Source organism: Stegodyphus dumicola, chromosome 11, assembly GCF_044657685.1.
Source record: "Stegodyphus dumicola isolate Sdum_Otavi_A_Nest chromosome 11, ASM4465768v1".
In the NCBI taxonomy this organism is placed as follows: domain Eukaryota; kingdom Metazoa; phylum Arthropoda; class Arachnida; order Araneae; family Eresidae; genus Stegodyphus; species Stegodyphus dumicola.
The window spans coordinates 135,452,313-135,581,475 of record NC_140778.1 but is presented as its reverse complement, the minus strand read 5'-3'; the positions used below and the strand labels follow the sequence as shown (position 1 = coordinate 135,581,475).

General features: G+C 33.4%; 1 protein-coding gene and 5 non-coding genes across 11 annotated transcripts; all 6 read left to right on the top strand.

The window, feature by feature from the left end:
- The first annotated feature begins 1,830 nt into the window (after nucleotides 1–1,830).
- On the top strand, nucleotides 1,831–2,023 carry LOC146994402 (U2 spliceosomal RNA). Its single transcript, XR_015044229.1, has one exon. It is a non-coding gene; the product is annotated as a U2 spliceosomal RNA (small nuclear RNA).
- Nucleotides 2,024–3,920: 1,897 nt separating this feature from the next.
- Nucleotides 3,921–4,113, top strand: LOC146994401 (U2 spliceosomal RNA). The gene has a single exon (XR_015044228.1). It is a non-coding gene; the product is annotated as a U2 spliceosomal RNA (small nuclear RNA).
- Nucleotides 4,114–6,010: 1,897 nt separating this feature from the next.
- On the top strand, nucleotides 6,011–6,203 carry LOC146994400 (U2 spliceosomal RNA). The gene has a single exon (XR_015044227.1). It is a non-coding gene; the product is annotated as a U2 spliceosomal RNA (small nuclear RNA).
- Nucleotides 6,204–8,100: 1,897 nt separating this feature from the next.
- On the top strand, nucleotides 8,101–8,293 carry LOC146994399 (U2 spliceosomal RNA). Its single transcript, XR_015044226.1, has one exon. It is a non-coding gene; the product is annotated as a U2 spliceosomal RNA (small nuclear RNA).
- A 1,897-nt stretch (nucleotides 8,294–10,190) lies between these two features.
- Nucleotides 10,191–10,383, top strand: LOC146994398 (U2 spliceosomal RNA). Its single transcript, XR_015044225.1, has one exon. It is a non-coding gene; the product is annotated as a U2 spliceosomal RNA (small nuclear RNA).
- A 6,997-nt stretch (nucleotides 10,384–17,380) lies between these two features.
- Nucleotides 17,381–100,187, top strand: LOC118202366 (uncharacterized). Of its 6 annotated transcripts, XM_035374529.2 has the most exons (21): nucleotides 17,381–17,518; nucleotides 39,227–39,490; nucleotides 44,669–44,770; nucleotides 49,122–49,235; nucleotides 51,624–51,728; nucleotides 54,398–54,484; nucleotides 55,807–55,911; nucleotides 57,128–57,229; nucleotides 59,405–59,512; nucleotides 61,285–61,452; nucleotides 61,533–61,646; nucleotides 64,435–64,569; nucleotides 64,659–64,766; nucleotides 69,815–69,922; nucleotides 70,028–70,135; nucleotides 70,228–70,335; nucleotides 70,443–70,550; nucleotides 74,405–74,512; nucleotides 90,667–90,774; nucleotides 94,957–95,062; nucleotides 99,983–100,187. In XM_035374529.2, the coding sequence occupies exons 1-21, from the start codon at nucleotides 17,464–17,466 to the stop codon at nucleotides 99,999–100,001; spliced, it is 2,340 nt and encodes a 779-aa protein (XP_035230420.2). In that variant the 5' UTR covers nucleotides 17,381–17,463; the 3' UTR covers nucleotides 100,002–100,187. The 6 variants fall into 6 exon arrangements, with proteins under 6 accessions (XP_035230420.2, XP_085683349.1, XP_085683352.1 ...); XM_085827223.1 differs by lacking the exon at nucleotides 94,957–95,062; XM_085827226.1 differs by lacking the exons at nucleotides 49,122–49,235; nucleotides 94,957–95,062.
- The last annotated feature ends 28,976 nt before the right edge of the window (nucleotides 100,188–129,163 follow it).

The following is a 129,163-nucleotide window of genomic DNA, read 5'->3' as shown; positions in this document are numbered from 1 at the left end:
CAAATTTCAGAAAACCGAAGGTCTGACAACATCATACCTTTGTACGAGTGTGCGGCGACCTGCCTTTTTTTTAACTCGGGCCCCTCGTTCTTTTCCTCGGAATGGGAACATTCTGGAGCCTCGGGTTTAACCCTCGTTCTTTTCAGTGTCAAGTTCTGGTTTCTGTAAATACGAAGTTTTATTCGTATTTACAGAAATCCCATAAAATCCACATTTCTTTCCCCGTACTGTTAACAACTTACTCATTCTGTCTGACTGATTGAAGGAAGATCGGCCTCGAAATATCACTCAAATTTCATTTGCAGTAACATTTTTGTCTCATTTCATGTAAGTTTGAGAGAATTCCTATTCACATTTGCCAGATCTTTCCCACTACAGCGCGCGTATACACATTGCTTCTTTCAACACACGAGCCTTTTTATTGTAAATAACTCTCAAAAGGGTGTAAAATGTTTGTAGGCACACTGCAGCAACAAAGATTTTTCTGTCTGTTTCCTAATGTTTTGTTTGTCTCTGTATGATTTCTAAACGCCAGTTAATTGTAATGGTCTACAATTATTGTTAAGGATTGTTGTATTTATGTTTTTATTCATTCATTCATTTATTTTGTTGGCACATTAATATTAACAAACGGGAAAATGCCAATAGATGGCTGCACTATGCAGGAAGCAGTTTATTCTGAGTTTTGAGATGGCTTGCCCGCCACTAGTGTGGAAGTGTAGAATACAAAGTAATCATTAATTGTAAATTAAAAAGTACTGTTTTATTGTACATATTACAAATGAATTTGTAAAGTGTTTTTTTGTAATTTTTCTGTTTGTTTAATTGTTTTAAGTTCCTAATATTTCACTCTGTGTTTTCAAGTGCAACGTTTGAACTGAAGAGAGAGAGAGTATCTCTGAGTTGGAAACCATGTGCTGGACTGTGCATGTCGAGTTTGTGTCAATCAAACTCTGGCATTATGTAATGCAGTTTTGGCTGATAAATTTTACTGTCTCAATATTTGTTTAATCACAAAAAATAATTTCTTCCCAAGCATGGGCATTCGATAACTCCAGGAATATTTATTTATTTATTTTTGGTTTTGCTATTTTTATTGCCTTTGTAATTACATTTGTTTTATATTCACCTGCAGTGAAGAATGAGATTTTTCGGAGGAGGAAGCTACTCCAGAGAAATGAACACTTTCATGAATATTTCATTGTCCTCTTTTCCCATCTGAAAAAAAATTGAGAAAATACGAGAATATTATGTTGCATGGTGCATAAGCTTATAAAAGCTGGAGGAAAACACCGGAATTCAGTTGTTTACTTACTGCTGTTTTTGACTGTAGCGATTTCGCGTTGAGATCGGATTAACTTTTTCTACTTTGAATTTTGTTCCGGCCAACGTTTCCGTAAAACGTCCAATATAACTACTGTAAGTTATTGCGATATTGTAGAAATATCTGTGAGGATATTTCAGCATTGTGGTTCATTTGCTGTAGTAAGAATAAAATTTGCAATTGAATCTTGAATGAAATGAACTTTTGACGTCCTTGGCTTTTTAAAACTAGCCCCGCCCAAGGAGGAGGGGACTGACGCCTCCAGAATGGGAACATTAGAAAGGACCGCAAAATGATCCACTTGACTAGACAGAAATTGGTCATCCTTGTACACCTCTTTTTTTGTAACACAGGAGGAGGATGAAATAACGACATATCATAAAAAACCCCCAAGCAGCACTCGCTAACCTGAGTCTTCTGCACCCCCTTCTCCCCCCTGCACGAATGCTCAGGACTTTCGAAATATGAAAAATTGAAAGTGAATTCATCACGCCAGAGAATTCTGCATCGCTTCTCGGCCTTTTGGCTAAGATCAAAGTGTAGTATCTGTTCTTATCAGCTTAATATCTGATACGACGTCGACATGACGTCAAGATATTAAACTAATTTTTGCAGATAGGCTTGTGGCTAGGAATTTATTCCGCCCTCGCCACGGGTTGGCCTGCTATGGCACTACTTGCAGGATACGGCCCACAATATATCCAAAAAGCAGAAACTTCACTCACCCACTGCATCCTCAGGAAAACGTCCTTTTAAAATGGCCCCTTCAAATTTCAGAAAACCGAAGGTCTGACAACATCATACCTTTGTACGAGTGTGCGGCGACCTGCCTTTTTTTTAACTCGGGCCCCTCGTTCTTTTCCTCGGAATGGGAACATTCTGGAGCCTCGGGTTTAACCCTCGTTCTTTTCAGTGTCAAGTTCTGGTTTCTGTAAATACGAAGTTTTATTCGTATTTACAGAAATCCCATAAAATCCACATTTCTTTCCCCGTACTGTTAACAACTTACTCATTCTGTCTGACTGATTGAAGGAAGATCGGCCTCGAAATATCACTCAAATTTCATTTGCAGTAACATTTTTGTCTCATTTCATGTAAGTTTGAGAGAATTCCTATTCACATTTGCCAGATCTTTCCCACTACAGCGCGCGTATACACATTGCTTCTTTCAACACACGAGCCTTTTTATTGTAAATAACTCTCAAAAGGGTGTAAAATGTTTGTAGGCACACTGCAGCAACAAAGATTTTTCTGTCTGTTTCCTAATGTTTTGTTTGTCTCTGTATGATTTCTAAACGCCAGCTAATTGTAATGGTCTACAATTATTGTTAAGGATTGTTGTATTTATGTTTTTATTCATTCATTCATTTATTTTGTTGGCACATTAATATTAACAAACGGGAAAATGCCAATAGATGGCTGCACTATGCAGGAAGCAGTTTATTCTGAGTTTTGAGATGGCTTGCCCGCCACTAGTGTGGAAGTGTAGAATACAAAGTAATCATTAATTGTAAATTAAAAAGTACTGTTTTATTGTACATATTACAAATGAATTTGTAAAGTGTTTTTTGTAATTTTTCTGTTTGTTTAATTGTTTTAAGTTCCTAATATTTCACTCTGTGTTTTCAAGTGCAACGTTTGAACTGAAGAGAGAGAGAGTATCTCTGAGTTGGAAACCATGTGCTGGACTGTGCATGTCGAGTTTGTGTCAATCAAACTCTGGCATTATGTAATGCAGTTTTGGCTGATAAATTTTACTGTCTCAATATTTGTTTAATCACAAAAAATAATTTCTTCCCAAGCATGGGCATTCGATAACTCCAGGAATATTTATTTATTTATTTTTGGTTTTGCTATTTTTATTGCCTTTGTAATTACATTTGTTTTATATTCACCTGCAGTGAAGAATGAGATTTTTCGGAGGAGGAAGCTACTCCAGAGAAATGAACACTTTCATGAATATTTCATTGTCCTCTTTTCCCATCTGAAAAAAAATTGAGAAAATACGAGAATATTATGTTGCATGGTGCATAAGCTTATAAAAGCTGGAGGAAAACACCGGAATTCAGTTGTTTACTTACTGCTGTTATTGACTGTAGCGATTTCGCGTTGAGATCGGATTAACTTTTTCTACTTTGAATTTTGTTCCGGCCAACGTTTCCGTAAAACGTCCAATATAACTACTGTAAGTTATTGCGATATTGTAGAAATATCTGTGAGGATATTTCAGCATTGTGGTTCATTTGCTGTAGTAAGAATAAAATTTGCAATTGAATCTTGAATGAAATGAACTTTTGACGTCCTTGGCTTTTTAAAACTAGCCCCGCCCAAGGAGGAGGGGACTGACGCCTCCAGAATGGGAACATTAGAAAGGACCGCAAAATGATCCACTTGACTAGACAGAAATTGGTCATCCTTGTACACCTCTTTTTTTGTAACACAGGAGGAGGATGAAATAACGACATATCATAAAAAACCCCCAAGCAGCACTCGCTAACCTGAGTCTTCTGCACCCCCTTCTCCCCCCTGCACGAATGCTCAGGACTTTCGAAATATGAAAAATTGAAAGTGAATTCATCACGCCAGAGAATTCTGCATCGCTTCTCGGCCTTTTGGCTAAGATCAAAGTGTAGTATCTGTTCTTATCAGCTTAATATCTGATACGACGTCGACATGACGTCAAGATATTAAACTAATTTTTGCAGATAGGCTTGTGGCTAGGAATTTATTCCGCCCTCGCCACGGGTTGGCCTGCTATGGCACTACTTGCAGGATACGGCCCACAATATATCCAAAAAGCAGAAACTTCACTCACCCACTGCATCCTCAGGAAAACGTCCTTTTAAAATGGCCCCTTCAAATTTCAGAAAACCGAAGGTCTGACAACATCATACCTTTGTACGAGTGTGCGGCGACCTGCCTTTTTTTTAACTCGGGCCCCTCGTTCTTTTCCTCGGAATGGGAACATTCTGGAGCCTCGGGTTTAACCCTCGTTCTTTTCAGTGTCAAGTTCTGGTTTCTGTAAATACGAAGTTTTATTCGTATTTACAGAAATCCCATAAAATCCACATTTCTTTCCCCGTACTGTTAACAACTTACTCATTCTGTCTGACTGATTGAAGGAAGATCGGCCTCGAAATATCACTCAAATTTCATTTGCAGTAACATTTTTGTCTCATTTCATGTAAGTTTGAGAGAATTCCTATTCACATTTGCCAGATCTTTCCCACTACAGCGCGCGTATACACATTGCTTCTTTCAACACACGAGCCTTTTTATTGTAAATAACTCTCAAAAGGGTGTAAAATGTTTGTAGGCACACTGCAGCAACAAAGATTTTTCTGTCTGTTTCCTAATGTTTTGTTTGTCTCTGTATGATTTCTAAACGCCAGCTAATTGTAATGGTCTACAATTATTGTTAAGGATTGTTGTATTTATGTTTTTATTCATTCATTCATTTATTTTGTTGGCACATTAATATTAACAAACGGGAAAATGCCAATAGATGGCTGCACTATGCAGGAAGCAGTTTATTCTGAGTTTTGAGATGGCTTGCCCGCCACTAGTGTGGAAGTGTAGAATACAAAGTAATCATTAATTGTAAATTAAAAAGTACTGTTTTATTGTACATATTACAAATGAATTTGTAAAGTGTTTTTTGTAATTTTTCTGTTTGTTTAATTGTTTTAAGTTCCTAATATTTCACTCTGTGTTTTCAAGTGCAACGTTTGAACTGAAGAGAGAGAGAGTATCTCTGAGTTGGAAACCATGTGCTGGACTGTGCATGTCGAGTTTGTGTCAATCAAACTCTGGCATTATGTAATGCAGTTTTGGCTGATAAATTTTACTGTCTCAATATTTGTTTAATCACAAAAAATAATTTCTTCCCAAGCATGGGCATTCGATAACTCCAGGAATATTTATTTATTTATTTTTGGTTTTGCTATTTTTATTGCCTTTGTAATTACATTTGTTTTATATTCACCTGCAGTGAAGAATGAGATTTTTCGGAGGAGGAAGCTACTCCAGAGAAATGAACACTTTCATGAATATTTCATTGTCCTCTTTTCCCATCTGAAAAAAAATTGAGAAAATACGAGAATATTATGTTGCATGGTGCATAAGCTTATAAAAGCTGGAGGAAAACACCGGAATTCAGTTGTTTACTTACTGCTGTTATTGACTGTAGCGATTTCGCGTTGAGATCGGATTAACTTTTTCTACTTTGAATTTTGTTCCGGCCAACGTTTCCGTAAAACGTCCAATATAACTACTGTAAGTTATTGCGATATTGTAGAAATATCTGTGAGGATATTTCAGCATTGTGGTTCATTTGCTGTAGTAAGAATAAAATTTGCAATTGAATCTTGAATGAAATGAACTTTTGACGTCCTTGGCTTTTTAAAACTAGCCCCGCCCAAGGAGGAGGGGACTGACGCCTCCAGAATGGGAACATTAGAAAGGACCGCAAAATGATCCACTTGACTAGACAGAAATTGGTCATCCTTGTACACCTCTTTTTTTGTAACACAGGAGGAGGATGAAATAACGACATATCATAAAAAACCCCCAAGCAGCACTCGCTAACCTGAGTCTTCTGCACCCCCTTCTCCCCCCTGCACGAATGCTCAGGACTTTCGAAATATGAAAAATTGAAAGTGAATTCATCACGCCAGAGAATTCTGCATCGCTTCTCGGCCTTTTGGCTAAGATCAAAGTGTAGTATCTGTTCTTATCAGCTTAATATCTGATACGACGTCGACATGACGTCAAGATATTAAACTAATTTTTGCAGATAGGCTTGTGGCTAGGAATTTATTCCGCCCTCGCCACGGGTTGGCCTGCTATGGCACTACTTGCAGGATACGGCCCACAATATATCCAAAAAGCAGAAACTTCACTCACCCACTGCATCCTCAGGAAAACGTCCTTTTAAAATGGCCCCTTCAAATTTCAGAAAACCGAAGGTCTGACAACATCATACCTTTGTACGAGTGTGCGGCGACCTGCCTTTTTTTTAACTCGGGCCCCTCGTTCTTTTCCTCGGAATGGGAACATTCTGGAGCCTCGGGTTTAACCCTCGTTCTTTTCAGTGTCAAGTTCTGGTTTCTGTAAATACGAAGTTTTATTCGTATTTACAGAAATCCCATAAAATCCACATTTCTTTCCCCGTACTGTTAACAACTTACTCATTCTGTCTGACTGATTGAAGGAAGATCGGCCTCGAAATATCACTCAAATTTCATTTGCAGTAACATTTTTGTCTCATTTCATGTAAGTTTGAGAGAATTCCTATTCACATTTGCCAGATCTTTCCCACTACAGCGCGCGTATACACATTGCTTCTTTCAACACACGAGCCTTTTTATTGTAAATAACTCTCAAAAGGGTGTAAAATGTTTGTAGGCACACTGCAGCAACAAAGATTTTTCTGTCTGTTTCCTAATGTTTTGTTTGTCTCTGTATGATTTCTAAACGCCAGCTAATTGTAATGGTCTACAATTATTGTTAAGGATTGTTGTATTTATGTTTTTATTCATTCATTCATTTATTTTGTTGGCACATTAATATTAACAAACGGGAAAATGCCAATAGATGGCTGCACTATGCAGGAAGCAGTTTATTCTGAGTTTTGAGATGGCTTGCCCGCCACTAGTGTGGAAGTGTAGAATACAAAGTAATCATTAATTGTAAATTAAAAAGTACTGTTTTATTGTACATATTACAAATGAATTTGTAAAGTGTTTTTTGTAATTTTTCTGTTTGTTTAATTGTTTTAAGTTCCTAATATTTCACTCTGTGTTTTCAAGTGCAACGTTTGAACTGAAGAGAGAGAGAGTATCTCTGAGTTGGAAACCATGTGCTGGACTGTGCATGTCGAGTTTGTGTCAATCAAACTCTGGCATTATGTAATGCAGTTTTGGCTGATAAATTTTACTGTCTCAATATTTGTTTAATCACAAAAAATAATTTCTTCCCAAGCATGGGCATTCGATAACTCCAGGAATATTTATTTATTTATTTTTGGTTTTGCTATTTTTATTGCCTTTGTAATTACATTTGTTTTATATTCACCTGCAGTGAAGAATGAGATTTTTCGGAGGAGGAAGCTACTCCAGAGAAATGAACACTTTCATGAATATTTCATTGTCCTCTTTTCCCATCTGAAAAAAAATTGAGAAAATACGAGAATATTATGTTGCATGGTGCATAAGCTTATAAAAGCTGGAGGAAAACACCGGAATTCAGTTGTTTACTTACTGCTGTTATTGACTGTAGCGATTTCGCGTTGAGATCGGATTAACTTTTTCTACTTTGAATTTTGTTCCGGCCAACGTTTCCGTAAAACGTCCAATATAACTACTGTAAGTTATTGCGATATTGTAGAAATATCTGTGAGGATATTTCAGCATTGTGGTTCATTTGCTGTAGTAAGAATAAAATTTGCAATTGAATCTTGAATGAAATGAACTTTTGACGTCCTTGGCTTTTTAAAACTAGCCCCGCCCAAGGAGGAGGGGACTGACGCCTCCAGAATGGGAACATTAGAAAGGACCGCAAAATGATCCACTTGACTAGACAGAAATTGGTCATCCTTGTACACCTCTTTTTTTGTAACACAGGAGGAGGATGAAATAACGACATATCATAAAAAACCCCCAAGCAGCACTCGCTAACCTGAGTCTTCTGCACCCCCTTCTCCCCCCTGCACGAATGCTCAGGACTTTCGAAATATGAAAAATTGAAAGTGAATTCATCACGCCAGAGAATTCTGCATCGCTTCTCGGCCTTTTGGCTAAGATCAAAGTGTAGTATCTGTTCTTATCAGCTTAATATCTGATACGACGTCGACATGACGTCAAGATATTAAACTAATTTTTGCAGATAGGCTTGTGGCTAGGAATTTATTCCGCCCTCGCCACGGGTTGGCCTGCTATGGCACTACTTGCAGGATACGGCCCACAATATATCCAAAAAGCAGAAACTTCACTCACCCACTGCATCCTCAGGAAAACGTCCTTTTAAAATGGCCCCTTCAAATTTCAGAAAACCGAAGGTCTGACAACATCATACCTTTGTACGAGTGTGCGGCGACCTGCCTTTTTTTTAACTCGGGCCCCTCGTTCTTTTCCTCGGAATGGGAACATTCTGGAGCCTCGGGTTTAACCCTCGTTCTTTTCAGTGTCAAGTTCTGGTTTCTGTAAATACGAAGTTTTATTCGTATTTACAGAAATCCCATAAAATCCACATTTCTTTCCCCGTACTGTTAACAACTTACTCATTCTGTCTGACTGATTGAAGGAAGATCGGCCTCGAAATATCACTCAAATTTCATTTGCAGTAACATTTTTGTCTCATTTCATGTAAGTTTGAGAGAATTCCTATTCACATTTGCCAGATCTTTCCCACTACAGCGCGCGTATACACATTGCTTCTTTCAACACACGAGCCTTTTTATTGTAAATAACTCTCAAAAGGGTGTAAAATGTTTGTAGGCACACTGCAGCAACAAAGATTTTTCTGTCTGTTTCCTAATGTTTTGTTTGTCTCTGTATGATTTCTAAACGCCAGCTAATTGTAATGGTCTACAATTATTGTTAAGGATTGTTGTATTTATGTTTTTATTCATTCATTCATTTATTTTGTTGGCACATTAATATTAACAAACGGGAAAATGCCAATAGATGGCTGCACTATGCAGGAAGCAGTTTATTCTGAGTTTTGAGATGGCTTGCCCGCCACTAGTGTGGAAGTGTAGAATACAAAGTAATCATTAATTGTAAATTAAAAAGTACTGTTTTATTGTACATATTACAAATGAATTTGTAAAGTGTTTTTTGTAATTTTTCTGTTTGTTTAATTGTTTTAAGTTCCTAATATTTCACTCTGTGTTTTCAAGTGCAACGTTTGAACTGAAGAGAGAGAGAGTATCTCTGAGTTGGAAACCATGTGCTGGACTGTGCATGTCGAGTTTGTGTCAATCAAACTCTGGCATTATGTAATGCAGTTTTGGCTGATAAATTTTACTGTCTCAATATTTGTTTAATCACAAAAAATAATTTCTTCCCAAGCATGGGCATTCGATAACTCCAGGAATATTTATTTATTTATTTTTGGTTTTGCTATTTTTATTGCCTTTGTAATTACATTTGTTTTATATTCACCTGCAGTGAAGAATGAGATTTTTCGGAGGAGGAAGCTACTCCAGAGAAATGAACACTTTCATGAATATTTCATTGTCCTCTTTTCCCATCTGAAAAAAAATTGAGAAAATACGAGAATATTATGTTGCATGGTGCATAAGCTTATAAAAGCTGGAGGAAAACACCGGAATTCAGTTGTTTACTTACTGCTGTTATTGACTGTAGCGATTTCGCGTTGAGATCGGATTAACTTTTTCTACTTTGAATTTTGTTCCGGCCAACGTTTCCGTAAAACGTCCAATATAACTACTGTAAGTTATTGCGATATTGTAGAAATATCTGTGAGGATATTTCAGCATTGTGGTTCATTTGCTGTAGTAAGAATAAAATTTGCAATTGAATCTTGAATGAAATGAACTTTTGACGTCCTTGGCTTTTTAAAACTAGCCCCGCCCAAGGAGGAGGGGACTGACGCCTCCAGAATGGGAACATTAGAAAGGACCGCAAAATGATCCACTTGACTAGACAGAAATTGGTCATCCTTGTACACCTCTTTTTTTGTAACACAGGAGGAGGATGAAATAACGACATATCATAAAAAACCCCCAAGCAGCACTCGCTAACCTGAGTCTTCTGCACCCCCTTCTCCCCCCTGCACGAATGCTCAGGACTTTCGAAATATGAAAAATTGAAAGTGAATTCATCACGCCAGAGAATTCTGCATCGCTTCTCGGCCTTTTGGCTAAGATCAAAGTGTAGTATCTGTTCTTATCAGCTTAATATCTGATACGACGTCGACATGACGTCAAGATATTAAACTAATTTTTGCAGATAGGCTTGTGGCTAGGAATTTATTCCGCCCTCGCCACGGGTTGGCCTGCTATGGCACTACTTGCAGGATACGGCCCACAATATATCCAAAAAGCAGAAACTTCACTCACCCACTGCATCCTCAGGAAAACGTCCTTTTAAAATGGCCCCTTCAAATTTCAGAAAACCGAAGGTCTGACAACATCATACCTTTGTACGAGTGTGCGGCGACCTGCCTTTTTTTTAACTCGGGCCCCTCGTTCTTTTCCTCGGAATGGGAACATTCTGGAGCCTCGGGTTTAACCCTCGTTCTTTTCAGTGTCAAGTTCTGGTTTCTGTAAATACGAAGTTTTATTCGTATTTACAGAAATCCCATAAAATCCACATTTCTTTCCCCGTACTGTTAACAACTTACTCATTCTGTCTGACTGATTGAAGGAAGATCGGCCTCGAAATATCACTCAAATTTCATTTGCAGTAACATTTTTGTCTCATTTCATGTAAGTTTGAGAGAATTCCTATTCACATTTGCCAGATCTTTCCCACTACAGCGCGCGTATACACATTGCTTCTTTCAACACACGAGCCTTTTTATTGTAAATAACTCTCAAAAGGGTGTAAAATGTTTGTAGGCACACTGCAGCAACAAAGATTTTTCTGTCTGTTTCCTAATGTTTTGTTTGTCTCTGTATGATTTCTAAACGCCAGCTAATTGTAATGGTCTACAATTATTGTTAAGGATTGTTGTATTTATGTTTTTATTCATTCATTCATTTATTTTGTTGGCACATTAATATTAACAAACGGGAAAATGCCAATAGATGGCTGCACTATGCAGGAAGCAGTTTATTCTGAGTTTTGAGATGGCTTGCCCGCCACTAGTGTGGAAGTGTAGAATACAAAGTAATCATTAATTGTAAATTAAAAAGTACTGTTTTATTGTACATATTACAAATGAATTTGTAAAGTGTTTTTTGTAATTTTTCTGTTTGTTTAATTGTTTTAAGTTCCTAATATTTCACTCTGTGTTTTCAAGTGCAACGTTTGAACTGAAGAGAGAGAGAGTATCTCTGAGTTGGAAACCATGTGCTGGACTGTGCATGTCGAGTTTGTGTCAATCAAACTCTGGCATTATGTAATGCAGTTTTGGCTGATAAATTTTACTGTCTCAATATTTGTTTAATCACAAAAAATAATTTCTTCCCAAGCATGGGCATTCGATAACTCCAGGAATATTTATTTATTTATTTTTGGTTTTGCTATTTTTATTGCCTTTGTAATTACATTTGTTTTATATTCACCTGCAGTGAAGAATGAGATTTTTCGGAGGAGGAAGCTACTCCAGAGAAATGAACACTTTCATGAATATTTCATTGTCCTCTTTTCCCATCTGAAAAAAAATTGAGAAAATACGAGAATATTATGTTGCATGGTGCATAAGCTTATAAAAGCTGGAGGAAAACACCGGAATTCAGTTGTTTACTTACTGCTGTTATTGACTGTAGCGATTTCGCGTTGAGATCGGATTAACTTTTTCTACTTTGAATTTTGTTCCGGCCAACGTTTCCGTAAAACGTCCAATATAACTACTGTAAGTTATTGCGATATTGTAGAAATATCTGTGAGGATATTTCAGCATTGTGGTTCATTTGCTGTAGTAAGAATAAAATTTGCAATTGAATCTTGAATGAAATGAACTTTTGACGTCCTTGGCTTTTTAAAACTAGCCCCGCCCAAGGAGGAGGGGACTGACGCCTCCAGAATGGGAACATTAGAAAGGACCGCAAAATGATCCACTTGACTAGACAGAAATTGGTCATCCTTGTACACCTCTTTTTTTGTAACACAGGAGGAGGATGAAATAACGACATATCATAAAAAACCCCCAAGCCCCCAAGTCCCAAGTCCGTTCAGATTCGAACGTGGTTATGTGTACACTCGATGACTTCGGGCCGTATTCGTTTTAATGCCCATCAGTTTGTGTTGCCTTTGGTTTTTCTTAAATAACGTGTCTTCAATTACATACGCTTTTATTAACTTTTTCGTGTTTACCATTTTTTTGAGGGGTTCTTAGCATTTTTTGTCACTGTTTCGCGTGGTTCCAATATGAGTTTTATTTTTCATTGTACATCATTTTATTTTCTAAATTTAACAATGCTTTGTAAAAATAAAAGTGTGAATAAATCATTCTATTATGTATACAATAAAGCAATAACAGGCACGCACTTTAGTAATAATATTTGATTTCATTTCTCAGAATTGAATTCACATTGTGAGGAATATGGAACATATATTTTATATTTACACTTTATGTTAACAAATCACAATTACTGGTCAATTTTGGGCTATAACGTTATAAGCCATGTGTTTGTAACTTTTTTTCAAACTTAGTTTCAGATGATATTTTAAAATATGAAACCGGTTATTTATCAAACTATCCACACTCAATTTCATCTGCTAGCTATTTTCACATATCGAGCTCAGTATTTATTTTACTTTTGGTCGGTATAATATCTGTAACTGTTAGCATAATATCTCAAATGAAAGGGTTGTTATTTATATGGTTTAATGCATCCCAATCATTAAACATTGTTTAAATTTAATAATCTTTTTAATATAACAAATAAAAATTAATTTTTATAAATATAACAAGTTTTTTTTATTTAACTAAATAGAAACTATTTTCTAGCAGCATAGCTGAAGAAATTGGGCTGCTACCGCCTATACCCACAGATCCAAATTACAAAGCCAACAAAATATTCAATTATGAATTATGTCAGACTCTCAATGGTTCGTCAGGAACACCGTCATAAGAAAAATTTGCAAGATTAACACCATCAACGAAGAAATTCTCAAATTATCTAAACATCTCCTATCTATATCCAAATGTGACCAGCACAGTGTTATTAGATATCTAGGAAATTACGATCACCGCATTAACAAGCCCTTCAAACGTCCTAGGAAAATTTTTGGCATTTGTATATATTTAATCAAGAAATTTCGTTAATTATTCTGTTATGTATCCCAGATGATCAAGTTTAATTAGAACTCGTAACGTGTTGTAAATAATCTTTGCTAACTCTTTTTAGTTCAAATTGCTAATATTGCTAAAATTTTGGTATTTTTCCATGAACTTGGAACATTTATCTCATGAAAAATACGAAAACTTCATTACTCGGACAATTTTTAATGATATTGGAAGTCATTATTCTTCACTTGACTACTCTGCATGTTCAATCAAACACTAGGTGTTGTATTTAATCTGGCTAAGTTTCGCCGTCATCTATTGCTTCGCCAAGGAAGACGTACAAATTGTACTGTTTTAGATTTTCACTAAGACTGCCCTGTAGACTGCCTAATTTTTCGAGTAAAGGCCGATAGGCCGAATACTTCAGAGTACCGTAATTCACCGTAATAGATGTAAAAATTGTTTAGAGCAGGAGGCGTGGTCAATGGAAATGTAATGCAAGCTAAGGGGAAACTCAGAGTGGAAATCATTCCTGTTTTGTGGCAATATCTATCCGTCAGTTTCAGTCATAATAGTTGAAGAGAGTGTATGTAAAGGTTTACGTCACATTTTACTGCCGTTTGCTTGCAGGGATGCGACTCTATTTCAAATTGGCTAAAAAATTGGGATTGTTCACGTCAGTTTAAAATATTTAAACTCCACCTCCAATGTCATCTAAGTAAACTTATTTGGTAAAGAACCATTTTGGGTGTTAAACATGGATTCATTTAGAAGTCAAACAAAAATCAGCCCTGTATTTGCAAATTTTTACAGGCCTAGTTTCGATGTGCTTTGAATTCTCCGAGATCTGATATGGTTTGTATTGTAAAGGAGAAAGTTGCGAGGGCAGGTTAAATTGTGAGCATTTCCACGAATTTGGAACTTCGGTTTTCATGAATGGAAATGGATAAGATGCAGATTTTTCCGGTTAATGAAGATTTTTTTCAGACCGATTCAGGCAAATTCAGACTATTATTATTATTATTATTATTATTATTATTATTTTCAGACAATGAAGATTTTTTCAGTAAAGGTTATTTCCACGAATTTGGAACTTCAGTTTTCATGAACGAACGTGGATAAAATGAAGATTTTCTTTTACACACCACCGTGAGAGAAAAGAGCTGAAATTACTTCAACTGTTTTTTTTTTCTGTTTGTAATTTCTCCTTTTTTCTCGGTAAGATGTTTTACTAGTTTTACCTTGAAGTTCCAAAGATTCCGATGGATGGCGCAACATGATGGACTCTTCTGCTGGATCAAGGCCAACTTATACTGAGTATGAGTTGGCCTTGATCTAACTCAACTTGCAGTTACCTACACTTACCAAGAAGCCTTGCAGAATAAATTAAATAAGTTAGTCTTGATGCGATAAACTCCGAAGTCCCTCCTCAACCTGTCACGTCCTGCTGTCACCTCCCTCTTTCCATCTCCGACTCCGCCCACTTACCCGTCCGGACTTTTCAACGTCATCTGGCCATTACAGGATAAATATCCTGGAGCATTATACACGTTGCATTATAAATGTGATATTTCGGCATAACACATAATGAATGAATGAATGATTCGTTAATATCGCACTAAACATTATTCATTATTTCGTGAATGAAATAAATAGTGACAAAAATTGGAAAAGTTAAAAATTTTATAAATATTTTTATTTCATTCTGGCAAATGACTTTCTACCGATAGAAAACATTGAAAAGCCAATGGCATGATTAGAATTAAAATAGATTGGTTACGTATTATTATCATTTGCGACAAGTTTTAAATCCAGCTAGAACAAGATCTTAAAAGAAATAAATTAAAATTGAAAGAAATAAAAGGAATTTCAATTATCAGAGGGGAGACGCATTTTTCTAATTATAATCACTATGATTTGCTCTAAGTTTATGAACGAAATGTATGCGAATGAACGAAATGTTCATAATGTTGGCCGCTCAAAGTATAAACAATGGTAATTAATTTTCCTTTGCTTGATTTGTACTACTTGAATGAAAGGATCACGACAAGGAAGCACTTAAAAATGTATCATGCCTAGTTAAATTTCGTACGAACTGTAGGAAATCTCAAACTATACGTCAGATTGTGAACCATGGTCAAAAGTTAGTTGGAGTACTTGTGAAACCTCTGAAACACCTATCTATTTTATGTTCATTAAATAATCCAGTACAAATTGATTAGTTGATACATTAGTACGCTAATATCAGCTAATTTCATGCTTTTTCTTGCCCTATATAAACCCTTTATATAAATATAATATTAAATTCGAATCATTATTCATAATGTAAGTAAATGAATATGAATAATACATTTTTAAATTAAATTTAAAACTAACTGATACTGAACTAATTGTTGAACGGATTCATATGATCTGATTAAAGATTTGGATAAAATTAATTATGTTGGTTTATTTTTTTTAATTTTTCCCCTTTTAAAAATATAGGCTTAGTAATCTAGTAATCTTATCAAAATTTTAGCAATGGCAATTTTTGAAAACTAAACTGGCATATCAGTATGATAGGCAATAAATAATAAGTAAAATTAAATAAGTAAGAGCGATAAACAATAAGCAAAGTTTTCCCTTTTAATATGTGTTGCTATTAACAATGAGAAACCAAATGCTTCGAATTATATTGTCAAATCGTTAATCAAATCGCATCTCCCAAACATGCGTTTTTGAATGCGTAAAAGATGTCACGTGGTTCGGGGTCAGAAATCGATGAATATGTAATTTCATTTTGATGAGCGGGAATAAAAGAAGGAATTGTGTGCCAAATCAGGCCTGGGCAATTCCATGTTTTGTCGTAAAAAAATTGCTTTATGTGAGCCGATGCGTGAGAGCTCGCATTTTCATCATGAAGAATGATTCGCCAATTCAATTTTCTCCAATTATCTAAACAACCTTTTTACTTCGATGTCCTTCAATGCTTCGATTTTGAACAACTTTTGTGGGATTTGGATTTTCTTGGAAGACCCACACAGCTGATTACTGTTCGTTTAAAAGACACATACTATTTTATTTAGGCACCTTAAACTTATTTTTCCAACATCGGGCCAGTCGACACTATTGTCAGATTATACGTGATCAAATGCGAACAAATCTTTTTTATGGGCAAATGTTTACGTAATTTCTTATTGATATTAATGATCTACCCCTCAGCCTCTAATCTTACTCTATTCTACCCCTCATTATCAGTTCACACACCACAACATCAATATTTTCTGTTCACGCACCACAACACCAATATATATATATTTATTCACAATAAATGATTTTGGATGACCTTAACGGAATTCGACCATGACCTAGGCATCGAAGGACTCTTTTCTTAATAATCAACTTCGAAAGTAAGAAAACATAAACGAGTTAGTAAAAATGTTCACGAGTTAGTTCCATTTTTTACATGAGATAAAATTTTCAGTTTAATGTTAACTACACAGATCACGCTAAAATGAATAAATGTTCTGAAGAAGTTATGGTTAATAGGAAAATAGGAACAAATACTGTTGCCAAGGCTATAAATATGAATAGGAATCTTCGTAAATAAATAATCTCAAGATGTGAGATCACTTCACTTTAAAATGTATAACAAATTAAAAGCTGTGTAATTTGCATATATGCATAAAAGCAAGAACTCTGTACACATATACACATAATTTCTAAGTTATCTTATTAACTGTTATTGATGTTACAAAGCTAACTTCTGTCATATTTATGTGCTATTGCAAACTAACAAAAATTTTAATTAGTATATATAATATAACACAACCGCCATTATTAAAGTTTTAAGCTATTTTATTCCAGTTTTAAGCTATTTTATGCTATGTGATTCAGAAAAAGTTGTTTTGCGCACAGAAAATTAAACAAACTGTTCATTCTTATTCCTGATTCTTATACGAAAGTGATTATCATGAATAGAGGTTATATGAATACCATATGTTGTCAACATGTTGACTTTAAACATTTGTTAATAATGATAGCGAAGCTTTTCCACATTAATTTGTTCATAAATAATGTAATTTTTATTTGTGTTTTATATCAGTCAGATTACGAAGAAACAAATTATCTTTCATTGTTAAGGGTTATTATCTTCTTTTATGCACGGATGACTTATTCTCAGACAAAGCTTCATTCTTCTAAACTAATTGATAGATTTGTTTCACAGAATTTTAAACATGAAGTACTTCGTATCAATTACACTTCTGTTAATTTCAGCAAAATCAACAGCAGGTAAGTATCTCAGATATCGGTATAATTTTTTTATAATTCGTTGAGTCATATTTTAGTTATTTAAAAACATTCCTGCATTTATTGTGCAATTCAACAAAGTTACATCCATTTCAGGAAGCAGTTTTAAATATATCAATTAAATTACATTCATTTTAGCAAGCGGTTAAATATATATAATTACATTTGAGCATATTATATTAGCGTATATATGTTTTAAATATATTAATTAACGATATTTAATTAGCAGTTCAACATAATATTCATTATTTTATGGAAAGAGGGCTAGCAATTTAGCAAGAATGTTTGTTGTCTTCAAAGAATTTATTATATTAAGCTCCTTATTCTTTACGACATCGGACGAACTCTCTGCTATTTTAAGCTTCTTTGCATCATTTTAAATTTATCACTGAAAGATTATTATATAAAGTATGTAAAATTTTTTTTAAAAACTTCACATATGTGTTGGTTGATATCCATTTCTCAAGATGTTCCCATTTCAAAAAACGTGAGAACTTTAATATTTTGCATATGATTAAAAACATGAAAATATGATTAAAAAGAAATAAAGGATTAGTTTAATCATAAAAAAATTATTTAATTTTTTTTAATAAGAGCAGTCAGTACACTTCTTAATAATTTAAAGTTTTATTTTTTTTAATAATGTAACTAGCTGGTATAACTTGAAATACCTTCAATGTACTCATAAATTTTATGAATATTTTCCGCATTGAATGCGTTTATTGGTATTATTTTTGTGTGTAAAACAACAAAAAAATTAAAGAAAAGCGTAGCTCATTTAACTTCTATATACATGTATCTAATCTTCTTTTTTGTTTTCCATGAGACCCAGTATATGTAATAAATTATTTATTAACTTTTTATTATACTTTGGATTTCACACAAGTTCAAAGGTTAAAAACAATAACATAAATCCTGAAGAGAGGTCATTCTTTCGCACAACCATATTGTTCGAAAACAGAGCTTCCCATTGGGTCATGCCTGGTGCAGTCCGGTTTGATTTAGCAAAAAAAATATGTTGTTTAGATGAAGTGTGGTCCAGATGCTCAGTCTAAACTTAATTGCATACAGTATGCGATAGTTTTATGTGGTGCAAAAGTTGAGAAAGAATTACTTTCGTTATTAAGTTTGCAATAACAGAAACAGAAAAATTTTTAAACAGAAAAATTTTAAACATGATGTTACATTTGTAAAAGTGTATATTAGGGGAATAAAAGTTTAGATCACTATGTTAGATAAACTGGCAATTGTTATGATAAGATAAATTTTAAGTGATAATATGCAAGAGTTTATTTTTAGGCTTTTGTATTCACATATAACGGAATTACGCAGACCCAAATAAAATCAGGGAAAAAAAAAAAAAAAAAGTTTCCCTTTGCATTGCAGGTAAATAATTTAACAATAAGTATCTTATATTTAATTCTAATCATAATTGTCTGTTCCCTTTATATTTAGGTTTGAAGTTCTTGCATTTTCTTCAGATAAAATTGGTATCTTTTAAAACAAGCTCCTTGTATTACTTCTATTATCATTTTTAATTTAGGTTTACAAAACAAATTTGATTATAATTTTTTGTTAATTTTTTTGTCATTAACCGTTCTTTAATAACTTCTGGCTGGTTTTTATGTTGTTTTATTTAGCAGGCGATTCTTTCAGCGCATTCAGAATGAGGTAAAACAGTTAGACTGCTGTTATATATGTAACTGTAACTGTATCTATTATTATCTTTAACCATAACTGTAATATAGTATAGTAGATGAGTAATGTAGAATAAACGATGTTTGTGTACATCTTGTAATCATCACTGAGCACGTACCCAACACATATAAAATACAACACATGGCGCAGCCCGTCGTTGATTAAAAAAGAAAGTCTTTTTTGAAGAACCATGCAGCTTCGGTTAAGATGTTCTAAACAAAAACATCATGGGAAGTTGCTTACTGTGAAATCGAAACTTATATTGTTGTATGTTTTTATTGGAAGTGACTAAAAATACGTATATATAAACTATTTAAAGTCCTAAATTAAATATGGATGGATTAAAGCCACCAAGTAATCTAAGTTTCGAAGGAAATTTAAGCGAAAATTGGAAGAAATGGAAACAAAAATTCCAAATTTATATGCTAGCGTCTGGTGGTATTACTAAATCACCTGAAATTAAAGTAGCTATTTTATTGCATATAATTGGTGAAGAAGCACTTGAAAAATTTAATACTTTTAATTTAAGTGAAGAAGATAAGAAGGATGTTGACAAAGTAATTGAAGCTTTCGAAAATTTTTGCATACCGAAAGCAAACGAAAGTGTTGATAGACATATATTTTTCTGTCGAACACAACATGTAGGTGAATCGTTTGATGATTTCTTAACCGATTTAAAGAAATTAAGTAGCAACTGTGGATTTGCAGAATTAAAAGATAGTTTAATAAGGGATAGAATAGTAAGTGGAATTCTAAATAAAAATCTCAAAGATAGATTATTAAGGGAAGATCAGTTAACATTGGAGAAATGTATTAAAATGTGTAAAGCTTCTGAATTAGCAGAACTTCAGCTGAAAACTTTAACTGAAGAAAATAAAATAGAAGCTATCAAACGTAATAAATTTCGATCTTCAGAGGAAAAAAGTCAGCCTTGTAAGAAAGACTTTCATGTAAAACAAAAGCAACAAAGTACTAAATCTTCTTCAAACTATCATGGAAATAAGTACAATAATCCAAAACCATGTAGAAAATGTGGAACTTTTCATAAGTTATACAACTGTCCTGCTTATAATAAGATTTGCTTGTACTGTAAAAAGAAAAATCACTTTTCTAAAATGTGCACTTTTAAAAATGTTAATGTTGTACAGAATAATTTAGAGCATGAGTTACATAATAATGGTAATGAATATATTTTAGGGTCAGTAGAAGATATAAATCCATTTTCTAAAAATAAAACCGAATGGTTTGAAAAACTAAAAGTAAACATATCTAAATATTTATTTGTTTATTATCACTGAGCACGTACCCAACACATATAAAATACAACACAACTGCCTCATAAAGTTAGATAAAATCTCATTTTTAGAATTATTAAAGGCCATCTCTTACATTACAATCAGGGATGACTTTAAAAGTCAGATCGAAATCTTTACTTAAACGAAATTATCTACATTCAATACATAGATCAGTGGTCTCAAACTGGATGAAATAATGAGCAAGACTGCTTTTGTTTTGTTTAATAACTTGCTCTTACAGATGCGGTTCTCTGTTTTCAAATGCAAAATGTTCTCGATTCTCAAATGTAAAGTTATTATTGTCAATTGTAACTCTGCATTTGTCAATTAAAAAATATACTTGCTTGAAATTTGAGTAATTATTGTAATGTATTCTATTATTATTGTGAATCTATTAGCGTAAGCATTATAATAAATTATTATTCTAAATCAATAAATTGTCAAGATGTAGTACACCCGTTTCTATTTTGGAATTTGAAGTAAATTTAAATAAGACGCACTTCAACTTAATTTATTATTAATCTCCATATCTCTATTAAGAAATATTTGTTGGAAAGATATCTAACGTAAACATAGCGATAATTCATGGCGTAATAGAATGCATATTCACTACACTGCCGTCATTCTGCAGCAAATGTCGAACATTCGAACATTTTCTAATCACTTATTGTCAATTCTACCTGAAGAATTCTCATCTTCGGACTTAATCAAATGCCAAGTCCAGATGGGATTCTCTAAAGAAACTGGCAAGAGCATGAACGAATTGTCCTGCTGAATACCAGGAAAAACACCAAAGCATCAAAGCATGTGGTCCTTAAGCATATCATATAGTATAAAGCAATATCTGAAATAATAAATTCACGAAAATTCTATTAATACAGTCAAAGAACGATGTTAAAATACTACTATACTTTGTTCATTGCATTCCAAAAGTTATTCTTAGGTTCTGAATAACGTGCTGAAACATTTTTGAAATTTTTTAGTTCATTCTTCATCAACTGGGAAGATATTAGCTTTCACTTGCTTTTGAAAGTATTAACAAATCTAAATATCATTGCTTACTTTTTTTCACTAATATCTCTGCATTTAAGTTCAATTCATTAAGATGGTAAGTTGTAAGTTCAATTCATTAAGATGGCTTGTTATATCAACAACAAAAGCTAAATCCATCAACCAAACGTTATCACTCAGTTTAACATGCGCTTTATCATTTGATTCCTAAAAATAATTTACCTTGAATCTTTGTAAAAATACACTTCTACTTAAGCATCGGACATCTGCAAAATGATATAACAGTTTCCCGTATGTATATAAGCATTCTGTACCGCGCCACTCGCATAGGGAAAAATCCGTACTTGTGATTAGACGTACTTGACATTATTTTCTCTTGGTGTAATGACGGTTTAGGTGGAATTCTTACAGTTTTAGTTTCGCTGAAAGACACGCATGAGCGATACGGAATCATGAACATTAATCATTTGTACTCTTTGAATAACAATGCCAGACATAAAAATTGACATGCGGACGACATCTTGTTTATGGAATAATAAAATTATAAATTCGTTCAAAAATGCTGTTGTATCAGAAGCAACCTCAAAGGCTTAGATTATATAAATAACTGAGTTCATAAATTTAGAGCAAAGCACATTAGATTACACGAGGATCTCAAATCAAATCTGTGCTAGTAAGTATATTATGATTGAAATTTTGTCGCATTCTGTTCCTTTCACATTGCAGAAAATATTTCCTTTGCAACTGTATGTGTTATTTCCACATTAATGTCCACGTCTTTAACACTTCTAATATTCCGTTGCCTTAAATGAAATAAAAAAAACGCATTCAGTATATTTGCTGAATACACGTATATAAAAAACGTTTTCTCTGATAAACACTATTTTTATTCAAAGGTACAAATATGTTATACATTTAAAAATGGGCAGTATTCATAGATTTATGGGAAATATTCAATTTATGCACAGTTATCTCTATTTCTGTGTTCCAAATCTATATTCGTCTAACTTCAAAAATAAATTTTACTTTTTGAGAATTTTTTTACAAATATCGTGAATTTACTGTGTATTATGTTAGCTCCCAACGTCTTTGCTGTTTGTAAAAACTGACTTTTCTCTTGTTTTCGGAGATTGCATCTGCAAAGAATCTATATTGAATGAACATGAATCAATAATAATCACAAAACCTTTAATATGAAGGCTTTTAAATTAAGAATACATTTATTAAAAACCTCTGTACATAATATTAATACACATTGACGGAGTTAGCAATAACTGATTTTCTTCTCTATGCAGAAGAAAAGCACTATATTTTGTATATTAAATTCATCATGCTACAGTGCCCTAATAAGAGTAATCCGCAATAAAAATTCAACGCATGTCGTTAACGATAATAATCTTCTTAATACTGCTATCAAAATGTAAATAAACGGTATGGAGGTGTATTTCCGAGCCCAAGCAAAGTCAAGGCGTTTCTATGGGTAGAAAAAATGATGTCATCGGAAGCCGTATCCAACCACGTGGATGGATTTTCCCCTATGCGCATGGTACGGTACAGAATGCTTATATGCTCCCCGTACTCAAATTCGTTTTCTTCTAGTTGGGCCCCAAACATTCTTCTGTGAAGACTTCTTCCTCGAATTGAGTTCACACATTTCACACACATTCCCATAATTTTATTTCGTTCGCGTAGTTATGCCATTCCCAACACAGCCGGCTAGCAGGGTAAAAATAAATAAATAAATAAATAAATAACAAATAAATAAAAAAATAATAAAAAATAAAAAAAAAGTTTTTAGAAAAAAAAATTTTTTTATTATCATGGTTAGAATAAAAATTACTAATTCGTTATTCGTTATCATTTGGGACCAGTGGTATGTATTGACCAGTAGTAGTGTATATGTATTGAAATCCATTTAGAGCAAGATCTGCAAAGAAATAAATGCGGAAGAATGTAAATTCTCAGGGAAGATATGCAATGATCTGATTATAATCAGTATGATTTGCTCCAAGTTAATCCGTATTATGTAGTGTTATGATGTGGCTAAAAGTATAAAGCACTGGTAATTAATTCTCCTTTGCTTGATTTGTGGTAGTTGAATGAGATGATCATAAGGTAGTTTCACAACAAGGAAGCACTTAAAGGTTTATCATGCCTGAAATCTACTTGAGTGTTTAGTCATAAGGGTATGAGATTTCAAAGTATATTTTAGAATGTATCCACGGTCAAAAGCGGGTTGGAGTAATTATGAAACCCCTATACATTTTGTGTTCGTTAAATAATCCTGCACAAATAGTACAAATGTGGTTCAGAATAGGTGAAGGTTTTTTGAGTCTTTTGCTATAGTTGATCTATTAGCATGCTTATATAGTCTAACTTCATGCTTATTTTTACCCTATGTATCAATGATTTGTTATTATGTACAGATAATATTAAATTTTGGCCATTATTCATATTGTAATTCAATATGAAAAATACATATCTGATTTAAATTGAAAACGATTAGTTCAGTTTTAAGAGATTCAAGTGATGTAATAAAAGTTTATGATAAAATTAAAAATATTCTGTTGATTTATTTCTTTAAATGAAACTTTAATGTATTTCCTCTGGGAAAAAATCCAAATAGCTTTATGTAAGAACCATTAAAGGAAGCTTCATCAATAACAATGTTTTAATTAATGGAAACTATACTTGCATGTATATCAATAATATTTTCCTTTGAAATCTGTGTATAATCCTTAGAATAAATAATCTGCAGGTGTGAGATTTATAATGTTGTAATATTCTAAAAAGTCACTTGACTTTGATATGTATGCAAGTTTCAGGAAAAATTAAAAGCTATATAATTTGCATCCATACATAAAATCAAGAACTATGTATACATAAATTCTACAGTTTTTACTGTGTGGAGAAAATCATCAAAAGCATTATCAAAGCAGCCCTATCAACAGTTTCGTCACAAAACAACTACATACAACAGAGCATATTAGGAAAATATCTCAATTTTTTTTTAAATACATACTGATTCTACTGAAAATGTATTATTTACAAGATAAATAGCTCTCACAAGCTTCGCCACTTTGTAAAGCTTTTAAAGATTTTACTCTTATTTCTGTTATTGGTCTTTATATATCTGACAGGCTGCATATTTTTGCAGCCCAACAATTTATTTACTGTATGAAATTTATTAATCAATTCTCTTAGAATAGTTACAGTTTTCAGAATTCACAAATTGTGATTGTAATCACTGAAATTTACACTTATATGAATTTAAGAATTTTAAAACACTTACTATATTTTTGTGCCATTTTTAATCATTTATTTAGAGAAATATTAGCATACCCTTTGTCAGATACTGAATTATAATTTTCCTTCGTAATAATCAAGTGCTATTGTTATTCGTATGTTCGTTATGTTACTATGTTCTCTCTATCTGTTCATATATTTGACTGCATATTTCATGCTGAAACTTATAGTTCTTTTGCATATATTGTTGTGATGTGTCCTAATCAGGGATAAATAGAAGGGCTAGCTCATTTCTTTGTTCGACTCCTCGCCGACGCGAGCCTGATGGGGGAACGTAACAGGCAATAATCTGACGTCACTGTGATGCCACCTGTCCTGATTTCCCGCGTTTAAAACAGTAGTTTCATTGAGCTGCGAAACGATTTTCTAGAGGTTACATATCCAAATTAATTTTAATAATATATATATTTGTTTTCTAATAATGTATATATTTAAAATAATTTATATATATATGCAATTTTAGTCAGTTTTTATTTTAAATTCTATATTGTAAAGTATCGTTTACGTAATATGTCTTTTTGCGCTACAGTAACGTGCCGTAGCACTTACAGAAGTATGAAAGGATGAGATATTTTATTTCATGGAACCAAAGGATCCAAATGAGAGTTTGCTTTTGACGAAAGAATGGATACACAAATGTCAAAGGGAAGATTTTATTAATGTGAAGAGCGGAAAAATCTGCAGCGAACATTTTCTATGCATTGTTTATGAAGATGATATGAAAAATCGCTTGTTTGGATATCCACAAAAAGAAACTGTTGAAATGGAATGCTGTGCCGAAAGTAAATTATGATGACAATAATAAATCGAAATTGATGATGACAATAATAAATCAAATTTTAATGATTTTGAAATAAAACTCACAAATGAAAATGTAGATCATCCTGAATGTTTAAGGATAAACAAGAATGCATTGATAATTTGAAGAACAAAATAATATCCTCAGAAAATTGTATTAAAGTGTTGAAAAATAGAGAAAAGAAAAATTTTAGAATGTTTGTTCAGCGACAAAGAAGGTGGACGACAGAAATTGGTATCAGAAATTAAAATCTCAAATAGCGAAATTTGGGGGGAGGACAAATCGGAGAATTTGGGAAAATGTCTAAAGCATATTTTTATAAAGACGCAGATTAATGCATTACTGAAAAAGAAGAAAAAAATCAGGTGGACTAGTGAAAATATTTCACGTTGCATTGTCATAAGAGCTCTGTCATCTTAAAGCTATGATTTTTGGAAATAAAAAAATTAAGAAAAAAATTGGAATATCTTTACCTAGTATTATCAAATTAAAGAAATGGTTTTTATTTTATTTTTTAGTGTTTTCTAAATTTTAGTGTAGTCCAAGAATTCAAAGTAATGTTCTTACTCTAAAGAAGGAAAGAGGCGAATATTTGTATTCTGTAGAAAAAATATGCGTTCTCAGTTTCGACGAAATGCATATAGATTGAAAACTCTGCTATGACTCTACACTGGACTAAATTGGTTCTTTTCAAAATGTGCAGTTTGTTTTAATCAGAGGTCTCATTTCGCGCTCTTCCTCAAATTACTGAGAAACCGAGTTTTAGATAGAGGATTTGTTTTAGAAGATATAACTGTTTTAAATTTTGATATTATTAAAGAGGTTTTAAATAGAGATTGAGAAGAAATCAAATTGTGTCACAAACTAAAACCAAATTATTTAATGGTCAAGGGAAACGAGAAACAAAACGTCGCTCCAGAGAAAACATTATTTTCAAAAAATACCGCAAAAGGTATACTCTACCCCACAGGAAATCAGAAAGCATCTGACTTCTATGAGTTAATCGATAATATCTTCGGTATTATGAATAGTACTAAAATAGTACCAACAAGAATAACAAGTATTTAACAAACTAATTTTGCTAAGTACTTGTTAAAGTTATTCTTATTGTATCCTTTGTAACTAATTATTGATTAGATTTTGTGCTAGATTAGCATTCTAGATAAAATATAATAGTATAAAACATCAAAGTAATTGGCATAAAAAGACCTGCTTCCTTTACTCACACTTTTGAAAAATTAAATAACTGTTTTAGGTACTGTGAATAAGGCTATTTTGTCAAAATTAAATTAACAATCTTGTATACATTTATTTAATTGTAATATAGATATAAGTATAAATTACAAAATTATTTAAAAAATATCTATTATATTGAATCGGAAGAGAATTATAACAATGTAAAATTTACAATTAGGCAAAAAATCAAACGTAGGTTAGCAGAAATGTTACCATATATGTCATATATGTTTAAACCTATGTCAATGTAAAGTTGTTTTTTGAGTAAATTTAAATAGCTGCTATTATAGTTATCTTAGAAGCAGTATAAAAATTTTCTCAGTTAGCATGCAAATAAAGAAACGATTAGAAATAAACGTGCATTAAATAAAAAAACCTGCAAATAAAAATTTAAAAAAAAAACCACGGAACTTTATGATAAAAGAGTAGCACATTTTATCTATCATTTTAAAATTGAGTAAGCATTATTAAATTTTTTAATGGTTCAGTCTAAAATGCATAAAGCAGTAACATTGCCTCTTCCAAATTATAGCTATCTTTCACACACAGCTCATTTTAAACGCTGGTTCAAAAACGCTAATTTCCAAGCTGTGAATTATATTAGCGCGCTCAGTGTCATCATGGCTACGTCATCACTTCTCACTTTCTGCTTCAGGGGGAAAAGCTCTATGAGCTAGCCCTTCTCTTCTAAGTCCTGGTCCTAATAAACACATTATATGTTGATGTTGTGTAAAATGATGTTGCTAACTGTACTATATATGTATCATAAACTGGAAAACTTTATACTAAGTAACACTACTTCACACTAATAAATTAGTAGTGAAATACTGCGAAAGAATATGCATATCAAAAACTGATTAATAAATTAATTCTGTAAAAAGGATGAAGTAGTGACAAGATTAAGAGCATTTTATTTTATATACTGTTTTGAATTCATCTTAGTGCATTTTAATTTATAAAATATTTAGAGATTATTTTATATACAACAACCTTATTTTGGCACTGATTTTAAATAGATACTGGTCCTTTTAGCAGAAATTTTTCTTCTTGAAGAAGAAGGACCTGTGTCCAGTTGCACTAAAAACTGACAGTTTTATTTAAAAATCTACACTGAAATAAAGTTGCCTAATTTTAATTTACACATTGGCATATTTTTCTTCCTATTTGTTAATTGCTAATACTAGTATTCCAGCTAAATAGACTTTAAACATATTTCTCAAAGTTGTATAATAATGCAAGAAATTTATTCTTAAGAGACAAATTATCATCAGACATTTTCCATAACATGAATATATCTGGCCTATGTCTAATGAAAAAAAAAAACATTGTAGCATATTTTCTGATGTGTACAACTCATTAAAATTTTAAGATATTGATTAAATTTTTTGATTTCATTTAAGTAGTTTTAAATGCCCACAAAATGTCGCATTTGCTTTACTTGCTATTGCTTTCACAGGATAGGCGAAAGTAAGGCGATTATGTATAATTACTCCTAAATATTTGTAAGACCTTACTCTCGGGACATCTTCATTCTTGATTTTGATTTCATTATTAATAATTACGCTTTTTCTATACCATCGGAAGAGAACAACACAGCATGAATTTAAATTTATCTTCCAATCCTCACACCATTTATTTATGATATTAACTTTACAATGTAATTTTTCCATGGCGAGTTGGGGGCTAAGTGAATCTGTGAAAACAACCGTGTCGTCTGCATATTTTTTAATTCTACAGTCCAGAGGGTTTGGCAGATCTTTAATATAGATGTTGAAGAGACAGGGAGCAAGAACCGCGATCTGCGGGTCACCGCTATAAATTATTTTCCTTCGTGAAATAGCATCTCCACATTTAACTTGAAAAGTCCTGCCATTTAAATAGGAGATTAGAAGTTGAATGAAACTGACAGGAAGCAAGAAGTTGCTAAGCCTGTGAATCAGCTCTGCGTGCCACATTATATCGAAAGCATTTTCGAAATCGAGGAAGCACGCAGCGACTGCTTTATTTTTCTGAAAATTATTTGCTACATATTCAACTAGATTTAGGACTTGATGGGTAGTTGAATGACCACTTCTAAAGCCAAATTGTGAGCTGTTGTTTGAGAACCCTTTCAAAAACTTTTCCTAGGGCCGGGAGTGGGCTAATAACACAGTAGCTGGTGACCAGTTTCGGATAGTTTCCTGGTTTCGGGATGGTGATTATAATACTATGTTTCCATTGTTGTGGGAAATATCTCAATTTCGGACTTTAAGATATGTTATGATTTGTTTTAATTCCCTGAGAGAGGTGAGATCAATGAAATTTGAAAAGGTGCTGTCTTTCAGTGACTAGACCCGAGTAATGGATTTCTTCCTTTAGCTCGGTGTTTTCTTCTGGGTCTTTTTTGAAAACATTTCCTAGCTCTTCAGCCATTAACCTTTTAACTGTCATGCCCGAGATTATCTCGGGCACAGCACTGGTGTTCGAAAATGTCACGCCCGAGTATTACTCGGGGTAATTTTTTCTTTTTTTGAGTACATCGTATTGTTATACCCGAATATATATCGGGAGATGCTTGGAAAAGTGTTTCAAGTTGTACCACACAAGACTGAATTACTGAACTACTAATAGGTATTCACTTTTATTTATTTTTTTCATTTATTTATTTTTCAGAAAATAATTAATTTTTTTTTTCATTTTTAGAAAATAATGCTTCACTAGAAGCGAACTTTACAACTGCCATGTTGAGTGGCAGCCGCCTTAAGCAAATGCGCAGTGGCTACAAAACTTTAAAAATTTTACCCATGTACTTCAAAATATCAATTTTTAACTACTTAAGTATATTTTATTTTGTACTAAACATTTGATATTTGCAATAAAAAAATTTGACAATTTGTGTACCCAAATCATCAAAATAACTCGACAGTTAAAGGGTTAAATTAGTGATCTCGGCTTTTAAATAGTGAATGACGCCCATGTGATTAATTGGAGAGACGCTATTGGTTTTGCTAGTTCTTATCCTCCAGACAGAGTCCGGTTGCAAGTGCTTATTTTCTAGTAAGAAGTCTCATTTAAACGGAATTCTTAAATATCATTTTTAATCTTCCTATTGAGGTAATTTAAGTGTCTTCTGTGGTTCAAGTTCCGGGATAATTGCCTATTGTCATAAGGGTATGAGACGATTTCTTCTTTTAATTACCTCTTTAATTCTAGTCGGAAGTGCAAGGTGATTTTTAGAATTTCTGGGAGAGGAGGCATTCTTAATAGCAATTTGCATTTTATGCGTGAGCAAATAGACCTGATTTTCAATATCTGCGTAATGATTTAGGTTACAGTTACAAGGATAATCCTTAAGTTGGGCAGTGAAATAGCTCCAATTAACTTTATAAGAAATTTTCTTTAGGTGCGGGTAGATTCCGTAGAAATCAAAACTAACCGGGAAATGATCATACATCAATTCCTCGTGAACTTCCAGTAAGGGAGTAGTACTTATATTCTTAAGTAACACAATATCTAATATTTAACCTGGTCGTTACTTACTAAGCAGATAATTATTCAAAATCCGTCCATTAGCGTTCTCCGTCCTAGTATTACAGCTATGATATTTTGAGTGTAAGTCACCTGCAATTATCGTAGGATAACTTGTAGAAGATAAGATGACAAGATCAGCGTTAAGGAGGGTTCTAGTTCGGAGGGAGATACAGAACTATGAACAAATAGGCTTTTCCTGGTGCTGCACACAAGCATGGCAGTATTTTCTATATAACTAGTTGCAAGGAGTTCTAGTTCGGAGGGAGATACAGAACTATGAACAAATAGGCTTTTCCTGGTGCTACACACAAGCATGGCAGTATTTTTATATAACTAGTTGCAAGGAGATGAAAAATTTAAAGTTTGATGTAATTTTTTATAAAAATAGCGGTTCCTCCACCCCTATTATGCGATCTATCATTTCTAGCAATTGTGCAGCTTGGTAGTTTGAATTTATCATTTACACTTTGCATTTATTTTTGTCTGAAAAGTCTCCAATTTCGTGGAGCTGATTCTTAATGCCGCTTCCATTAAAAGAACATACTTTCATAAAGCCGGCGTTGGCTGCGATCACAGTATTATGATTTGTACTAAAATTCATAATTAAGATTAGTAAAGTATTCAAAGGATTTCATGCCTATTTCCAATTTGGCTAATGTGTTTTTACCTTTTTTTAATTTATTGAATAATTCCTTCGCCTTATTCAAGTGCGTTTTGAACCAATCAAAAAGGTGAGTGGATCTTCAGTTGGTTTTTCCCAAGCCGATGGCGGCTTAACACTTAGAAGCGCAGGAAATTCTTCATCCTTTAATTCGAATTTTTTAGCTTTTGCTGCTTTTAATTTCTTATAGTTTTCTATGCTTTTTGGAATATTTTCAGGGTGTTGAGAACAACCCTACGTACGGTCCACCGAAAAGGGCGCAGAAAAAGCAGGTTTTTGATCTCTGGTTAACTTGCAAGTATGAGTTTCATGGTATTCGGCGCATTTAAGACAGCTCGCTTTGTAATGACACAGGGGCCGTATGTGTCCATAGCGCTGACACTTATGGCACTGTACGGGCCCTGGTCGCGATTTCTACGTTTCTATTCGAGCATCTAATCCTCTTAAGGTCTTGATTTGATAGATCTTTTTCCCTTCAACATTCCTCTTACATTCAGCTACTAAGAGCGGAGAGGGGTCACGTTACCATCTTTAAAGCTTTTAAGCTGCTTAATTTTTTTCAACGGGAATTCCATGTTCCTTAATTTCATTTATAACTAATTCAGTATTAGTATTTCGCGGGAGTTCCTTTATAAGCTTTTGCGAGTTAATCTGAAATGTATGGAAAGGGATACCCCTTCCCTTTAGCATTTTCGTGACTACTCTGCAGTCATCGGAGTCAGACTTTAATTTTAGAGTGTCTCCAGTTAGATTACCTTTGACTTTTTTGATGCCTAATGCCTCTATTTCGTCCTTGAGTTTATCCCAGTTGGAGTTAAAATCGTCGAGTACTATTGGGGGGGGGATATGCCCTGCAGTTTTTTTGGGTTCGACAAAATTATTTGCGCTTTCATTATCCTGCTCCATTTGATCATCTGGCTTTAAATTTTCGTATTTATTTCTTTGTGCCTGGGCCTCATATTCAGTGCTAAATCTAGTACGCGTATGTGTGAGTCTCGGCGTGGTAAAACCATCGGCGTCTGTGACGACTTTTTGCTTTTGCGTTTTAGTATACTAGAGGTTCTAGTAACTTGAGATTTAGATTGAGTTGAGCTTACACTTAACTTTTAACTTTTCCATTTTTTTCATTCTCTAATTTCGTATTTACTTTTAGTAATGCATTCTTGAGTGATTTATTCCTATCATTAGTTTTATCATCTATTGAAGATAAAGCCATCAATTTCGAGTGCTCGTTTTCAAGCATCCGCTTAAAAGCGATAATTTGATCATCATTACTACTACTACTTAACTGATTAAAAGTCCTCTCAATAAATGCTTCATCTAAAACTGGAGCAACATTCTTCATAACTCCTTTGAAATCAATAGCCTAGCCCTAACCTGAGTAAGGTCCTGACAACCCGAATATTAAAGAAATGCTTACACTCCGGAAGAGTCCAAACCGCTAGGTCTCCTTTCAGAATCAGCAAAGTCACGAACAGCAAGTCCGTAAATCCAAATAAGCAATCTTGACTGATAATGCCCAAGAGCCTAAAACACCCGACCTCGTCAACGAGAACGCTGACGACTAACAAATACCGCAAATGCCCCAATGGGTAACTTGATTTATTGGAAAATACCCTTCTTGTGGTAAGTACCAATCACTAAGTTGATGATTCTGATTCTCCTGCCCAAAACCTCAGATTATATTGCGTAATATGAAGTTTTTTTTTTATAAATTCTTTAAACTCTGCAAATTTAAAATTTTTAATACTATATTTTAAAATATTTTTCGCACATGGATCATATACATAATCATAAAATATAACCTGAAGTTGAAAACTTTAGTTGTTTGTTTTCTATGTACAAATAAGTTGTTTTTATCAATTTAACATTTCATCAGTAATTTCTTAACCCATTAAATATAGCATAGACCCCTAGGAACCAACCTTAAATCAAGCAAAATAGACTTGTCGTTTAACATGTTAGATATTGGGAAAACATAACATTAGTGTAAACCATTGTAAAACAATAAATGAATGTTAATTTATGTAATTAAATGCACACTTGTACTCAGATACCACCCATTTGTCTTAAAGCCATTTTGACTGGGGAATAACAATTATAAACAGAGTCTTTTTCTGTACAGTTATTATGCTACTAGGAACAATTATTCCCAATGAAAAAAAATGCAGTTTTGATATGAAGAAAAAACGATGATCCATCATGTAATGATAACTTTCCCCGAAGAAAGCAGACTAAAGTAAGAAACCTTCTATAAAATGGTCTCAAATTTTCACACCGAGAAAAATTATTACCATCTTCCATTATTACCATTCATCAGCAGTAGCGTAGATAAGACTAAGGAGCACTGCTAGCCTGAATGCTGGTAGACAGGATAGCTGCATGGGATATTTCTCATGTGTCCCATGAACAGAAGTCATATTCTTTTAAATATACTTCATGAAAGTCTTCTACCCTCAAGAAAATACTGTTTTCATGCTTTGTAATAATCAATTAAGCAAATAAGAAAACATTCTCCTTTACTACCGATGATACAAAACCAAAAAGAAACACTTATACAATCTCTTATCAACTGAAATATTTTCCTTGCGTGCGTTGGTTTAAGACTACAACAAAATTTATTTATCAGAAACAAAAACAAAAAAAAATTGGTTTTTCATGCTTACATTTCTACTGAAAAAATGCAGAAAAAATTCCACAATCAGAAATGATAGCAAATTATAATAAGCATATACGCAGCAGATGTGTGGGCTACAATATACAATTTGTTGCTCCTTTACAAAATAAAAATTAGAGGCATCAAATGCTGGTAGCTGTTGTTGGAATGTTTTATTTATACAGAAAAAGAAAATGCATTGGATTTCAAGAAAACTTATACAGAATTTCTGCTAGGGATGACATCTGAAATCATAAGCAAATGAAATTAAAATTTCAGATTAAAGACTGCGTGATTTCCTAATATATATTTACAAACTCTCGAGACTAGTTAAGGTGATAAATCACCCCATATTATTCATAAAAGTCCTGATAGTAAAAGAAAATAATGTACAATGAAAAAAAAAAAAAAAAAAAAGGAACGGTTCTATATCTCCCGTTCTACTGCTCTCGTTCTACTAGGCCGATTGACGAAATTCAAATTGCGTCCTTCATGTCTCGAAAGCGCGACTTAAGATACATATTAGATTTATATATAGTTCTATTCTGACACGAAATCGGACTTTTTCTGCAATAACATACCAATTTTTTTCCATATTTCGACTCAAATTATGCCCAAATATAAAATTTTGGAGCGAAATTTACAAATTTATGTTGGCGCTTTTTTTTTCCGTTTGCGCCAAGAATAGTTCACTTGGCGAACTTCTTAATATACGGCAAACTATTTTCCTTTCCCGTGAGAGGGAAAAAAATCACAACGTTCTTTTTTTCAAATAATGTTCTTTATATTATATTTTTATGTTATTATTTTAAATATTATTTTTTCTTTTTCGAATTTCATTTTAATTGTTTAAGTTGCATGCTTTCTTTCGAATAACTGTTTTAAAAATTTCTATTTACCCATTCGAACTGCGTAGTTTAAATAAAAGGTGCATCGCTTATTTTTACTTCCTTCTACAAAGTAAAAAGGAAGTATTGTAATCGCGAAAAGTTTCAAGCGGCATATTTCAACGAAAATATCCATTTTGACCGCTATCGAATGCAATTTAACGATGTTTTTGCGTGATATCTGTACGTAAGGACAGGATAAAAGACTCTTTTCCTCCAAAAAAAATTATAAAACTGCTTTAAAATGAATTCTGAAGAGAATTTTTCGTGGTGTCTACACGTATGTATCTCGCATAACTCAAAAACGAGTAGCCTCAGAACGTTGAAATTTTGTATATAGGACTGCTATAAACTGCTATAACATGTAGATGTGCACCTCGTGTTGTGGTTGCAATCGACCGCACCAAACGTATATAAATATATGTACATATAGTTATATCCACTCTGTTATCCGGCTCAATGATCTGAGTTTCTTTACGCTTATATGTTCGCAAATTGTGCATTTTTTGCTTTAAAAATGATTGAATTATGTTGTTCTTATCTTCCGGTTAAGGTTTTTATGCCTTTAGGAATTCTGCAAGCAATATTTGTAGAATTAAGCTGTTTAAGTGCGGTTAAAACTAATTTTTAAATAACATGGCGGATATATTTGTTTACATTTGAAACAGCAGTATAGTAGATTTTTTGCCAATCGAAAGAGGCTAAGCTTCGCAACAACAAAGATAACGCCATCCTTTATTATTGTGAATTAAATCATGCTTAATTCTCTCTGGAATTTTTCGAGAAAATAAGTGTTTAAGATTTACTTCAAAATTTTTAATACAGATATTTTGAGTTTTTATGTGTTTTTGCCTTGTCGCGAAGTGAGAACTGAATTAATTAAATGAGAAATACTGAATCGTATTTGAAAAACTGTTCCTTTTTTGTTTTGCTTGCTTAATTTCTTTTATACATCGTTCTAGCTTTATTATAGTATTTGAATAGAACATGTGGCAGCGGTTAGATAATTCTTCAAATGATATAAATTGTGTGCATTCTGAGTTATAATATGAACAAAATATAACGCTGTTAAGTGAACCTAGCGTCAGAGTGTCGCTATGGTAAACAAATATAGTGAATTTTAAAGAGTGCATTTATTCTATTGTAGTTTATGCGCTATCGACGAGGCAGATTTAATTAAATCCTATAAGTTTAAATGAAATGCAAGAAAGAATGGGTATAACTTAATATTCCGTACAAGGAAGGTCGTGTGGTGTACAAATCAGATTTTTTTTCAAATAGTTTTCTTTATAATTTTTTTTGTTACAGTTATTATTTTTGGTAATTTTTAGACTTTTATTTTAATTGTTTGTGTTGCACTGTCTCTTCAAATTTTGTATTTATTCATTCGAAAAAAGCATTTTAAATATATTTATTAATATAAATTTTCCAGGATTTGATTTTATTTATTTAAATTGCGTTTCTTTCGGAAGAATACTTTGATCCCAGACTACAATGCATCTAAAAACTGAATATATTAAAAGAGAAAATACAGTAAAGCACGGTTAACACGCCTTTCAATGTTCCGTTCAGAAAAGTTATATAAATGAGAAGTTATATAAAAGTTATAAAAATGAGAATGTATAACCGACATTTTAACTTATGATGACTTGCATATATTGCTTTAAATAGCTTTAACATTGTGCTCATTGCACAAACACATAACGCGGCGAAGGTAAAAATTTCCTCTTACAAATACTTTAAAAAAATTTAAAAAAGGTTAATTTGAATAATGTTATCTACAATTATAAAAAAACTTTTCATATAGTATTAATAAATATTTATTACGCATCACTGAGATAAAAAATTCCATATATCATTGAGATAAAAAGTTTCATATAATTAACTCTCCCTAAAAATTTATTTGAAATTTAAGGCTAAAAATAGTTGTGGCAATTCACTGTAAAAAAAAATCCATAAATCACATTTGATGTTATTATCGCTCAAAAAAAAAAGATGTCAAATTTCAAAACGCGAAAATATGAAAATTTGTGCATATCTTAGAAAATTTTGAATAAAAAACTCTAATTTTTTGCAGGTATGCTTAGAACTACACTTACTTTAAGATGATGGTAAAAATTTGATAATTAAATTATATATTCAAAATTTCAAATTCAAAATTTTTTTCGAAAAATTTAAAAAATTATTTTAACATAGAAATTTTTAAAATAAAACACAAAAATAGGTGAATTTTATTTGGCATGAACCTAAATTTTGAAATGTGAAAGGAAAAAAATCAAAAAAGTTTCATAAAAAAAGAGATATTAATAAATATATGCCAATTTCAATTAATATTGAGGAGCTAAAATTTTAAGAGCTAATTGTTTAAAAACTACTCGTACGATTTTTACAAAACTTGGCTGTCTGGCATAATTTGAGTCGTAGAATCGAAATCTGTAAAAAAATTGGTATGTTATTTCAGTAAAAGTCCGATTTTGTGTCAAAATACCTATGTCAGAATAGCGCTATATAAAAATCTAATATATATCCTTAGTCGTGCTTTCGAGACATGATAAACGCAATTTGGAATTTGTCTATCGGCCCAGGAGAAAGGGAGATATAGAACTGTTCTTTTTTTCGCAGTGTACATAGCAACACATACAGTGTAATATAGAGTGTAAAATATTCCATAGATTCGTCATGGGAAAAATTACTTGATTGTGCTAGTGTGCAAGACTTTAAAAATTACACCTTTATTTGTAGAATGAAATGAAATAGAATTGTTTAGATGGAGAATAATGCATAACCAAGTTTCATGTTAATTTCTCAATTATTTTTTCTTTTGTGAGTTACTGGGTTACCTGGGTTATTTTATGAGTTATTCCACATCAGCATTTTAATACATAGATTCTCTGACTAACCATTGTATTTTCTATATTTCAGTAGGAGCTTTTGTTAGTATAGTTTTGCCTACGGAAAAATATACAAAAGAGAGATTTCTAAAAGTTTTAAAAGTAGCTTAAATAAACAAAGACATATTCTTAAAATACTTATCTTTATTGAATTTTACGATGTTTACAGTACGTGAAATAGTAAGAACCTAGTTATCACCAAGCATTTTCAAATACACAAAGAAAGCCAAGAAATTTCACAATACAATAATTTTTACCAATTATAGTTTTTACCCTTTATTTAAAAGTGTATCAAAAAGTTATTCGGTATCGAGATAGCAAATTGAGTAGAATATAAAAATGTATTTTCGAAATTCAGATTTACATACTTCACTTATCGCCCCTACAGTAAATTAAAATTAAATATTAAATTATATCAGCGTACCACAAAGTAACCAAAAAAAAATGAACTACTTCTACACAAGGAAGTAAGAACAAGTTACCATAAAATTAATGCTTTTTTGTACATCAGTTTCGCACAAAAATTGCGTTTCGCGATTGGAAAATTATGCAAAAGTTCATGGCACAACGATCCTCTGTGATCGGTTGAATTTGTCCAGTTCCCGACGGGTTTCAACCGCTCGTCTGCTAGACCGTGGAGCGTGGACGTATTTAATGCAGGGAGCAGCTAATATGCCTAAACCGCTGAATCTGTAACCGAGGTATGTATTTAAGCCTCATCGTACGCTCCAATGAAGGTACATATGTCGTCTACTCATTCATCTAATCATTTGCTTAAGTAAACACAGTCGCATTGATTGTGAAATGCTGATTCTCCAGTCTTAACTAGCGTCGATGTTTTGTAAATACGTTCCTTTTAGTATGTGCGTCTTAGGTCTTAGTAAAGGCGGTCACACCGAAATGTCGTCGTGGTCCACCAGTCGATCGCGATAGACTTAATACCCCCTGATTTATAGAGTGTCACCTTCTTGGGAAGCATACACTAAGCCTTGACTCTTGATGGAACTAAGCGAGCTATCAGTATGCAGAGAATGCAAAAGAAGGTAAAAGACCCTTTTATTAAGAACTAAAATAGTTAACAGAAGTTAGCCAAAAGCTACATAGAAATAACAGCGCGCAAGTTAATTCAAACCTATACCTGCGTGACAAGCACTATTGGAAAGAATAAAGAAACACAGAAGACAGACCTCTATCGCATAATTTCAACTAATAACGTGGCCTTCAGCAGACAGAACACGCTCTAACTAAACAAGGTCAAATCCCGTTTTAAATACTATATCTCATTTGAATACACGAGATATAAAATTACCTTTCTGCCAAGAAAACGAAAAATTAGAGTGACACTAAAGGTACATAATATAAAATAACTAGTTAGATAAAATAAATAAATGCAAGTACGTTACATGTTTAGCATCGAGAGGCGAATAGACAGAAAAGGTTTTACGGCAAATAATAAAATTGCTGAAATAAAATTCATCGAGACTCATTAAGACTAAAAATAAGGCGAATTGTGCAAATTGAATTTCAACAGAAAGCAGAATGATTAGATCATTCGAATTTCTTGTTTTAGTTATATCATCTCTATCAACACCTAACCGCTAGAATCTGTCACCAACGTAGCGAATTAACAGCAGAATAGTTTTTCAGATAATTTGACCTAGTTAGTATTTAGATTATTAAAATTGTGCATATACTTTCTTTCCATTATTCCCGTGTTATAACTAAGTATATTTTGTTTAGCATTTGCAGGAAGTTTTACTTCTGAATGCGACTCTGAACACCGTTGCGAAAACGGAGGAACCTGCACTGGAAAAGGATCAATCAAATACTGTGTATGTCCTCCTCTGGTGTATGGATCTCGCTGCAACGTTGTTTTATATTGTGAGGCAGAAACGCTCTGCGCAGGTGTTAAGGATGCCCGTTGTGTGTATAACATAGAAAGAGAATCAGCAGAATGCCAGTGTACAGATCCTAATAGAATTTATAAGGATGGAAAGTGCGTAGGTATTGAGAATTTGACATTATTCTTATTGAGAATAGACCAAGCATATTCTTATTTTTGTAATTAATTATTTATATGTAATCATTCATAATTTAATTGAGTTAGTGAGTGCTCAATTTCTTCTTCTTTAACAACACCAGTAAGACAATTATCCATATAGAATTAGCCTTTTAACTTTTTTGCGATCTTGCTTAAATGTTCAGGTGGATTTTTCTAACAAATTATTTAGGCATGCTGAAAGAAGAAATGGAGAACAGCAAACACCAAAAACTACTCTGCAATGCCTAAATTCAACAATATTTCCCTTTTCTCACCACAAGAAGCGTAGGAAATCTCTATCTGCTGGATCAATTTAAATTTGTAGAAATGCCTTTTCTATATCAGAAGATAAAGCAATTTCATAAATTCTAAAATTAGTTAAAACTATTGGAATTACATCTATTAAATTTGGTCCAACTTCCAGACAATCGTTCAGAGAAGATCAATTTTCATCAACGAAAATCTGAAGATTTTTCAGATCAGACTTTTTTTGTTCTTGTTCATAAGCACCCTTTTGTATAAGAAAAAATAAAGTTTTTTCGGCTTTCTCGAATTCTTCAGCGGATATATTAGCCAAACGATTTTCATTTTTCATATAAGTGGGTCGGAATCTTAACGTCCAATATTTCGTACAATCATAGAATATTTCGAAAATCTGGAGGCAAGTTTAGCTAGAATACTTTCAACCGTTGAATTCTTCGCCGAAATGACAGTTCGACGTCGTTCTTTATCGATTTCTTTCATATCAAAATCAGGATCATTTGAAGGCCAAGTTTCTGGAGGTTTCTTCAGAAATTCAGATCCTGTCCATCATTGGGATTTTAGGAGTGGCAATGGATAGCATCCTCTTGACAATAAATCATCAGGGTTTAAGATCCCTGGTATATGTTTCCAACATCCTTTCTTTGCTGTAATCTTGAATCTCTTTAACTTGAGTTTGCATTAGTTTAGAACATCCTTCAGATAAATCTTTTTTGAATAAATATGTTTTCGGCAAAAACTAATATATGTTTTCTGCTGCAATAGTAGTTTCAGTATCTTTAAGAAAATATAGATAATTTAAAATTAGAAATATTTAAATACTATTTATTATAAAATTGATATGAGATTTAGCTTAAAATGTTTCTTTCATGTTAAAAATGTTTCAGGTTAAAAATGCTGACTTTGGTTGATTATATCGAAGGTTATTAATTTTACTTAGGGTCAAAATCTGACGGTTTGACTAAAAATTTCAGATCTCGTAGAAAGAGAAACCTTTGCCCTTGTAAATATTGGGCTAAATTATTTTTACAAAAGACATTGCTGACAGACAGTTTCTTAGCAAAAACTGATGCATAAATTTCTCTTAAAGGAAAATCGCCGAAATTTTTAATTAATTGTTTTACACGACAAATTAAAAAAATTTTTAAGATCAACTCCAATTATTATTAAGAATATATTTTATTCCCAATTTTGAAATATGAATTTCTTCTATTTATTCCATCAATCAGCAGCAAGCAGCCATCAATCAGCCAGTGCCATCAATCAGCAGCAAGCAGCCACACATCAAAATCCCCAGTTAATTTTCTGGAAGAAATTGAAGAAGAAACGGCCGTTTAGTCATATCCCAGTTAAATCTCGTGATCTGTCTTGGTGGACATTTAAATAGCATATTGTCCAAACATTGATCTACAACCCTCCTTGGACTTTGTAAAGCTGTTCAAGAGGAAATGGGTTAAAATACCTCTTCCGATACATCAGAAAGCTTTATTGTCTTCGAAATTACTTTGTAGAAAAATAGAGAAGAATAAGGGTTATCAAACGGAATATTTAAAAACCCAAAACTTTTAGGTAAAATATTTCTGTAAATGCAATGAAGCGAAAAGTCTCTGTACTTGCTAATATTTCATTGTTAAAATGTTAACTCCAGTAATACAACCTTCTTTTGAACATTTTTGCAAGTTATCATTTAGTCATCATATTACAATAAATTTCTAGGTGATCATGAAATAGGCGGTTTATTTATCTTTTTAGGGAAAGAAAAAAAGAAAAACTAAATTTTTATAAATCCTGGTGTAATATTAAGATAAATAAGAAAGCTGTGTAGCTTTTTCTAATTTTGATAAACTGGCTTGTTAAATTAAATTTGCCAGTAGTAAAGAAACTTGCTTCCAATATAGAAATAGTTGTTTTATTTTTCAACATTTTTGGCCGTTTAGACTTATCGAGTAGATCGTCAGAAGGCTTATTTTATTGATTAGTGTAAGTCTAAAGTAAATGTAATTCAAATCGCAAAATTCTGAACCCGAAAATTTTTATAATTTGGAAATAAAGAAAAACTTAATTAGCGAATGTATAAGAAAGATAACTCAAACTTTAAATGTAAATTCCGAATTAAATACTACCATTGTCAACAGATTATGTCACAAGTCTAACAGTTATCATTATCTGTTGAAAGGACTGAATTCTACGACTCTTCAAACATGTTTATGTTTTATGTCCTTATCTCTTAGAACGCTTTCTGCCTTATCAATGTATTGGATATCATACAGGCGTAGTTTGTGTGAGGAGAAAGGCATCATAAATCTTTTTTTTTAATATCAGTTCAGTTAAAAAATGATCAGAGTAAAAAAATAGTAAATCTTTAGAAAAGGAATTCAGAAACAAAATTCAAGGTAAGGCATTTACAAACTAAATTTTTAATTTAAATAAATTCGTTAGAAAGTGCAACGATTTCTCTCTTGTGATATGAAATAATGAAACTTATTAGCTAGTAAATTTATTGAGGAAGATTTATGGTCTTCCATATTCTTTTTTATGAACAAACATAAATATAGCTGTAATTCAAATGGGGAAACGAAATAAAGGTTATCAAACAAGTAAGTAGTAATTTTAGTATTTTTGCCATAATTCAAGAATAAACAAACGTTTTTAACGCAAGGCCGATTAATCTGTAATTCGATTATTCCGTTCTAGTTAACTGGGAGTTGACTGTGTTTAATAAAACCGAATTTCATATACTAATCTAACTTTCGTACAGAAACAATTTTCTTATTATTCATTTTCATATAACAGACGTTTTTTGGTAATCATGTAGTATGCGATCTACCGCTTTTAGTTAGTTGCTTGTTCCTTAAATGGCGCCACAAAAACGCTGTTTTTAAATTCGAAGGTGATGCTACAGGTGATGCTCCTATTCCCATATCGTCGCTAGGCTTTCTATCAAATTTGGTGACATTCCAGCTGATAGATAAGGTTACAGATGGCTTTGACTAGTGTCAGTGAGGGAGGGAAAAAACCCTGTATTTATCTATTTATATCAATATCTCTAATGTATACACAATGCAAAATAAAAACACTTAAAATCCCTCCCATATTCAATTCCGTATAAACTGTATACAAAGAACGAAAACCCAGACGCACAATGACAAACTGCATGATAGATCCAAAAAATAATGAAACCAAAAGTGAAAAGGAAAAGAAATTGACTTCTTTCATTGCATCGCCGTCAGGGGGTTGATGCAAAGAAAGGAGAAAATACATCAGCCTGTTTCTGAACCAAAATGACACAAAATTTAATGCTTAAAATAATCTCAGAAAATTAATCAAAGTAATCTGTGTCTTTATCAGTCTAGGCTGTGATAAAATGATAGGAAAAAGAATGATTAAAACAACAACCAACTTTATTGCAGCCATTTAAAGAACAAACAAAAAAATCTGATGCGTACACCACATGACTTCCTTATGACTTATGACATGTACGGAATATTAAAATATACGCATTTTTTCTTGCATTTCATTTAAACTTATTGGATTGAATTAAATCTACTTCGCCGACAGCGCATAAACCACAATAGAATAAATGCATTCTTTAAAATCCCCTCCATTTGTTTACCATAGCGACACTCTGGCGCTAGATTCATTTAACAGTATTATATTTCGTTCATATTATAACACAGAATGCACAAAATTTATATCATTTAAAGAATTATCTAATCGTTGCCACATGTTCTGTTCAAATACTATAATAAAGCTAGAACGATGTATAAAAGAAATTAAGCAAACAAAACGAAAAAGAAACAGTTTTTCACAGACGATTGAGTACTTCTCATTCAATTAATTCAGTTCTCACTTCGTGAGAACGCAAAAATACATAAAAACTCAAAATATCTATATTAAAAATTACGATGTAAATCTTAAACGCTTATTTCCTCGAAAAAATTCCAGAAAGGATTAAGCATGATTTAATTGGCAATAATAAATGAAGGCGTTATCTTTGTTGTTGCGAAGCTAAGTTTCTCTAGATTGGCAACAAATCCACAAGTCTGCTGTTTCAAATGTAAACGATCAGTGGCCGCCATCATATAAAAAGGCTTAGCGGCACTTAAACAACTTTAAAATTGCTGATAATTCTAAAAATATTGCATACGGATTACTAAAGGCATAAAAACCTTAACTGGAAGATAAAATTAACATAATTCAATCATTTTTAAAGCAAAAAATGTACAATTTACAAACATATAAGAGTAAAGAAACTGAGATCACTGAGCAGGGTAACAGAGTGTATATATATACGTATATAATTATATTTATATACGTTTGGTGCGGCCGATTGCAACCAAAATACGAGGTGCACATCTACATGTTATATCAGTCCTATATACAAAATTTTAACGTTCTGAAGCCACTTGTTTTTGAGTTATGCGAGATACCTACGTACGTAGGTACGTACGCACGTTCGTACAGACGCCACGAAAAATTCTCTTCAGAATTAATTTTAAAGCAGTTTTAAAATTTTTTTGGAGGAAACGAGTCTTTTATTCTGTCCTTACGTACAGATATTACGCAAAAACATCGTTAAATTGCATTCGATAGCGGTCAAAATGGATATTTTCGTTGAAATATGCTGCCTGAAACTTTTCGCGATTACAATACTTCCTTTTCACTTCGTACGAGGAAGTAAAAAACTATCTAAAAGTAATAGATCGCTTAATACAGGATTACATTTCTATTATCACCCTTTTTTTGTAAACATCTATATGTATATGAGACGCGATATATCGAAAGTACATCGACGTGGGTTTCCAAAGCACTATTCTGTGTTATTTCATAAAAATTAAAAGTAAAATGTGATAAAAAAAAGTATTGTTTTTGTTTTTTAGATTGCACTTGTGAGAAGGGAAACTGTGTTAAGGACAAGAATGGTAGGTCATTCTGCCAGTGCCCACCTGAATATGGATTGTACGATGTTGCAACTTGCAAAGGTATCCACTTTTAATTATTATTTAAGTCCTTTTAATTATTATTTAGTACTTATTTAAGTCCACTTTTTATGTTATACGTTATTTGCACCCCCATTTTACTAAACTTTATAGAAATTTCCTTCGGATTCTTTAGCGGAGTTTTTTAGCTTTTCAACACATTATTTTTGTTTTGTTTTGTTTTATTGATATTAGACGTGTCTGCAGTTCTTCATATTTTGCATTACTTTAAATTAACCTATCACAGCATTGCTCATCGATTGTAGATTTCTAGTTCCAACAACTATTGAAAGTTATGTGGTAGAAAAGTTTTATTTTATTCTTCTTGGAAATCAGCCAATTCTGATAACAGTTATTAATCTTAGAGATGGTGCGTTTTTGGCACTTATCTGTTTTCCTGAGGAAATACATGCGGTAATCGCTAATGTAATTTTTAGGAAGATCGGACTAAGAGTTATTCAGTGGCGTGGCTAGAGCTTTTTCCGCTCTTGGTGTTTCTTTATTTTACTGCTTCTCTTGATATCCAAAGTAACAATTTCAAAATTACATATAAGGGAATAAATTTAAACTCTATGTGTATTTCGGAAGAAACATTTAAAGTCCAAATCTTTATATTATATTGTTGCGGTTTTTGTACTTATTTAGCTGTTTTTAGCAGAATTTGTAATTATAATTGCCTTGTATTCCCGTACGCACGCAAAAGATTTTGGTGTCAGAAGTGGGATTTAGCAGTTAAGACTGTTGATTGCAGCCTTTGCTTCATTTAAAGGAAATATGAGAGCTGGTCAAGAAAAAGATTGAAGCAGAGCAATAAGACATGAAAAGAGAAATTACCTGCATAACAGAAAATAAATTTTAGGTAATGGAAGAACAGACGCCGTTGAAAATAAAGTTGGGCCACTTCTGACATTGAAGGAAACGTTTCTCCTGTCAAAGAACAAATATAAGAGAGAATTTCGGCCGTACAACAAGAAACCGATTATACAGTTTTTTCTGTAAAATATCAAATAGAAAAAAGAGTTTCTGCTGTGGAGCAACGAATAGAAGGAAGAGTTTCTGCCGTTCAACAACCAAATTGATGACAGGGTTGGCTGCTGCCGTCGCCAAAGAAGTTAACACTCTCAATAAGTGCATAACGACAGCAGGAAAGAATCCTGAGGGTTTTAAATTTTTACTCATGCTTGCTCGTCCCTCACTGAAGCTATCCACGACCTCCTGGCAAGTACATAAGACACAATTTTCTATAGTGGCAGATGCGAATGGATGGGATTCCCAAGCTAAAGCCTGTCATCTCGCCGCTTCTATGAGAGCAGATGCAGCGGATATCCTTCAGACTCTTCCCGAAAACAAAAGGCTAGATTTCGACGCCCTGTCCGGCGCGTTGGAGGAACTGTGCTTTAGGGAGAAGTGTTTAACCCTTTAACTGTCAAGTTATTTTGATGATTTGGGTACACAAATTGTCAAATTTTTTTATTGGAAAAACCAAATGTAGCCGAAATAAACATCTCCCGATATATATTCGGGTATGACAATACGATGCACTCAAAATTAAAATTACCCCGAGAAATACTCGGGCGTGACATTTTCGAACACCAGTGGGGCATGACAGTTAAAAGGTTAAAAGAACCCAGCAGGCTTCAATTAAAGCCTCCTCCTGCCATGAGTGGTGGCAGCAACGGACTCTTCATCATGAGACATATCCCCGCAATATGACCATCGAATACGGGAGCCAACGTTACCATCATCAGAAAAGCTATATATTTTATGCTTATTTCTCGTTTGTGAGCTACTTCTCAGGAAGTACTATTTCATTCGAAATGCAACTGGAGAAATTTAAGTATGAGAACACAGAAACTACATATAGTTAAAGGAGAAAAGCTATATATTTTATGTTTATTTCTCGTTTGTGAGCTACTTCTCAGGAAGTACTATTTCATTCGAAATGCAACTGGAGAAATTTAAGTATGAGAACACAGAAACTACATATAGTTAAAGGAGAAAAGCTATATATTTTATGTTTATTTCTCGTTTGTGAGCTACTTCTCAGGAAGTACTATTTCATTCGAAATGCAACTGGAGAAATTTAAGTATGAGAACACAGAAACTACATATAGTTAAAGGAGAAAAGCTATATATTTTATGTTTATTTCTCGTTTGTGAGCTACTTCTCAGGAAGTACTATTTCATTCGAAATGCAACTGGAGAAATTTAAGTATGAGAACACAGAAACTACATATAGTTAAAGGAGAAAAGCTATATATTTTATGTTTATTTCTCGTTTGTGAGCTACTTCTCAGGAAGTACTATTTCATTCGAAATGCAACTGGAGAAATTTAAGTATGAGAACACAGAAACTACATATAGTTAAAGGAGAAAAGCTATATATTTTATGTTTATTTCTCGTTTGTGAGCTACTTCTCAGGAAGTACTATTTCATTCGAAATGCAACTGGAGAAATTTAAGTATGAGAACACAGAAACTACATATAGTTAAAGGAGAAAAGCTATATATTTTATGTTTATTTCTCGTTTGTGAGCTACTTCTCAGGAAGTACTATTTCATTCGAAATGCAACTGGAGAAATTTAAGTATGAGAACACAGAAACTACATATAGTTAAAGGAGAAAAGCTATATATTTTATGTTTATTTCTCGTTTGTGAGCTACTTCTCAGGAAGTACTATTTCATTCGAAATGCAACTGGAGAAATTTAAGTATGAGAACACAGAAACTACATATAGTTAAAGGAGAAAAGCTATATATTTTATGTTTATTTCTCGTTTGTGAGCTACTTCTCAGGAAGTACTATTTCATTCGAAATGCAACTGGAGAAATTTAAGTATGAGAACACAGAAACTACATATAGTTAAAGGAGAAAAGCTATATATTTTATGTTTATTTCTCGTTTGTGAGCTACTTCTCAGGAAGTACTATTTCATTCGAAATGCAACTGGAGAAATTTAAGTATGAGAACACAGAAACTACATATAGTTAAAGGAGAAAAGCTATATATTTTATGTTTATTTCTCGTTTGTGAGCTACTTCTCAGGAAGTACTATTTCATTCGAAATGCAACTGGAGAAATTTAAGTATGAGAACACAGAAACTACATATAGTTAAAGGAGAAAAGCTATATATTTTATGTTTATTTCTCGTTTGTGAGCTACTTCTCAGGAAGTACTATTTCATTCGAAATGCAACTGGAGAAATTTAAGTATGAGAACACAGAAACTACATATAGTTAAAGGAGAAAAGCTATATATTTTATGTTTATTTCTCGTTTGTGAGCTACTTCTCAGGAAGTACTATTTCATTCGAAATGCAACTGGAGAAATTTAAGTATGAGAACACAGAAACTACATATAGTTAAAGGAGAAAAGCTATATATTTTATGTTTATTTCTCGTTTGTGAGCTACTTCTCAGGAAGTACTATTTCATTCGAAATGCAACTGGAGAAATTTAAGTATGAGAACACAGAAACTACATATAGTTAAAGGAGAAAAGCTATATATTTTATGTTTATTTCTCGTTTGTGAGCTACTTCTCAGGAAGTACTATTTCATTCGAAATGCAACTGGAGAAATTTAAGTATGAGAACACAGAAACTACATATAGTTAAAGGAGAAAAGCTATATATTTTATGTTTATTTCTCGTTTGTGAGCTACTTCTCAGGAAGTACTATTTCATTCGAAATGCAACTGGAGAAATTTAAGTATGAGAACACAGAAACTACATATAGTTAAAGGAGAAAAGCTATATATTTTATGTTTATTTCTCGTTTGTGAGCTACTTCTCAGGAAGTACTATTTCATTCGAAATGCAACTGGAGAAATTTAAGTATGAGAACACAGAAACTACATATAGTTAAAGGAGAAAAGCTATATATTTTATGTTTATTTCTCGTTTGTGAGCTACTTCTCAGGAAGTACTATTTCATTCGAAATGCAACTGGAGAAATTTAAGTATGAGAACACAGAAACTACATATAGTTAAAGGAGAAAAGCTATATATTTTATGTTTATTTCTCGTTTGTGAGCTACTTCTCAGGAAGTACTATTTCATTCGAAATGCAACTGGAGAAATTTAAGTATGAGAACACAGAAACTACATATAGTTAAAGGAGAAAAGCTATATATTTTATGTTTATTTCTCGTTTGTGAGCTACTTCTCAGGAAGTACTATTTCATTCGAAATGCAACTGGAGAAATTTAAGTATGAGAACACAGAAACTACATATAGTTAAAGGAGAAAAGAGATTATTCTTAATCATCAAAACTGGAATTATTTATGCAAAACAATAAAAGCTTCTCGACTGAACTTTTGTTTTGAAATTCTTCCATTTGCTTTTCCTCAGAATGCAACTGTGGCAAAGGAGCAGCTTGCACTTTCCAACCAGTTTTGTTCAGAGGAATAAGCAAAACCTGCATTTGCAAAGAAGGATACAAAGATGTTGAAGGCACTTGTACTGGTGAGTTCATTTTATTGACTTTAATCCTTATGCTTTTTAAACTATATGATTGAATTTAAGTCGGCTGTGGGATTTAATTATGATATAAGGAAAGCAAATGCCATGTTTTTCTTCCTCGCATAATTGCCCTTCAGTGGTTTCAGCATATCAATTAGAAGCTACTAATTTATGATAACAATGTGAAATGTCTGCACAAATAGTAATTAATTTTGTGTAAGTAAAAGGAATTCTATTGGAAATGATAATACGTAAAATGATAATATTAGTATATCTTTATGTGTTTCTTTTATGTGTTGTGTTTATCTTTAAAGACATCTTTTCAGAAATAATATACAATGCTTAATTTTCCTCTCACGGTTTTCAAACATTAAAACTAGCAATAACAGGTGTAAAATACGCAAGTAAATGTTATAAATCAAGCGTTTTTAATTACATTTTTCCGTTTGTAATGATTTTAAAGTAATCTTTAAGAGGAAAAACAATGATAATAAATGAAATGAAGAATTAAAAAAAAAATGCAATAAGAAGTCACCCAAAAAGGTTGAATTTTTTTTTTTTTAATTATATAAAAAGGAGCACCTAAAATGAGAGTCTGCATTAATTTTCATGTGCATTAAATGCTACTGTCATAGAATGTTATATAGCACCTTCGAAAGGAAAACATGTAAGCAAAATTTATTAACCATACATGATCTTACTATATGAATTTCATAAATATTACTCTTAGGTATTTATTTGATATTACATTTACTGCCGACAGCCACAGAGCTGTTCCACTGGGGCGGTAAGCACGTCAATAGGGTAACCCCACTGATAGAACTATGTTCAAAATTGTTTCGATCCTTGGTGAAGGGACAAGTTAACAGATGCATTTCATGTCCTTTCTAGCGCAAGAGGGGAGGGAGTGTGGCAACTGCTGAGCGAGTGAGTAGTTCAAGGACGAATAGAGGGTGCAAAGCAGGTGAAAAAATGTTTTGCAGTGTTCTTATTTTGCTGTGCAGTCCTGAAAAACTGCTTGATCCAGGCCTTAGTTTCTAAGGAGTAGAGGTGTCGAAGCACTGCGAAAAACGGACAGGAAAGAGGAAAAAAGATAAATAAATAAATGAAATCGTTAGTAAGAAAATTAAATAATTAATAATTAAATAATTAATGGTGATTTTTAACATAATTTTATTACTAAAAATATCATTTTTGCAATCGAATTTCTACTGCAGTTCAGTTACGTAAAAGAAGTACCGGAGCCTTCTTATGTAGGCTCCGACTAGAATTATTATTTACCCTAAAAAATAAGAAGTACCGGATTCCGGCGCAATTTAATCTATCGCTTAATCACTGTAAATATTAGTTATGAATTATGATTTAGTCTATTATTAATTAGTTATATGTATAAGAGTTTTTAAGCTTGTTACTAGTTATGTTTACCAAAGCGTGCTAATATTTCGTATAAGAGCTGTGTAAGTACTGGCAAGTGTTTTCTGGTTGTTTGAGTACAATATTATAACTGATTTCAAATTTTGCGAATATCATTTTATTTTGAGGTATACTGAGGAAATGTCAGGGTAATTGGATCGAGTCGGAAGACAATGGATTGGATAATGAAGGTGAAAGTAATGTGCTGAGTCTCCATTCGAAGAAAGAATGATTTACTGCAATCCCAAGACGAAGAATATTATAAAGCAAGAGATGGTTAAGCACGCGAGGGGGGGAGAAAATATTATGACAGTATACCAACATCCAAAAGAAATTTTAGCTATTTTCTGTCACATTCAGCATGCTAGTGAAATTTCTTTTTATGTTAATATAAAGAAGCTGCGCAGCAATTAAAAGATTCGTGAACTGTTACATATAGCGAGATAAGAGCAAAAGGTCAATCATTTATCAAACGTTTTAAAATTTTGTCAGTTAATTTTGTTTGTCTTGTAATACCTTAACTAAAAATATAAATATCAAAAATTTATACCAAAAATTTAAATATTAAATAAAAATTCAAACATTTGCTTTTTACGTTATCACATTTTGTCCTTTAGTATAGTTTAAATTGTTTTTTTTTTAATATTTTTAATGATGAATGAGTTGTATGTATTTCTGTTTCTACTGCAGTCATCTTCAAACAATTAGAGGTTTTGTAAGTCATTTTTACTATCATGTGAATAACAAATTGATACAGCTAAAATACAAAATTAAATAACCTTTTTATTTATGTTGCAATTGTTATTCAATAATATGAAATTTTTCTCTTTTTATGAGTATATTTGCACATAAATATTGGTCTTCCCTTTATTTTTCCTGTAAAGTACACGTAGTACTTCTGTATGTTTAATGCTTCTAAAATCCATGTTTTCTTCATCATTGTTACGCCTGAATAATGGAAGCTTTTCTAATTTCCAGATCAGTGCACTACTAATCCTTGCCGCAATGGTGGCACTTGTGTGAATAGTTACGAATGCAAATGTCCATCAGGTTACGTAGGTCCGAAATGTGAAAGAAGAAAAGGTAAAATCGATTAATAATACTTATTCGTACTTGTTTTGGAACTTTTGAGAAAGATTAAAATAAGCATAAACATTTTAAAATTATGTTTAATTTAAAACTGAACATTTAGTAACTAAAGCATCAGTTAGTGTTTCTTTTTTAGGTGTCCAAGATTATTTCTAAGAGAATATAACAAAAATTCTACTCTTCTTCAGGGAAACGAAATGAGCTCTACTGATTGAAATAGAAAATAATATAGAAAAAGAAAATGATTATCTGAATAAATGGAATAACAAAGAAGATCTGGCAATCTTGAATTCTTAATGTTTTGAAAACAAAATACCTGAATATGCTTTTATAAAAATGAGTGGCAATAAAAATTTAGCTGCAAGAATACTGTGGATCGGCAAGGCGAAATTTATATATTATAAAGATATTCAACAATGCATAGATAGCAGTTTGAAGATTTTTTAGAATATCAAAATCCTATTTTCCGCGTTCCATCATGATCGAAACTCGAAAAAATATAAAATAAGAAACAGATACATATACACAGAGCTTGAGTTTTATAGTCTATATTTGTTTGTTTCTTCTTAGGAGTTTTGTACCTATTTATTAGAACCATCTATTTATTAGATCTTATTCGTAGTTTTATGTCTCTTTATTAGGTTATATCTATTTATTAGATCTTATTCGTAGTTTTGTATCCATTTATTAGATTCCATCAATTTATTAGTTCTTATTTATTCGCAATTTTGTATGCATTTATAAGATTCCATCAATTTATTAGTTCTTATTTATTCGCGGTTTTGTATCCCCCCATAGTAAGTTGAAGTTTTGTATCCATTCATTCATGTTTGCAATTCGTTATTTTATATTTGATATTACTTATGTTTACAAGCATATTTAAGTCAACATTTTTTTACGTGTTCCTGAAAACCCATGAAAGAAATGCATGCTAACGTCATAAAGTTAAAAGAAGGAAAACCTTTAATATTTGAAAGGTGCGCCAAAATTCAACGAAGTTCTGAAAATAGTAGCTTTGTGCAAAATGGTTCATTACTGGAGATTCGCGTTGTGCATCCGGAATTCATTTTATGGAATAATAGATATTCTGATTATGAATGAAATGTGTGATTCAGATGAGGTATTGCGAAGAAAGCCTTTTTGTGCAAAACCCTTCTATACTAGAGGTTCACGTTATCAATCCGAAATACATTTTATGAGATAATAGATGTGTTGATTATGAATGGAATGTGCAATTCAGATGTGGTATTGTGAAGAAATGACAAATACAAGAGCATAGTTTGCAACAATTAATAAGAAACAAGTTTGCTTTTACGTATATTGTACGTATATCTTAGATAAATTTGACAATAAGGTCGCAAGAGTGGTTTCGGGGAAGCGAGAAATTATTTACACCAGATAGAGTACTATAAACTAAATCTGTTGGTAAGCGACACAGAAAAATGTACAATGGATCCTGCTTATTTAAAAGTATACAAAGTTAAAAAATTAACCATATAATCGATGTAAGTTGGCGATTGTAGGATCTTCGAAATATCAAACTTCTGCCAAGGTTCGTCAGATAATTTGTCTTGAAATTCAAAAACTTCATATTTAATATTTTGAGATTATCTGTAGATGTAGTAGCTAATTTTATTTCATATCGTTCCTTCAGTAGGTGGAGAATTAATTGCATTATTCTCAAACCAATCTTGACTTTAAGATATATCAAACGTATTAACTAAGTAAATGAACAAAATCAAGATTTGTAGATTGCTACATCTTAACTATATAAAGGCAAGCGAGAAATAATTGTCAGCTACACATTCAATAACTGTATTGCACAGAAAAAAGTCTGTTGATTAAGTGTCGTACTCTTTCTTTATTATCTGTGTCCGGTTGCCAGCTTTAGATGATTCACTGTTTGATGACTAAAAGTGATTTAAATGCTAGTTATTGCCCTTGACTGATTTCCGTTACATACAGCGAATCATCCACATTTAGACATTGTTGAAGCGAATCATCCACATTTAGACATTATTGAAGCGAATCATCCACATTTAGACATTGTTCAATTGAATTTTTTTCCCTCGGTCTAATGCTGTCAACAATACCTTCTTTACCTCTCTCGTTATTCTACCAGCTTGGTTTCCGTCGCCACTGCCCTGTTTTCTTTTATTTCCTGAGATCATTTCATCAGGTCTCTCTTTTTTCGTCTGCTTCCTTTTCTTCTGAAAAGAAGGAAGCAGATAAAAGAAGAATTTAACAGAATTCTTCCAAAAGAAGAAAAGGAAGAAAATCCTTTTCTTCTTTTACCTCATCATAAAATCATAGTTTTCGACAACAAAGAAATAGTTAATCATGCACAATAATATCCAAAGAGCATAAAAACATTCAAGTCACTCAGTTTGCTGTACGCTATATCCATATATTAACTGCTGTCTGGAGTAATCAGAAGGGGCAATTGTAGTATTAATAATTCGAAATTAATTATCTATGAAAAATCGGGTTTAGGGAATATTAATGCCAAACTTCATGTTCTATATTTTCTACATTTGTCAAAGATATCTAGAATACCTTTATTATACCTATATTTATCATACCTTAATTTCCAGATTTTTTTTTTCATAATTTTTGTGAGAGCCTCTGTATCGACAATGCCAGTTTTTTTTATGTCTTTTCAGGCTGTGAATGTGAAGATGGCAAATGCGTTAATGAAGTCTGCACGTGCCCAAAAGGATTTGGTCTTCGTCACAACACAAAATGTTTAAGTATGAATTAACATTTTATCTTTTTCCTTAAACACATAAAACACTTCTAATAAAGAGGAAAATAAAATTATGCACTTCGGGATCATTGTGATTAAATCAGCAGAAATAGTTTCATTGCCAAATGGCAAAAATTATACAAACGGATAATCTTGGATCCAAAAACTGTTGTTTTCAAAAAAGTAGAGGTATGCAAAAGATATAGAAATTGACATAGTTCTACTCCGCGAAGGACTATAGGTGTAGAAAGAGGAATATAAGGCTTTACCGTGAAATACTATTTAAGATATATTTTTATAGGGTCTTTATTATAGGGATAGGATATATATACAATTTTAGCTACTTTATTGTAGCAATTTATAAAGACATTATAGGAAATAAGAAATTAACATGCCCAAGGGCATTATGTTTATATTGGTAAAAAACTCAAAAAAACCTAAAAACAGTACTCAAGAAGCAAGATTATCAAACTGTCTTTTGTGGTGATGGTCGGCGGATGAAGAAACCTACTTATTTTAAAAGAAAATTAAATTAAATTTTAATTTTAGGCAAGTTAAATAATTTCTTCATCCTTCTGAAAAGCTAATACAATGATAAAATACCACTTCGAAGAATATGCAGAGAAATTTGACAGGTATTTCAACGCTTCCAAAGGTAGAGCAAAATTACTTACTTTTTTAAGAATCTGCATGAAAATTGAGGGTTTGGATTAGCCGCGACCTGCTTCCCCGGTATTAGCCCAAATAACAGAGAATACACTGTAATTTCAATGCTTTTGTAAAACTGATAAAATAGCATCAACCCTCTTCCTTCAATGAAATAAAACTGATAAAATAGCATCAACCCTCTTCCTTCAATGAAATAAAACTGATAAAATAGCATCAACCCTCTTCCTTCAATGAAATAAAACTGATAAAATAGCATCAATCCTCTTCCTTCAATGAAATAAAACTGATAAAATAGCATCAACCCTCTTCCTTCAATGAAAAAAGAGACAGTGTTTGTATTAAGACAAGTAAAGCCAAATTCAGGTAACTATTTTCTTTAGATACTTCTCACTGAAGCACCTAAACAAAATAGAAGTAAATATTCAGCTGTGTTGAGTTTAAAGCATAGTTCAGCGTGAAGAAAAATCCTAAAAATAGGGCTATGTGACAGACGGCAAATGTCCCCAATTTTTCTAGTACTTCCTTATCTGTTTTTAATGAAATACAGAAGGTAGATTTTCCCTTCCATTCGCTTTTCGAAATGGCATAAATCACTCTCAGAAAATTTATGTTTTTGAAAAAGAATGCATTTTCTTTATGCATAACTTCCAATTTCAGAGTGCAACTGTGGTGAAGATAACGGCTGCAAATTTTCTGCCTTTTGGGGCATTAAAACCTGTCATTGTAAAGAAGGCTACAAAGAAATCCAAGGAGTCTGTGTGGGTAAGTTGTCATCACGTTATTTACGCTCCTTGTGAATATCAAGCTAGGTTACAAGCCTTGGTGGCGTAACGATAGCACATTCGGCATGTATTCGAGAGGTCCAGGTTTGAGTCTCGGTGAGGATATTGCTCATTTTTCATGAACCCTGCTTTAAAAAAAAAAAAAAAAAAAAAAAAAAAAAAAAAAAAAAACCTAATGACACTACAGTGGCGCCAGAATTAAATTGTTGTGAGCAATACTTCATCACCACCAGAATTTGTCGACTGGGTCCCCAAATCCTAAGTTCCTCTTTGAAAGGTGCGAGTATATAAGGTATACTCTCCCTCCTTCCAGCATGCCTTCGTGGTGTAACGGCAGCACACTCGGCGCGTGTGAGGTCCAGGTTCGAGTCTCGGATAGGGCGTTGCTCATCTTTCATGAATTCTGCTTCAAAATAACCTAATGACTCTACAAGGTTAAGTAATTTGAATACTGTAAACCATACGAGAACTCTAAGGGAATGCATGCCTCTGGAAATCACTTATTAAGGAAAACTATTTACATTAAATATTGGGAACTATTTACATTAAATATTGGGGAAAATCATAGAAACCAACCCGCCTTTACTCTTGGAATTGAACTTAAGTTGAACTTCTAGTATTCAGCGGTCATAGCCCCTCGGCCACTGCTGGGGCAATTAATATCAGAATGTTTAAACTATTTTGCCAGAACTTATTAAAGGAACTTTATTCACAAATTACTTCACTTGACTTTTCTAAATATTTATTTACTTTTAATTATAACTCCCTGAATATTAAATATTGACTCAACTAGGTAATTCAAAAACAAAGTGAAGAAGTCATTATAATTTCATAGGCTCGTGAGCAAAACATTTTGATGAATCATGATACACAACATATTTATTAATATTTATAAATATTTTTTGCTATATATATGCAGCCAGCATCCAGTAAAGCGAAATTTTGATGCCTCTGTGGTGTATCTTAGCTTAATCACTTCGTCTGCATACAGGAAAAATACAAATCTAGTCAAATCTAATTAACTTGTATTTTTGTTCACGGCGTAACAAAGAGATGCCCAGAATTTACGAATCTTAATTCACATACGATCTCTTAAACTAAATATTTCAAATTTAATCTTTAGCTTCTATGTTTGTTTAGGTAGAAGCAATTTAATTTTAAATTAATAATGTATATTTTCTTATACACTTTTCCAGACTCGTGTCTCGTCAGTCCCTGTCAAAACGGAGGGACTTGTGAGAATTCATATACTTGCAGATGCTCAGCTGGGTACCGTGGTTTGAAATGCGAAATGAAAGGTAGGAAATGCACTATTTTTTCCTTCAGTCCCATCATACTTTTGATTTGGTTGGAAAGATCCATATTTTAAGGCATGGAAATGCCTTATAAGACAGTATGTGAAAATTAAGCTACATAAAACATTTATAACCGCAAAACAATAAATGACGTCATATTTGTATTATTTCATTTCATTTTAAAATTTAGTTTGATACTTCTCTTTTTTGTGCAAGTTAAGGCAAATGTTTCGTTCATGTGATCTTGGAAATTTGATGAGTTTCATTATCCATTACATATGGAAAAATATTTAAATCTCCCTTACGTATGTCATTAAATAAACGACTTAACGTAGAGTGTACAGAAATTAATGTTTCACGATCATCTTTAGTCCGATGACAAAGGGAAAACAGGAAGATTATTACATGATGATGATGTCGTGTCTATGACAAAGTGCAATTATATAGCTTCGAAGCTGTCAAAGACAGCCCTTGCAACCTCGGCAGCTCTATCAGTATAAAGTAGGTCCACTGGGTCTTCAATGCCGATGTTAAGCAGCCTGGCCTGGATTGCTGGGCAGCTGAAAATGTGATTGCAAGACAGTGGGATGTCATCTAGGCACTGGGGACAAATGTTGGTGTAACTACGCTGTCCGTCTGCAGAAATCCTCATCCCTTTTAAGTGATTTGTCCTAAGCCTGGTTATGATAGTCGATATGGCTCTGTCACAGTTCAATTCCGGGATGGAGTTTCCCTTAACTTGACCGATTAGTCTTTGGCTGGCGACTGCATTGGCATCAACGAGGGTTAGGCAGTTGGACGGCTGAAGAGAATCACGGGATGCCTTTGCAAGCTCATCGGCCTTCTCATTACCAAAAATATTTACATGAGCCGGTATCCATTGTTAGATGCAGCATCTTTGCGCAGCAATGATTTTGTTTGTGAGCTCAATGATCACAAACAAAATCATTGATTATTTATTACACGTTCCTTCAATATGATTTCTGTGATTAAAAAGATAGTGTAAAATTAATCTAAAATTTTTCACAGAGCTGTTTACGGGGCAGTTGAAGACCTTCGTTCCATTCTGCCAATCTTCCAGTACGAAGGGATCAAGCGGAAAAGAAATTTCATCCAAAGTGAAGAGATTTCAAAGTGAAACTCCAGTAATTATTTGGATAGTATAATATCAAGATACCACTTCACTTAGCTATCAGAATGTTATAAGATTTGGTGTAAGTTCACTTCGTTTGCTCATTTCATGGAAATTTTGATACTGTTAACAGAGTTACCGAAATACTTTGACAGTTCGGAAAAAATTAATCAAATGATTATTTGCAAGTAACACAGAATTATGTTCGTTTTTTTACAGCTATTTTTTTAAAGCACCCGAAGAGTAACTAATGGAAGTTACCGCTTAGGAGAGAATATTAAATTTTAAAAGCAACGAACGCATCTCTTCAGCGTAATGCGATGGACAATTTTCGTTTAAGTGACTGTAAAGTTTACAGTAGAGTTTTAGAAATTGTGGAAAATTGCACAGATACCAAGTCTTCTCCTCCAAGATTAAAACTGGCACTTTTCTCTAACAGAGGATTTTGAAAAAGAAGATATGTAATTATTTTCTGTTAATTATTTTGCGACATATGTCTTCATGTGATGAAGCGTAATTCAGTTTAGATATTTTACCGCCATTTACTTGCTAAGACTCTTTTTTATGTACAGACAGCTTCTTACGCTTGCACAGGTATAATGCGCCTCTTATTTTCTGCTTCTTCGTCTGATCATTCTTACGGAGCTATGTATAGGAACTGGCATTCGACGGGTGTTGCAGAAATTTTTGTTCCAGTCCAATATTAGCTTAATTAATCTTACTGAGAGACTTTGAAGCTTTCAAATCTTTAGTTTATTTCTGGGACGTTGTTATCCAGACTTTCGTTGTTACCCAGAACGAGAGTTCATGCATAAATTCTATTTTAACAGAAAAATACTATAAATGCAAATAAATTTAGTAACACAACTTGGAGTTATTGTATTCTGTTCCTTTTGCTGTAGATCTTTGGTAAAAACTAAATATATGTACTCCATATTATACATACTTTCGTTTACCTATAACAGTGGTCGACTTATTTAATTTTTTAAATAAATAACTGGAGCCGACACTATCTTTTTTTTTTTTTTTTTTTTTTTTTTTTTCAGATTACTGTAGCAACGTTGGTTGCCAACATGGTGGAACATGTAGCAACACAGACGAAACATTTTCCTGTAACTGTCAACTCCCTCATATCGGAAAGACATGCCAGAAAGGTATGCATTGTTTAAATACTGTTCCTGTGTCTAACATTATGTAAAATATGGTAATGAATTGTTATATTTCTTCTATGTAACAAGTAGAGAATGCATTTCTTAAACTTTTAGTTGCAAGCAGCTGTTGGTTTTGAAAGTATTCTTATAGATTAAATACTAGTCTAAAAGGGTTTTCATTAAAAACGATAAATAAAATTTTACAACTTACAGTCTCTTATCAAATAATATTGTAATACTTTTCATACTTATCATATAATATTGAGATACTTATCAAATAGTATTGAGATACTTATCAAATAATATTGAGATACTTATCAAATAAAATTGAGATACTTATCAAATATTGAGATTCTTATGAATCTAATATTGAGATACTTATCAAATAATATTGAGATACTTTTCTAAAATTTCAGCTTCAGAAGCAAGGAATGTGCTGCCTTATTTTCTCGTTTAAATGTTTGCTGCAGATCACTTATCGAAGCAATAAATTTTTACATGAAATGTACTGTAAAATTTATGAAAAAACTTATTTCTGAAAGTGGAAAAGAGAACTAAAATGCAATGAATAAAAATAAAAGTAAAATATATAATTTTATTATATAATTATGTAAGAGAAAAAACTTTTCAACTTAAAATAATATTTGAGCAACTATAATCCAGCAACCCCCTAAAACGCGACCTAATTAAAAATTGCAATTTCATATACACAACTACTGATTCAGATAAACTGCTGAAATAAATTTCACTTTGTATTTTGCTTTTACATATTTAGGACTCATGAAGCTGAAATTAAAGAATAATAAAGTTTCGTTTAAACTTAGAAAAATTACAATTTGATAAACAGTCCAAAGCTGTATTTACTCTTTTAGAATTCATGACATATCTCATACTCTTCTAATGGGACGATGCTTAGAATGGGTCGTGGCCTTCCTTAGAAACTTCTCAGGTAAAAAAACGTAGAAATTTCTTACTATCCGTACGATCGAAGTTTTCCCCCAGTTGTTAATTCTAATTATGTTAAAGTTATTATCAATACTATCCAGCCGTGGAGACTTGAGCATGCTTTTCACTCGATTTTCCATTGGTTTCCAGGTTCATGTATGTAACTATCTAAAATTAAAAAATTTTGCTAATTAATAATGAAAAATTCTTTGTTTACTGTTAGAAAGGGTGATGTTTATTTCAAATGAAACCGCACGGAGTTCATTCCTTCATAAAATTTGATCATAGTAAGAGTTTCATTGTAGACAATACCAGTTACTTTAAAAAAAAAAAATAAATAAAAATAAAAAAAAAAAAAAAGAATAAATTTTTTTTGACATTTTCCACTAATACTACTTTTACAATATATTTCAAAATAGATGTTCATTGTCTGATATGAGCAGTTTCTGGTATTAGACCAGTCTGTGCTTATGCCATAGGTATATCTGATATTTTCGTCAAACTAAATTATATCTGAAATTCTACGATTTCCAGACTTCTAGAAAGTTCCAAAATTCTAAGGTATTTCGAAGATACTGCCCACATTTTCATGCGCGTCATGCAGCGATGTTTATTCTTGTTTAAGATCGATTAAAGCCTGTACTTGAAATACGTTAATGAATTCACTTCTTATAAATCTGCAGAAACTGAGATGGATTTCACTGTGAACAGAAAAATTGCTCATGATGATTATCTCTTAATTTTCTGTGTATTCTTATACTGCCAGTCTAATTCTCTGTTGAAACAACTCTTCAATTTTTATATAACTGTATTCTTTTTCACATTTTCAGAAATCTGTGACTTTAATATCTGCAGGAATAATGCAGCCTGTGAATACAGAGAAGATGTAAATCATTTTAATCAGAATGGACCTCTTGATATATTCATACACTCATTCATTGAAAAGTTTGTTAAATGCAATTGCACCTACCCATATAGTGGAAAATATTGCGAAAAACGTAAGATGTAATGTTACTATTATTTAATTTTTTTAAAGAAAATTCATTTGAATTTGATTTATTTGAATGTTTATCTTTAGCACCAGGCACATGTGACTCGAACCCATGTCAGAACAATGGATTATGTATCGAAAAGGATTCAGACACAGAGTGTATGTGCCCACCACCTTTTGCCGGCAAAAACTGCGAAATAGGTAACCAATTTAGTAAAACGCGAATAGAATTGTTTAAATTGCTATTGAAGTTTCAATAAATACACTACTACTTCAGAATCCTAAAAAAGTGCGTATTTTCTATATGTTATTTACTCTTGTAAAAAAGGAGAAATTATATCAATCATTAAGAATACTTCATTTTGTCATTAATTTTTGGTCACTTTAAAATATTAATTATACTCTAGGCCAGGCGTCGGCAATTTATGGCACGCATGCCGCGGTAAAGTTCTCAATGTAACTACATCACTCTATTAAGTTATCAGATAATGATAAATCGTCATGTCTCTCGTCTCTACGTCGTCCCACCTCACGCCTCGAGCATCTTCTCGCCTTTGGTTCGATTCGCAAGGCCGATATACGAGTATCAAGTGTGATTTAGTCCAAATTAGAAATTAGTTTCATGCACATTGCGAACTATAAATTACTTTTACTTTTACGACGCCATCCACTGCGAAAATTTGCATTTTATTTGTTTACTTATTATTACAATTCATACCTCTTGATGTTCGTGATTTTCAAGATTCTTAGATGAATGAATATGGATTAATACAACAAAAGGATCGTGCTGTATGTGTGTTATGTCGCGAAAGCGTCGTAGATCACACGTCAAGTGTATACATTTTCAAACTAAACATGAGTGCGCATTTTAGAATTCCGGTGAAAAATATTAAGTTATAAAAAGATCTATTAATAGACATAAGAAATAAGTTACATTTTTTGTCACACAATTGGAACCAAACTAAAATATGTAGACCCGATGTAGTTTCATTATTGCTTATTATGTAGCTGCCAAATGCAAACCTTTCACATAAGGCGAATATATAAAGGACACATTTTTAAAAAAGGTTGAAATATTGCTCAGCGATTTAGCAAATCTAGAAACAATATTATTCCGAATTAAAAAAGTTACAGGCTTCTGCGCGAACTATTGAAAGACAAATAATTTAAATTGCAGAAATGTAACAACAAAACAGAATTCTGGAAATTACAGGAAACTATGCCTTTGAGCAGCATTCTTGAAAGTACTACTGTAAATGATGTTGGCGCGACTTGCAGTAATTGCTCGATCTTGCCATAAAGTTTATGAAGAATTATGCTACTTCATTCCCCTGTCTGCCACAATCATTGCCTTAAATCATTGAAAATAATTTATTATTTTGAAAGTAAAAACATTAATATAAACAACATATTTTGTGTAACTACCGAGGATCTAACTGCAAGGGCTGACAAAGAAAGGGGATTTGTCAAACTTACTGAAAATCATATTGGACACAAAGAATTGAACTTCAATTGCATAATATATCAGGAAAGTTTAATTGCCAAAGTTTCGTCGCAGCGCTTAATTTATGTAACGAACACTGTTGTTAAAATAATTAATACGCGGATTTCCCCTTATACAGCCATGTCCGTTGGCTTAGTCGAGTTAATGTCTTGAATAAATTCGTGCCATACAATGAACACATTTAAGTTCTTCTTAATAAGGAGAAACATTTCCCCGAATTTGACGATAAAGAATGATTGTGCAAATTGATGTTTCTGATTGATATAACTAAACATCTCAATGGTCTTATCTTAGGATTACAAGGAAAGGGAAAAAGAGTGCTTGAATTTTTTTAACATTGGAAAGGCTTTGCAGCAAAATTAAATATATTTTCCCGTGATAATAATACTAACACCTATAAATTCTTCCCATCTGTTAAAGCGCTTATTACACATCGACATTAGACAAAGAGGATCTTCAAACGTACGCTGAAGAACTTAAAAAAGAATTTTCCAAAAGATGCAAAGACTTTGAAGTTTGTATGTCTATATTTTCCTTCGTAAGCAAACCAGATTTAATAGACCCATTACTACCCATTCAGTTTGTCAATTTTTGAGTATATGGAAGTTGATAATTTTGGTTTGGAACTTATTGACTTAACATCTACAGAATTATGGAAAAAATTTATGGAATTACGAAACAATATGGAAGATAATTATGATAAATCGACAGCTATTTTAAACTGCTGGATGCCATAAAAGAGATTTAATTGTTTGAAGAAAATTGCATGTTCTCTTCTTTCCACTTTTAGTTCTACATATCTATGTGAACAAATCTTTTCTAATATGAAAAATATTTTAAATCCACAAAAGCAGTTGTTCTTCTACTGTACTTTCAGAATTATGTGTCAAACTGAATGTTACAAATTATATCCCTGATAATGCGATATTAAGTAAAGCAGTGCAGAGACAACATTAGCTTAAAATTTGATTTTTTATTTAACTATATTGAAGGAATACCTATATTTCATGTTGTTTATTTTTATTTTAATAAAATATGTTTAAAAGATACAATATACATAATATAGGTATAATTTTAATTTTGTATTTATGTTGAAAGAATAATTATAATTTATGCTATTTTCTTTTATGTTAATAAATATCTTTAAATGGGGCATTATTAATATTTAATAAAATTCTAAATCTGTATTATTGACCTCTATTTTAATTCTTATAATTAAGCATGAATTTTTAGATGTATGCAGTTTAAATCCTTGCAAGAATGCAGATTTAATGGATGGGAATAATAAAATATGTTTAAAAGATACACAATACATAATATAAGTACAATTTAAAATTTTGTATTTATGTTGAAAGAATAGTTATATTTTATATACTTTTATGTTAATAAATATCTTTAAATGATGCATGATTAATATTAAATAAAACTCTAAATATGTATTATTGACCTCTATTTTAATTCATTTAATTAAGCATGAATTTTTAGATGTATGCAGTTTAAATCCTTGCAAGAACGGTGGCACGTGCAGATTTAATGGATGGGAGTCTCTGAAAAACTGGGAGAAAGTAGTCACCTTTTGTGAATGCAAATTACCATTCTTTGGAGAATTTTGTGAGTTAGGTAAGTAGAAATAAAATCCAGCGATGAATGTATCTGCACTACATTACTGCATAGTGAGAGATTTTAAAATATACCTAATTGCGCTCTAGATATATGCAGTTCAAATCCCTGCCTGAATGGGGGAAGTTGCAAAGTCGTCGGAAATGTCTCGAAATGCACCTGTAAGAAACCATTTTTTGGAGAACATTGCGAGAAGGGTAAGAAAATCATTCTCAACTTCCACGGATAGAGGTTTTTTTAACGCCGTAACATTCCTTAGCGTAAATCACTATGATGTTAAAGTTTCACACATTCTGAAGGAAAGGAAGAGGGTAATAAAGCTAATAGTTAACTATAATGGAAAATGAAATATTCAGACAATTTTACAGGCCTCACAAAGTTTTATGTGAAAGCTCGGTTTAGAACTTTACCAATTTATCCTTACTCTAATTCTGTCCACTCCGCTACAGCGTTACCAAAGCAACATTAGCAATAGTCGCGGAAGTTAGATGTTTCAAATTCATTGGATCTCTGAACAAAGCTGTTACAAACATGGGATCATTAGATTCAGAGAAAAAAATCCTTAAGTGCTAGAAATAAAAGCAGTCGCCTGGCATATTAGTTTTTTAGTGACAGAATCAGGGTTAAGCCAGTTTTGAGGTAAATTATCAGTGAGTTGTAAACGCGGATTACTCTTTTATGGTGTAATGGTATTTAGTAACGCCGAGACAAGTAATTGAAATAAAGCATTACTGTAGCTGTCATTCAGGTGAAACACGCCTGAGTCTAATTGAATCGCAAGGTAAATATTTACATGTTGAGGAAGGCGCACGCAACAAAACTTCGTATCATATGGAAAATTTTGAACAGGTCCCTTTCCATGAACTATTATTATATTATTCTACCCGTTTACGTTAGAATGCATTCATACTATGAAATTTGGAAAGCTATTATACTCTACTTGTATTTCATTTTATGGGTGAGATTTTAAACGATTTTTTAGATGCTTGAACATAAAATGTTTGTACGAATGATGTCAAGAGTGAAGTTATTGAAGAAATTATGTTGTTGACGACGTTAGAAACGAGCTAACCAATAACTGTTCAGGGCTTAATTTTTAAAATTAGAAATGCAGGAGCCCCATGGAAGCCAATCAGAAAAGAGGCGCAAAATAAATGAATATAATAGCTCATAAAGTAATTAATAAATTTAAAAAATAAATAATTAAAATCAAAATTCATTAAGATGTAATAAGATAAACAAAAAATTATTATATGCGGCTTAAGTGTCTGTCACCGATAGTTTATTGGTTGCTTGCGTAACTGTACTAGCCAATGGGGTTAGGTTGCCACGGCATTCAAATAGTCCATATACACTGATACCATACATGCAGTTATCATTGTTTTAATTAAATTATCATGGTATTTAAGAACATTTAAATATTTTTAATCCATACAATTGTTGCTTATTATGCATTTAACTATATTTATATATGAATTACCTAGAAACTTGCAAACGTTCATAAATTAAAGGAGACGAAACCAACTAACGAGTTGTGCGTAGTACATCTCATCAGGTAGGTTTACCCAAACTCCTATGCTAAATATCCTTTCTCGTAAAGAGTTTAAAATTTTGCCCGATTTTATTTCTACATTGTATTTTAAACTGAATTTTTCAGCTGAACGCGAAATGAGCGTGTCAGGGGAAGCGTGAACATTTGTTTGCATTAGCAATCATCGGTTTTTGAAATGGTTTACAACTGAACGCAAATTGAACTGAATTCAGTTTGAATTAGCAGATACCTTTGCACAAATCATTTTAATTACAATTTATAATATCTAGAGCAGCGGTCAATTCGTATGACCGCCAGGCTTTCTAGTAAAAAAATAACCAAATTATTGAAATGAAGACAAATAGTTTAATAATGAAATAAAATACCTCACTTTTTTTAGGGCTCCGATTGTAATTACACTTTTACTCAAAAACTAAAAAATAGCTCATCTGGGATTCGGCTGAATTTAACGTCAATATATAGTATAATGTAGTATTTTAAAGGATGATAGAAGGATAGGACACGTTTTTTGGCACATCAATGAAAAGAAGTTGATCAGTTAAAATGTCTTTAACCAAAAGAGAGAGAATGCTATACACGATATGAAATTATGGAAAGAGATTTTTATGAAGTTGTGTTAGTAAGAAAAAAAAAGAGAAAAATCCAAAACTTTCTGACCACAAGACTCAGCCGATATAAATATAGCTGTAAAGCAGTGTATGATGAATTTATGAAAGCGGGTAACGTTTTTGTTCCTGAAAGTACTAGAAATGATCATCCTAAGGGATGCAATCGTGGAGGTTCAACACTATAGATAGCGGTCAGATATGGATAGAGCTAGATAACAGGAGAAAAATTTCCTTAGAATCCGAAGCTTCATCTGGAAGCTGGGAACAAACGTAAAGTTCTGTACAAGAAGGTAATTTTTGTCCCTGTATTTGGTTACATCGCTCTAAGAAGGCAGCAGGTGCCTTTTCCCTTGAGAAGTCCATACCGTTGAATCTGCATTCTTGCATCTGTCCATAGCTCTATCCATATCTGACCGCTATCTATAGGGTTGAACCTCCACGATTGCATCCCTTAGGATGATCATTTCTAGTACTTTCAGGAACAAAAACGTTACCCGCTTTCATAAATTCATCGTATTTCTTAAAGAGCAAGTCTTTGGCATATTGATGAGGGCTTTTCCTGCATTTAAATGTCTAAGCCTCCGTCTAAGGGTTAGTTTCCCACAGAGAGACAGGTATTCATTCAGAAGTTAAAATCGGTTTGCAAGGCTTATTTTATTATTTAGGCTTTAAAATAAAATTTTTTATATCAAAAGAAGTTTTTGCTAAAATTGTGGTTCATAAAAAAGTGCCAGTTTGGTTTGGTTTAGTTTGTTATGGAAAAGCAGGCTATGTGCCTAAGAAGAGAGATGCAATCGGAGAGAACTTTCTAATGGAAACTGGCTAGGATACATGTTACACATGGGGAGAAAACAAGAATACGCAACGTGTTTTCTCTCATGTGTAAGATGTATCCTAGCCAGTTTCCAAAGCTGGGTATTTACTATAAGCTGGGTATTACTAGTAAATTCATTTGCTTACAGTGTCTTAGCGAAGTATTTATCTTTTTCTTGAATACATGAATGAACAGATTAATTTACGAACAGAATAAAAAAAAAAAAAAAAAAAAAAAAAAAAAACCTTTTCTATTTGCGTGATTAAATTCTGAATTTCACAACTGGGGGTTCTGATGTATAAAAAATCTTTAATACCTTCTCTTTATGGAGCATGCCTGCAAGATAATAGTTTCAGGAATGTCATATTCATTTGCAAGACAAGTTTACATCTTACTAATTTGAAATAATTTTTAGATCTAAATATTAGTTTTCTTTGACAAAACCTGATATATTGATATTCGTAAAAAGGAGTTTTCAAGTGAAAATAATTTTTGAAAGAGGCAAAATTATTTTATCGACTCCTGTTAAAAAGTGCAACTGCCAGCTAACAGTTATTTACTACAAAAAACTGAAATTCCATTTGCCTGGTTTCATGGTTGATTATATGGCGCACACTGCTTGAGAGAAATGCGTAGAAAATTCAAGGTATTCCTAACTCTCAGAGAAATAATTTTTTTGAGAGAAAATTAATTTATGTTGACAGATACTCATTTTGTGATGATATATAAGTGGGAAGTATTTTTCTCTGAAGTATGATACACATCAAGAAAAATTCAGTTATTCAAAATCCCGGTTTATTCAAAGTCGAGATACAGACGTTTCGTTGTCCGTTGTTCCGAATACATAATTTTATTACATTTATACTTATACAGTTTTAGTATTTATATTATCATAGTTTCACCAATTGCATTTCTATGATTTTAGATTTTAATACATCGTATTTCTAGTAAGAGACCAAATACAAAAGTAGTATCAAACAATAATGGCTAATATTACAACAGGAAGTCACAAATTAAAAACAATTGAAGCAAAATGTTAGGAAACAAAACTGAAATAAAAGGAAATTAATGCAAAAATAAAACAATAATCATAAACCATTAAATAGTAATTGAAAATAAGGAATAATAGTCGATAGTTCCATGGTCTCTGTCAAAGAGCAACTGAAGGAATTACTATTGATCCACGTTTCTGAATTATATTTGGATGAATTGCAAAATCAAATAATCAAACATATTCTTTTTTAAATCTAAATTTAAAATAATTAAATTAGAATATTTTTATATAAAATGAAAGTGTAAAATTTTAAAAGACAGCCATCAAGTTATAACCTGCTCTGATGTGACTCAAGTGAAAATATGTACGTAATATAAAAAAGACAAACAATAAGACAAAATTTAGAAAAAAGAGGAAAATTTTTTTTTTTTTTTTTTTTTTTTTTTTTTTAAATTCTAAAAGTTAGTAACTTGGGATACCAAAGTTGTAAAATGTATAAGTTACTGAGACACCACAAAATTATAGAAAAGTCAAAATTGCCTAGGCTTTTGTACATGTAAAAATCGAAAAAATATTTAAGAGCAACAATTAAAAGGCAACTGAAATCTTAATTAAATTAAATATTTAGTAAGATTTATGAAAGAAAATACATAATCAGTGAAACCTAAAAAGGGGGAAAAGTACGGAGTCACGTACCAGCAAAACAGAAACGTTGCTGAAAAACCAAAGTAAAATTTAAAATTTAAAATTAAATTTTTGATCTGAGCATCTTCTGTTTCTGCTCTTCACATGCTTTTAGTACACGAATACGTAATTTTATCAGATACGCAATAATAAGTTCTTCGTTCTTTTTTATAACGTTTTTGAATCACATGTAAACACGATTTTACTGTGTGTTATAGTTATACCTGACTTCTATTTTCATCACACGCGATTCTAATAGCGTGACTAAGATATTTTTTTACATGACTTTACAATAATTAACGAAATTTAGTCACTTTCTTACTAAAATTATGATAAACTTTCTTTAATTATTATAAACAGAGGATAAATACACATCGTTTAAATTTAATTAATAATTATTTAAAATATTTGATATTTGAGACATCAGTACCATAAATTATCAGACTCAAAACCATAGATTATTCAGTTAATTGTTTAATTAACTGCATAATATATGCTTTTGAGTTATAAAGTCTCACCAAATACCTGTATTAAATGTTAGAACTATATTTAATTGAAATCAAGTAAATATGACCTCTTTAACTGTATTTCAGATCCTTGTACGCCAAATCCCTGCATGAATGGCGGCAACTGTAAAATTACTGGAGAAAATTCAATCTGTGACTGCAGGAGACCATTTTCTGGAGAGCACTGCCAGTTGGGTAAAAATCAGATAATACAAATTCACTCATTTATTCAATGCATTCTTTCCCCCGACGTTAATATTCGTTATAATCCATTTATAAAAATTGAAATTGTTTTTTTAGATCCTTGTATGGCAAATCCTTGCATGAATCGCGGTAAATGTAAAGTTGTTGGAGAAAATTTTACATGTGACTGCAAAAAGCCGTATTTTGGAAAATATTGCGAACAAAGTATGAAGAAAATTTTGCAAATTTATTTGCGTTTAAGACGATATCTTTTTTTTTTTTTTCTATTCAATATGAACTTTTAAACTATTTTTCAGACCCATGTACTCGAAATCCTTGCATGAATGGCGGCAATTGCGAAGTTGTTGGAGAAAATGTAAAGTGTGATTGTATAAAACCGTATTCTGGAGAGTTTTGTCAAAGTGGTAAGATGAAAAACCATAGAATTTCTTCCATCTAATGCAGCGTTTATTCCCCCTATGTAACACTTCATCATAATGTAAGCTATATGCAATATTAAATTGGTTTACAGATCCTTGCAAACCAAATCTCTGCACGAACGGCGGGAGCTGCGAGATTAGTGGAGAAGCTGCAATATGCATCTGTAGGAAGCCATTTTTTGGAGAATTCTGTGAAATAGGTAAGAAAGAGTAGAAGACGATTTTCTTCTGTTAATTTAGTATATTACGTTTGCTACGTTATACATATGGTTGTGATTTTATTACGGAAGAAAAATACAAAATTAGCGGCGGGGTTGTGGGGAAAATAGTGTAATTTCCCCATATTCTGTCGACTGAGAATTTATACTAACAATTTGGCAAAAATCTTCACAGCCACGAATTTATATTATTAACATTTTAAAATAAAAGGGGATAAAAATAGTTTTACCCCCATTAATTTTTAATTTTTATTGAAATGATATCTGTAGCCGGCGCACAGCTAAATGAACACTTTTAAAGCTGAAATTTATATTTCACCAATCCCATTAACCCTCTGAGCGACACAGGATTTTACATCCGTCATGGAGACCGCTATTTAAATAGCATTTATTAATTCAGTTTGTATAATTACTTATTTTAGTCTCTATTTTCATAAACTTACATTCATTAACATATTTACATTATTAAGGAAAGTAAGAAAGCAAAATATCTTAAATTATAAGCCAATATATGATCAGCAGCAAAACTTCTGATGACAGGAAAAAGCCGGACATAACTCTCAGAGGGTTAAAAAACATGAATCTGAAAAATAACTTTATTCCAATGGAAAGGCATTTAAAGATTTGGCCCCGCTTGGTTTTAAAATAATGACTTCTGCACAGTTATTCTGATAGACTATAGGATAATCGATATAGGATAATCAAATTACTCAGCGTATTTACACTCATGTCTATAAATTAAGGGTAATTCGGAGTCACGCAGAAATCGAACTCTAAAATAAATATATCACCTGTAAAATCACTACACACATCTTCAAGAATCATATGCAAATCTCAGGAAGCAACCATATGACACCGATGGTACGTCACAATGACGAGAGTGTAAGAGAGAGATATATAAGGAATACAGGCAAAGAAGTAAAATTGTTCGCAGGCGCTTTATAAGTATTTCAGTGCAATAACGGAATAGTTATGACACAAAGGACGCATTTGGATGATGAGAATTATCGGATGTCTGGAATGTGGGCGTACCCAACTGGAAGTATCAGACGAACTTGGAATTGCCCAGAGTGTCATCTCCAGGCTTTGACAACGATTCCAAGATGATGGTAATGTGAGTAGACGTTACAGCACAGGTCGCCCCAGAGCTACAACGCCGAATGAGGACCGGTATTTGGCAGTTACTGCCAAAAGAAACAGGCGAAGCACAGCCTCAGACCTCTCTCGTCAGCTCTCTTCAGCCACTGGTACGACAATTTCAAGGCAGACCGTGTACAGACGCTTAGGGCAAATTGGTCTATATGCTCATAGATCTGTCAGATGCGTTCCACTTACTGCAACTCACTGTCGCCTGCGGTTAGCCTGGAGTAGAGAGCATGCGTTGTGGACACCGCAACAGTGGGATTGTGATGTTTTACGACGAGTCCGGGTTTAGCTTGCAGTCTGATTCTCGCCGGACTTTCATATGGAGAGCTCCAGATACCCGTTACACCAAGAAAACATCATTGAACGACACCGTTACGGTGGTGCAGAAGTGCTCGTTTGGGGTGGAATTATTTTGGGTTCCAGAACTGACCTGCATGTTCAAATTGGAACCATGACAAGTCAAATCTAATGGGACGTCATTCTGGAACAACATGAACGTTTGTTTCGGGGCGCCATGGGCGCACAATTTGTGTTTATGGATGACAACGCCCGTCCTCATCGTGCAAACATCGTAAGCGAATGCCTTCAATCGAAGGATATCACCCGTATGGACTGGCCAGCTTTCTTACCGAACTTGAATCCAGTAGAGCACGTGTGGGATATGCTTGGCCGACGAGTTGCAACCCGTCAACCTCCTCCTGCATGTCTACCGGAACTTCGGAGAGCATTGCTTTTTGAGTGGTGTAATATCCTCCAAGATCAGATCGATAATTTGATACTCAGCATGCCTAGGCGTTGTACGGACTGTATTGCATCGTCTGGGAGACATACAATGTATTAACAATCATACCAACCATGTAATATTGGTTTTTGGTAAATAGGTTTTTTTTTAGTCCAAAGGGATTTGAATCCCGAAGGACTATTACTTTCGTTTTGGCATTTTGCGTCGGACTCATAAATGTCGGTTCACTTTTCAAACTGTTGCCACAAAATGTTAGAGTCCTGCATTATATTTGAAGAAATTAAATAATGAAAAATCTGCATAAATGTATGTATATTTCTCGTATTGTGATAAAACAACGGTACATAGAGTCATCGAATTTTGAATAACGTAATCCTCCAACGAATATGAGCATGTGAAAGACCAAATTTGAAATTTGTTTTATGAACGATTTCCTATTTTTTAAAACTTTGACGAATTTTTGATTAACAAACTCAAGGATTTCAAAGCGAGCAATGGCAACGTTGTGCAGAAAAAACATTTTTATCTCCAGCGCGTGAGTCTCTGTATCGGAAATTCTAAAGATATGCTCGTTTTAAAACTATTTTGCGATATTGCTGTTGCACTGGATCTTATGGTTTAAGTGCGAGGAACATGATATTTAATAAAGAAAGGTAACACACAAGATGTTAAAAAAAGCCCCTTTGGACGTAATTTAAAATCTGAAACATTTCAGATTTTTTTTTTTTTTTTAAATTTGCTCCAGGAAGAAATAATTGCTAATTTCTTAAATAATATCAAACATATAGCATCTTTTTTTCTCTTTACCTTTTGTTTAATAAATAAGCTTTACAAATAAGTCAAATTTGTTTTGCTTCTAACTCTTCCTTTGCCTGATTTTGCATTATCCTTAATTTATGGACATGAATGTATTTGACGAACTATGAAAGATGTAAAGCAAACATACCCATTTATATTACACAACAAATTATACAGGAACTCAAATATTTTTTAACATATGCGTTAAATTTCCGCATATGTGAAGGGCAATTCAATACAAGCTTATTTGTTAATATCGTGAAAATTCAAGTCGATGTTCAAACTCTTACGATATGTTCCCCCATCATTTCGGGCATTATTATTTTAATGGTTTCGGTTATACACGAATGATGAAGCAACGTGCATACCACACGTGATGCAGCCCAACCACCATGGACCTCCATGCCAACCACGCGCTGACGTCTTCTTGAAGCCCGGCCCCTTTATTCGCAGCTGAGAATCTATCGGCTTGCCGAAACTATCGGAAGGAATTATTTCGTCTCTTCTGAAAGCAGAGTGCTTTCTTTTTTTCTCCGATTTTCTTCTCACATGAAGAATTTCCTTCAGATTTTTTCCAAAAGTCAGGCCTCTCAAAGGACTCCCTCAGTTAACTGTAAAGAGCAGGTAAAGTCATCTCTGCTGAATACCAGTATACCACTCAAAGTATCAAAGTACATTCATCATATTGGTATATACGCAAATTTGCTTTTTTGTTCACCTTCTGCAATTCAGGAAAAGACTGTTCAATGTTATAACTCTTATCGGTATTGGTAAATGATAGAAGCAAATTGTTATAAGACTTCCAAAAACGTGATATCTCTGGAAGTTGAGCAAAACTGGACAGAAGATTCAAGTTTTAAAATCCTGATTTTGATTTTTAAACTGAATTTCTTTTTAATATATTTTTCGTGTTAATTTAAATGAAAGATTACATTAAAATTATTTAAATATAAAAGAAGATAATTTTACAGTTATGGTAAAAAACCAAAATGCTATTGAAATTCACAGTGAAACGCGATATTTGCGAAATTTCAGAAACATTCTTTAAATTCGCTTAACTAATAGCTATAATTCTCACCTCAGTAAAATTACTATTCTAATGAAAAGTCCTTATGATAGATAAAATATGAGTTTCTGAACTGCTTTTCAGATCTTTGCACACCCAATCCTTGCATGAATGACGGCAGCTGTAGAGTACTCGGGGAAGAAGCAGTATGTGATTGTAAGACACCATCGTCTGGACTGCGTTGTGAAAAAGGTAATAAATAAATCTTTAACCTTCGCTTATTTACTTCAGATATTATTCCATTTTTTAATAAATGCGACCTTTTGAACTGCAGCAGAAATATTTACGGATAGAAGTCTAGCAACCAATGGGGCCACAAAATACTTAACCTATAGCTATTAGCTATTAGCTGACAGGTCATTTAGCCGACAGGACATTTGCCGACAGGGCATTTAGCCGACAAGACATTTCGCCGACTCGAACAGTTAGCCGATAGAACATTTTGAGGACAGGAACAGTTAGCCGACTAGGCATTTAGCCGTCACAGACAGTAAAGAGGTTGTCACACATGGCATTCTGAGAAAAGTCCCACGGGACTTTTCTCAGAAACAAGATTTCTGGTAGCACTGGTTTAAACGGGAGGATTCCTAAAAAAAAGAGCCCCGCCTGAAGTGAAATCCCGCCTAGTTATGGAAACAATGTTGCGGCTATGCGAGATTTTTTCAAACCTCACCGAAAATGTCTCGGTAGGACTTCAGTCCCGGGTAGAGACAGCCCCCCCAATCAGACGAAAGTTCTGCTTCTGAAGCATCACGTGATCCCAATCTGAGCGATAATCGATTAGTATTTGGCATTCAAGTCTTTGTAGTAAGTGAAAATGGTAACCTAGCTACGTGGGTTTCCTGGAATTGTGCGGGTTTTGAGAATTGTCCCTTTCGACGAAGTCCCGCGTAGCCGAAACATAATGTGATTGGGACATTAGACGACAGGACATTTAACTGAGACGAACATTTAGCCAACAAGATATTTAACCGACAGCTGGTTTGCAGGAAACATATTTAGACGGCAGCACGTTTGGCAGACAATGCCTGCATTTAGACAAGAGCATGCCCTAGAATTTTAGTAAATTTTGTCCTTATGTCTCCAACAAATATTTAATATTTTCCTCAATCACAAATTTGCTCTAATTCTACATTAATTCACTTTCTAAGTCTTTTTTTCCCCTCATATAAAAAATTCTATTTTAAAGATCACATCTCTGTATTTCATTCTTGTGTGATTTAACATATCGGACTGCAAAAGCTTTGAGTTTCTCACCAGGGAACGTGAATCGTATTTTCGAAAAAGAGAAATAAAGAAATTTTCCAGAGTTCTTCACCAAAAGACACTTACTTGCATCTTCGCTTTGCATTGGGATTAATTATATACAAAACTTCTTCATTTAGTAAGATGGAGTTCTCTGAATACTTAGAATTAACGATACTATTTCTTCTTTATTTAATAACATTAGTTTCTAATATCTTTTTTCCCGTCGCTTTCAAAATTCTATCTGTTACCTTTTTCACATTTCGTTACTATTTCGCTCGATAAATAACGCAGCATTCCGTTCCACATAAACTCGTCGCGCTTCTCCCATTACTGAAATTGATTTTTACCTGAGTGCCTCCTTTTTTCAGAACTTACGTTTTACATAACCGATAACCAGGGCTTCCATGTGAAAACAGCATTAATAGGCTATACTTCAATAAATACGATTGTACGAAATGGGATTGAAAGTTCCAAATTTAAATAATAAAATAAATTATTCTTGAATTATACATTTTAGGGAAATGTTTGCGGTGGAAGGTTTCTTTAGCAAATGTATTTTATTTTGTTATCAAAAATAATAAAAAAAGAGAATTTTTAAGATTCTAGTTACCGATAGTACACCATTCAGATTCATTGTGACCTGAGAAGAGGCAGTTCAAGCCACTATTCTTAAGATTAAAATAAGCTTCACCATTAAAGTCGCGGTATCGGACATGCCTTTTCAAACATTTTTACCTGAACACATTTCATCACATTGAGACAGCCGAATAATTGCATATTTTTTATTGCGGGGAAAAAAATTGTGTGTGTATATAAATATATATATATTATATATATACATGTATATATTATACAGCTTGAAGCAAAAACGAATTTTACGTAGCGAAAGGAGCAAAATATATATTCTCCGTTCGCCTCGAGAGAAGACATTGAACTCTAGGATTGACTCGCTTAATTTCTAAACGTAGGCATTTTATGCACTAAAACCTAATGATCGAATCATTCCGCTTTTCTATGCTAAATAAAGCAAATTTTCGTGACCTTTCTGGTGATAAAAATCTTGTAATTAAACGAGCAAATTCTGTAAAACCTTTTTTTGTTGACCACGCCTCTTGCTAAAATACTTATTTAAGTTGATGGTTATAGAAATGAACTGTTTCATAACGCTAATTAAGAAGTAAAATATTTTCAAAAGTTTTGTGTTATTCAAAACTAACATCATTTTTGCAAAAACAAAATTTTCACTCTTAGCATTTCATAAAAAGTGCTGCCATCCAACTGCAGCTCTACTTAATTATATTTTCTACCCCGCCCACTAAGCAATTTCGATCGGGTTCGGCGGTCGCATTTTGAGTATTATTTACCGAAATTTAATGGTGTATATTTTTGTAAAATGTAAAAGTACACAATTCTTCTTTGTCTAGTTATTTGTATATAATATTATGTAATATGTATTCTCGTGTTGACCCTGGAAACGGCATCTGGTCGGAGAAGTATGGATACCTTTTTGTTAAAACAATTTCGTAAATTAATGTACTCATGCTTTCGCTTTAAATGGCATTGGAGGCTAAACTGACATAGCTGTTACATATCCTTTTGCATAAATGCTTACTGAAAAATTTTTAATTAATAAAGAAATATCATCAGTACTTTTAATTAATAAAGAAATATCATCAGTTTGTTGCTAGTGGAGAGAATCCTTTTTGGAATATTGCAGCATTTTGTAATTAATATCTTAATTTGGCCGATTGAAATGCAGAAGTGGGGTTATGGGTTATGGGTTATTCAATTATGCCAAAGCACACGAGGGCTATCTGCCTAAAGGGAGGGATGCCTTCGTGGAGGACTTTCTAAGGGAAACTGGCTCGTATACACGTAACACACGGGGAAAACCACGAAAACGCCCATGCAGCCAGCTTGTTCGCGGGATTCGAACCTCGGACCGACCTACCAGTGTTCAGCGTCTTTACCGCTCGGCCGCTGGTGGGCCGAAATGCAGAAGTGAAAGGGTTATTTAGCAAAATAAATATAGTCAAATGAAAAACTCCGAAATAAAATGCAATGCCTACGCTTGAAGGACTGCTGTCTGTAAAATATGGCCTAAAAATGGGTAACAATTGTTGATAAAATTTTCCCATTTTGAAAGTATTTTTCCCATGATTGATATCATTGGCACTTACCATAACAGTTAAGAGCAAATTGTAGCTGAAATTGAACAAATCAACGTAATTGTAGAATTTCCCGGCAAAATGAAAAATTATTAACCGGATAAAAATTAAATGTCCTCAACATAATTAAATAAAAATAAAAATAGATAAATAAGTTAGAACTTATGTCCCTGAAATATTTACTTCGTTCAGTAGCTAATGATTCATTGGTTCTCTAATGGTTATATATAAATAAGTGATGAAGGATTGATTATACTTTTATTTTTGCCATTTTTCTTTCTTAATTTTCAGCATTACACACAAATTTATCAAACTTAACAAAAGACATTAGATTAAAATCAAGCTTGAACTACCAGATTTAAATCTCTTTGTTGCAAATGCTAAACTTTTTTTTTATTTTGAGAACATATATTTTACTGTTCACGTCCATAAATATTTATAAATTTTTAAAACATATTGAGGACAGTTTTAAAAAATTTAATATAACCGATTACATTGAAAAATACACCTCAGGACTTGCTAAACATAATACACTATATTACTTTAATAAACAGTTATCTTATATTATTAGCATCACGGATTTCGGTAAATTCTCAAAATGCGTGCCCACACTCCGATCCCAGTTGCTTAGTGGGTGGGATTTGAATATGGAAGGAAGTTTATTTGGAGTTGGAAGTCACTACCTTTTTCGAAATACGGGGGGAAAAGAGAGAAAATTTAGTGTTTGCAAAAATTAATTCAATTCTGAATAAAAAGAAGGACTTCTTAATATTTTTGTCCTATGTTAACATTATGCAATACTATACAACTGTTCATTTCACTAAACTTTAACCTAAGTAACGTTTTTACCGAGAGGCGTGGTCAATAAAAATGATGTGATAGAACTGAGTATTCCAAGATTTTTAATCCCGCAAAAATAGAGGAATCGAGCATCGCTCTACTACAGAAGTTACGAACAACTGAACAACATAGAACTAAGTGTGCTCGTAGGCGGGACCTACGACGTTAACTCTAGGATATATGCATACAGGGTGTTTCATAGATCATGGGCTAACTTGGAGGGGTGGTGGAGCGGATTTTTTTATAGGAATGTAGGGTCTAAAGTGATAGGTTAAGGCAGGAACGCAAAAAAAACGACATGAGAGGAAAATGTGTTTATGTACAAAATCAACACAAAGTGCTTCTTTGTAGCAATACGTATTCACAATAAATGTTAAAAATTGGGACCGCCAGCAGTAATACATGCTTGGTAACGTCTCAGAAGGGATTGAGGAACATTTTAAAAAATGACAGGCATTTCGTGCACACTTGCAGCCGCAATGGGTATTCGTGCAATGGGGTTCTCCAGCGAGTCAACGGGAGTCTCGTAAATTATGCTTTTCAGATGGCCCCATAAAATACAATCCAAGCTGGATAAATCTGGCGAACGGGGTGGCCATCGAACGGGTCCACCACTGCCAATCCATTGGCCCGGAAATGTCCCTTTCAAGTAATTGCGGACCCACACGTGGTTATGGGCTGGTGCATCATCATGCTGGAACCACATGCGATCACGAACGACAGCCGAAACATCCTGCAGCAATTCCGGTAGCACCTCTTGCAGAAAAATAGGATAACATAAGCCTTTTGTACGTGCAGGTAAGAGATATGGGCCTATGATGTAGTCGTTAACAATATCCGCCCACACATTCACGAAGAAGTGGGTTTGGAATGCATGTGGACGTGTGTCGTGTGGATTATGAGTTGCCCACACGTGCATGTTGTGGCTATTGAAGATGCCGGCCTGTGAGAAAGTTGCCTCGTCCGTGAATAGCACATTCCGATGGGAAATCTACCTGCGCCGCACACTGCTGCAAGAACCAATGACAGAAATGAACTCGAAAAGGGTAATCTGTCTCTTGCAAAGCTTGGACTCTGCAAATGGTATGAGTTGAGATGTTGAGACCTTGCCAACCAAAATGTGCATCTGAGTGTTTGCCATCAAAGTCTGAGCTCAAATTAACATTCGAACGACAATTTTTCGGTTTTATTCGTTTTGTGCACTCTGTGAGATTTTCACTAAATTGATTGTGCAGCTTTTAGTCTCGTTCATTCGCTCTTCAAACACTGTTATAAGATCAGGTTGGAATTCTAATCTTCTTCTTTTCTGCCTCTCAGAGCGGAATACGACTCTATGTTCTGTGGTAATTATTGCTCATTTGGATGAGTACTATCACACCTCTTAATTTGTAAAAACAATTTAGAATCCCTGTATAGTATCTAACTGTGATAAATTCCACAAGAATTAAAAAGCACATCGAAGAATCGAAAAACGAATTTTACAGATAGGTGAAAAAATGCTTTAAATATTGGGAAAATCAGCGGGAACTTTGTAATTGATAGCAAGTTTAAATAATTATTTGGTATATGTCCGCTAAACGTCGTTTCCGGCTAAATGTCCTGTCAATTAAAATGACTTGTCACATATGTCCTACGGTTAAATGTTCTGTCGGCTAGCTGTCCTTGTAGTCTCCCCCCGAGGTTGACTCAGGAGAATTCCTGGGAAGTACTGGCTAGGATCTGTATTTAGGCACTCTCAGCCACGGGAAGGGGACACATAATTTAACTTCACAGGACTAGAGCCCTTTGGTAAGAATAATTTTCAGTCTTAGATAGCTTTTGAAGAATAAATTCTTAGTGAATAATTTCTTTGTAATTGAAACGTAGGGTTACTGAGAGAATTTTGGTAGTTACGTGCTTGTTGCGAGTGAATGAAATGCATACCACATGTTGATGAGTTACATTAGATATATATTTTTTTACACAAAAAGGAGTCCTTGGCCTGCTCTACCAGGCACTAATTCCATAAGCTTAGCCCAATGGTGGCTAACCTTTCTGAAGCCGTGTGCCGAAAACCTTTCTTTGAGGGTGCCGTGTACCCAAAACCTCTTTGATTATATCGCCATCGGAGAGCGGTTTACCATATTTTGCTAGGCATAGTGAAATTTGAAAGCTGGCCGTTGTCAGATGATTCGCTTTAGACAGATAATCGCAAAAGCCAACTTTTTGATAATTATAATTCCTCAAGTTCCCATTAATAAACACCTTCCTCTCAGCTTTATCAAATTGGGCAGCAATCTTATGGTTGGGTTAAAGTGCCGTCTGACACTAGATGTGCGACACAAAACACTTTCCCCGCGCAGAATGCATAATGCTTTCCTATTCTGTTCATTAACTCCAAATGATTCTGTCCAGGTTACTTGAAATGATTGTCCACTATCAATGTTTAATTTTGTCTTTTTTGCTGGAGTCATTTGTGAGGGTTCAAGACCTGAAGCACAGAAAATCTATTTAAGAATGAAAGTATTAAAACTCACCGGCAGTTTGCAATAAATTTAAATTTGTTTATCAAACATTAGCTGCTTCAACTTTGGCGTATTTTTGCCATGTAACAAGTAATACGTTTGACCCAAACAATTGAAACGTCATAAATTGGGTTAATAAACATGTATATAATTTCTATGGCGATATATGAAAATCTTATATCTAAGATTAGGCCCTAAGCCAGTGGCATTATGCAATAAGTTAGTGAAACGTTCAAGAACAGGCTAAAACACTTATTTAAATTACATAGTATCATTTTATTGTGATTATTGATTAAGGAAGCAATATTTTAGTCGCGTGCCATAGGTTCGCCATCACTGGCTTAGCTAGTATCAAAATCACAAGTTATCCAATTAAATAAGTAAAATAATGAGAGTATTAAAAATAAACACAATGTCTATATCCTATCCTGCTTTGCTCCAAGTCCAATTTCGTTTTGCCAAACTATGTAGATATATACATTTACCACTTCGCGTTGTGATGAATTGACCGAGGTCTTTTTACTACGCTATCCACCGTAGGGTCATAATTTGTTAGTTCTCTTAATGTATAACTGGGGAATTTTCTAACTTTTCAAAAACGTTATGCGCCTCCATTAGAATCTCCTCGGGCATGGATTTGATCTTTAAATCTGCGTGTATTATCGTGTTTCGGATAAACCATGACGCATTTGTTATAGCTCTCAAAATTTTATTTTGTAGTATTTCAATTTTCCTTCTTTCTGTTTGGTTTGCAATGGACCACGCCGGGGCGGCATAAAGCATTAACTGGTCTCATTAAGGTTAGATATAAGGTGCGTTTACTTTAATGCTTAGTTTTGATTTTATTCCGATTACATTATAGAGGGCCATGAAAACCCCGTTTGCTTTATTTACTTGGTAGTTTACATGTTCTTTGAAGGTGAGCCGATCGTCTAATATGACACCTAAATACTTCGAAGAAGAGACTGGGGTTATCTCATTTAAAAACTTTGTACCCCAATTTGTACTCATATTCCTTCTATATCGACAAATTGTACAATTTTACATTTTGAAGTATTTATTTTTATCTTCCATAGTTGACACCAGGCGGCGACAATGTTCCCATGCAGTTGCAAGTTATTTAGATCAGCGGTCGCCAACCGGTGGTTCACGGACCACTACGTTTTGATGGTCCAGAGAAAAATTTGGACATTATTTATATTTTTAAGAAGATTCAGTTTAAAAACTGACGAGTAACAAAACCTATTATGGAATATGGGTTATACTTTTTTTTTTTTTTTAATTTTAGCTACTACTTTTAGCGGAAATTCCTTCTAAATTTAGTGACTTTTAGCTACTGTTCCAGGAGTATCCTACAGAGTTTAAAAATCTCATACTTTCCCCACCCTGTTTCGCTATCAGGAGGTGACTATAACGCAAAACATCCTAGCTGAAACCCTGGCCGTGGAAATCGCAACGGCAATGTCCTCTTTGACATTATCAATCAAAAATCATTTCTCACTTTTAGCACCCGACGACCCCACACATTTCGCATTAAACAGATCCACCATTATTGACTTCTTCACATCTCATTATTTCCCATTTAACTATGATATTTCGTCTCTCTCTGCACTTTCATCCTACCATTACTGGTTCTCTTAAAAATCTATTCGTCCATTCATCCACCCTCCCTGTTTCATACAGCTGGGGTCACGAATATCACATCCAGCACAATACCCGGCAACCCAGTCATAAATGCATGCAAAGATATTGACAATGAAATAATTAAATTTACCAATCAAATACATTCAGCCATTAATGATGCGACAAATAATTTTCAGATTAACAAACGCTTCCTCCCTCTCCCGCGAGAAATTAGGGAAAAAATTATTAGCAAAAATCGAATTCGCAAGCGCTGGCAAGTCACGAGAGACCCAGCAATAAAACGTGAACTTAACAATATGCATAACCAGATCAAACGTGCCATACAAAATTTTAAAAATAAAAAATGGACAAGTTTTCTAAACACACTAGCAACTGAGGATAACTCTCTTTACATTTCTCGCAAACTCAGAAAACCATATAAGCCTACTTCCCCACTACATGGTCCCTCCGGCATATCATACTCTGACACAGATAAAGCAAACACATTAGCAGATGTCATCAAGATATATTCACGCCGAATCCCTCACCCTATGATAACAAACACATCAGACATGTGAGCACACCAGGCCCACTTAATTTTACGTTCTTGGCTACCCCGCTACTCATTGCTCAGTTCATTAGTACTCTAAAAAAGCCTCAGGGCATGATTGTATCCCAAACAAAGCCCTTAAACATCTACCAATAAATGCACTAACTTGTCTTAACAAAATACTAAACTCAATAATTAAATTCTCCTACTTCCTCTCCGTCTGGAAAAACGCAACAATAATAGTTTTACCTAAACCTCATCAAAATAGTACCTTCCCACAAAACTATAGACCGATAAGCTTACTTAGTATTCTCTCAAAAATCACAGAAAAGGTCATGCTCTACTTCATACATAAAAACATCCCCTCATACACGTATAATCCTCCCGTTCAATTCGGCTTTCGATACATGCGTAGCATAACACACCAACTGTTAAGAGTAGTAAATTACATCACAGATGGTTTTAATGCAAAAATTCCAACAGGTGGTATATTTCTAGATATTTCCAAAGCGTTCGATAGAGTGTGGCACAACGCCCTCCTCTATAAAATTATAAAACTCAACTTTTCCGACCACCTTATCCGGTTACTGGCTTCCTACTTAGATAATAGAACATTTCACATTGAAATACGAAATAGTTTCTCCCCCATCCACCCCATTATCGCTGGTGTTCCCAAGGTTCCGTCCTCGGCCCCCTCCTCTATAACATATACACACACAACATTCCAACTGATACAAATATTTCAGTTGCAATCTTTACAGACGACAATTTTAACCAGGGCAATCTTTACAATTTTAACCAGGGCAATACACACCCTCCACATCAGATTGCAACTCCAAAATTATCTGATCACACTTGAGTGCTCGTTCACACTTTAGCGGATAGCCATTAATATTCAAAATTCGAATGCTATCCGGATATCTTCCTCAAGGGAAACTCGAACTACAGGCCTCCTCCCCCCACTTTTTTTGAAGATGATATCGAGTGGGTCGCCGAGGTTAAATACCTCGGCGTCACACTCTATTCCAAACTTACATTCAGGAAACACTTTGCAAATACTGCAGAAAAATTCAAAATCACAGCAGCCATTATGCGACTCCTCCTAGGAAGGAGCAGAAATCTATCAATCTATCAAACTTATCCTTTATAGAATGATTCTACGACCTGCCTTACTTTATGCTTGCCAAAGCTGGGGACAGCCCACCAAGACAAATCTAAAAAGGCTACAAAGCCTCCAATGCGAATTCCCAATACTCTCAATTAATCAATGCGCCCTGGTACATTCCGAATCACACTATACACACAGATCTTAAGGCCAGCACTATACAAGGATACATACACACACTAGCCACAAAATTTTTCCACGCAGTACAATTCCATCACAACACAGAAATTGCTAGCCTCAGATACTCACCTATTCCACATGAAAAGCACAAATACCGAGCATATATCTTAGCCCCATAACATTAAGTCTTTTACAGATACCTTTTTAACTTTTACATTTTCAGTTTTTTCACTGGCACCTGTACACACATGACTACGTACCCCCTCTCTGAAAATCGCAGATCGATTGAGGACCCGGACATCTTTTCATCACCAAACTCGAGCAGAATAATGATTACTCACTTCACAGAAAAGAACTTCAATGGAAACATAGTAAAAGAGCGCTTCGCGCTCTGAAACTATGAAAAGCATAAGATTTCGTCGTGCAGGTGTATCTAGCGACCTTTGAAAGTGAGAGTTGGCATCCATAGATATGCTGCTGTTATCAATAATAGTGCGAACTGGAATTCTCTTTCCTTTTGAATTAGAAACGTATGCTATTGTAGTCGTTAATGACACAGTTTTTCTCCATGGCAATAGGCAACTTGATGGATTTTTATGAGAACCATCCGCATTCTAATTTATAATTGCATCATTAGAAGTTTCCGTTTTTGTTTTGTCTACTTGTTGATCGATGGTGCCATTGCTAAGTAAGCGATGATTATTATGTTTACAATAATTAAAAACTGGCAGCATAACACTTTCATTTTATGGATTTTGCTTTACGTTTGCCGATTTGTTCTTGCTTTTCGTGAAGTTCCTTTTCATTGATGTGGAAATGTGAAGCTTTATATACAAGAAGGTAAGATTTTTGTACTTTTCATACAATTTTATAATGTGATCGAAATATGTGTATCAGTGAGAGGTTAATAATGTTTTAATTCTTACTCATAATCAGGGGCGTAGCCGGAATTTCCATAAAGGTACGCTGCTGAACACCAAATGTTTCGAAAATTATATTAACAAATGAAAATTAGAATTAAATGTATTGGGAAATAGAATATCGTTTTTGCGTATTAATATGTTGTTTTAAGGCCTGATTTAAGGTTTTTTTTTAAATTCATGTTAGTGTACCTCCAAATATTAAAATCATATATGTAGTGGTCTGTGAAGTTCTAAGGGTTCACAACCGCTGATCTAGAGCTAGTTGCGGGTTTCTGGATCGTGAAAGAATTACTGTATCGTCTGCATAATTTAATGTTTTTGCATTTAGTGGATTTGAAAGGTCATTTATAAAAATATTAAATAATTTTGGTGCGATAACTGATCCTTGAGGGACGCTACTTTCTATTATCTTCTTCAGAGACATTGTCTCCAACTCGCACTTGAAGTGTCCTCCTTTTTAAGGTATGACAATTAATTTTACAAAACTGAATGGAAACATGAAGTTATTCAATTTATAATTAAACCGTCGTATCCAGGTCTAAGAAGCACGCGGCCACTCCTGTTTTGAGAAAAAATGCTTTCGATGTATATTCTACTAAGTTTAGCACTTGATGTGTTGTACTATGATGCTTCCTGAATCAGAACTGGGCCGGGCCGATCAAGTCCAGACGTTCTAAGTGATTTGTGATTCTTCGGTTTAGCGCTGTTTCAAAGACTTTCCCTATAGCCGGTAAAATACTAATAGGGGGGTAGTTGTCTGCTTAACATGGATTTTTTTTCCTGGCTTTAAGATTGTTATAATAATTGAATGGAAGATTCCACCTCCCGGAAATGGGTGGGAAAACCATACATCACATGTCAGAAATCAACTGTGGAAGCTTAAAAACTGCGCTTCTAATTGGAAAATTCGAAATCAGAAAATCTTCAGCATTTCTGTTAAAATATATGTTTAATTGCGAATAAATTCTCAAGCAATTAAGCTAGGCTAAAAAATACATTTATGCTAGAAGGCACAAATTTTCGGTACAAAAGTCTATAAATTTCAATTAGTTAAATTTATAATTTCTATTTTTAAATTGAGATAATACTCCAGAAATACTTGAAACACTAGTCTCTTTAACACAGAATCAAACCCAAGATACCTATTTTGAGTTTTCAAAAACTTGACTACATTCAGTTTAAATAGTTGACTAACTATTTAAACTGAATATATTATAAACTATTAACTTTGCTTATTGAAATAAATACTAGCAAACACACAAGCTGATTAAATCCTTAATTAATATTTCTAATAAGGTGTATAGCTGAAATTTAGAATACTGTTCCAGTAATCATTTCTAAAAATTACTTTTCTTCAACACCTTAGTCGACATTACCACCAGAGTCAGAAAATATGGATTCGGAAAATTTACCAGAAAGAGGGGTAAGCATTAAACAAAAACTAATTAAATTTATGCACCAAACTAGTGTAACAAACAGTAAAAATAAAACCAGATAACTAATTTTAAGTTTTTAGACCAAAATAAAATTAAAAGGTAAAAATCAAACTTTATTTTAAAGGATAAAAAGATTAACACTACGAACTTAAATTTAAAGTTAACAATTACAGCTTGCAAAAAATTAACTGTCAACACCTACTTTAAACTGAACAAATAAAATCAAATTAATAAAATTCAATTATAAGAAAAAACTGAGTTAAGAAGCAGTAAATAACTGATAAATTGAAATTAAGGAACAATATTACATAACACAATGTATGTATGCATGCGATTGTCACACATTAAAATATGTGCACATGCAATGTCCAAAGAGAGTTCATGCAAATCCCGACAGCGTGAGTATACATTGTGAGTATTTTAAGTTTGGTTAGTTAACATATTTCTGTCGCACGAAAATACTCATGTACGGAAATTACTTCGAAATTGCAGTGCTGAGCACTCTTCCTCAGATATGTAATAAATATCAATAACATTTATATTCTAAGTAGATGTTGCTAAGCATGAATATTAATAAAATAAATTCTTTTACACTTATTGTAAATTACAAGTTATGTTATATTCTTCCAGCTATTAAAACTTAAAAAAGATTTCTCATATTGCTGATGTATTTCAACTTAAACCTTCAAACCCAAAGCAATTCATTGCCCGAAAGATGTTTTATCTTATTCCGGGCTTTAATAATTTGTAAACTCATATTTATAAACTAACAGGGACACAAATTCTGTGATATAAATGTTCCTGTTTATTCATAAATCTGTTCATTCAAAATAAACAGAAAAGTCTTAAATAGCAGATGAAGGCTTATTCACGAGAATAGCCTTCATCTGCTATTTAAGACATTTCTGTTTATTTTATTATGGGAAAGCACACTAGGATTATCTGCCTAAGGGTAGGGATGCCTTCGTGGAAGACTTTCTAAGAAGCTATCACGGAAAAACTTTAGATGGAATTATATTCGGTGATCTAAAGCCACTAAATACAATGAAAGCTTATCACAGATTAACCCATCATGTAGTGAAATGATGTCGAAGAACGTGCAGTGGTCGTTGGCTAAGTCTTTTTCATTGCTAAAAATGAAGTGCCGGTCTTTTCTGGCTTTTACCAGCTGCTTTTTGAGGCATATGTATTATCCTAAAATGCCCTTGTAAAATAGATTCCGAAACATGAAAGAGAATGAGTAATTAAATGCAATTACTTTTTAAATTTCAAAGCTGTTTTTAAAACTGAGCTGTATCTGCTGTCATTAGAATCAGTACATATAAACTAGAGTCAATATGTGTTATACTGTCGACCGTGAAAGTTGGTTACCATAGAAATATGCGAATTCGTGTTTCCGTCAAAGTTGCACCAACCGTTCCTTCGGAATTCTAAAGGAACTGACACCTCTCTGTTTTACGGAATCAATATTCGATCCGCTTCGTTTTTGGTCTTCGTAAAAATGCTTTCTCCGATTTCTGCTATTTTATTAGGCCCTCCTAGTTTAAGCTCTGTTTAGAAAGATATGAATACAAAATTCCGAAGGTAATTAATTTTGGATCTACACTTATATTCGCCGTAAGATCACCAAATGTGGCGATATATGTTCTGCGCTGGTTTTTGGCACGGTTGCGGTGCTGTGTAGTGGGTTTTGAGGACGATGCTGTTTGTATGGCAACCCTTTTGACATTGAAACTTAACTCTTTTGCTGCAGTGGTTTAATTGTTCATTGGTTCGTGTCGTGCGTGTTTTGAAATGGCCTATGGTGCAATGAGAGACGTGGTGGCAAGATTTCAGTCGCATGTTTTAGATTGTGTGGAAAGTAAATTTAGTATTAAAAGCTACCGTGTTGGAGATGTTAACGAGTCTTTTATTCACGGGTGTGTTTATGAGGATCGAAGTGCATTTTTGGAATTTCTGTGGGACTTTTAAAACAGAGTCCTTAATGCGGAGCTGCTATGAGAACTCGGCAAAAAAGGGCGTTTCTGATAGTTCTTGTGTTGGATTTGCAGTCAAATGCTTGCTGGTAAAGTATGTGGCTGTCAGCGGAGTTTAAGATTTGGATCATGGTTTTCGTGTAGTAAGTTAACTTTGGAGGAAATTCTTATCGTTACTTTCTAAATTTTGAATCGCAGAAAGAGATGTGATATAGCAAAATTGTGGCACTTTTGTTCAGAGACATTGTGTGACTAGTGAAATTTTATTAACTAATGTATTATGATAAGTGCATTTTATTTTGTAGAATGTTATGTTCATTGTTTTTTTACTATGAATTTCTGTTGTTATTGTTGTTTTTTAATTGTTTGTAATTTTAGTTATTTTAGTTTATTTTGTTGATTTGTGCGCAATGATTGTGCAATTCTAGATTTTTTTTAAAGTTTAAACAGGATGCTGTGTACATGGTATTCTTTGAAATTTATTGCTGTTATGTTTATTATTAAATTAAAGCGAAGTGTGCGTAAAATTTATTAAAGCGAAGTGTGCGTAGTTCGTAGATTCGTTCGTTGCCTAGATTGTGCAATTCGTAGATGTTTTTTTAAGTTAAACATATCGCTGCATACATGGATTCATATCAAATATTTTTGGTTAGAAACTTTACGTTTTTGCAATCTCATTTGGGGGGGGGATTTTTAGCTTAAATTATGTGTTTAAAACGTGGTTTTTGCATGAGCGAAAACCGCGTTTTTGTAGACATTTTATGCTTAAAGTTCGAAATGGTGACAAAAAATTTAGATTGTAATATGACATCGTGGAGTTTCTCCCCAAAAATGTTTGGCGAGAAATTTGTCGCCTCATTTGGCGACCTGAGTTCGCATAGAAGAGTAGTTAGTCAATTGTCTAGTGTATCGTTTTGCTAGTCATAGTCAGCTGACCATTTAGTGTCCATTAATACATACTTATTTTGGTGGTAGGATCCATGTCATTGAAAAATAATCCACTGCTTGCTGTTCCGTAGAAGTATATCGCAAATATTAATCATTTTTTCAATTCAAGGATAAAAATACAGCAGTAACAAGTAAATAAATTATTGTTCATAAAAGCTAAAGATGGCTTATCGAGAACCTATCGGGTTACATCAAATGAAATCACAGATGTTATGAGTGTGTAATTACGTCATGTTTAGCCATAATTGGCGCAAAATTGCGCTGCTTAGCGGCAGGTTTACGATCGACGGGACAATGCGTAAGTACCAAAACTAGTTTTATTTTATTATAATCTGGGTAGTAAGTCATGTATATTGAGAAATTCAGAAGTTTAATACATTAGCTACAGTGTTATTTATAAGTGCCATTTATAGCGTTAACATTTTTTAAATTTATACTCCTATGCTCAAAACGTTCTTCGAAAATACTTACAGGAAAATTCGGTTTGGAAATGTAAAAATATTCTAAGTTATTTCAAAGTAAAATTTGCTCAAGATCTTCAGCTTTTCCTGAAAGCGTTAATAAACCATCGCTTTTGATATTTTTATAGACTGATCATCGAGTAGCTTCTGATAATGTGAATTCTTTGAAAACGTTGACTCACATAAATATCCCGAGATATATCACCTTATATATTGTTTCTACATACAAGGCACATTATCGCCCACTAAAAAACAAAGTCAGTTATTGGAAAACTGAAGCCCTTGGCATGATTTTTTTTTCCGAAATATTTAAGCATAGGAGTACTTCTGTGCTCATAGAATTTACATACCACTAATGATTGAATATGAGTGAATTTTTTTTAGATCCTTGCACTGTAAATCCTTGCATGAATGGCGGTGACTGTAGGGCAGAAGGACAAAAAGCAAAATGTCTGTGCAGAAACGATTTCACTGGCGACCGCTGCGAAAAAAGTAAGACTTCGTCATTGTTTTTCATAGTTTATTGTACTTCTCGTAGATTCTCCTGTTGAAAAATGCACGATAAATAACTTTTGGGTGTTTGATCTTAGGTATGATATTCGGATAAGAAATAGTTCAAACGAAACTGGCCTTCAGAATACGAAAGTTTTGGACGCATGATAAATTTGAGTATAATTATATGAAAACAAAAATTTTGTATGGTTCCCATACGGAAACCATATTATTAATAAAAGGTATCATATATAAGAATTGATTAAAAAGGTATCGTTTTGGCGTAAGCTGAATTAACTGAACTATCACATTAAAATTTTGGAATAACCGGGTATACAAAATTTATGAATTTAGCTATACATATTGAGCTTCCGAAAGTACATTTGTATAAGGCACATTTTACTTTAGAAGCGTATTGATGGATGCAATCATTTCTAATTACCTTTCCTAGAAAAGCTAAAATTAAGCATCTTGTGTCATAGACCTTGAAATTCAATGTCGTAAGACATAATTCCAAATTCTTTCCTTCCCGTGAAACAGGCATAAAAGATTTGTGATATTATAAGGAACAACTTACATACCGGAACATTCTGAATAGTTATTTTGTAAATCTGTTTTTAAATTTCACATATTTTCACTAAAAGAAATCACGCAACAGATTCCTTTTATTTTAGTTTTATTTCATTTATTTATTTTTTGATTTCTTGAGCTGTCCCTTACGCTTTCGGTCAGGTAAAGAATTAAAGAATGATATTTTTTATTAGTTTCTAAACTTTCAATACAGCTACTTCTTAGATTACGACTTCTATTAAATCAAGGGGTAAGGACTAATGATAATTATTTATTAGTTTCTAAAATTGCACTACAAATACTTCCTTATTTCCTTCATTCTGATTTGCAATCTTTGTAATTTCTTCAGAATCTTATGACTGCTTGCTCATTATTAAGTCTTTATAACTAAGATGAATACTTACTGCTATGCTGAAATTCGAAAACATTAAAAAAATTTTAATTTAAAAAAAGAAATAAAAACCCTTAAAACTCAAATTGTCATAGTTGCTGTTTGAATTATCAAAGCTCTAAAGTTCCAGCAACTCCCGATTATCCGCGAAATGATGGAGAATTTATTATGAAAAACCATCAACATAAATCAAAACTGTCCACAGAAAATTTTAAAAGGGAAAAAAATCGTGGACTAATAGGAGCAATAGAGTTATTTTGTTTATTATAGTATATGATTCAATAACGTAAATGAGAATATATAAACACTATTAAATTGCTCAAATTTAAACAAAAAAATCAAGTGCACAGCCATTATTCTTTTGTTTTGTATTGATTGGTGTCGAAATTAGATTTATTGAGCAAAATCAAATAGCACCGTGAAATGAGGAAGAAACATTTATAGATAAAGGAAGGAGTAAATAGAGAAAAAGGAGCTCTACAGTACTCAATAAAGAGAAAGAACTTTGTAATCTAATTGATTTAATTAATGCAACCAAATAAATGAATTTATTTTGCACTTAATCTCCAGAAGATGCATGTTATTTTGGAAAAACAAAATTATCCTTTGTTGTTATTCCTTAGAAAAATTCTAATGTTTTTATTTCAATTAACGAAAAAATGCATCATTATTTTTGAACAAAAAATAATTAATAGTTTTCCGAAATCTCTAGAAATAAAGATTTTCCTTTCATTTATTAGTTTCAAGGTCTTTCAAAGGATTTTCTGATCTTATTTCAGAATTCTGAAAATAATGTTAATGCTAGATGTAATTTCCTCACTACCTAAAATATTATATTATCATATTATAGTAGTATTTTAAAATTTTGAAAGAATAAGTTGACGTCAAAATTGTTTCTTTTCTAATTTTAAATTTTCCATTGATGTTATTTCCTTTTTAAAACTCAAAAAATAATTTAAGTTACCCTTTGAAATATTTCTTTTGATTATCAGAGTCTAAATTTGATATTATGTGTTTCTTTTTCTCTATTTCAATTACGGAATAAGTTTATTTTGTCGATCATTGCATATTAGTTACCGCCTTTTTGAAAAATCTGAGAATCTTCGCATTGTATACGACTAATTCTATGAGTGCCATGTATTATTGGCATTTTAAAAGTCATTGAAGTGCATTTTGAGCATCTATCGCTCTAAAATCTACCCAACAAAGAAGTGGTTTAAACAATGCTGACTTATGAACTTGCCTTACGCACTTGGAATACAAATTTAAGAATCATTTTTGTTTTTAGTGTTCACGCTTGTAATGCTAAATGGAACTTGGTGACTTTGTTTGTTTGTTTTTTACGTTTCCCGAGAAAATATAGCTTTCTTCTATTCATCATATCTATCATGATGAATGAAATTACGAGACTTTTATTGATGTTTTCTTTCTGATAGGCATCTTTCTTTTCATGTTTTCTTGTTACTAAAAGTGATAAATTTTTCGCCCTGAGCGTAATTACAAAATCTACGCAAAAATGTGTTTCCAGAGAATGCTTTTATTCACGATAGAAAAAAAAAGGATTTATTTCTTTTAGCTAATTTAAAGATATAAAAGAAGTTTATAACTATAAAACTCTAGAATTAGACGTGATTTTACGTAGTTATATGCCTCATTTGAGTTTGATGATATTACCTTTAAATTAGCATTTATATTTATTGATAATAATGTCTGTTTCTTTTGTCAGGCTCAGTCAGTTAATACATATGTTTTGTTTTCTTTACAAGCATCAAAATATGCGAAACGTTAAAGTCACTTAGAGAGTATAAAGGATCCTTTATTTAACTCAAATCAAAGCTAACGGACTAGCACCACTCATGCTTACAAAATATATAGTCAGCAGTCATGGCTTAAATCAAAGATAAATAATTTAACTTCACTAAGTGATAGTAAAAGATCCTTTATTTAACTCAAATTAAAGCTAACGAACTAGCACCACTCATGCTTACAAAATATATAGTCAGCAGTCATGGCTTAAATCAAAGATAAATAATTTAACTTGACTAAGTGATAGTAAAGGATCCTTTATTTAACTCAAATCAAAGCTAACGGACTACCACCACTCATGCTTACAAAATATATAGCCAGCAGTCATGGCTTAAATCAAAGATAAATAATTTGACTTGACTAAGTGAGAGTAAATTAATCTAACGGCTACACAATTAAGTTGGCTCTGACCTAAAGGTTGGCGTGGCAAGCTCAATAGCGAAAATAAAGCAACGCCGCAGAATACTGCTCTCAAGGAATTCAATTTAGCATCGTGGTCTTTAGCAGGCAGAACACGCTCTAATTCTACCCTCTAAAATCTTCCTTTATATGATCTCTTATTTTCTGACTCATTTGAATATTCCGCAAGCTGGTAATTTACATTCAGAAAGGAAAATGGAAATGAGGAGGACATGAAGGCTGATTATCATAAAATAAGTGGTTAAAGAACTAAAACGATATCTTCCAAACACTGGTATCTGAAAGTGTGATAGGAAGAAATGTTTTAATATATGAAAGCCGCTTTAACCTTCTCTTTTTAGCTTTATTTCGACTTCATTGTAATCCCCTATTAAAATGCTGACTTCATTTTTTGCACTACTTTTTTATTAAATAAGAATCTTTCTATTTTTCTATTTTTTTCCCGTTTTTTTAAAGGAATCCAATTTTCAAGAGTTTATTTTTTTTTATAATTTAAATTTTCAGAATAAGGGAGTGATATTTCTTATGAGCTTCTAAACTTTCAATACAGCTGCTTCCTATATTACGACTACTATTAAATCAAGGGGTAACGGTTGATGATAATTATTTATTAGATTTTAAATTTCACTACAAATCCTTCCTTTATTTCCTTCATTCCGATTTGTAATCCTTGTAATTTCCTGAGATATCTTATCACTGCTAATTACTAAGCACTTCGACTACCAACTGAATCACTTGCACAACGGACCCTAAAAGTAAAATCCATGAGAGATTAGAACTTTTAGTAAAAACACCTTTAAAACAAAGACAAAGGGTTTTGGGTTTTGGCTGAGGCAGATTTTTGTCACAAGAAAACAATGTATAATAACAATTACGATATACACTTATATCAATTTGGTACAGCTGTTATCCACATCTTCTTAACAATGGCTGTGATTTTTCATATGTTATCAGTATTTTATCTAACGACAATTTTATTATTTTTTGCCATGCAGAAAAGAGACAAAGAGAAGAAAATATCTTCCTCCCGACAATTTTCGGAAGCGTATTGTGCATATTCGTGATCGTATTCTCCTTGCTCATTTGCATATTATACCGAAGGCAAGTAATTATTTCGTTTTACGCTGCTTTTATGAGAGGTTTAAAATATTGCTCACCATTTTTGAATTTCCTGCAGCGAAGCAGCTGAGCTTTACTTAAATCAGTACTTATGCGAAATAAACACATTGTTAAATCAGAAATGTTTTGATGGTTAAACCAAGCGAAAAACATCGAGATAGAAACTTTGTTTACTATTTATTATACTATAAAGTAATTTTCTTCAATAAATTTACAAATTTACATAGACAAAGAGTACATCATTCGGTACTTTTATGTTAGCAGAGTGAATGCAGAAAGTTTCAAATGCTGTGCGAGAAAGTTTGCCTAAAAATCATCCACTGAAAACTACGTTTATTACTTTTCATTTAGAATAGCAATCAAATTGGAAGATATTTTATAATTTGATACTAAAACCTCCCGAAGTGATCCTGTGAAGGAGAAATTGCAGATAATTCTTTGAAAGAAATTCGTAACTTACTCTAGGATAATTGAAACAGATTTTATTGCAAAATTTCTTTTTCTTTTCATGCTGGGGCTTACGAGAGGCGAAGGAAGGAAATTAGCAAACCTGAATAAAATTCAGTATAATCTTATATTAGAAACCAAAGCGAGAACTGTAAGTCGTTATTCACAGAAATAATTTTCTATATCAGTTTGGCAACAATGCATTGAGGTTATTCTAACCTACGACGACTTCTTCTATATATTTTTTATAAAGAAGACAGTATGATGTTACATGTGAAAGTAACTGATGAAACATCAAGGGATCAATAAAACTTTCAATACAGAATTCTTACATATTTTAAGGAGCAGAAAATATTCACTTTTATGTTAAACTAATAGAATTTATTTTTTCTGGTAAATTAATAAAAAACAACGAATTAATCGAAATTTAATATAGAATGCCAATAGATTAGAGAAGATATATATTGCTGCGTACTTACGGGTTCGTAACAAATTGGATGCACAAGTCCGATGAAAAGTGAATAAAATTTATTCTTATCATAACGAATAAAAACAAAATGCTGAAATTTCCTCAGAGATATTAGTAATATTAGTACAATATCGCCATATCTCACAGTAGTTATATTTTAAATTACTAAAATGTTTTACAGAACCCAACAAACAGAGAAAGCTAATCCGATCTACCGCGAATTCGCTACGGTCAACAACAGCAGTAAGTAAACAACTGAATTCCGATATTTTCCTCCAGCTTTTATAAGCTTATGAATCATGCAAGAGAATATTCTCGCATTTTCTCGATTTTTCACGAGGTCAAAAGAGCACAATGAAATATTCGCTACACTAAACAATTATAGGGAATATTTCATTGTGTTTTCTAAGTGACTGAACTGAGATGTTTTTCTCTAGCTTTTATAAGCTTTTTAAGTGCACGATAACATTCACATATTTTCTCGATTTTTCTGGATGGCAAGAGTACAATTTCGAGATATCTATTCATTAAAATTAACAAATAAACATTGTTAAATGCGCGTGCTCCTGTATTTTAAATTTGCCGGCGTAGCTTTCTCTTCAAATAACACTCGTGCTGCATTGCACGGGAATATGAAACAATTTTAATTACAAATTTACTAAAAATAGCTAAATAAATACAAAAACCATAACAATATTATCATCAAACTTTTAATTTTCCTTAAAATGCATCTCTGCTAAGTTTACTTGTTTTTTTAATTTACTGCAGAAAATAATATTTGACTAAAATAAAGATGTTTTCATCTGAGAAATGTTGACAAATTAATGGCGTTTTCAGGTAGCCCTGATGATAATTTTCAACTTAATTAAAAAAATCATATGATACCCATATGAATCAAAGCATATATGATAAACATGAATGTACACTCACTTCCAAAAGTTAAGCACGGAGAGGAAAATGCTAATTTCCGGAGGCCAATCAGAATTGAAGAGGATGCAATTCGCTGCAAAGGTAGATGAAAGTATGCAAATATGTTAGGTAACAGCCAATCGCGCTTTCATGTCAAGAAATATGCAAAAAAGGCAGTCTTATAAGATGCCAGCTTTATGAAGGGTTACAGAAGTTGATTGTAAGTGCTGATAGAAGGAGTTTAAAACTTTCGTAGAATTTGTTTTCAAGACATACGTGTTTTTATGACTTCCAGAAGACGAATGGAAGATTCACAGCGCTGGCCTGCTGTGGGGCGCATTGAAGCAGGACAGTCGATCATAGATGTTGCTCTTTTCTTCGGCGTTCATCATTCTGTAATTTCACGTTTATGGAAACAATTCCAAACCACACAGACAGTTGTCCGAAGACCCGTAGCCGGTCGCCCAAGGGTTATAACCCCCGCGGAAGATCGATATATTGCTATTGTAGCCAAGCGGAATCGCAGAGCGACATCTGCACGTGCGACATCTATATTTACAGCGTCCATTGGTAAGGCGATATCTGCAGCCAAAGATTACATATGAGTGGACTGTGCGCCCGGGTACCTCTAGTTTGTGTTCCTCTATCCGTCCAATAAAGAGGAGCACGATTACAGTGGTACCGGGAACATGTCATTTGGAATGTGTCTGACTGCGGCATTGTCATGTTTACTGATGAGTCAAGATGTGCTCTGCAGCCAGATGACAAGCGTATAAGGATATGGTGTGAACAACGAGCACGCAGTCAGTCCCAACACATCACCGAACATCACGCATTCCGAGGCGGAAGCATTATGGTGTGGGAATGGGATTTCATTAGGATACCTCACCGACCTGCACATCTTTTAAACGGGGTTCTTTGACGGCTGTCCGGTATCGAGATGAAGTCCTAGAACCCATTGTGAGATTGTACGCTTGCGCGTATGGCGTGGCCAGCATATTCGCTCGACCTTAATCTCATTGAAAATCTTTGGGATGCTCTCAGCCGTGCTGTATCTTCACGTTTCCCACCTCCAGCTACTGTTATTCAGCTGGAAACTGCTCTACAAGAAGCATGGGGACTGCTTAATTCTGCGGTGATTGACCAGCTAATTGAAAGCATGGTCACAAGGTGTAAACTTTGTATACAGATGAGGGGGGATCACATACCCTATTAATGTCCTTTTTTTCATTTTATGCTGTTTATTTTCACTTTATACATAATTCTGTTTATGTCTCCAGTATGTCATTATCTGATAACTTACAAAAATTTGATATTGTTTTCATTTCTGCATATAATTATTGATTTTGTTTTATGCATAAATATGCGTGCTACTTTCCTGCCGAATTCTGTGTCAATGAAAGAAGTATTTGTTGATTTTTTTTTTTTTTTTCATTTTACATCTTCGTGCTTAACGTTTGGAAGTGAGTGTATGATTAAGCTAATATTAATAAATATGTTTAAGATGCTTTGCCGCTTATTCCTTAAATCTTATGCTAAAAGAAGGCGAACATTTTAAAACATAAAAAGAGGTATAATTAAGTGGCTTGGTATCATATTGTAGGGAAAACGATCAGTATGGTACGCATTAAGCCATTTAATTATTATTCTTGTATATCTTTGAGCCTACAGGATTTCAAGTACGTTTCCTTTCCTTTTCGTAAAACTCAAAATTTTCTAAATTTAAGCATTCACTATAATACAATGCTTGGCTAACATACGCAAATTTGTTATACAAATAAGTTAAAAATTAAAATTAGGTGTAGTTGAAAGAATAGTTATTTCTCCATAGTTCTCTAGGAAAAGGGTTTCTTCTCAGTCAGCTGTCATTTTCTGTAGCAAATATCAAGAACTGTGTTTTACTATTGCTTTAACATACAAAATGAAAGAATTGTTGTCTTTTATAGAGTTATTGAAAACATTTCTTTTCCCATGAATTCCACATTTGCACCATTTATTATATAGTTAGGAAAAATCATGTATAATTTATTTCTTCTTTTCCTTAGTGTATCATCTGCTTGAGCTCAGAAAAGAGTAGGAGAGTGAATCAAAAATATCATCTAGGGAAAATGATTAAATATTATTTTTTGTCCGTTACTGCTATTCAAATGAAGGCCTATGACTACATTTTCTCAAAATGATAATTGTCAATTATTACTACAGAAATAAATTGCTATTAGTTATGAGAAAATACAGTTCAGTGCCAATTTTTAGAATTTTGTTCATTTTGTAATAAAATGTTACTGTTTACTAAATAGGTCTTCTTTCATAAGTCATCTTTGATAGTTTATACTTGTTCCATGTCCAGTTTTCGTTCTTATTCCATCTCCAGTTACGTTAATGTCACTGGTGTAAATTACAGCACAGGTAATTGAAATTCTGCTATAATTTACACCAGGCACATTTACTCATTTGAATAAAATTTCCAGTCTTTCAATTATAAATAATTTCAGGTTGTGTAACAAAGTGAAATTTGTCTATAGCAGTAGTTTGATTCTTCGTAAACTTATGTAGGTAATAAGCAGAACTTGGACTACCCTGATCACTACCCTGGACCACAAGGCCCATTTTCCATAGTCCTGAAATTTATCCTGTAATTTCTCCTAATCCTGTTTCTCTTTTATAAAAACAATAACAATGAGTACGAGAGATCCCTTAATGACATTTGTAGCTGTGCTCACATTGACTGAATTGGATCTTCGTCATAAGCAGTTGCTGACATAACTAAATTATAACATCAACTCATCAATTTCAAATTTTCAGTAAGCATTTAGTTAAGTCTTTCTAAATCAGATTAAGTCAGATCAGATTCTAATCAGATTAAGCATGATTAAGTCATATTGCAAAATACTTTCTTTAAACACAGAATAATAAACTTTAGTTAATATTGACTTATAAATTAACAACGAAAAATTTTCAAAGAATGCCTAAAATGCAGTTCCTTTTAAAATTTATAGATTAACTTTCTTTTAACATGTATATATATATATATATCTTGCATAAGCACATCTGTAATTGCATGTCTTTATGAATTACAGGAAACGGAGAATTAAATGAAGTCGAAGACTGTGACGACGCATTTACAGAAGCAAGGATAAATGCCAAACCTTCATGTTATATATATCACACTTTGTCAAAACTAGTGCTTAAGAGTCGGAATATTTTTCACTTGCTCCAGATTCATAAAACTGTAGTTTCTCTTTCATGATCACTGATAATAAAAACGATATTTCCAATAAAAAATAGAGTACATTTATTTAAGGTCCTCATATAAGTGTCATATAAGTCCTCATATATCGTGAACATTGTTGCCAATATATCAAGGGCAGGAATTTAAGATTAAAACGAAATCTGTGAGAATTTATCACAAATTGAAAGATTAAAACATAATCATTGTATGTAGAAATATAATTAAGTTAAATTGCTATGCAATGAAATTACCCAATATTTAAGTAATTTCTGTTTTTTTAATCAAAATGAATTTCTAAGTTCTAAGAAAATTCATGCCTGAATGAATCATATTTTCACAGAATAACATAATTTAATTCCTTAGATTCATATCGGTAATAAAAATAGATGTTTATGGATATGAAAATTATAATTGTTACGTTGGTCTAACTTCTTAGACTAAATTGCTTTAAATGTTCACGGACACTTATCGCTTATCTACATTGCAAATAAAAGTAACAGGAAAAAGGTTCACTTTTATATATAATAAAAATACAAATAATCATGAAATTTGCAAACGAAATCTTTGCCTCGTATTGCATTTGCGTATATAACTACATATGAGAAATTCAACTAAGGTACAATGAACCCTCTATCTAATGACCAACAATAATTTCAGGCAAATTCAGTCTTCTGTGGAGATAGCCTTCTTATAGAAACTCATTATTGATGATAGCGACTATCGACTAGCATTAAGGACTTCTTTTGTTGAACGAAAATCTTAAAGAAAATATTGAAGCAGAAGCATAGTTAACCGGCTTATAACCAATACTATACACTGGTGTGCAAAAATTAAAGACGAGACGGTTTTTTTCAATATAACTTTGTACAAAAGCTTTCCAAATCAACACATTTAATACCGTAAGATCCCCAATACGTAAGGACATGAGTACTGTAAGCAACAATTACTAAAAGAGAAATCAGAGGGATAAAAAGAAGCTTTATTGAAAACGTAGCATGGAGCGCAATGCGACTGAAGGCCGAAACATCCCTGTGATGGGTGTCCAGCAAGAAACATCCGGTCTTTAATAGGGGATATGATCTCCCCCGACTGCTAGGCAGGTTTCACAGCGTCTGCCCATGCTGAGAATGAGGGTGTCAATGAGTTGTTGAGGCATTGCTGCCCATTCGTCTTGCAGCGCCAATCGAAGCTCCGGAATCGTTACTGGTGGTAAGGTACGAGCTGCCAAGCGTCTGCCTAGAAACTCCCATACATGCTCGATGGGATTGAGATCCGGAGATCGTGCCGGCCAATCCATACGTTCAATATCCTCACTCTCTAAGAGCTGTTCGGCAGCTACTGTGCGATGACATGGTGCATTGTCGTCCATGAAAAGGAACTGCGGACCCATAGCGCCTCTAAAAAGACGCACATATGGAAGAAGAATCTCGTTACAATAACGGGTCCCGTTGACTGAACCTGCGTCGAAGATGTGAAGGTCTGTACGACTACCAAGCATGATGCCTCCCCAAACGAGAACACCGCCACCTCCATACCTGTCCCTTTCAATGATGTTCGAGGGATGATTGCGGCTTCCCCGCTCTCTCCAGATGAGTATGCGATGAGAATCGCTACTCAGACTGAATCTGCTCTCATCTGTAAAGAGTACTCGTCCCCATTCATTGTCTCTCCAATTCCGGTGTTTCCGGCACCACAGAGAATGCCTTCTCCGATGGGCAGGCGTTAGAGGTACACACCGTACAGGGCGTCGTGCAAACAGTCCACCACCGTGCAGTCTTCTGGCCACGGTAAAACGCGATATCTGTCGTCCAGTTGCCTGTGTCGTGTGTCTAGCGATTTCTCCCGCCTGTTTCTTCTGGCCTGTAAGGCAATATACCGGTCATCTGCGGGTGTGGTTCCTCGTGGACGACCACTACTAAACCCCCGGATAGCTGTTCCTGTAGTTTGAAATCGTCTCCAAAGTCGTGAAACGATGCTGTGAGCAATTCCGAACTCTGCAGCCACACTTGTCACACTGCGGCCTTCCTCCAACTTCCCAATGATTCGACCTCGGGTAAAAGCATCCAGATGTCGTCTAACAGATTGATTATTCGCCATTTCTCGCTGATGCAACAACTCGGTGTGATTTTAACTGCTATACGGTGTGCAATCTCTTTGCCAGAAATGAGGGTGTCAATGAGTTGTTGAGGCATTGCTGCCCATTCGTCTTGCAGCGCCATTAGAAGCTCCGGAATCGTTACTGGTGGTAAGATACGAGCTGCCAAGCGCCTACCTAGAAAATCCCATGCATGATCTTACACCGACAACATGCTTTATACTACTCAGACACTCCCCCATTACGTCTACCTGCATATCTGAGCATGTGCTACCGTACATCACCTTACTTAATCTCCTGATTGGTCTTTCTGTCCGCTCTGCCTCTTCGTTCAGCTGATATGCTAATTTATCGACTTCGTCCTTAATTTTTGCACACCAGTGTAATTTAGGTAAAAATAACACGCCGAACAAAGAGTTTTTGTTGTTTGACTTCTAAATTAATTAATAATATGTTAAAAAAATATGCAATTAAACACAAAGAAGGAACAAAACAAAACAAAATTTTAGGAAATGACTTAATGCCTTCAAATACTGTAAAGAAATATTTTAAAATGTAGAAAGCCGATCTTGTGTGTAAATCAGCATTTCTAAGAAAACCTGAAAAAAGAAATGTAAACCTTATTTCGTAATTTCAAAAATACGCCCTTTTAATTTCGTTTTCCTAAAACAGGCTGACGTTCAAAAATAAATCAACAATCTTATTATTTCTTATACTAAGACATAATTATTTTACTTTGTTTAATAGAATTTAAAGCCTGCAAAAAATTAGTACTGTGATCCAGGGATTTTCGATTTCTTCGTTATTTCTGCTTATCACTCCACTTTCAGCTTTATCTTGTTGACATTTTCGAAACATCTCTGTTGCATTGTGCACTTACTTTGCATCGTTTTCTCCCTATACCAAAGCACTGACCCACGACATCAAATCTGCGATTATATTAGGCGATAACAAAAAACTAAATTATCAGCGATTTAAATATTCATGAAATCACAATCTTTTATTAACGACAGAGTTAATGACAAAATCTACTATAACTAGTCTGTCATATCAGTATGCGCAGATGGGAAATGAAATTAGTTATGAAGAGTTTAGGAATGTAATGCATCATGTAAAATTTGCTGTATCACAAACAAGCTCATAATTCATATTTATCTGAGGTGAGAAAAATGTTCCTATTTCGGAAATGCCTCAAAACTGGTTTCCGTAAGCAATAATTTGCTCCGTTTGATACACCTTTCTTAATTCTTTTAGGCTAGAGCTAAATTATGACCCTTTTGATGGGATGGTTGCAAATAAAATGTATTTGTAGCTTTCAGTTAGTTAAGAGTGCGATATTCTTAAATAATTATTAGTATCTTTGTTTATTTATGCTCTCAGAACTACTCGTCGCTTTTAGAAGCGGTCATCTCGAAAGGCGGTTGCCATCAGAAGGTCCACTTCATTTTTTATCTGAGGAATTTTACTGAGTATGTTGAATAAAACGCCATTTTTAACGAAAATAATGATGATGGTACAAAAAGTACGAAAAATGTTTTCAATAGAGTACATTAGGATATTGGTAAGCGCTTAACTCTTTCGCATCGAGAGACGACCAAATCTGTTTTCAACAAACATCGAAAACGCCCGTGTTTACGAATTTGTCTTGGAATAGTTTTCCTTTCCCCCTGCCTGGTAGATCCATTGTGTGCAGTTTCACCTTAGGGCCGGATTGCACCTGCGAACGTCAATAGCTTTCCGTATTTCTCCTTTATTTGCTTCAAAAGAATGATTGACATGTCTTTTAACAACTCGCGAAACCAATGACCCATACACTAACGTGGAGGGGAAAGAACTAGGTAGAAAATAAACGAGGCGTTGGGGCGGTTTGCCGTTGCCTGAATGAACGGGCGCTACGGGCGACTTCGATGCGAAAGAGTTAACAGAAAGACCATGAGCAATATAAATATGCCTCAAAAATCTTCGTTTTAACAGACCTCTTCAGACTGCAAATACGACTTTACATTACAAGTCTCTTGGAAAACATCATTTATCTGAAGAACATATAGTATATCTCCTAGTATTAAAAGGATAATATTATGCTAGCCTTGTACGAAAGCTTTCGGTCACCAATTTTCAGAATTTTGAGTAAATTACCTGAGGGACGCTTGAGCAGCTCCTTTAATGTCATGCTTTAATATCCGTTGAATTTTTCTGTAGTATAAGTTGTTGCTGCTGTTATTACACATAGCTTTATTGGAAGGATCAATCCAAACTTATAAAACAATTCAAGTATCACACAAGTATACAGTGACATATAATAAGAAGGAACAAACATTTAAAGTTAGAACCAAATCAAATTAACATGGGAACAAAAGGTAAAAAGTTAAAATTTTAACAACAAAGAAAGGAACATAAAAGATGTAGTCTTTTACAAGGAGTTCATGAAAGTTCTGGCATTCCAGTATAACTTGCTTTTATCTCATCACGTTTCTGAGACTCTTTATCTAGTTGTGAGCATATAAGAAGGTGCTTTGCATTCATGATGCCCGAATTACAAATTTGGCATATAATTGGTAGAAGGATGCCTATTTTATTAAGATGATGTGCCATGTAATTGTGGCTTGTTTGCAGTGTGAAGTTTGCCACAGCGTCCTTACAGGTTTTTTGACAAAACGTTTTTCAAGTCTCTTGAGTGTTACCTGTAGGGCAATGTTATCGCGTCCTTAATTCACACGTGCCTCCTGTGTGATTGTAAATAAGTAACAACTATGGCTAAGGCGGCTCTGTAGGATAAGTTAAATGCCTTATTTTGCGTCGAGCTGATCAGTGTTCCGTAGCATCTGAAAGGAATGATCATATTTATTATAATATTGTAAGTATCTTCTTAGAGTGACAGTGAAGAACCCACTGATGAAGTCGAGTGGATTAGCAAAAAAGGGAGAAAGTTTTAAAGATTCTCTAAGATTACATCCTTCTTCAAACTTTCTATTATGACGAAATTTTTTTAATGTTTCTATTGCAGCATCTTACGATGGTGTAGGTAAAAGATGACTCCTACGTTAACCTATACATCTAAAATGCAAGGTGTATGATCAATGGAAATGCAACGTGTCTGTGAAATACTATATGAAGTAATGTCATGATGATACTCTGCCCTTTAAATACCAGGTTTAGACTGTTAAGATGCAGTATTAACGTCACTGGCGGTGGCACTCACATAAAATGTTTTCGAAACCTACACGAAACAATTTTTCATACCTACGTTAAAACATTACCAGTCGTAGCTCACATGAGCGGACTACGGCCAAAGCAGTATTTATAACTTTTATGTACTGAAAAACTGAAAATAAAATCAGCTATTAATTTAAGGTACTGTATACAAAGAAGCGAGTTGCGACCAAAGCAAAATTTTTTTAGTTCTATGTACACCTGAAAAGAAACTACATGAAAACATTTCAATATGGATGAAGTCAGTACATTCTTTCCTTATAACAATCCATTCGTAAACTTTTTTTGTTACCAAACCAGGAAACAAAAACTTTGGAAACTTCAGGTTAATACGTATATGTATGAAGTCATGATTTAAATTTGATGTAACATAATAACTTTTCTTCTAATTCAATAAAAGAATTAAAGTGGCAATAATATATTGTGTCAATTATCTTAATCTGAAACAAAAAAAGAATTGCCAACAGCAGCTATTTATTTAAAATGTTGACATCAAACTTAAATGTGTAATTATAACGCCATTAATTGTAATGTTTTATCTTAATTGTGTTTTGTTAATTACAGCTCATTAAAAAAGACCATGTGAGTCTATTGTTTATGTTTAGTTTTGGCTATGGTTGGCTACCCAACGCGCGGCTGGAATGATTTATCCAGTTGAGAAAAAAACCATGTTTAGTTTGACATCGACTCATATTCTTTTCCAGGTTTTGGTACTACTTCCACCAGCGAAGTCCTCACCCGAAGATTATTTTTGAAATTGAATGAAGTATCGGTTTCATCTTCACCCAAAGATTTTTTTGAAAACCGTATGAAGTATCGGTTTCATCTTCACCCGAAGATAATAGATAAGCGATTTTTACTTAATAAGCATTTAACTTAATAAGAAAATAACAGATTTTCACTTAATAAGCAATATAAAATTCTAATTATAACGTCGTTAATACTTTAATAATATGGAATGGAATGTGTCGCTTAAAACGAAACAGAATCATATATAAAGTATAAGCTCTAGGTGTTTCCTTTTAGATATGTTGCACTTTAAGAATTTTATATTGTCTTACATTGTTTTAAATAACTGATTTTTATATGAATTTCCTGTGTTTTAATTCTATGTTGTAATTGAAGATTAATTTTGTTTTCATTAGAAGTCAACACAAGTAAGATTTCGTTTCGGTTCTGAATGAAAATTGTTTACGTGGAAAAATGTTATTTTTATTCTGACTGATAAATGTTTCTGGTGTGGATAATTATTTTGGTGTTTTTATAACTGTATTGCTATCTATAAATGAGTTGTATGTTTTGTTTTATTTTATTTTATGAATAATACTAACGGATATTTTCTTATCCTCTTTGAGAACAGAAATGATTTAAAAGTGAAAAGGGTTTTATCTAATACAGTGAAATACGTTTAACAAACACCAGCAGCGGAAGCGAGATTTAAGAGGTGTGTGAAATGAAAGAGAGGTGGTTTTGCATGTTTTGTTGAAAGAGGTTAACTTGGCTTTGAAATACCTTCGGAATAGCTTGTGACACGAGCCAATTTTGTTTAAGCTACTTTCCCCCTCTAGCCCTACAAAATCCAGGCAAAAACATCTCATTAATTGTTAGTCTTTCTAGTTGGCTTTGGAATTCGATGACGAGTACATCGCAGTGTGTGTAAAAATCAGTGAGTTTGGTTAGCGCCAAAAGTAATGGAGAAGGAGGGTATTAAAACTAAGCCGATACTTAACGAAATGTTTGAGAAAGTTTCAGTGTTATTGGACTGATCCTGCAGTGTCATCAAAAGAATTCGTTGCAGTGGATGATAATAATGTGTATGCAGCCCCAATTATGACCGACAAAGACATTTTGTACTTTTCACAAAGCTAAAAAAATATCATTGACGCAGATTCCGACGATGAAAATGGAATGAATAAGCAGCTTCTGTGTTCCCACGTCACCAGAAATGAGGAATATCATGAAAAGTGTGAGCAGTTATTTAGACGTATAGTCCAATTGTGAAATGAATAATAAAAAATGAACGACATCGAACAATTTGTTGACAATTTGACGCTGAAAAAGAAAATGCAAATTAAAATATCAGATTATTTTTCAAAAAACTCAATAAATGATTTGTTTTTCAAAGAACTTGAATATTTTGTATTAAATTAAGCTCTTGTTGATGTTTTCATTTTATTGATTTTCATTAAATACATGCATATATACATATCTATGTAAATAAAATGTAGTCTAATAAATCTCAATTTGTTGACTATATTTTTTTTTTTTGTTTGTTTGTTTTTTCAGTACCTTTTAACAGGAAATTCAATTCTTTTACCACAAAAAATTTTTCAGTCCACTCAGTTTTGTTTTTATTCAATAAGAATACTCCTTTTGAATTAATGTTTTATTTGCCGTTATTCTGAAAAGGCATTCTAGAACTTGCTGCATTTTCAAATTGTGTCTTTATCAAATTTTTAAATTATTATTTCTTAATATTTGAGGACAACTTATATACATAATTGTGTTTTCAAAGAGAACTACTGTCGAAATTTAATTTCTTAAAGCATTTAGGATTTTGTAGACATCATAGGCATTACTAATAGAAGATTTATAAAAGTTAAATTCTATTTTTTTTTTTTTTAATTTTATGTTTACTAAATTCGTGCATTTTATTTTCCATTGGCAAGTGTACCAATCTTTGTAAAATGTTAGTATCGTTTTCGAAGTAATCTCGGATTAATGATTTTGTTCGATGTTGCTTTTCAAATATTATGTAATTGTTAAGGGTAATTAAGAAATTCATAAAATTTCTGAATATATAATTCATCTTCAAACAAATATTGAACTTTTCAACGGATATTGAAAGTATGATAATATGGCATTTTTGGAACTAACCAGAAAAAGGATCTGCAAGTGTTAATCACAGAACTGGGTCTGCCCGTTTCAAATAATTTGAAAGTGATTGGACTCAAAAAGCTAATTGCTCTCGTAGACAATAATTCCATAAATTTCCAATTAAACTAAAGTTTTGAAGCATCCACTTTAGTGCATCTTTAGTGAATCCACTTTAGTGACGAAGGTAAACATCTACATACAAAACAGCGTACTCAACTAAATCTCTTATTGCGAAAATTCAAGAGAACTGCTTCGAACCAGGAGGAGAAACAACCCCATGTACTGAACTTTTCTAGAATCATTCTGATTCTATACTGTTCAATGAATCACCCCGATTCAGTAAAGTTTGAAGGGAATCATCCTGATTCTGTGCAGTTGAATGAATCACCCTGATTCTGTATTGTTGAATGAATCATCCCGATTCCGTACTTTTGAATGAATCATCCCGATTCCGTACTGTTGAATGAATCATCCCGATTCAGTGAAGGTTTGAAAAGAATCATCCGGATTCTGTGCTGTTGAATGAATCATCCCGATTCAATGAAGTTTTAAGTAAATCATCCCGATTCAATGAAGTTTTAAGTGAATCATCCCGATTCAATGAAGTTTTAAGTGAATCATCCCGATTCAATGAAGTTTTAAGTGAATCATCCCGATTCAATGAAGTTTTAAGTGAATCATCCCGATTCATCCTGATTCTACGGAGTTTTGAAAAGATCATCCAGATGCAATGAAGTGTGAAGCGAATCATCCTGATTCTATGGAGTTTTGAGTGAATCATCCCGATTCCATGAACTATGAAGGATGTCAACCTGATTCTATGGAGTTTCGAGTGAATCATTCCGATTCAATGGAGTATGAAGAGGAACATCCTGATTCTGTGTTGTGTGATGTATCATCTCGATTCAATGAAGTTTGAAGTGAATCATCCCGACTCAGAAATGTTTGAATGAATCGTCCTGATTCAATGAAGTTTGGAAAGAATCATCCCGATTCTATGCTGTTGATGAATCATCTCGATTCTATGAAGTTTGAAAAGAACCATTCGGATTCAATGAAGTATGGAGGCAATGATCTTGATTCTATGAAGATTTGAATGAATCATCCTGATTCAGGGAAGTTTAAAGAGTATCATCCTAATTTTATGCTGTGCCATACATCATCCTGATTCAATGAAGTTTGAAGGGAATCATCCAGATTCTATGCTGCTGATGAATCATCCCGATTTAATGAAGAGTATGAAAAGGACAAAAATATATTATGGTCATGGACATCTTACGAACCAGGTGATAGAGTATGGACGACGTTACATCCTACGTATGATATTGCTGATCCAACTAAGCCAGATAAAGTCCTTGGGACTTACCACAGCTCAGCCTTACGTGATTATGAACTGCCCGTTTGAAGAGATTCTTGGACTGTAGCACCTTTTCGGGGACGAGGCAGACCAAAGAAACATATTTCTGGCTCTTTGTCGAGACGTCGTACGATCCAGAGGTTAAGTCTGTAACCCCACGGCTCAATCAGAGCCACCTAGCGGCTAGAAACACCAGCCTAAAAAGAAATATAGTCTTCAGTCGGTGTACTGGATTTACGAAGTAAGCATGATGTTCCCCGAGATTTACTTTGTAACATAAATGTGTAATTGTAACCTTAATTGTAATGTTTTATCCTAATTGTATTAATTAATGTATGAAAATATTGTTTTGTGTTTTCGGTACCCTGTGTGAAATATGTCAAGTTTCTACTGGTTGTAAGATGGCGTATACTCTTCTGCTACACTTAATATGTAAATTGACAGTGTATCAGAAATGAATACTGGCTTGTCATGCGCAGAATTTTTAAAAAAATTATTAATTAGTAGTAGGAAAATTGTACACTGCTAAAAAAAAAACGGGGGGGGGGGACAGTTCTATATCTCTCGTTCTACTGGGCCGATTCACGAAATTCAAATTGCGTTCTTCATGCCTCGAAACGCGACTTAGGATATATATTAACTATTCTAACATAGGTATTTTGACACAAAATCGGACTTTTTCTGAAATAATATACCAATGTTTTTACATATTTCGATTCTACGACTCAAATTATGCCTAAATATTAAATTTGTAAAATTTGGTGCGAAATTTACGAAGAAATTCAACAATTTATTTTGGCGCTTTTTATTCAGTTTGCGCCAAAATTAGTTCACTTGGCGAACTTCTTAATATGTGGCAACCTATTTTCATTTCCATTTTTACATAGGGCGTGAGAGGGGAAAAAAAAGACTCAATCAAATAACGTTTTTATCAAATAACGTTTTTTATCTTATATTTTTAATTATAATTGTTATTAATTTTAAGCAATTTTTTCTTTTTCGAATTTATTTTAATTGTTTACGTTGCATAGTTTCTTTTAAATAATTGTTTTAAAAATTTCTATTTACTCATTCGAACTGCGTAGGTTAAATCAAGGCCGGATCGTTTATTTATTTATTTTTTTTTTTTCAAATAGTTTTCTTTATACTATATTTTTAGTCATAGTTACTATTTCAGGTAATTTTTAAATTTTTAGACTTTTATTTTAATTGTTAGTGTTGCATTGTCTCTTCAGATAATTATTTTAAAATTTTCTATTTATTCATTCGAGCTGAGCATTTTAAAGATATTTATTAATATAAATTTTCCAGAATTTGATTTTATTTATTTGAATTGCGTTTCTTTCGGAAGAATACTGTAACCCAGACTACGATGCATTTGAAAACTGCATATATTGAAAGAGAAAATACAGTAAAGCACACTTAACACGCCTTTCAATGTTCCGTTCAGAAAAGATATATATAAATAAGAGAGATGTATAACCGACATTTTAACTTAGGATGACTTGCATACACTGCTTTAAACAGTTTTATCATTGTGCCCATTGCTTTACACAATTTTATCCTATATTTGGTTTCTTAACATGTTATTCATATTTTAGTCAAATATTCTATTTTTGAAATCGCAAGAATCAACTATCATAAGATTAAAAAGTTTTAAATTAAAAAAAAGTACAAATACTAAATTTTACGCAAAAATTTATTTTTTCTTCTTCTTTTTCTCTTCAGACATTCTGCTTCATTCTTGCTCTTTTTCTTTAGGCATTCTGCAAGTATATTAAAAAAACATCCAACTTTTCGGAACATCTTGGTATTTCTGACATTCATTTTAAATAAAGTTATCGCCTTCCATTTCATAAAGGCCCACAAACGGCCGAGCGGTAAAGTCGCTGAACACTGGTAGTTGACTCCGGGGTACGAATCCCTGTAAACGGCCTGGTTGCATGGGCGTTTTCGGGGATTTTCTCATGTGCAACATGTATGCCAGCTGGTTTCCCATAGAAATTTCTTCACGAAGGCATCCTTCCTATTAGGCAGATAGCCCTGCTTTTCCGTAATTTAATAATCCAATTCAATCCATTTCATCAGAGCCTTTATCAGTCTTTAGAGGCTAAGCATTTTAAAGGTATGAGATAAGAGGAAAGTCGGGTTCCATCAAGAGGTTTTGGTTTATTTAATTATGACAAAGCACACTAGGGCTATCTGCCTAAGGGGAGGGATGCCTTCGTGAAGGACGTTCTAAGGGAAACTGGCTCATATACACGTTACACAGGTGACAGGTGACGGAGGACGAGGGTGAATGATGTTTAACATAGGTAAACAGACATATGCCCTGCTTCCTCCACTATCTAGTGGCAACAACTCCCTGGAGCCTCATCAGGCTGCCTCGGGAGTATATTTGGATCTTAATGAGAAAGTTACATGGCCATACAAGGGCGGTTGACATAGTCTACATTTGAAAGTGATGTGTATGACATTTGAAAGTTTTAGGATTACAGTGGTTACAGGAAATCTAAAAAAAGGAGGGAGGTGGCATAACAATATACACGTTACACATGGGGAAAACCACGAAAACGCCCATGCATCCAGCCCGTTTGAACCTCGGACCGAACTACCAGTGTTCAGCGACTTTACCGCTCGGCCGCTGTTTCATCAGGAGGAAAAAAAACTTCTTTAGGTGACAGCCACATACATCACTGGATAAACTCCTGAATCTTCAAATAATTCAACTGAGAAATCATGGGATTCTCCGTTTATGATACGATATGATGTTTTATAACGTAATTTAAATTTATACAACCATATAGTCTAAAACCAGTCGCTCTGCATTTTAATCTACAATGATATCGTTTTTATTTTTTCTGTTAATACAAGCTCAGTTGATGGTATTTGCTGGTGTACACATCCAAGTGTTTTCTCCTTGAACACCTAAATTCTTTGAAGTATCCTGAAAGTATCTTCAAAAGCGTCCAACTTTTTTAAACATCTTGGTACGTCTGACAGCCAAATTCCCCTGCAAATTTTTGCTTACTTTTCTCTCTAATTTTTTTCTTTCCTTCTACATTTATTTTCAGTGCTCACACAAGAAAATTAAGATTTTTCAATTGCTAGTCTTCCATAAATTTTGCATTCTTGTAAATTTTTTTAAAATATCAATTACATGAATTGCGTTTCAGCTGAAGACAGCTTTTCATTTTCTAGTCATTTTAAATATAAATAAAGTTTAAAGCGAAGTCCAAAGGATAAATATTTTAATTAAAAGATTTTTTTGCTAAATGACGAAGAAATAAAATAGTCCAGCAGTGTTTATTCCGTACCACGGAGTAACCCGATTCTTATATCTAAATCACGTTAAAGATCATGATTTTTATACAATCTATAATGCGCGAGAAAAATTAGCTTCTTAAAACATTCTTTCTAAGAGAATTAATATAAAAATTTATATTTATATATATTTTTTTAAAGCTGGGACTTGCACCATGCATTTACATGGTGGTTATAATTAAAGTTCCACTTTGAAATGGTCATAAAAGGAAACTACTGGATCAAATGTTATCACACTTGGGAATCGTGTAAAGGAGGTTATGGGAATTTATTTTCCGTGGGGAAAAAAAGAGTTCAAAAACACACCACCAGGGCGAAATGGCGCTGTATGCAATATTGTTAAATGAAATAAGGAATGAAAACATCGGTTTAAAATGTGTTTAATCGTTTCCGAAACGTGTTACAAAGCATGTTCAATGTAGCGTCCAGTATTTTCCGAAAGCAAGTTAAATCCTGTTACTGCATTCTCAACAGCAGCTCTTAGCATATCAGGAGGAATGTTACGGACATGTCGGTGTATCACATTTTTCATTTCTGCCAAATTGTTTGGATTATCACCATAAACAATGCTTTTGAGATAACCCCATAGCTAAAAGTTAGAGAGGTTGGGGTCTGGTGGGAAGAGGGGAAGTGTCGGCCTATAAGACGTTCATTCGTGAAATGTTGCCTAAGTAACTGTGCAACACATGTGAGGTGAGGCTCAGCCTTGCATAAAAATCGTAGCATCTAAAATGCCACGTTACTGCAGTTCATGTATCACGAAACATTTTAACATTCACTCTAAGCGAGCTGCAATCACAGTGGTCCAGCTGTCGACTGCTATTCAGACAAAAATGGTTCAGTTATGAAACTAGCTGTCATCATTCCGGATGCTATGTAGTCGAATGCAGTAGGAGAATGCAATGGAACTAGGTAGATAACATTAGGCATTTCTTTGGCCCAAATCGATTAAAAGCTTTTTGAATTAGTATCTTCATGTTTTAGGGCCGAATTCAGGCTTCAAGAATTACAAATTAGCGATCTGTAAGGAAACGATTTCCAGATTGTACGCACTTGTGCGAGGGATTTGCGATCTCACAGTTTCTAATCACTAATTCATGGTTTCACTGACGAATTTCTCCCGTACACGGATGGCGCACTCGACTTTTATCGAATTTAACGTCTTTAAATGGTAATTTGCTTACTTCAATGTTTCTTAAGGGTATACAACATATTAAACCCGTGTAACAAAAGGTTAATTTAGATTCCGACCCATATATCGTTTAACAATATTGCATACAGTGTCATTTCCCCCCTCTGGTGGTGAGGTTTCGAACTTTCTTTTTTCTCAGAAAATAAATTCTTGTGACCTCCTTTACACAATTACCAAGTTTGATAACATTTGAAACCGTAGTTTTCCTTTTATGACCGTTTCAATGTGGAACTTTAATTATAACCACTCTGCATATTATTGAATTTTAATTTGAAGCTATGCGTTATATGTATACCATGCGTAAGTTTTTCGCTTTTATGGAAAAATAAAGAATCGAAGCAAATATACTTAGGATAATGGACCAAAACTGAAAAAATTTCCCCTCCCTCCGAAAATAAAATATTGAAACTTCGACCTTGAATTCATTGGGTTATCGAAATATTTAATTTGACTTATCTTCTAAGTCCCAGTTCCGACAACAATTCCGTCAAAAATTCCTAATTACTTAAGCTGAAGTAAAAGATTTAGTATATATTCACTGTATGTTAATAAAGTAATCAGAGTGTAATAAAAATAGATTATAGAATTTACGCTGATGCAACTTTTTGTATGACTGCACAACATGTAATGGAAGAGAAGGCTTGTAGAGATCTGTTTTTGACGTGCCTCTAAAAGTAGATGTCATACTCCTTTTTTCTCTTCAATGTCAAAAAACTTTCCTTTGAGAGGCAACTTTAGTTTTGGGAAAGAAAAAAAATCACAAGAAGACAAATTTGAAGAACATGCAGGACGATGGAGTACACATACTTATTTTCGGAACACAAGCGGTTCTCCGACTGGTTATTGAATAATGAAAAGATGTATTGCCATTTGGAATACGTTTTCTGACTGAAAAGGTAAGATTAAAAGTCATCTGCTTAATTCAGACCCATTTACAAGTCAACTACTCGGGCAATTCCTGAATCGTTTTGATCCTGAGCTTGTAAGACAAACCTAATATCACTGGATTTAAACACTTCTTTAATCTTCCCAGAAAGTTCCTTCTTTACCTCATATTCCAAGAATATTAAGTGAATACAATTATTGCAAAAGAAATTGAATATTCGTTTGCACTACGGCTTGGTAGTTTACCTACTAACGAGTTAACAAAACTTAAATTCTGCTTTTTGTGTCTAAGAATACAACAATATTTTAAATATTTACAAATAAAATATTAAATTGGAGATTTAATTGGAGCCTCACCAGTTGCCTAGCATTTGAAGATTGTTAAATACTAATTGTTTGTTGCGAAGTCTAACCCAGGTTGCATGGTTGGTTTTCGTAATTTTCTAGGTTCTCTTTACAAAGGTTTTCTATGAAAACATCTTAACCAAATTCTGGATTCAATTAACAAATTCTGGATTCAATTAATAACGAGGGTACGATGTTTATTAAATGAATTTAAGTTTTAAACATAAAAATTAACTCATTTTTTATCCTAAAATGTATTTTTATGCGTAGCGTATTTTCATTATATCCTAAAAATTCTAATTTAGAATGTTATTTTAATAATGGACCAGCTACCTCAAGCGCCTCCAGTGGCATCTACCTCACGACCGCCGGATAAAAACATATAAATTGCATATTATTTTCTTCATATAGAGAACTTGAAACCGGCTAAGAGCTATTTTATAATAGCTGCATGCTAGCATAACAACATGTTCCAAGTTGCAAATTGTAAAATCATTCATCGCCGTGCCATTAGAAGAAAGAACGAGATACTGCTCAAGTTGTTTTATCAAAACTGCAGTAAGTTTTCAGTTGCCCTGGGAGATTATCGGCGCTTGGAAGATTTGCGAAACGCACCTATAACGAGGGAGGGTTTGAGTAAGATGATTACCAAGTTTGTAGATTGTGTGATGGCATGCTGCGAAGTGGACGGAAACGGATTTCTAACCAAACTCTAGTAGAAAGTCGCTCTTGCCATGGTCGAAGGAGATTGCCGTTTCCAATTTTATTCAACAAATGCTGTTGCGTGATTTATCTTAGTTAACAGTGTGAATTCTGCGATCCATTATAAAGTCGTATCCAAGCAATATTCAAGTTTTACAGAGCTGCATCCTGCAAAGCTTTACTAAACGTTTTGCTAACTTACTTCCCCCCCCCGAAGCTCGACATAGAGAACTCTGCGGAGCTACTAGCTAGGATCTGTACCTAGGCAGTTTCGGGCACGGGAGCATAAAAATTATCAACCTAGTGGTTCTGGAGGCCCCGGAAAGATCAAGCATTGGTCTGCCCGTGAGTTTGGAAGGTCCTATAGCGTAGGGCTCTAGTAGCCCGGGGGGTAGCGTTCCGAGTGCGCTGGGTAATGTTCCTGAGAGAAGGGCAACCTGAGGAACAGGTAAGTAGCAAGTTGACCACCAGTGACGTCCTGGGATTTGTGTTACACCAGGTCCGTTGTTGCCGATCCCTACAAGGTTCGAGGACAGGGGTTGAATCCCTGGGCCTTGCTCGGCGAGGAATGCAAACTCGTAGTGCCCTTTATTACGGCGGAACGAAGAACGCCCTATACTTATCTTAACCTTCTTTTAGCCGGCCTTGGAACATTTTGTGGTTTGAAAAGTTGCATTTCAGCTTAGAAAGAGAAGTTAACATTCACATATGAAGTACTACAAATCGTAATGTTGTGCCAGAACGGTCTCTGCATCCTGATTACGTTACTGTATAATATAGTTTTATAGCTGATTCCCATCTTGAGGAGAATCTTTCAGGAGAACACTCTCCAAGGTCCTCAAATGTGTTCCATCAAGGATGCTCGTTACTGCTAATTTCTTCAGGAGAAAGTCATTCCTGCCATACAAGAACAAGAATGTAAGAATGTTTTGAGACTACTGCCTTCGGGTAAGATGGTGCACCACCTGACATTGTCGGACCATTAAAGCCATTGCTGTATGCCCAGTTTCGATATTGGTTTATTCAAAGAAGCTTTTCGACTGTTTATCCGCCACGCTTTCCGGCCTTATAGATGTTTGTGACTTCTGATAACCAGGATTCTGAAAAAAAATCGTATCTGCGGAGAAAGCTGACTATCTATATAGACTATGCCTGAATTGAAGGCAACTACAATACGTCATGTTGCTGCAATTGATCGAGAAACCCTTCGCGGTTCTGTTAAACACATTCCAAAAAGCTATGAACCTGACAGACGCAAATGGAATGTACATTAAAGAAATTCTCTGACTAAATAAAGTTCTGTGTTTCTAATTTCTGTGTTTTGTTGTTTATGCTTTCTCTCTTCACCTGGTGTGCCCACCAGCAGCCTAACAGTAAAGTCGCTGAGCACTGGTAGCTCGATCCGAGGTTCGAATTCTGACGAATGGGCTGGTTGCATAGGCTTTTTCTTTGTTTTCTCCATGCATAACTGGTATAAGAGCCAGATTTCATTAGAAAGTCCCTACTTTCTCTAAAGCGCCGTTTCCACTGCGGTTTATCTGAGCTAACGGAGTCAGTTCCCTGTGTCAACTAGCTCTGCTGTGCCTGCAGTTCAGATTTTTCAACTTGCTGCTCTATGGGGAAAAACTGGTTTTGGGGATGGGTCGACTACGTTAGTTGTGTTCGTTAGCTCAGATAAACCTCAGTGGGAACGGGCCTTTAGGCAGACGCCCTCGTGTGCTTTGACATAATCAACTAAACAAAATCAAGCACAAGCTGAATCAACTAAAGAAGTTGCAAAAACTAAACACAAACTCAAAACTAAACACAAGCATAATCAACTAAACAAAATCAAACACAAGCTTCTTAACCTCTGTCTTATAAATTTGAACTATTATTTTTTATTGCAGTTTTGTTTCCATATGGTCCATAAAATGTATTGACAAAATTTTACGACTACGAGAGGTCTACAAGAACGTGCTCTGTGTAGTTCTAAATAGGGTAAATTTAATTATAACCGCCCGTTCTTTTCAAACAGAAAAGAGGGCATTTCCTTTTGTATGCTTTGATGATGGAAAATAGGTAGAATTTTTTTTTTTTTTTTTAAATTTAGAGCTATGAACACTAAATGCGACTTTACTGATATAAACTATAATTTTGACTCTCCAAAAAATTAGTTTAGGACAAATTTTTCATAAGACACGTTTAAGTCATTGCTGGCACAGTTTTAATATTTAATTCCAATTTCTCTCCCATTTATAACTTTTTTTTTGATGGGTCACATTAAATATATTAGAAATTAGCGGCCGAGCGGTAAAGAAGCTGAACACTGGTAGTTCGGTCTGAGGTTCGAATCCCGCGAACGGGCTGGCTGCAATGGGCGTTTTCGTGGTTTTCTCCATGTATAATGCGTATACGAGCCAGTTTTCCTTAGAAAGTCCTCCACGAAGGTATCCCTCTCTTTAGGTAGATAGCCCTCGTGTGCTTTGTCATAATCAAATAATCCTAATCCATATTAGAAATTCAAGAAAGCTTATTGTATGAACAAGCTTATTTAACAACAAAGCTTATTGTATGAACAAGCTTATTTAACAACAAAGCTTATTGTATGTATTGCTTAATATTTGTGCATAATCATACATAAAAAACAATTATCATAATCATACATAAAAAAGAAACAGAACTAGCCTGAGTTTTAACCGATTTATAATTTGCTGTTTATCATCGAAATTCATCAATGAAAATGAAGTTCAAATACGGTGCTCAGAACTGTGAAGGCGGGATATTTGGTAATATGACTTAAATAGGCGTGGCTTACAATATAAGACAGAAATTAAAGCCCGTTTCCTGACTACAAGCATGCAGATTTAGTTTTTTGAGAAATTTCAACTATGCTCTAGTGAAAGCGATTAAAATAATTTTTCTTAGTTTTAATTAGCGTTATATAAGAGTTTTGTCTTTCACTTCTAACTTTCAAAGTAGTGTTAAATGAAAAAGAGGATATTAATGTAGCAGGAGATCTACCTATTAGTCATTAGTTCTATTGTTAGTTCTTAGATGGCGCTACCAGACAAGGTGACAAATTTGACAAGGTGATAACTACGAATATAAGCTCCTCCCCATATAATTAGTTATTTAGTTAGTTTTGACCATTTTAAGTATTTAAAACTCGTTTTATTTCTAAAAGTAGGTCGTTGTTTACACTAAAAAGTAAGGAGTAGCCTCAATGCGTTATTTCTATGCTAAATAAAACAAATCTTCGTCTTCCAGGATTCTGTTTACACCTTTTTTTTTAAATGACCACGCCTCTGTCATAAAATACTCATTTAGATTAATGTTTACGAAAATAAACTGTTGTAAAACGGTAATTTAGAAGTAAAATATTTTCAAAAAATTTGTTTTATTCAGAACTCGGTACAATTTTGCAAAAACAAAATTTCGCATTTCGTAAAAGTCGCTGTCATCCAGCTGCAGCTATATACTTAATTTTATTTTCCACCCCGCCCACTAAGCGATTTCGATTGCGCTGCGGACGCATTTTGAGGATAGTATTTACTGAAATTCGACGGAGCATATTTTTGTAATCTGTAAAAATACACATACAATTCTTCTTTACCTAATAATTTGTATATAATATCATTTAATGTACATCTTCGTGGAAGCCTGGATACTGTGTGTGGTCGGATAAGCATGGACATCGTTTTGTTAAAACAATTTTGTAAATTCATGTAGATTGTGTTTTCGTCTAAATGTCAGTATCGGCTAAATTTACACGTCTGTAAAATGTCCAGTTGGTTAAATGCTTAAAGAAGAAAATTTTCTCGTATTAAATTTTTGCTGCAATAACATCCTTTCCAATTTAATGTATAAATACCATCAGTACTTAAGATTGTTGATAGTGGCGAAAATCCTTTTTTCAATATCACAACATTTTGGAATTAATATCTTAATTTTCTTTATTGAAACGCAGAAGTCGAAGGGTTATTCAGCAGAAAAGATATAGTCAAATGAAAACTCCAAAATAAAATGCAACGTCTATGCTTGAAGGTGTAATATCTGCAAAATATGGACTAAAAGTGGATAACAATTGTTGATAAAATTTTCTAATTCTAAAGGTATCTTTCCCAAGATTGAAATCATGGGCAATTACCATAACGGTGAAGAGCAAATTGTAGTTGAAATTGAACAAATCAACGTAATTGGAGAATTCCTTTACGAAATGAAAAATTATTAACCGGATAACTATTAAATGTCCAAAAATAATTAAATAATAATAAAAATAAATTCAAACTTGTGTCACTGAAATATTTAAGTCGTTTAATAACGAATGATTCGTTGCTTCACCAAGTCATGATTACATTCTTATTTATATAATTTTTCTTTCGTAATTTTCAACATTACATTCTTAATTTTTGTCGAAAATTATCAAACTTAACAAAAGATATTACCTCAAAATCAACCTTGCACAGCCAGTTGGCTGTGCAAGGTTGATTTAAATTTGTCTATTGCAAACACTCAACTTTGTTTTGCTATTAAACTGCATAAATATTTATGAAAGTCAAAAATTATTAATATATCTGATTATATTTAAAAATACACCTCGGGACTTGCAAAACGTTAATAGATAATATTATATTATATTTTTAGCACCATCGAATTTCGTTAAATACTCACACCCCGATCCAAGTTGTTTAGTGAATGAGGTTTTAAAATAGAAGGAAGTGGAATTAGAGTTGGAGGTCAGTACCTTTTTCAAAATACGAAGAGTGAAACTTTAGTGTTTGCAGAAATTAATATAGTTGTGAATAATAATAATAAAAAAAGAAAGAAAGATTTATCTAACTTTTTTCTGCTAAGATAACATTATACGACTGTTTATTTTTCTAAACTTAATTGTTTCCAAGAAACGGTTTTAGTGAGAAGCGTGGTCAATAACAGTGATGTTACAGAACCGAGTATTTAATTCCAAAATTTTTAATCCCACAAAGATGCGAATACTCGTTTTAAATATAGTGAAATGGAGTGTGGAATCTATTACAGAAGTTACGAAAAACTGAACAGCATAGAACGAAGTGTGTTATTAGGCGAAACCTAGAACGTCAACTCTAGGATACACACACACACATATATATACAAAAAATATAATTTTTCTACCCTAAATACAAAATCAAACAATAGTTCAACTCTCTCAATATTAAATTTTGAACTTGTGTCTTATTGTGTTAATGACTGAGGTGACTGATTATATACACCTCACGACTTGCAAAACGTAACGTTACGATGTTACATTAATTTACAAGTACATTAAATTTTTTGCACCATCGAATTTCTAAACTCAAAACAAACTAATATATGGGGAGGAGCCTGTATTCGTACTTATCAACGCCTTCTTAAATTCTCCGCTAGTAGCGCCATCTAAGAACTAACTAAATAACTAATAAATAATAGGTAGATCGTATGCTACCAAAGGGAATAACATAAAAGCGCGTCGGTCTTCAATGCTTGTGAATCCGTCTATAGAGAAAGGATTATAGGGAACACTATGACGCTTACAAATCTTTTTTAATTAGTTAATGTAATATATATAATCGATTTTATTCCTTACAAATAAAATTTCATGAAAAATTACCCTAAAATTTCGAAAGTGCGATTTGAAATTTTTTTTTATTTAACTATTTAAGCGTCCACTATTTAAGCTCCCACTATTTAAGCACTGCTCGAAAAAAGAGTAATGCCCGTGGAAGACTTTTAAGGAAAACTGGCTCGTATTCACGTTACATGTGTGAAAAACAACTAAATCCCCCTATGTTCCTCCATGCACTTACCGGGACTCGAACCCATGAATGCACTGCCTGCATTCAGCTGCTTTTTTTATTGTTTGGCTGTTGGTGGGCCTTTTATATTTACGTTCAGCACTAGAAATGAAATGTTTCTGATTGCTTATCTAGGCATTGACAAAGGATGCATGCATCCTCCTTCTTTTTTAGGGACATCTTTTAGGGAGACCTTTTAGGGCATCTGTTCTAGCTATTATACCGAAACCTCTCAATTATATATATATATATATATCCTTAACTAGGTATGGCTACGTTTAAAGCCTCGAGCATTCTTTAGCCTCATTTTGGTCTCACTTTTGACATCGGTGAGGGCATCTATATGTATTCTCTGACCGCCTTGGTTTCAGGAAGGCAAAATATGCAATTATTATATTAGGAAAAGCTTTTAGAAAAGTAAAAAATAGCTTCAAGACACTTTTTTTCAAAACTTAATTTTTCTTTAGTTTCATCTAATTTCAGTTAATTAAGAACTAAATAGTGCCAATTTATTTCCTCTCAGAGTCTCACCGCTTACTATAGCAAACAGTCCCATTTAACAAACTATAATTTTTTGTTGAAAATTAGGAACGTAACAAATGTTGAATTTATAGCCATTGTACGGCAGATCACGATAGAGACATTTGGCGAAACCTACTGAGAACTGAGCATCGGAGACTGGCCTTGAGTGTAGCTGGCTTTGTGCTTTCTACACTTTTAAATTTGCAAAATGTATCGGCTACCCTTTCTACGTGTCCTATGCTAGTGCCTAGTGAAGAATTTATAACGATTTTTGTGTGGTCTAAAGAAGTTGGGACATATGTATGAATATTTCTGTGGCCGCGTAAAAAGGACATGCTCCTTCCATCTCCCATTCCCTTTGTCTCCCGCTGACAGCAAGGAGAGCATATCCATTTGTTGAAAACCTAAGAACAATTCACTGAAACGCGACAGGTATAGTAACTCAGAACTAGATCCAGGACTGGTATGTCCATATTTACACACTCTTTGCGAGTATGGTAATCAAGGGTTAACCCTCATATAATCCACGGAGCATCCCTCCCATTCCGTGTAGTGTCCAAGGGAGGAGCACGTAATAAGAAAAAAACCTCTTATAAACAACTTACAAACTTATAAAAAAAAAACCTTTTATAAACAAACAGTGTTTTTTCAATATCCACCAGTTAAGTAAAACCATTCTGTTGGGATATAATTTAAAAATGTGCTAAGAAATTTTGTAACTTTACAAGACTATTTGTCATGTACAGCTATACACTTCAGCGGAAGATGCGTAGCTATGTGAATGAAAGAGTAGAAGACACTAGCGTCTATATCCCAAAACGGCAGCGTATGAGTGAGGCGATTCTATTATTTTCATCGGGGAGTTATTGAATTTAGAATGGTTTTCTGAGGAACGCCAGCGGCAGTGCGCGATGTTTGCTTACATTAGGAAGTTCAGAAAATTGCAAAGGTGGATTGCCTTAGTTTCTGTGAATATATTTAACACAACAGAACCAAGCTTAAGACTTGTAAATCTTTTAAAAAAACAATACATTGATAATTAAAAATATTATTTATAGCTCATCACTAAAAACTTTTTATAAATGCATAGTTATCATATAATTAACAATTCATCCATGCATTATCTCATTATTTATTATAATTAAAAGAGAAGATAATTTTTACAGTAATGTTTAAAAATTTGCTGTTGTCTTTTAAAAGATTTTCAAGTCTTAAGATTGCGTTCTGTTGTGTTAAATATATTCTCTTCATCTTAAATCTTCTGAAGTTTAAATAGATAAAAGCGGATTATAAAGGAAAATTGTCTACTTGCCCTCTATCAGCAAACCGAAAAAAACTGCCTAATATTTCCCTGTAAGTAACCGTAGAAACTAAGACAATCCACTTTAGCAATTTTTTGAACTTCCAAATGTAAGCAAACATATAGTCCACTGCCGTTGCATTCCTCAGAAAACCATTCTAACTCTCCTACTCCCCGATGAAAATAATAGAATCGCCTCTCTCATAGGCTGCCGTTTTGGGATGTAGACGCTAGTGTAGAAGACAAGTTTGAAATTTCAACGAAATCTCTTTGATATTTTGCCGCCTGGTGAAGTCCAATGATTTCATTTTTGGAGAGAGTGGGGAACCAAGATCCGGAATAGCATTGTCGCCATTTTTGTCCACGTAACTTTAGCGAATTTGATGGCCAGAGGGTGCATCACTTTTTTATCAACCATTTCTTTCCATCTAGTACATTAACGGATATGAAATTTTGCTTTCCTAAGCTTTGTATTTTCGAGAAATTAGTTTACAAATGGCATTAAAAATTAAGATCAAATATACTGACATCTTGTAATAAAGCTTTTGCTAGTGTCATTGCTGATAGTAGTAAAGTTTAATGAAAACGCAGTTTCAATTATCAAATGATTTAGTAAAAGAAATTTCAGTGTAAATTTATTAATAAATATGGTTATAATATCATGTTACGTATAGTGAATTTACAAATGTAATTATTGCATGACGTAAGAAGTAAAGGTGTCAATTTTCCTCGCAGTTAAAGATTTTGGAATAAATAATGTATGCTATAAAAATCAAAAAGTAGTTTAATTGTTTGCATATGAAATACCTACAATTGCTTACATTTGTTTTTCGACTCTTGTAATTGTTTATTTGCATAGCTTTTGAAAGATTGTCTTCAACTGTTTTTTCCTCTGTTTGAACCCCTGATTGTTGCAAAATCAATATCATCAAAATATTCCTTGGAATAAAATAATTTATTCAAAAATATGTCAATAATTAACTCACATAACAGTTCAAAAACTCGAAAATTTTGTTAAGATGTGGCTGACATGTTGCTGGCCTTTATATTTTGTGTTGAATGAAAATACATCACAATTAATGTGTGTATTTGGCAAAATATATTAACATATTCATCTCTAAAATGAGCATGGAAATATGCTACAAATTAAAGACAAATTCGATTAAAAATTTAATTATTCATATATTGATATAATATTACTTATTCTTTGAAATTTCTTTCAGTCCGCTTTTTGAGAAAGCAAATACCTATGGGTTATGATAAATTCTAAGTTTTTCTGAAAGCACAATATAAAAAACAAAACTTTCAAAATATCATTTTTAAAAAAGCCAAAATTTGATTTTTAAGGCTGGTGCTTTCAATGTTATATGACTGTTGAAATTTTTTTAAGTGTCAACTCTGCATATTGTAAAATCCGTCTTCCCCCTCCCAAAAAAATAATAATAATAACAATAAAAACAGATTTTTTAGTAGCATAACGTAAACTCTTGGTAATTTTTCTGCTAAGGAACCACATGCAAATTTAAACTTTCATATTTATATGTTTCTTAAAATGTGCTATGATCAAAATCACCATGGTCTAAAAATCTTTTTTTGCTTCATTTCTTAAATTAGAACTATAAGGATGTGTAACTGTGAATTTATAAAGCAAAATCAAGTTTTTGTTACTGCTTTTATAATATTTTATAATTTGTCTAACTATAAGTAATATAATTTTGGCTAGATTATGGAATATACAGCACATAACTTACAGTTCTCAAATCTTGTAAATCTCACAATCTAATAATTGTGTATGAATAACCATCATTGAGTATCACTACTTTTATTAATAGCATATTAGCATAACTGGCAACTTTTTACTTCAAATTTTCTGAAATTTTTTCACATTACTTAGACATTTAGTCTAACAGAAATCTGAATGTTTTGTAATAAAAGTAAGAGTATAATTTATATATAAAAATTTGAATATATAGTAAGTACTTAAATACGAATTTCAACATCTTTGCATGTAATTATAATTTAGATATAGTCTTTGCAATCATACATTGTAACTTAACTTTAGGTAGACATTAAATGAATTATCGCTAACTAACAACCAGAACTGAGATGGGTGTAAAAGATCCTTTACTAAAACTTAATAATAACCGAAGGCACACTTTATGCTTACAACTCAGCCAACCACTTGTGGCAAGATAACTTTATAATGTATTTATTCCGCCTTCTTAACGTGCCTTCGTGGTGTAGTGGTGTGCATGCTCGGCGCGTATTTGAGAGATCCGTGGTTCGATTCCCGGTGAGGGCATGGCTCATTCTCAAGTCTCCTGCTTCCAAAAAATACTAATGTTTCTACAGTGGCACCCGAACTACGGCGCCACTGTAGAAATGCCCGACCGCGTCCGGCATGAGGGACTTATTTACAAGCTGATTTCCTTTGACTTCAGTAGAGAAATCATTGAAATTATTTACTCCTTTATCAAAAACGGAAAATTCTTTTTATCCGTTGGTAAAGATTTTTCAAGTCACAGAAATATCAATGGAGGCGTGCCCCAGGGCTCAATTTGGGACCTATAATTTATCTTTTTTATGTGGCCGATCTTCCCAGAGATCACATAAATTACAACTATTTTCATGGCTGCTACGCGGATGACACCGCGTTAGCAGCAAAGTCCATGAATGCTGAAAAGGCCATTTAGAACTTACAAATCATGATGCTGCAACTTGAAAGCTGGAGTGTAAATGGCGTATGGAAATAAATGCTCAGAAGTCCCAACTTCTTTTGATCAAAAGAACTCACACTAGTACACTACTAAAGGCCAAACGCAGCTTTTTAATGTAAGCATCCCAATGGTTAAAAGTGTTACGTATTAGGCATTGTCTTTAACAGAACACTCAATTGAACCGACCACATCAAGAAAATTAGCAGGACTACGGGAATTATCAACAGTCTCACGCCTTTACTTGAATACTTCTCAAAATTGGACCTTTATCAGAAAAGGCATATTTACACTGCAATTATTCGCCCGGTGTTTACTATGCTTCACCGACTTGGGCAGCCTATTCAGAAAATGATATTCATACATTGCAAGTAATACAGAACAAGTTCCTACGAAAAATCACAAATGCGCATTTTTATGTTTCCAACAATACTCTGCACAAAGATCTTAAAATTGAATATGTTGACAAGTACTTACAGCGCATGAATGACAACTTCTTTAGCAATGTTTTCTCTTGCTTCCACCTTCAATACTTCAATTATTTTGATTATACGATCCTCGCTGAAGATAAAAATACTCGTCCATATGCAGCTCACCTCACCAGGGACACTAACTTTCCGACTTAACTTTCAAATTGTGCCTCACGCTAACTTACTCTATCTCAATACTGTGCGCTTCAATTGTAATTCTTAATGGATTTTTATTTTATGTTTTATATTAATGTAATTTTAAATTGCTTATTTCTCTTTCCGCGCTTTTATAAATATCATGTATCTTGTTTTCACTTTATTGTATTACGTGCTTTTACCGGTTCTTGAAATTTCTTCGCTCCTCAGTATGTTCATCGCTTGCCTCTCCATAGTCTGTTATTAGTTGGTTCCCAGCTTCGCGGCTATTGGTCGCCTCCCTCTTACACACTTTTGACCTTCTTATGGCTACGCTGTCATGATGAGTACAAGTCTTGCGCCTTTTGGCACATTTTCATTGAGCCGAATAAGTTGTGCTCTGCGCGATATCCCGACAATACTTGCACAGATTAGATTAGGTTCTTAGCGTGCCTTCGTGGTGTAGTGGTCTGCATGCTCGGCGAGTATTCAAGAGGTCCGTGGTTCGATTCTCGGAGAGGGCAAGGCTCATTTTTCAAGTCTACTGCTTCAAAATAATCCTAATGTTTTTACAACTTAAGGTAACAGTAAGTTCAAATGTAAAATTTAAATTCAAATAAACTAGTAGCCCAAAGCTACACAAATCAGTTTAATGCGAATTTGGCTCAAAACTTAACCGGCACGGAATTGAACAATCAGCAATTATAATGCGAGACCAAAGACTATAAATCATATCTTATCTAGCAACCTAGTAATATGGCCTCGAGTGGCAAAACATGTTTTGTTTTACAAACTAAAAACCTCTCCTTATATATACGCGAACGAAGTTTTCATTCTGGTGGGAAAACGGAAGGGAAAAGTGACAGTAAAGATCCGAAACTTAAAATAAATGTTTACTTAAAACAAGGGAACTTTAGATTACACTTGGTTTCTCTGGTTAATTTACACTACATGAAATAGTATACAGTACAAAGTCCGAAATCCGGACGTCCAATATCCTGAATGATCTAAAATGATCAAACCCAGCAATAACGTTTTTTCATAGGTTTTACGCATGCGCATTTTATTCCGCCCTCTGCGAAATATTAAAATATCTGCAGAGTCCCGATTCTTAATTTCACTTAGACACTAAATAAAATACCTTGTTATTGAAGACACAATCATTTTAGCATAAATTTGTACGATCAGTAATTCGGCTTCGTTGCTGCGTATCTGCTTGGCACACATCTCAAACCGAAATATTCCACATAGATACATCTTTGATCTGACGCCAACCTGGCGAATCATTATTTATAATACTTTCCTTTCATCACCGCATGTTTATCAACACATAACAACTTGAGTAATGACTCATGAAGCGATGCGTAAACAATTTTTTTTTTATGTTAGTAATTGAATAATAAAGGGGTACCGTAACGTTTTATGCTGACATTACGCTTGGAGATGATTACATATTTAAGTTAAATTCGCTAAAAAATGTTGACGAGGATAAATGTAACAAAAATCCCTTTCCATATGCTAAGAATAGAGTTTGTTGATGATACTCAAGATTACGTTTAGGGCTATTTGAATTAAGAATAACTCATTTGTTATTCACATAAACCCAGAACCAGTGCCAGGGCTCGTATGGCCGCACCGGGTGGCAGAATTTAGGACCGACAGAGACTGCATCAGGCGGTAAAATATCTAGCGTAGGCCCTCAATAAGGCTTAAATATATGTGGGAATTTATTTATTGAGAACTCTGATAAGCCTTAAGCATGTGCAAGAAATAGATATAAGTATAATAAATAACTAAACTATTACAATTCAAGCTTAATTGTCTCAGTACGCGATAGAAGCAAGATAAAATTTAACGGAATAACTTGTCGTTAGTCGCCATATTCATGATGCATAGCCAAATATGTATAGTGATCGATAGCTAAATTTGATGATGATAGCCGCGAATTTTAAAGGTTTTCGGATACCGCAAAACAAAGGTGAAATTTTCCAATTAACGGATTTTGTAAAGAAATGCAATGAAGCAGTAATAAATGAAGATGATATAAAAGAAGCTTTTCATTGTGATGACAATGCTTCTCAATTATCAATCAATTAATGAATGGCGAAA

Excerpts from the sequence above, each read along its gene's own strand:
- LOC118202366 (XM_085827223.1), top strand. The coding sequence starts at position 17,464 with ATGAAGTACTTCGTATCAATTACACTTCTGTTAATTTCAGCAAAATCA. Across the intron at positions 49,236-51,623 it reads TGTTGAAGGCACTTGTACTG|ATCAGTGCACTACTAATCCT; the intron begins GTGAGTTCATTT and ends TCTAATTTCCAG. Across the intron at positions 61,453-61,532 it reads TGGAAAATATTGCGAAAAAC|CACCAGGCACATGTGACTCG; the intron begins GTAAGATGTAAT and ends GTTTATCTTTAG.